The sequence below is a fragment of the Dama dama genome, chromosome 4 (assembly GCF_033118175.1).
Source record: "Dama dama isolate Ldn47 chromosome 4, ASM3311817v1, whole genome shotgun sequence".
Classification (NCBI taxonomy): domain Eukaryota; kingdom Metazoa; phylum Chordata; class Mammalia; order Artiodactyla; family Cervidae; genus Dama; species Dama dama.
Genome location: NC_083684.1, coordinates 71,791,395 through 71,923,880, shown reverse-complemented (window position 1 = coordinate 71,923,880; position 132,486 = coordinate 71,791,395). Strand labels below are relative to the sequence as shown.

At 43.5% G+C, this 132,486-nt stretch overlaps 7 protein-coding genes, 1 long non-coding RNA gene and 2 other non-coding genes across 10 annotated transcripts; 3 read left to right on the top strand and 7 right to left on the bottom strand.

Annotated features, from left to right (window-relative positions):
* Window positions 1-14,926: 14,926 nt before the first annotated feature.
* Window positions 14,927-21,314, bottom strand: LOC133054995 (zinc finger protein 154-like). Its single transcript, XM_061140446.1, has 4 exons — window positions 21,048-21,314; window positions 19,568-19,694; window positions 16,650-18,430; window positions 14,927-15,870 (listed from the first exon to the last, which is right to left on the bottom strand). The coding sequence occupies exons 1-3, from the start codon at window positions 21,078-21,080 to the stop codon at window positions 17,097-17,099; spliced, it is 1,494 nt and encodes a 497-aa protein (XP_060996429.1). The 5' UTR covers window positions 21,081-21,314; the 3' UTR covers window positions 14,927-15,870; window positions 16,650-17,096.
* A 10,747-nt stretch (window positions 21,315-32,061) lies between these two features.
* On the bottom strand, window positions 32,062-43,606 carry LOC133054993 (zinc finger protein 551-like). The gene is made up of 4 exons (XM_061140443.1): window positions 43,024-43,606; window positions 42,009-42,168; window positions 38,625-38,748; window positions 32,062-37,375 (listed from the first exon to the last, which is right to left on the bottom strand). The coding sequence occupies exons 1-4, from the start codon at window positions 43,281-43,283 to the stop codon at window positions 35,562-35,564; spliced, it is 2,358 nt and encodes a 785-aa protein (XP_060996426.1). The 5' UTR covers window positions 43,284-43,606; the 3' UTR covers window positions 32,062-35,561.
* Window positions 43,607-48,493: 4,887 nt separating this feature from the next.
* On the bottom strand, window positions 48,494-50,040 carry ZSCAN4 (zinc finger and SCAN domain containing 4). Its single transcript, XM_061140450.1, has 3 exons — window positions 49,585-50,040; window positions 49,296-49,461; window positions 48,494-49,203 (listed from the first exon to the last, which is right to left on the bottom strand). The coding sequence occupies exons 1-3, from the start codon at window positions 49,969-49,971 to the stop codon at window positions 48,494-48,496; spliced, it is 1,263 nt and encodes a 420-aa protein (XP_060996433.1). The 5' UTR covers window positions 49,972-50,040.
* A 7,260-nt stretch (window positions 50,041-57,300) lies between these two features.
* LOC133055296 (U6 spliceosomal RNA) lies at window positions 57,301-57,404 on the top strand. Its single transcript, XR_009692594.1, has one exon. It is a non-coding gene; the product is annotated as a U6 spliceosomal RNA (small nuclear RNA).
* A 3,618-nt stretch (window positions 57,405-61,022) lies between these two features.
* On the bottom strand, window positions 61,023-74,062 carry LOC133054994 (zinc finger protein 211-like). The gene is given in 5 exon segments (XM_061140445.1): window positions 61,023-67,130; window positions 67,133-68,461; window positions 72,439-72,565; window positions 73,389-73,427; window positions 73,842-74,062. Coding segments are annotated over 4 exon segments (1,608 nt in total). The 5' UTR covers window positions 73,422-73,427; window positions 73,842-74,062; the 3' UTR covers window positions 61,023-67,011.
* Window positions 74,063-89,027: 14,965 nt separating this feature from the next.
* On the top strand, window positions 89,028-89,134 carry LOC133055388 (U6 spliceosomal RNA). Its single transcript, XR_009692663.1, has one exon. It is a non-coding gene; the product is annotated as a U6 spliceosomal RNA (small nuclear RNA).
* LOC133054991 (uncharacterized) lies at window positions 89,095-95,896 on the bottom strand. Its single transcript, XR_009692554.1, has 3 exons — window positions 95,768-95,896; window positions 93,112-93,770; window positions 89,095-90,181 (listed from the first exon to the last, which is right to left on the bottom strand). It is a non-coding gene; the product is annotated as an uncharacterized LOC133054991 (long non-coding RNA).
* A 72-nt stretch (window positions 95,897-95,968) lies between these two features.
* LOC133054989 (zinc finger protein 211-like) lies at window positions 95,969-103,872 on the top strand. Its single transcript, XM_061140441.1, has 3 exons — window positions 95,969-96,226; window positions 98,143-98,269; window positions 100,248-103,872. Exons 1-3 carry the CDS (start codon window positions 96,194-96,196, stop codon window positions 101,636-101,638), a joined length of 1,551 nt encoding a protein of 516 aa, XP_060996424.1. The 5' UTR covers window positions 95,969-96,193; the 3' UTR covers window positions 101,639-103,872.
* A 7,420-nt stretch (window positions 103,873-111,292) lies between these two features.
* LOC133055254 (putative zinc finger protein 826) lies at window positions 111,293-111,742 on the bottom strand. The gene has a single exon (XM_061140669.1). The coding sequence runs from the start codon at window positions 111,740-111,742 to the stop codon at window positions 111,293-111,295; it is 450 nt and encodes a 149-aa protein (XP_060996652.1).
* Window positions 111,743-111,840: 98 nt separating this feature from the next.
* On the bottom strand, window positions 111,841-126,181 carry LOC133054988 (zinc finger protein 211-like). Its single transcript, XM_061140440.1, has 3 exons — window positions 125,941-126,181; window positions 121,775-121,901; window positions 111,841-113,612 (listed from the first exon to the last, which is right to left on the bottom strand). Exons 1-3 carry the CDS (start codon window positions 125,971-125,973, stop codon window positions 111,988-111,990), a joined length of 1,785 nt encoding a protein of 594 aa, XP_060996423.1. The 5' UTR covers window positions 125,974-126,181; the 3' UTR covers window positions 111,841-111,987.
* Window positions 126,182-132,486: the final 6,305 nt, after the last annotated feature.

Here is a 132,486-nt window from a genome sequence, read left to right as displayed (position 1 = left end):
AAGATAAAGAACCTTCATTGTTCCAAGTAACTTTCACACAAAATACAGTGCTGAGGTATCCCAAGCTGCTTGTAAAATACATCTTTAAAGCTTCTATGTTTCATAAATTTCATCCATCATTCCAATAGAATTTACCACATTCTAGATGTGGTTCATTTGGTCTCTCTGAAGCTGTTTAAACATACTGACTGCACCCAGTCCCCATGCTTGTAAGCTAGGTGTTTTGGAAGTTGCTGATGATTTATCTGTTTTACTATCCCCCACTCAGCATAGCATGGAAAGCATTCAAGTATTTGTATGTGCCCCAGTGTAAGAAGCCCTCCCTTCCAGTCTTCTGCACCCTAATACATCCTTGAGCTCTCTAAACCTACTCAGAACAAGTGAAAACCATGAAACGCTAGAGACCACCACCCTTGGAAACTAATAAAGGCAGAGCTTCAAGTCTGTGCTTCCTTCCTTTCCCTTCACCACCTCACTGTGGCATGCCCCCAGGACACCCTCAACAGTCTCTCAGTAATGTTCCTCAAGTTTCCGATCAGATTTTGTTGAAGTGCTTCCTACAGTCATAGTAAGAACCACAAGTACTGCACCAGTGTTGGCCCTGGTGCAGGGGGAATGGCAGTAGGACTCAATGAAGTTATAAGGTCTTGCAGTGAGTGCCTGGGGCATCCCAGCTGAGAGCATCCATCACTGCTGCCAGTGGCTTGGACCTACCGCACACAGTGAGTTGGCCAAAAAGTTCATTCAGGTTTCTGCATAACATCTTCATAGCAAAACCTAAACAAATTTTTGTGCCAATTCAATATTACTAGCTCTTCAAAGGAGTAGGGGGAAAAAAAAACCTGGTATCATTTTCGTGTGGTATTAAAAAGTACCTACGAGTTACTTCACTACAATCACTGTAATTACAATGTGGATGATGTCCCTGCACAACATAAATCACAGAAAAAAAAGTCAAAACTTGTAATTTTTTGCCAGACATACTAAGTGCAACACCAAGGGAAAGAATTGAGTGCTGATTTTGGCAAGACTTTTAAGGTCACTGTAGTAATAAGGTGTACTTCTTTATAATGAGAATCCCACCTAAGAATGGAAAAACTGCTTATGGACTCTATTGAAGTAATTTACTTGTTTGGGAAGTTGGAATTTTGACAACAAAATTAAGAAATAGTCCCTGGCACATCACAACAATTTGGGAAGGATACAGAAATAAGACAGAGCTTAACTCCAGCAAAGTACTTAAATGGGGAGGAAGGGGATTCAGGAAGAAAACACTTTTGCTTTTAAGTGGCCTGGGGACTTACCTTTCTTTAGCTGCACCAGGTGTCAGTGGCAGCACAGGGGCGATCTTTGCTGTGGCATGCAGGATCTTTAGTTGCAGCATGTGGGATCTTAGTTCCCTGACCAGATATCAAGCCTCTGCATTGGGAGCATGACGTCTTAGCCAATGGACCACCGGGAAGTCCCCCCTCAAAACTTAACTAACTTCCACAATAGAAAAAAAAAAAACTTAAAACCACCCAAAACGGCAATTTGAACACTAGAGTGTGCATTTGTTGCTTTTGAACACACCTATTACAATCACCAGGCTTCCCAGGTTGCACTAGAGGTAAAGCACCCACCTGACAACAAAGGAGACGTAAGAGACGCAGGTTCAATCCCTGGGTCACGAAGGTCCCCTGTAGGAGGGCAGGGCAACCCACTGCAGTATTCTTGCCTGGAGAATCCCATGGACAGAGGAGACTGGTGTGCTACACAATCCATGAAGTTGCAAAGAATCAGACACAACTGAAGTGACTTAGCACACACGCACACACACCAGTCACCACTGTGTGCCACACATTAGTCCAAGTGTGTGGTGCGCAGGAGAAGACAAAAAAACAAGGAGGCCTTTGTGGTTAATAAGTGAGGGAGGATTCTGACCTCATGACCTTGGGTGCCAGCTGCCTGCATCCTACAGTCCGCTCCATGCAGCTGTGTCCCTGCTGCTGCCGGTGGGCCTGGGAGGCCGGGCTGGCAGCTCCCAGCGCCGCCTGCCCAGGTCCATTCCACGCTTCCAGGGAGCTGCTCCAGCCCATGGGGTGTCCTCCCTGGACTCACTTGGCTTCCTGTGCTTCCTCCTGCCATGAGGCTGGGTCCCTTCACATCTAGAGAGCCACAAGAAGCAGGAGGGATGGGCACTGGCCTCCTTCGCCCTGTGACCTGGCCACTGTGTGCCCTGGCCACCTTGGCCTTTGCTCACCGTATCTGCTGCGTTCCTGGCTGGCTGGCCTCCCCTGGATCATGTCCTTCGGTGACCTCTTCTGCCATCATGACCTTGGTTTTTCTTCACAGTGACTTCTTTGGATCACATGCATTGGCCCTGCTCTGTAGGGCCTCCTTTGTGACAGTCTGTGCAAACCCTGAGGTGTGGGGGAAAAGGTCAGGAAGATGGAATGAAGAGAAGAAATTAATAGGATGAAAATTTCCAAGGAGAAAGGGTAGTTTAGTGTAATAAATAGTGCAGGGGGTTGGGTTATAAGTTATATAATAACTAAAAACGGGTAAAAGCATACTCCAGTCTAGATGTGATGAAAGGGCAGGCATGAGATTTAGGGGATGAAAGAAGAGGAAACACCACTGTAACATGTCTGAGGCCAGAGTACACTTGGGAAAGTGTCAGGGCAGTGCAGAAGTGTCGCCAGGCCACACATAAGACCTGGCCCCTTGTAAGGACTCAGGTGGGTGGGGGCACATTGCCAGGGTAGGGGGCACGCCCCAGTGCCCACGCGGTGAGTTGCTTTCCTCGTCAGTGCACCAGCAGTCCCCTCGCTAAAAATCAAGACAAATTTTGTGGGCGGAGGACCCCCTCACCGGCACATCCCCAGCGGATGCCGAAACATGCAAAGAGGCCCAGCTCTGAGAGGTCACAGGGTTTGAAAGCCGCGTACGCAGCACCGTCTCAGGAGCGAACCAAACAGCCCATTGGGTCCCGGGGGTCCCTGCCTCCCTGGAGACGCGGGGCCCAGGAGGCCCAGCGCTCGGAGTCGTGGCTGCAGGGGACGGAGTCCACAGACCGGGACCAGGAGAGTCTGCAGCCTCGCGCGCCCGGCTCGCCCCCGGCCTCCCAGCCAGGCCTGGCCCGGTTCCCACTTCCGGTCCCGGGAGACCCTCTCCCGCTCCCCGCGGCGGCCGGAGCGGCTCCGGTGGCGGCTGGTCGATCGGCGGGGCAGCACCACACCCGGGCCTGGACCGAGGGGCAGGTGTCGGCCTCCGCCCCGAGAACCTGCCGGCACAACCTCCGGAGAGAGGAGGAGGCCCACCGCCCAGCAACAACCAGCAGATCCCGCCTGCCCCGCGGGCCTCGCGGGCTTTGATTCCCAGCCGGAGACTGAGGACGGCTGCCGCGGTGAAAGCACCGGATACTACCTAGACCACCAGTGGTCTGTGACAAGAGTCCTAACCCTTCCGCTTTGCAGAAAAGAATGCCTGCAAAGATGGAAAGTAGTGAGTATTTACTAAGAGGAGCGAGTACAGTGCGCCTGGATAAACGCTCCGGTCGACTGAGGGAGATGGAGTCACTGAGTCGAACCCTCGCGGCAGTTTGACTTACTTAATTGGGGCATTTCTTCCGGGTTTCCTTCGGCGGATCATTTTGATTTGCCTGGTTCACAGGTCGTATTTAGTGCATCTCAGAATCCTGCTGGATGTGCGCACTCCTCTTAGCCAAGATGGGTTCCAGCGAAGAGGCCCGTGGATAGCCTGGCATTAGTTAACGTCACTCCCCATTGACCTCCGAGGAGACTTTCTGTGTACATGCGGTCAGACAGGTCTCCTGAGAAATGTGTGGTCTGGGCAGGGCCCAGCCTCCTCCTTAAATTGTCCTGCTATTCTCATCTTGCAGTTTCAGTCCACAGGGAATGAATCTCCAATGCTTACCTGGGACCCATCTACCCCCTGCCTCATTACCGCCTGAACCACCCCCACTCCTACCTTGTCCGTGGAAAAATTCTCTTCGATAGATTCGGTCCCTGCTGCCACAAAGGTTGGGGACCACTACTGTAGAGGGAAGGGACGATATAAAAGAGGCTGTCAGGTGGCACCCGACAACCGGCACGAACGTCAATGGGACGGACCCAGACCCCGGGGTGGCAGGGGCACACCGCGGGCCACCGGGATCCCTGGGCTCCTCCGGGCCCACCTCTGAGCCCTGGACCCTCAGGCGGGCTGCCCAGAGTGGGGCCAGAGAGTTCCCAGGCTCCCGGAAGGGCTTAAATAAACTCTGCAGCAGGCAGCGTACAGCTAGACGCTTTCAAGGGGGCTTCTCAGGTGGTCTAGTGGTGGAGTCTGCCTGCCAATGCAGAGGACACAGCTTGGACTCCTGGTCCAGGAAGATTCCAAACACCACAGGGCAACTAAGCACAATGAGGCACCAGCTACTGACCAGATGTGCTGCAGCTCCCGAAGCCCCCTTGCCTAGAGGTGGTGCTCTGCAACAAGAGAAGCCACCGCAATGAGACGCCCGCACTCTGGCATGAAGGGTAATGAAGATCTATCATAGCCAAAAAGTAAAATAAAAATAAATAAATAGAGCCTTATTTTTTTAAAAAAAATATAAGGATTCATAAAAAACAATGAATTAATGGTTTCATTTGTGGGAAGGTGAGGTTTGTTTACTTTGGCAGAGCTACATGGCTTGCAGGATCTTCGTTTCCCAACCTGAAATTGAATCCGGGTCTTCAGCAGTAAAAGCACTGCATCCTAACCACTGAACCAGCAGGGATTTCCCGGATGAATGTTTGAATTCTGTCATTTTGAGCAGAGGCCTTTTTTTTGGTTGTGTTGGTTTTCCTTGCTGCACACAAGTTTTCTCTAGTTGTAGTTTTCCACTTTAGAGGAAAACAAATCCCAAGAGAAAAACTGGGGATCTAGGGTCAGGTGTGCATGCATGCTAAGTTACTTTAGTCGTGTCCAACTCTTTGCAACCTTACAGAATGTAACCCACCAGGCTCCTCTGTCCGTGGGATTCTCCAGGCAAGAATACTGGAGTGGGTTGCCATTTCCTCCTTCAGGGGATCTTCCCAACCCAGGGATCGAACCTGTGTCTCCTGTGACTCCTGCATCACAGGCGGATTCTTTACCACTGATCCACCAGAGAAGCCCAGGGTCAGGCCCAGTGATTTTAAAACTTGACACCAGAAGTGTGACCCATAAAAAGAAATGCAGACACTGAAAGTTGTCAAAATTAAAAGCCTAGGCTCTGAAGCACCTTGTGAAGAGGATGAAGGGACCAAGGACAAAGGCCAGGAGAGAAAACATGTGCAAACCACACGTCAGATATGAATATGAAAAATTCCCAAAACATCATGGTATTATCTTAAAAAAATCCAAATACAGAATAGATAAAACACACATAATGTATTCTACCCAAGAGAAGGAGATACAATTAAATGGCAAATAAGCATATGAAAAGCTATGAGGCATTTCCTGGGAATGCAAATGAAAATCACAGGGCTATATCTAGGCAGATCCCTCAGAACACCTGAAACAAAATACAGAACAGTAGCAAAATGCTGAGGAGGTCAAGGGAAGATCCAATCATTCATCTTAGTGGTGATGTCAAGTGGTACAGCCACTGTGGAAAACAGTGGTGGTTTACAAACACAACAAAAAACCTTCCAAGTACCATACAATCCAGAAACTCAATCCCAGTCAAATTAAAATAGTGTAGTAGATGATTGACTCAGCAGGTCTCCAATGTTCAAAACCTGCACATTCCAAAGAAAAGTCTGGCCTTGCTTGGCTCTCAAGAAGCCCTTGGAATACCTGATGAGTGTTCTTGTTTAGTTGAGGCTAATAACTTGCAGGGCCTTGGGCCATGGACCATGGGATAGCAGTTTCGCCTGCAGGAAGGAAGTCCTTTGTGGGATCATGTGAGTTCTTCTAGGAAGTGAGGCATCAAATAGGAGGGTGGTCTGGAGGAGCTCCCCCAATCCTTCCCTGACGAATAACATTTATCATCCCGAAAAATCTTGAACTTGCATGGCCTTAGCACCTCTTGTTCATCAGAGCGCCAAACTGGAAACATGAATTCCTTCAAGGAGTGAGTGGTTAAATAAATTAGTTGGTGGCAGGGGTAGCTGTGAAGTCAAGTGGGCCTTAGGAAGCATTACTAGCAACAAAGCTAGTGGAGTTGACGGAATTCCAGGTGAGCTATTGAAAATCCTAAAAGATGCTGCTGTTAAGTGCTATACTCAATATTGTCAGCCAAGAGCTGGGCACAACTTAGTGACTGAACAACAGCAACAAGGGGGTAGTTGAGGAACTAGAAGTGTTTGGAGATACAAATGGAAGGAAGAATGGACAGGACTAGGCAATGGGTTGTCTATGTCATGTGGAAATACAGGATAAGGGCACACTTCCAGAGTCTAGAACAGAGTCACTAGGTGAAGAGTGGTGGAATCCATTCAGACACGGCGCAGTCTGTGGCCCACCCAGGGCAAGAAAGAACAGGATTTTCGTGCTGGACCACTTTTAATATGTCGTTTCTATGAAGCATCCAAGTCAGAAAACCAACCAGATGGTTGTATAGCTCATTCTGGAAGGAGATAAAATCTGGGGGTCATAATGCCTTAAAACAAACTAGATCACTAAGGTTATTTTTAAAATCATTTCAGTTATGGACTTTAGGGCCCAGGGTGGAGTACTTCAAGTTTTAACATTGAGGCGGAGGAGATGATGCTGGCAAGCAGTGCTATGGAGGAGCATCAAGAAAGGCAACAATGAAAGAAGTATCTAGCACCAGGAACCCAAGAAACCAAGGCTAGCAAGTCCCTCACCCCTACTGCTCTGAAGGAAACCAGACACCCCTAAGTGTCCCCCACACTTTGGTACATCAAACTTTTTTTGCTTGTTAGTTTTTAAAGATTAATTTATTTATATTTAAGGCTGTGCTGGATCTTCGTTGCTGTGCGTGGGCTTTCTCCCATTGCAGTGAGCGTGGGCTGCTCTTCATTGGGGTCATAGGCTTCTCACTGTGGCAGCTTATCTTGTTTCAGAGCGTGGGCTCTGGGCTCACTGGCTCTAGAGCACAGGCTCAGTAGCTGCAGCACATGGGCTGCGCTGCTCCGTGGCAAGTGGGATCTTCCCAGACCAGGGGCCCACCCCACGTCCCCTGCATTGGCAGGCGGACTCTCTAACCACTGGACCACCAGGGAAGCCCTGGCACAGCATTTTATTTTGAATTCCAGGCAGCTATGACGCAGCAGGTACGAGGAGGACGCTCTCTCCTTTGTCTTCCTGAGAGCAGGAGATAAAGCTCCCATGTGAAATGCACCCTCCCTTTCCCCGGAGGAAGACATTTTTAAACACCAGAGACAGGAAACAGGGTTGTGAAAGGGAGAACTGGGGACTGAGCAGTCTGTGCTCAGTTTAACAAACCTTGTTAATCTCATCCCTATCTTCTATTTCTTCACCATGAAATACCCACAGCCCAAACCCCCTTTCCTTCTCAATTCTTCAAAAATTGATCCTTTGACTAAGAGGTGTAGAAGCTTACTGTTCTTGGCATATTTGGGTCTTTATTCTTTCATGAATGCTCCCATGGACACGTAAACATTTAATAAAATATGTATGCCCTACTCCTGTTAATCTGCCTTTTGTCAGTTTCAACTTTGGGCCCAGCCACACACACTAAGAGGGGAGAGAATTTTTCCTTCCGTACAGCTGTTAGGAAGTCCAGTTCAATGGTAGATGGCAAGTGAGCATTGTGATGTTCACCAAATAAGTCACTGGTGTCAATGGCAAGAGAGAACGGTGTTGGGAGATGGGGGATGTTAGGTGAAAATACTGAAAGCGTGTATGTTGAAAGAAGTGTTCACAAAAGTTCAACTCTGTATTGCGTTTTTTAAAGAGGAGTTTAGGTTCACAGTAAAATTTAGAATAGAGAGTCCAGAATGTGCCCTCCTCTGCCACTGCTGGTCCCTGCCTAACCCCACTCCCCACAAACAAGAGCCAGAGAGAGAGAAACTCAGAGCCTTCTCCTTTGCCACTCTCCTACCAACATTCCACACCAGTGAGTTGTCTGTAAGCATCAGAATTCACTTTTTAAAAATAGAAGCCTTCTCTCTTTTTTAAAAAATTTTTATTTATTTACTTGGCTGTGTTGGGTCTTACTTTTGGCATGTGGGATCTAGTTCCCCAACAAGGGATTAAACCTGGAACCTGGGGCTCCTGCATTGGGAGCATGGATTCTTAGTCACTGGACCATCAAGCAAAAATAGGGAAAGAGAAGGTTAGAAAAACATGGAGATTAGTTATAGATACTGGAACTCCAGCACATGGGACTGACTGACTCTAAGGTCAGACTCTAAGGGACTCTGAAAGATTTCTGAATGTGTATGGTTGATTTGATATGCAGGTCATTTTGAATTTACACTACCATCTAGCCACTTCTGAATGTCACACTCTCCCTCCTCCCCACTGAAAAGAGAAAGGAAGATGGATAAACATGACTGAACCCCACAAATGGCACCTCTGAATGAAGGTGGGTGCTCTCTTTGTGCCAAGTGTGACTCTGAGTTGTGATACCAGGGCGTTTTATGTTTTATTTTTTATTTTTATGCCGAGCTACACAGCTTGTGGGATCTTAGTTCCCGAACAGGGATTGAACCTGGGCCCTGGTGGGGGAAATGTTGAAACCTAACCACTGTGCCACCAAGGAATTCCCACTAGGGTTGTTTTAAAGATTGATTTAATAGTTTTAACACAAGGAGAATGTAAATGTACTTACTGCCACTTACAAATAGCAAAATAATGTTATGTGATACATATTTTTAACAATTCAAAACGCCACCATCTCCCTGACTTGGACTAAGGGAGTTTCTGGGTCTGCTGGGGAGGGTCATAGGCAGTGTGGAAAACCAGGGGTTAGCAATTCAAAATATTTTCTTCTTCATAAGGTGAATAAAAATTATAAATGATAGTAGTTGTAGGTGCTGTAATTTAAGAAGGAAAAGGCAGGGATTCATTTGAGCATTTAAGAGCACAACAGGTTATATGGCTTACTGTAAAGAATTCTCCTGCCAATGCAGGAGCCACAGGACACTCGGGTTTGATCCCTGGGTTGGGAAGATTCCCTGGAGAAGGAAATGGCAACCCACTCTAGTATTCTTGCCTGGGAAATTCCATGGACAGAGAAGTCTGTGGGGTCACAAAGAGTCTGACTCGACTGAGCATGCATGCACTGTAAAAGAATGGCCTGTTTTATAATTGGTGGCATCTTAGCTTTGGTTTAAAAAACAAAAAGACAGTTGAGCCAGTGCACAGTCTTACCAATTATTACATAATCTAAATTACTGTAAATGCTGGAAGGTCAAGTTTCAGTGATTATGACAAAATACAAGTAGTGGACTTGACCTAGTCTGAAGGCTCAAGAAAAGATACCTTGAGAAAAACTTACTATATATTGAGTGTTAGGCAGAGTATTCCAGTGAGAGAGAAAAGTTGGTATTGGGAAGTGAGTGAATATTCAGGAAAGATAGAGGGGCTGAGACAGAATGAAGAATGCTTCATGTTCAGTCACTGAACTGAGGAAATAGAATAATTTGTGGAAATAACTTAGTTGACCCATAAATTCAATGCATGTAATTTATAAATCTGAAATCATTAGAAACTAAATCTTAAGTCTTATTAAACTACAATACTGTGATTACACATTTTTAAACATGGTGATAAAATCAGCAAAAGGTAATTCCATTTGTCAAATAAAATTATTAAATCAATTTAATTTGTCCAGAAAGTCAATATGATGAGCAACTTTAAAAATACGTAATTTGTAAACATCTACATACATAAACAAATGTTTGAAGACTCTTGAAAGCAAATTCTCTTGAGTTTCCTGCTTCTTACCTGGTAACCTGAAAGTCAAGGCCATTATTCAAAATCACATTTTAATAATTTTTCCTTCAAAAATATCTTTCACTAAGAATTTATGTAGCAATATAAAGAGACTGCCCAAAAAACATTGTAAACTGTAATTCAATAAAGGATAAATAAAAAATAAAGAGCCTAATCTTTGTAAAGCATTAGATTAACGGCAAAAATAAACAAACAAATAAAAAAAAAGATTAATGGTTATCTTTCTTTCATTATATGTTAGGACAATTTTTTTTTCCAGATATCATCAACACGTCCTTTTCAAAAGTTTTCTTTTCCTTTCAACTGAGTTTTGTTAACCTACAAATATATTTCAAGTGAGGTCTAGCAGACTTTTTCTTTTTTTTTTTTTAAATATTTATTTATTTATTTGGCTGCACCAGGTCTTAGTTGCAGTATGTGGGATCGAACCCAGTCCCCCTGCCTTAGGAGTGTGGAGTCTTAGCCACTGGACCACCAGGGAAGTCCCCTAGCAGACTTTTTCAAATCATAGTTTGCAGCTCTTGGGTCAGTTAAAAGATGGGAGTGTCTGTATGTGCACAGGAGAAGAATGATCTAGCAAACTTTTATTTTCCCACCTGGAATCTGAGAAGTCTGACAATGCCAGAGATTTGAACAACCAGACTGAACATCCATTCTCTAAGAATGTCTCCTCCACAAGAAACTGCAAATTCAAGACACACTGAAGTACTTCAGCCAAGTCAGAACACTGTAGAGGAAAGCAAAAGAGTGGATGAGAGGGATACAAACAGGACAAAGAGGGACAGGGCTTAGATAGACTTCCTAGAGAGGACCCACACAGTCAAAGGCTTTGGCATAGTCAATAAAGCAGAAACAGACATTTTTCTGGAACTCTCTTGCTTTTTCAATGATCCAGTGGATGTTGGCAATTTGGTCTCTGGTTCCTCTGCCTTTTCTAAAACCAGCTTGAACATCTGGAAGTTCAAGGTTCACATACTGCTGAAGCCTGGCTTGGAGAATTTTGAGCATTACTTTACTAGCGTGAGATGCGTGCAACTGTGCGGTAGTTTGAGCTTCAGAGAAACAAAAACTCAGGGGAACCAAATCATGGGGGAAAAACCCACACCTCTATTGACATTTTTATCTTCAAGAGTGATCTTGGCCAGGAGAAAGGAAAAGGAACCATATTCAACTAGTTCAAAGCATTTTGTTTTTTACACAAAGTGTGCTGAAGGAGAAACTTTTAAAGCAGAGCCTTAGGTTTTATCAGAGCCTAAGTGACCTGGAAGAAGGAAAATGCACAACTCCAGCCACCTTGTTCCACCTACTGCAGAGGAGAGACTGAAAAGGCAAATAGACTGAGACCTATGTTATGTGTCAATTTAAATTATTTTTTTTAACTTAAAACTTTAAACCACAAACAAAACTTCCTATGTTTGGGAACTTTTAAGAAATTGTTCCTTAAAAAAAAAATAGAAATCATTCCTAAGGATCCCATAGGTTAATGAGGAAGTTATAATGCAAAAAGAAAAAGAAATATTGATAACTAATCATAGGACTACAGAACACTTCCTCTCTCCCCAGACCTTAAAATCACCTGTTGATTGTAGTTCCATTTACTGAGTACATGATACTTAGCTATTAAGAAAAAAGTATAAGGCATAATGAAATTTTTTTTCAAAGTTTGAAGAGAAAAAAGAAAAAAAACAGTCTGGACAGAGCAAGTATCAGAATCAGACTCAAGACAAGTCAGACATATGGAATTATGAGACCAGAAATTTTAAACAATTAGTATGTTTAGTGCTCTTCTGGATAAAGTAGATGAACAGACATGCAATATTAACTGCGATGGAAATTCTACCATAGAGCCAAGAAGAAATGGTACAGATAAACAATTCTGTAACAAAAGTAAAGAATGCTTTCAATAAGCTTATTTGTAGACTGGATATAGTGAAGAAAAGATTCTGACTTGAGGGTATCTCAATAGAAACCACCAAAACTGGGGGTGGGACAAAACAGAATACTCAACTGTAGGACAACTGCAAAAGCTGTAAATTATGAGTAATAGGAATATAAAAAGATAAAGCAACAGAGAAAACTGAATCAGTAATTATTAACTTCCTAAAACAGAATACAACATACTAAAATGGGTTCACTGGTGTATTCCAGTAAATGTTTAAGGAAGAAATTATGCAAATTCTCTTTCAGAGAACAGAAACAGAAGGAATAATTCCTAACTCATTCTCAGAGACTAACCTTGCCATAACACCCAAACAAAAGATACCAGAAGAAAATTTCAGACCATGAGCATTGATGCAAAAATTCTTCACAATGAGTACCATTGCACATCTATTAAACTCCAAACTATATATACACTGAAACACCAAATGCTGCTGACGATGTGGAACAACAGGAACTCATTCATTCACTGCTGGTAAAAACAGTATGGCCACCTTGGAAGAAATATTGGCAGCTTCTTAGGAAACTAACATACTCTTACCAGCAATAGGACACCTTGGTATCTACCCAAAGGACTCTAAAACTTATGTTCACACAAAAACCTGTACATAATTGTTTATAGTAGCTTTATTCATAATTGCAAAAATCTGGAAGCAACCAAGATGTCTCCTTCAATAGGTGAATGGATAAATGGTGGTATATCCAGACAATGGAACATCATTCAGTTTTAAAAAGAAACGCACTATCAAGCCACGATGGAGGAACCTTTTTGATTTGTTTTACAGAGGAAACTTAAAATGCATGTTAGTAAGTAAAAACAGCCATCTGAAAAAGCCATATACTGTATGATTCCAACTATATGGCATTCTGGGAAAGGCTAAACTATGGAGATGTAATAAAAGATCACTGGTTCCCAGGCAATGTGGGGAGGGATGAATACACAGAATAGAGGAATTTTAGGGTAGTGAAACTACTCTATGTGATCCTATAGTGATGCACTGGTTATTGTTTAGAAACTAAGTTGTGTCCAATCCTTTGCAACCCCATGCCCTACCAGGCGCCTCTGTCCATGAAATTTCCCAGGCAAGAATACTGATAGAGTGGGTTGCCATTTCCTCCTCTAGGTGATCTTCCCAACCCATGGATTGAACCCGTGTCTCCCGTATTGGCAGGCAGATTCTTTACTACTAAGCCACCAATTATAAATTTGTTCAAATATATTCAAACTCAGAATATACATCACCCACAGTAAACCCTCATATGAACTATATAAACACTGCGTGACAAAAATGAATCAGTGTAGGTTCCTCAATTATAACAGGACCACTCTGGTGGGGGATGTTGGTAATGGAGGTGATGCATGTGCAGCAGCAGGACACTTTCCTCTTAATTTTGTTATGAACCTAAACTGCTGTAAAAAATAAAAACTTTAAATAAAAAAGTTAAAACTGTGACTATGAAAAAACACAAAACACTGGACCAAGGGGTTACTAAGCCTGGGTTTAATTCCAAGTCTGCTACTAACGAGCTCTCCAAGTCACTCACTTCTCCTTTCTGGGCCCTAATTTACTTATCTGCTTAAGAAGGAAAGTGGGAATCATGATATCTAAGGCTTTTTCCTGTTCTCATTTTTTATGTTAATGCTATTTTTTCTACTTTAAAGTTACAAATGACCTTGAAATCTATGTAGGATTTTGTGTATCAGATAAAATAAAATGGAATAATATGGCCACATAAATATGAAAAATGATAGCTATTAAAATAAAAACAAGATCAGGAAGTGACAAGTTTGCTTATGTTTAAAATATCCATTTTGACATTTACATTCAGAGTTTCAAAACTCAGTTTCCTCCTGGCCTTTTAAATTTATCCTTCTCACCACACAAAGTTAACAGCACATACTCTACCCTTTGTAATGGCTGCTTTCACCTATGTCCAAAATTAGAAGACCACTAGGAAGTAACGTCTGTCATTATTTATCCTACACTACACAGCTTGCAGAATCTTAGTTCCCCAACCAGGGATCAAACCCAGGCCCTCTGCGGTGGAAGCATGGAGTCCTAACCACTGGATTGCCAGGGAATTCCCTATTTATCTTTTTATGGTTGTTCTTATTTTATCTATCCCTATGCACTTAGTGGTTTATTTTATTTATAATCACAGACACCATGTCATTTCACACATAACCTCTTCAGGAGGTATTTCTAAAATGTAAAGATCCTTATATAATTCCAATAATTTTGTTACATAAAATCAAAATATTTAAAATTTTAAGTGCTGAATTGTGTCAGTTGCATTCATTACTTAATGTAGACTGACTGCAGTCTGGATATAAAATTTATCTTAGGCAATAAGTAGGTATGTCTTGCAAGTTTTTTAACCTCTATGTACCACTCACCTTTTTTAAAAAAAATGCCGTGCTGAGAACTTTGGCCATAAACTGTTGTATTCAAGGTAAACTGATTAGTTCAGTTACTCTTAGTGGGCAGTGGGTAGGGTAAGTTCTCCTAGAGTAGAAGTATCTATTGGAATTTCCTTGGAGGCTTTCTTTTGGCCAGGCCATGCAGCTTGTGGGAATCTTAGTTCCCCAACCAGGATTGAACACATACCCCGAGCAGTGGAAGTGCCGAGTCTTAGCCACTGGATAGCTAGGGAAATCCCCCACTTACCATTTTCTTTTAATCATATTATTCACTTGCCATTTGTTCATTAGAATTTGCCATGATCCAGATTTGGCTTATTGAGTCTTTTGAACTGTTTAATATGTTGACCCTTCTTCTGTATCTCCTATACACCAACTATGCTCAACATTATGAAATATAAGGGAAATTAAACTAAAACCACAGTGCTCTAATGCTATATACATTTAATCAAAGAGTCAAATTTTTAAAAGCAAATCATATTCACTTTAGCGAGGATATAAGAGAACTGGAACTCACACTGCAGGCAGGAATACAAAAGGGAGCAATCATTTTAAAAGACAATTTGGTGTTTCTGGAAAAGTTATATATTCACCTACACTCTTATTCAGGTATTGCATTTTGAGGTATCAGCATGAGAGAAAGGAAACGATTCAATATGAAGAACTATATCCAATTTCTATATGGCTTTTATTTGTAACAGCCAAAACTAGAAATAATATCCATAAACAGATGAATAAATAAATTGTGGTACAGTGATAGAACATAATTCTCAATAATATAAAAGAACTACTCATATAAGCACCACTGATGAATTGCAAAATAAACATGTCATAGAAGGGTACCGAAAGGAAAAAAAAAAGACTAAACACTTCATGATTTCAATTATATAAAGTTCTAGAAAATGCAAACTAATCTGTTATAATGAAAAGCAAATTAATGGCTGTTTGGAGGACAAAGAGATTCAAGGTAAGTATGAGGTGACAGAAACTATCATGATTGTTTGATGGTTTCATGGACTTACATAAATGTAAAAAATCACCAAATTGTATAGTTTAAATAGAGACAGGATTGCCTCATTTAGAACATCAGGTTTGGCAACCATACTGACTCAATGGACAGGTTCAGTACTTGCCTCAGTGGCAGCAAAAACAGGTGAGCAATTTTTGAAGTGGAAACTTCATTCAACATGGATACTGGATGGGTCACAAATCTCACAGAGCTGACTAAGGAGCTCTCTCCTCTCTATCCTTGTTCTAAGGCACAACAATGGCCTTAGGTGAACAGCCCAGAAAGGCCAGAGGAATCCACAAAACCTTTATATTATTTTCCTTGACAAGGCCCTAAGTTATACAGATAGAAGGTTTTGGAAGTCCTGAGAATTTCCATACCTGCTTATCCCCCAAAGCCATAGTGACTAAACATTTTGAGTGACCTTTTGAAAGAGGCACATTCTAATCAGTATGCTGCAGTCTCCTTCACTAATCCAGTGTTTCTATAATCTTAAAATCAGTGATGTTACTCTACAGAATTCAGGACATCAAGGCACAGGGCTCCACTGCAGAACTTGGGGAACAGATTTCCTTCAACAGTGCTGAGCAAGATGCAGTATCGCCTGTGAACAAGAGAACAAATTTATGTTGCTCTCAGAAGCACTGAGAGTAGTCACAGCAATCAGAAACAGCCCCTTCCTCAGTTTGAACTCTGAACCTGAAAAATAGCATGGCATACAATTTATAAATTAGGACCACAAAGCCCTACAATTTTTTGTTGAAGGCTTTGAGCAGCAATACAACCTAGGCCACAATTGGAGAGGCATATTCTGCCATCATACCGTCTCCACTGAGGCACACAATTTGGGATCCTCACCAGAGCATTTCATTTCTTCAGGCTAGCAAACCCAATTAACAACAAACCACCCCATACAGTGAAGGAACTGCTAAGATAAATGGTGGCTTAAACAGTAAGACCTTTACTATTCTACAAACAAGAGCAAGGGGAGGCTGACTTTCCCGGTTTGATGTCTTGGAGGCTGGAAAATCCCATCACTAGAGTCTAATGAAACCAACAATATCCCTGAAAAGTGTAGCCCATCTTTTCAAATCACCAGCAGAGTCCTTTAGGCCAAAACTGGGTAAGGTCCATGTCTTAACTCATGAAGGAGGGAAAAAAACTGGCAAAGACTTAAGTGCTCAAGCTGCTCATGAATCATCCCACAAATGGGTCAGCACTGGGCTTTCCTTCCCTGAACACACTAGGCTGGGTGAATGCTGCACACAATAGAAATCTGCCTGGTGGTTAGGGGTGATATGATTTCTGCTACAGAACTGGCAGTGACATCAATCTGGCACGGGTTCTGGACAGGTTAAAAACTGCAACACAGTTCCCACATACCTGAAATTAAGTGGATGTTTGGATGAATGAGGTTCAAAACAGGCAAATGGCATCTTCATAAGGGCTCTCCTCCAGTGTTGTTGCACTCAACAAAGAAATCATATATACCTGCACATTGAAGGTAGTGCTCCCATTTGAAATTTGTGGTATCCAGTGAGATACGTTCTTCAGCTGAAGGCTTTCTCACATTTGCTGAACTTATAAGGCCTTTCTCCACTGAATTCTCTGGAGCATACTGAAGCTAGACTTAAGCTACACGATTTTCCATGTCTGCCATACTCACAAGGCGTTCATCCAATGTGACATTATTCTGTTTTAGGAGCCTAAAGATTAATTTCCCACATGCAAATACGCACAAAGCGTTTCTCCGATGTAAACACTGTAGTGGTCACTGAAGCTGGACTTATGGGTAAAAGATTTCCCAAACTCACTGCACTTATCGGGCCTTTAACAAGTGTGAACTCTTCGGTGTTTAATAAGGCTAGAGCGATGGCTAAAAGATTTCCCACATTCACTACACTCATAAGGCCTTTCTCCAGTATGAATTCTCCTGTGTTTAATGAGGCTGGAGTTTTGAGTAAAAGATTTCCCACATTCGCTGCACTCATAAGGCCTTGATCCCGTGTGAACTCTCTGGTGTTTTAAGAGACTGGAGCTGTAAGTAAAGAATTTCCCACATTCACTGCACTCATAAGGCCTCTCTCCAGTGTGAACTCTCCGATGCTGCAGAAGTGCAGAGCTTTGGCTAAAAGATTTCCCACATTCGCTGCACTTGTAAGGCCTTTCTCCACTATGAACTCTACGGTGTTCAATGAGGCTAGAGTTTTGGGTAAAGGATTTTCCACATTCATTGCACTCATAGGGCCTTGATCCAGAGTGAACTCTCTGGTGTTTTATGAGACTGGAATGGTAGGTAAAGAATTTTCCACATTCACTGCACTCATAAGGCCTTTCTCCAGTGTGAACACTCCGGTGTTGAAGGAGTGCAGAGCTTTCGCTAAAGGATTTCCCACATTCACTACACTCATACGGCCTTTCTCCAGTATGAATTCTCCGATGTTTAATGAGGTTGGATTTGTTGCTAAATAATTTTCCACATTCATCACACTCGTGAGGTCTTGCTCCAGTGTGAACTCTCCGATGCTGAATGAGGCTAGAGCTCTGTCTAAAGGATTTCCCACATTCCCCACACTCATAAGGCTTTTCTCCTGTATGAACTCTCCAATGGTCATTGAGGCTGTAGCTTTTGCTAAAAGATTTCCCACATTCACTGCACGTGTAGCATTTTTCTCTAATGGGGACTCTCTGGTGCTGAGAAAGTATATGTCTGCAACTGAAGTCTTCAGTGCATTCTCCAGGGCTGTAACGAGTTTTCCCCCTATGAAAGGCTGCTCCACACTCAGTTCTCCTATTTGACTTATCCCTGGTCTGTGTGGACTCCCCACAGGAAACTGACTTCTCCAACACAAAAAATCTGCAGTTGTTCATAAATGAGGCTTTGCCCATCTTGCTTTTGAGGCATTTCTCTCCAATGTGCTGCTTGCGGTGCTGATGTTTTACACTGAAATACAAGTGTTTCTCCCATGCCCCAATATCATACAGTTTCTGCTTCTGATGCTCAGTCAAGTGCAAAATGTCTCCCAAGTCCAGGTCACATAGCTCACAAAAATGGGCCTTCTGGGAGAACATGCCTGCTTTGGGAATCCTGACCTGTGACAGTCCACGTACAGAAATGTTCTGTTCAGAAGGTGCCTCTTCATCCTCTGCTCCATGCCAACAACCTGAAAACAAGTAATGCTGGTGAAGTGCACACTGACTTTGGTGGGAGGCGGTAACTGCTACACAAGTTCAGTGTAATAAACCCAAGAACCTCTCCATGCGATTGTTTGCAGGAACAAAGAGTTGGTTCTGGTTGAGGATGGGGCTGCTTAGCACTACTGGGCTATCAAGATCAGAGAATGGGAGAGACCTTATGAGGTGAAGGGCACAACCATGTGGTGAACACACAGCAGAGAGACAGGGTCTGCAATTCATTCCTCAACAACCAACTTTCAAAAGGAACTTGTCTTTTGGTGACACATGAACACTGTATAAAAAGGCTGTGTCACATACACACACTCAAAAGAATAAAAATTAAATAATAATTTTAAAAAAGCTGTGTCAAGACCCAAGAAAATACAACTGTATAGGGCACCTGGTGTTGCAGGACTATTTAAGAATGTGTGCACACCTCATGAAACAATACACAGAGGCCAATATGGAAAGCACTGTAGATGCAGTGGTAAGAAAAACAGGTGAGAGAGAAGTCCAGAAATGTGAGGTTAACCACAGGCTGGAAGTAACAGTATAAGTGACAAAAGAAGTCATGAATCAGCAAAGTATCAAGAAAGGGGAAGAAGGAAAGACACAAATGAAGTGTGGCCACTGGAATCAAAACTCTAGTCAAACACAATAGGTTTCTGTTGCAGTTTGAATACAGCACTGTCATCATGTCTCTTATGTGCTACGATGTAGGGCCAGGCTCCATCTGAGCCATCTTGCTTGATTCATATACATCCTGTGAAACTCTGTGGGCTCTTCAACCCGATTCCACCCTCTCAATGATCAAATAGATGGCATTCTGATGACACAAGAACCAAGGAATTCAAAATCTATGATAAACCATAATGGAAAAGAATAATGAAAAGAATTTAAAAAAATAATAATAATAAGAGTGCAAGTCGACAGGAAGGCTAGTGTTGGATATGCTAAAGGAAGGAGAACACAGTGCACAAATCTCAGCCCAACCAACCACAGCACCAACCCAGGGAACTGGGGAAGGAAGCAGTGTCCAGGGTCCTGATGTGAGGACAGAATGCTCCTGGGAAAAAAAAGGGCAGAGACAGTTCAAGGAACAGAGATGAGTTTGACAGTCTTACCCAAGGAGATTACAAGTGACAAGTTTTCCAGCATCACGCTGTGGTACAGGCATCTCTGAGCATCATCAAGGAGACCCCATTCCTCCCAGGAGAAGTACACAGCCACATCCTCAAAGGTCACACTGACCTGGCAAGATGGGGACAGATGAAATCATAAATAGCCCCCTTCTCAAGAACTATCCACTCCCTCCCACCCCCCACTGCCCGCCCCCCCCACATACATCCACCCCGTGCCCATCTTCCTCCCAAACTCTCCAATTCAGAGAAGAAATCAGGCCCTGGCACCACTAAGGCCACCGTCTTCAAATGGTCCCACTTATCACTGGAACCAGTCATCTACAGGAAGAGGTGGGTAGATAGGTATCAAAGTTGTTGACCTGGCATAGAGGGATCCACAAACTCGTGCCTGAATATTCCACTTATGTGGCCCAGGTCACATAAGTCCCAATTCCAGGACCCTGGTGTCATCAAGGATATTCCCTTTTCAGGTATGCATAATCTATGAGATTGGATCAAACAGCAACATGACTATAATCACCACCTCCTCACTGTCCCACACCCAAGAATTCTAGACTTGTGTATTTAGCTGCTCAGTTAATGCCACCACCTAATGCTCTCAGAAACATCTCGGAAGTTTCTAATATCTCTGGAGAATATTACTCCTGTTACCAACTTCCTCATCAGAGCTCCCATTACCATACCTGCTCAAAACAAAACAATGCGCAAGAAGTATACCTGAATCCTGTTTTACTCCCTCATCCTTCACATCAGAAAATACAACGTGGGACTTCTCTGGTGGTCCACAGGCTAAGACTCCAAGCTCCCAATGCAGTGGACCGGGGGTAAAATCCCTGGTCAGGAAACTAGATCCCACAAGTCACAACTAAGAGTCTGCACGCTGCAACTAAAGATTCCTCGTGCCACAACTAAAATCCTGCACGCACAACGAAGACTCAAGACCTTTCATACCTGTTTATGATGGCTGTCAGAAACAAAAGTCCCTTCATATAACCCTGGCCGTGGGGTTTCTCCAAGGCTTCCAGATCCCAAACTGGGGACAAGGCAGCAAAAGATCTCAAGAAACCACAATCCAGAGAACATGTGGCTGGCGGTCAGCGCCAATGAGGAAATGGGACACCCTCCCAACAGCACTTGGCGTGCTGGCTCCAAAAAAAGTGCCTCTGTAGCCGTAGGAAATGTGGAAATCGCCAACTCTTGAGGGATGAGTCTATGGCGGGGTTCGATGGGCTCAGGCCTCCCGATACCCCTGCTTGGCCCTGAAGACTGGGACGCTGGTACCCATTCAGTCTCGGTGCCGCAGCGCTCGGTTCGCCCTTTTAACAGGTGTCCCTCTGCCTGTCACCCTCTCCCACGCGCCATCACACTATCAGAAACAGGGTCCCACCCACGACCGCCTCACGTCCTAGACCCTAGGTTTTTAATATCTGGTGGGGTCAGGGCTCGGAGGACCAGCGTTTACCTGAAGCGGGTTCTTCGCCGCTGCCGCTGCCATCGGACTCTGGGGGGCGGAGCGGGGCCAGGACAGGAGAGAGTAGACGGGCGCGGCGGTCCCGATCCGAGGCCTGGGATGGGGCACCCCGGGCGGCGGCGTCGAGCCTGAGACCCGCCTCTGTGCAGCGGGGACAGAAACTCTCTCTCGGACTTCTTCAATTCCGTCACCTCAGGATTGGCCCAGAATTCCCCAACCTTTCACACCGGTTAAACAAAACCGCGAACAGCTAACATGGCCCCCAAGCGGAGGAAGCAGGAAGTTCCTCCCTCACGTTACGCGGCCTCCTCTTTCTAAGCTCTCATTGGGTAGCATTGCTGCCGCTCGACTCTGAGCATTGTGGGTAATGTAGTCCCCATAGATTCCCCAGAGAGCGGGGACTGGGCTTCTTGCAAAGGTGGCCAGGAGGGGAGTTTGGGAAGTGGCACATACAGGTGAGCTTCGCCCCATGTTTAAAGGGATCATGATTGCATTTCTGCCAAGTGCTCTCTGCAGCTGATCACCCAAGTGTTTGGAGACATGTTTCAGACTCGGTGAAGCTAAGCATGCTCCCAGAGGCCAAAAATACTGTTTTTTGGCGTCAACCAACCCCCGTCACGGAAAAGGCAATGGCACCCAACTCCAGTTACCCTTGCCTGGAAAATCCCATGGACGGAGGAGCCTGGTAGGCTGCAGTCCATCGGGGTCGCTGAGTCAGACATGACTGAGCGACTTCACTTTCACTTTTCACTTTCCTGCATTGGAGAAGGAAATGGCAACCCACTCCAGGGTTCTTGCCTGGAGAATCCCAGGGATGGCGGAGCCTGGTGGGCTGCCGTTTATGGGGTCACAGAGTCGGACACGACTGACGCAACTTAGCATTAGCAACCCACGTCAAGGCTACAGATAAAAAAGATTATTTGTAGAGTCTTTCAAACATAAAACATGCCCACTGTTAGCATGAGCTAATAAACTTTATCTTATTTCAATTCAAATGCATTGACCCCAAAGCATAAAGTCAGTTTCCAGTGTATGTACATTTGGTGAGGGACAAAATACTCCAGATTACCTTCTGTTCTGTCATGGGAGGAGAAGCGGGTGACAGAGGATAAGATGGTTGGATGGCATCACCAACTCGATGGACATGAGTTTGAGCAAACTCTGGGAGATAGTGAAGGACAGGGAAGCCTGGCATGCTGCAGTTCATGGGGTCGCAAAGAGTCAGGCAGGACTTAGTGACTGAACAAAAACAGCAACAAACTTCAGATTATGGTGGTAAAACTATTAGGGGGGCAGACAGGGGGTGGTGGAGACGGTGCACTAGGTTTTTTGTATGAGTGCCTGGTTTGGGGCTTTACAAACACACTGAGGCAGGTAAGTGGCCTCAAAAGGAATGTGTCAGGGACAGGATAGTCTGGCAGATGGCTAGGCTTCCAAGGGGAGAATAGGCATTAGATGGATGTGTGAATGCAGAAACAAAAGATTCTTGAAGATGTCACTCAGACTGGGGCTGGTGCTTATTCACCATTTCAAGCACTTATCTGTGAGTACTTAGGATCTGGGGTGCTTCTTTCAGCCTGGAGACTAAAGTCTAGGGCAAACCTGGTTATTATGAGAGTCATGAGGGCTGGAGTGTTCCATTAAATGGGATTGAACTTTCAATGTGGGTTGGGTGAACAGAAGAAAGTTGTGATGGCTGAGAGTACAGCCCAGGAGTGGAGAGGGTCACATGTGTCTTAGACCAGATGTGTTCTGAATGGCAAATTCTGAGGCAAGGAACTGCCCTATGGAGGACTCCATAGAAAGATTTGGGGCTGCTGCAGCTCAGGGAATCATGAGACATCCCTGGAACTATTCAATCATGTCTGAATTGGCAAAGCGTACTCAGGGTGTTTTTGCCAGGTTGTGGTATAAGGCCTAAAATTAAGGCTGGTACTACAGTGCTGTGTTGTAAAACCATGAGGACCTCAAATGGCTTGAGTGCTGGTTCTCCTCACTCTGCTCTTGCACACAAGGTCTCCTAACCCAACAGTCTTCTTTCTCATGAGGATTAAGTGGAGTTCCTGCTCATCCCTTCTCAGTTCAGTTCAGTTCAGTCACTCAGTCGTGTCCAACTCTTTGCAACCCCATGAATCGCAGCACGCTAGGCCTCCCTGTCCATCACCAACTCCCGGAGTTTACTCAAATCCATGTCCATTGAGTCGGTGATGCCATCCAGCCATCTCATCCTCTGTCGTCCCCTTCTCCTCCTGCCCCCGATCCCTCCCAGCATCAGGGTCTTTTCCAATGAGTCAACTCTTTGCTTGAGGTGGCCAAAGTACTGGAGTTTCAGCTTCAGCATCAGTCCTTCCAATGAACACCCAGGACTGATTTCCTTTAGGATGGACTGGTTGGATCTCCTTGCAGTCCAAGGGACTCTCAAGAGTCTTCTCCAACACCATAGTTCAAAAGCATCAATTTTTCAGTGCTCAGCTTTCTTCACAGTCCAACTCATCCCTTCTCAGGCAGTTTCAATTCCCTGTCTTCCCTGGAGATACTCAGGTAGGCCAACAGCACCCTCCCATGGAATCAGGAGACATCCCTTCCTACCGACATTAAGGAAGCTGATCTCACACTCTTCTGAGAGCGCAACTCTGATGTGGCCATGTGTGTGTGTGGTTTCCTCCACACTTGTTCATCACCAGAGAGTTCTCGCCAGAGAAAGATGTCACATGTGCAGTGAATGTGGGAGATCATTTAGCCAAAGTTCAAGCCTCATTAGACACTGGCAAAAAAGTGTTAAGAGTACAACCAACATGGGTGACCTTTTAGCCAAAGCTACAGCCTCAGTAACCACTGGAAAGTTCACACTGGAGAAGAACCTTATGAGTGTGGGGAATATGAGAAATTGTTTAGACAAAGATCCAACCTCATGAAACACCAGAGTTCACACTGGAGAAAAAGCCTTTTAAGTGCAGTGAATGTGGGAAATCTTTTAGCCAAACAGCAGCTTTGTTCTATATTGGAAAACTATACTGAAGAAACGTATGGGGGAATTGTTAAGTCAAAGATCCAACCTCCTGAAACACCAGAGGATTCACACAAGAGAAAGGTCCTAAGAATGCAGTGAATGTGGAAAATCCTTTAGGGGAAGCTTCAGTGACTGTAAGAGTTCACACTGGAGAAAGACCTAAGTGTGACCAGTGTGAGAAATCCTTCAGCCAAAGCTCTAACCTCACTTGAGACCAGAGAGTTCACACTGGAATGGGCCTTATGAGTGTGTTAAATGTGAGGAAGCCATAAGCCAAAGGACTTAACCTGCTTGCTTACAAAACTCACACAGGAGAATCAACTCAGATGTGCAGAAAATGTTGTATTTCCTCCTTCAGTAAAATAACACTCAAGGACATGCCTCTTGAAGGCATCATCTGCCTGAACTGAACCTCCTACATCAACATAAATTCAGGGATGTGGGAGGTGCATAACACACCTTAACCTACCCAGCCCTTTTTTTTGGCCACACCATGGGGCCATTGGGATCTCAGTTCCCCAACCAGGGATCGAATATCTTCCCCCTGCTGTGGAAGTGTGGGGTCTGACTGCTGAGCCCCCAGGGAAGTCCCAGTTAACCTACCCAGTACCCTTGCCAGCTTTCTGTGGTATCAGCTCTGTAGAGATACAGAAGGCACTGAATCTCTACCACCCCACAGGTGCCAAGACTGTGCATCGCTCGCCCACCCCAGTATGTTGGGAATGGGAAATGGCAGTGTTCCCCCATTCCCTTGGGGACTTCCTGAGAGGCTGGAATACCCTCTTTTCTGATTAGTTGGGGCAGGGACTTGACACAGCTATGATCCAAAGGACTCCATTTGAGTTCTGCTGGTGACCTGAAAAGATGGAGTACCTTTTGGGGGGATATTGTTGGTTTCACATGACTCTCATGTTGGCATTTCCAGCCTCCAAAGCACTGACCCAGGAGCAGCCTGCCTCCAGTGTTCTGGTTTTCTGTTGTAACAAAGGCCATATGGTTTCAGTCAGCTTTAATCTTGAGTGTTCTATTCACTTTATGGGGTAGTTTGAAAACAAGTAGATTCTGCCCAAATACATGAAACAGATTTCATGGGATGCCGACCCTTGTGTACCTCATGGGGGTGGTGGGAGGTGGAATGGTAGCAGTTCTCTTGGCAGTTTGGGCTTGCTTTGCCTTGCTTTGAGTCAGAATGCTAGAATTTTTTGTGACAGAGTATATCCTAAGGGGAAGAGTGTGACAACCTCAAATACTTCTGGAAACAGCATAAAATTGTCTGTTCTTCACAGGAGATACTGCTCAGCAGTGGTGAGGGAAGTCTGTTCCCCGGGTCCTGGAGGGGAGCCATGTGCCCTGATGGCCACAATTCTGTATGTCTGGGAGTGTGTGTCACTGGTTGAAAGATTACAGGGGGACTGATAATCTTTCCAGGAGCAGAGAGCACAGGAGACTACAGCAGATTGGTTGGAATGTTCCTCTTTTAAAAGGGCATCCACAGTGCTCCAGGTGCCACGGCTGTGAAGGATGAGGAGCTGCACAAATTCTCAGGACCTTCAGAACTGTGTGTCTTGTGTAGCTGAGGGCCTCATCAGAAAATATCTGATGGTCTTAGGGATTCCTGTAGCTTCTCTGGGCTGTACACCCTAAGGCCATTGCTGCTCAGACAGGAAAACAAGAAGATGATGGAAGATCTCTTAGTCCAATGACATGGTTTTTGTGACCCAGCCTGCATTCCTTCCTACTGACTCAATTGTAAATGGTCTTCACTGCTCACCAGTGTTTGCTACTATTGAGGCAAGGTGCTGATCCCAGGGCATTACAAGGGATATGGTGGTGTCAGCAGAGGTTTGCTAAGCTTTATTTTTCTAAAACAGTAAGAATTTTTGTTTGTTAAAGCTTTTTAGGTATAGTTAATAGACAATAGTGTCCATATTTGAACTGTACCATTTGATAAATTTTGACATTCATGTAAACCCATGAAACCATCAAACAATCATGATAATTAACCTATACATTACACAATATTTACCTCATGTCTTTTAATAATCTCTGCCCTCCGTGGCCTTACAGGCAAACACTGATTTACTTTATAATAAAATATTCTGCATTTTCTATAACTTATGAGTGGAATTATATAAAGTGGTTAGTCTTTTTTCCCCTTGGCGTCCTCCTCATGCAGTGTGTTTATTTTGAGATTCATCAATGGTTCTGATGTGGGTAGTTCATTTTTTATGTTGTTGAGGAGTATGATACTCTGCGTATACCACTATTTGTTTATTCTTTCATTTGTTTTTGGATATATGAATAGTTCCTGGTTTTTAGCTCTATCAAACAAAATTGCTATAGACATCTCAGTACAATTCTTCAATATGGATATATTTCATTTCTCTTGTCTAATACCTTAGAGTGTGATACCTGAGTTACAGGATAATAAATTTATAACTTTTCAAGAAACATCAAACTGTGAACTAAAAGTTGTTTCCTTTTGTATTTCTGTCAGCAGTGAGAGACTGGTTCTTCCATATCTTTACCAACAGTTGGGTATGGCTGGACTTTTAAAGTTTTGGCCCTTTTAATAAATGTGTATAACAATATCTCACTGTAGTTTTAGTCCCACTTCCCTGATGTTTCATGATGTTAAGCATTTTTCTTTTGCTCATTTGCCACCTTTATGTCTATTAAAATGTTCATATACTTTGCCTGTGTTTGCTATTTTTGTTTTCATTAGCCAGTAAGAAGATAGTGAAACAATAAAGACTTATGTTGAAACTCTGTTCATTCTTCTTTACTAAGGAGTAATTGTTTTTACTATTCTGGAATACTGGAAGATATCTCCCCCAACTTTTTTTTGGTACAATGACCTCATATAACTTACAGCTAATTTTTAACTTTTATCTGAATTTTTAATATATTCTCCATTACTTTAAGTCAAAATATTCAACAATAAAATAAATAAAGGGAAGTTCTCTGGTGGCCCATGGTTAGGACTCTGGGCTTTCACTATTGTGACTCAGGATCAATCCCTGGTCAGGGAATTGGGATCCTGCAAGCTGCCCAGAAAAAAACCCAAACAACAACAAACAGAACAGAACCCAAACCCAAACAAAAAATAATCCCAAAACAGTGAGTCAAGCCACGATTTGTAATGTTGCCAGTTTCTCAGGTGTCCCTATGAAAAGAAGCATGGGGGCAGTTATGGACTTCAGTGTATGCCCCAAAATTCACATGTTGAAGTCTTAACATCCAGTACCTCAGAATATCTTTGTACGAGGAAGTGGAGTCTTTAAAAAGGTTAAATAAAACCACTAGGGTGGACCCTAATCCAATGTGACTGGTGTCCATAAAAAAAAGATGAGGAAGGTAGGACAGACACACAGAGGGAAGACCATGTGAAGACACAGGGAGAAGATTGCCATCTACAAGCCAAGGAGCGCCATCTCAGAGGAATCGATGCTGTTAACTCCTTGATCTCAGACTTCTAGCCTCCATATCTGTGAGAAAATAAATTCCTGTTTAAGCTTCCCAGTTTCAGGCACTTTGTTATGGCAACTTCTGCAAACTATTGGAGGGGCCATCAGCATCCAGGAAGGAGAGGGTCTGAGGCACCCTGGGGAGTAGGGAGGCTGAGGACACTCAGAGGAGCCAGAGGGAACTGGGAGGGGCTCCCCTGGGGTGGAAAGAGGCCCGGATGGAAGGTGGGGACCCTGGGTTAGACTCCCTGAGATGCTGGGCTGTAGGCTTGATTCTGGGATCCCCACCCCTCATGGGGGCGCGGGGACCACAACAAAAGACTCTCCCTGTAAGTCCCGGCCCCCGTAGGAAGTGGGGAGAGGGAGCAGACCTGCCTTGGGAGCTGCTGGACGATGTTTAAAAGCTCCTGGGGTGGGGCGGGGAGTGGGGGGAGTGGGGGCAAGTGGAGCAGTGAAACTCCAGGGAGTTACTCACTGGGGTCACAGTTCAAAACTAAAGAAGAGATTCAGAGTTTCATACAATTGAAAGGCTACTCGAATTGGGGACCTCAAACAGGATTTGCAGAGAGCCTCCAAATGTGGGTTTCCCACGGAGGCACAATCTTGTTCCTTACACTGTCCTGCTCTCTCTGGGAAACATGAATCACATTCCAGATGGTGGCATGAGATCTGGAGTCTCTGCCTGAACCAGGAATGTCCCACGTACTGTATCACTTACCATCATCTACATGAGTGCGTTATAAGGGCTTCCCTGGTGGCTCAGTGGTTCCATCCCTGATCTGGGAAGATCCCATATGGCGCGGAGCAACTGAGCCCCTGAGCCACAACTGTTGAGCCTGCGCTCTAGAGCCCGGGAGCTCCAACGAGAGAAGCCAGCTCAATGAGAAGCCTGTGCACCACAGTGAGAGAGTAGCCCCTGCTCACAGCAACCAGAGGATGAAGAGCCATCACAGCCATAAATAAATAATGAGGGAAAACCGAAAACATTGTAAAATTTAAAAAAAAGAAAAAAGAGTGCACTATGCAAATGTCCCTGGCTCTGCAATGTGAAGAGACAACATGCTGTTTCCAGAGGGCACCTGGCCGAGCAGAGAGAAAACAGAAACAGTCTGAAACTGCACTACAAAGATTGTTTCATAACTATAACAAAACCTGAACAACTTTAACCTTGAGGAGTACACTAAATAATCAGAGAAACAGATATGGTATGACTGACATTCAGGATCTTATCCTGAACTCAGTGAGAAACATTTCCTCATCATTTGCCAGAAATAAATCCACAGAAAGATTCTGAGTATAGGAACACACTCCAGATGGCACATCATTGTCCTATGTTCATTTTCGTGGACGTTTACAAGGTCAGTACACACATCTAAAAAATGATCTGTGACCAGACTATGGATCAGGGAGCTAGTGAGTAAATACACAGTACAAAGCAAGAGAGAGTGACCAAATGGACACATTAGAATGGAAGAAGAGAGAGAACTGTGTTTGAAACCACAGATAATGAAAGAGAAATGGAAGTGACATAATTCTCCTAGTGTTACAGATGTGATTTTGAGTATGGAAAACTTACAAGAAGCTTACAAAATAATTTCTTCAAGCTATAGAAAGTGAGAAACAATTCATCGGAAAGAATGGAGGAGAGGGCGGAGCTATGAAGAGAAAGCAAAATCTAAATTCAAGAAAATCCGAATTCAGAGACAGATGGGACAGTAGGAAACATCTTCAACAATGACAATTAAGGCTGACATAACCACAGGTTGGGAATTGAATGGAAGTTCATTTTCTAACAAAATTGTAATGATATAGATTTCAAAAGAGAGGAATCATAATAAAATTCCAATGAAGGTTTGTTTTTCTAAGCTGGTAAGCATAGTCTGTCAGCCCTGACATCAAGAGAGTGGATAGGAGCAGTGTGTGAAAGCAGTGGATTCACGAAGAAAATATTTTCAGAGTAGTGGCAGAAACTACAGCCTGGTACTGCCGTGTTCCATGCTGGGTGTTACTCTCTAAATCTCAGTCCATTTGGGCTATAAGCCTGGCACCACCAACCTCATCAGGATATCTGAGGTTCAATTCCTGTACAGAAGAGATGGCGGGGCTACACGCTAGGGATCTGAATATATGTGACTAGAACCCTCCTGCAACTTCCTTCTACAATCATGAGCTTATGTCCTAAAACTCTTCTTAGAGTCAGAGGACATGAATGATAATTAGTTAACAATCAGTTTTCTCCATTTAGATTTCAGTCTTGATTATTTCAATGGTTCTGCCTACTGTGAAGAGTTAGGAATAAGCAGTGAGATTTCCCCCCCTCACCCCAACACCCCACAATCTAAAGGAGCATGTAGACTGTGAGTGGCTCACATATGACATTGGGTGTCCCTATCACACGTCTGTCCCAACAATCCATGACTGCGGTGGTGTAAGTGCCTCCACTCATCTCACAGGTCCCTGGCATGCTTTACATGCACCAGAGTGTGTGGTCTGTGTTTGCCATGCATCTTCTCTAATGTGGATGTGGTATGCACAAGTCTGGTTCCAGGCAGTGAGAAGCATCAACATTCCATACCTGTTAGGCTGGTGTCCCCAGCCTGTTTATGGAGCACCCTCAAGTTGTGCTGAGGTGTGTATCACACACCTAACCCACTGTGTTCCACAGACGTGTGCTGCAGGTCTTTGAGCTGTGATGCAGTGTCTCCAACTATGGTACCATGCGGCATACGAGGTGGAAGCAGAAGACACACTGTGTTTACTGGTTTGTCATCATCACAAAACTGTCCCTCTGGAAAAGACCTCAGGCAGTATCTACTACACCAATGGGGAAATATGGGGGAAGGGTGAACAGATTAAACAGAACGGAAAGTTGAGATATAACTGACATACATTATATTACTTTCAGGTGTACAATGTGATGATTAAATATTTGTATATGACAGTCATTTTGTGAATTTAGTGAAATCCCACATTTTGACTGGGATTCCAGTAGCAACTGCCCTAACTCTGGTGCATGTATTCATTGGTGAAGCTGAGTTAGTAGAAATTTCAAAAGCCTGTATCCCTTAACATTTAGAATATTTCAAGCATCCTGTATCAAGAGGGATTACCCAGACTGTTTTTGATGATCCTGAAAAGAATTATGAAAAGATAATTACTAGCCTTCAAATTGAAGCTGAAAAGGCTGATTTACAGTTAAAAGAGCTGTAAGTATGAAGACTGTGTACCAAACTATTAAAATTATGAGTTCTTATATTTTTAGAAATGCATGCTGAAGAGGTTATACACTGACATATCTGGGATTATAAAGTAAATGTAACCCGCTAATGTACATGGAGATAAAGAACAATGAGAATGATATATTATGATGAAGACTGGGAAAGTGTTCATGGGGTTTCATAGCAGTCTTTTCTATTTATGGATACATGTGAAAAGAGCCATTACAAAAGGTAGAATATGTGTGTATAATTTTATACACACATAAAGATAAATGGAAAGATAAACAGAAATAGGCAGGATAAAATCTGGTTTCAGGGATGCAAGCATGTATGGAAATATCAAAATATGTGTTTCATTTTTAAAAATTTATTTATTTAAATTGGGTAATTACTTATCAGTATTGTGATGGGTTTTGCCATACATCAATACAAAGTGTACATTTTAAATATGTACAGTTCAAGCTAACCATATATATATATATATATATATATATATATATATATATAGTTGTTCAGTCACTAAGTCATATCCAACTTTGAGACTCCATGGACTGCAGCATGCCAGGGTCCTCTGTCCTCTACTATCTTCTGGATTTTGCTCAAACACGCACACACACACGCCTATTTTGCCATGCCTTGCAGCTTGCAGAATCTTAATTCCCTGAGTAAACACTGAACCCAGGCCTACAGCATGGAATTGCCAAGTCCTAATCACTGCACTGCCAGGGAATTCCCAAAGTTAATTTAAATCAAACTTTTTAAAAAGCAAATATTTAAAACATGACACTTTCTAATCACTTGACACTTTTGTTATTATCTGTTTTTTGAGGTTATTTGTGGCTACTGTATCAGCATGTTGGAAATAATTAATAATGTGCTACTGAAATATCTTACCAACTTCATGTTCAGTGACACCATTTTGGCAGTTTGAAATTGACCATGACAATATAAAAAAAAAAAAGATAAAAAGAAATTGACCATGACATGAATATTTACACCAGGGAAATTAACACAAAGACTACAAACCTAGGACTGATTTAATGTATTACTGAATATTTAGTCTTAAGAATGTAGTGGAGAATGTGTTAATGCTGATTAAATATAAAAGTATATGGTGCATGTGGACTTCAGGTTGTACACAGGGCAAAAAATTGAGGACAAATAGTTTCCTTCCAGTATTCAAAAACAACTGTACCATAAGATAAAGAAGTCACATTGCCAAAGAAAGAGTGGAATTCCAACATGTGTGTTTGTTGCTACACTGTCTTATTTGTTAAAATAATAAGTAAACACATAAAAAGAAAGTAATCAAAAGTTATAAGTAGTCTTTTTACCAAAGAAAATAAACAGAGGGCAAATAAATGCATGAAAAAATGCCCAACATCATGAATTCTTAGGAAAATGGAAATAAAACCAAAGAGCTACAACCACACACTCATTTTAAGGCCTAAAATTTTAAAATATCAACTATATCAAGCCTTGGCTACGTTGTACAGGAACTGCAATTCTCACACAGTCGGTAGGAAGACAAAAGGGAACGAACGCTTTAGATCAGAGATGGGCAGGTGTTAAAATGTTAAACATCTACCTACACAAGTAACAGTCTGGGAAATACAACATATTCTTACAAAGAACAAATGCAAGTATTTAAAGCAGTTTTATTTGTAATACCCCAAATCTGGAAATAACCCAATGTCCATACACAGATGAATGGATAAATAAGGTGGTTATCCAAAGAACAGAAGACTACTCAGCAATTAAAAAAAAAAAAATTACTCATATAAGCATCATTGTTGAATCGCAAGATAATCATGGAGCATGAAGTAAATCAGTTTTTAAAAAAGGATATACATCTTATGATGCCTATTTAAAATTACAGAAATAACAAACTAACCTATTATAAAGGAAAATAAGTAAATGAATCAATGATTATCTGTAGGGCTGAGGAGAATAGGGAATGAAATTCAAAAAGGGCATGAGGTAAATATGTGAGAGTTAAGTTAACTTTCATGATTGTGATGATGGTTTCACAGCTTTACACAAATGTGAAAGTTGATCAAATCATACCCATTAGGTAAGTGCACTTTGTAGTATGTCAGTTACACAATCCATGTTGTTCAAGGGTTACCTTACCCTTTGCTAAATCTTCATAAAGCCTTAAAAAGTGGTTCCAAATAAAAGCCTAGATGTCCCACTTCTCCTGGTTAATTAGGTTGGGAACCCTGTTTGGTCTCTACAACCTCTCCTTATGCCCTGGGAAGCAGCCTTGCCTCAGTGGCAGCAAATATTGGCAAGCAATATTGCCACTTGAATCAACAGAACTGCTGGCTGGGTCACAAAAGACATATCCTTGGACTACAGGATTGCCCTTCTATCTTTGTTTTCCTACCAGTAGAGCAGTGGCCTTGAGGGAACAGCACAGAAATGCTATAGAAGCCCACAAAGCTCACCTATAGGAAACACAGTTACAGAGGTCCCAAGAATTTCTTACACATTGATCCCATAGTATATGGTCACTGGAACATTAGTGGACAAACTTTCAGAAGAGGCATATTCTGTCTAATTTACTGCAGTTTTCTCAACCCCCTAATAATCTAGTGCTTCTGCACCAATGAAACCAGCCCCCTTTAAAACTGAGTCCCCTGCCAAATTTATGGTTAACATCTCTACTCAAAATTGTATTCCTTTTCTTGTCCTGTCCCCATTCCACTCAGGATTGAGGACTATCAAATAAAAGCAGGACTCCGTGGGTCCTCCTGGGCATAAACGTTCCTCCATGTCCCTTGTTTGTTAGTATTGATAGAAAAAGGCTTTAGTTTCCAAGGCTTTCCCTGAGTTCCAAAGAACAGATTCAAGCAGCTCCTAATTAAGGAAGTGAGGGAATATAGAAACGAAGGAAAAGCAGTCAAGAAAGAAAAGAAATGACAGCTTAAACAATGCTGCCATTGCTGCTGTTTAGTCTCCAAGTCCCGTCTGACTCTTTTGCGGCCCCATGGACTGTAGCCACCAGGCTCTGCTGTCCACGAAATTCTCCAGTCAGGAATACTGGAGTGGGTTGCCATTTCCTTCTCCAGGGGATCTTCCCGACCCAGGGATCAAACCCACGTCTCCTGCTTGGCAGGTGGATTCCTTACCACTGAGCCCCCTGGGAGGCCCATCGTAAACAACAGCTCAGCAATAAAGCAGAGTCCTAGTTCCTCCTCAAGGGATACACAGAACAATCCGACACATACCTTTGAGCTGTTCTGTAGAAATGAAGACCCCCACCCAGGTGGAAGATGATGACTACATGCTGACCACAAGCACACAGACCCCAGCCTGGTTGAAACTAGCAGGTTGATGATTCAGAAAACTGAAACATCACCCTGTTAACTCAATACTAAGCAATCAGAAGAAAGTCCATGAGCAGCAACACTCAAACCAGATGTTGCCTTTAAAAATTCTTCCCTGAAATCCACTGGGGAGTTCAGGTCTTTTGAACATTAGCTGCCTATTCTCCTTCCTTCTGTATATGCGTGCTCAGTCCCTTCAGTCATGTCTGCCTCTTTGCAACTCTATGGACTGTATCCCACCAGGCTCCTCTGTCCATGGTATTCTCCAGGCAGGAGAATTTCCAGCTCTAGGAATTGAATCTGCGTCTCCTGCATTGCAGGTGGATTCTTTACCACTGAGCCCCCTGGGAAGCCCTCTCCTCGCTCAGTCCCCTGCAATAAATGCTATGCTTCACTTCACCACAACCTGGAGTCAGCAGACTGGCTGTGCTACACCTGGGCAAGTGAACTTGAGTTTGGCTGAGTAACACCAATAATGACTCTACCTGATCCTTACAGTCTAACAATAAATGACACTAGCCTATGAAAATTTGTATATCATGGCACAGAACCTGGGAAAAAGCTCCCCTCAGTGGGACTAGGAAGTATGTAAACAAGGGAATAAAATTTTCACGTTGCTCACAGAAGCACTGGGGGTCCTCAAAACAAAGGCCTCCTCTTTAGGGTAACTTCCGACCTCTCCAAAAATCCTGGCAGCAGTCCACCAATTAGGACCACAAGACCCTGCAGTCTTTCTTGCAAGGCCTTGGGGAGCAATGCAAATTAGACCACAGCTGGACAAAGAGCTATTTATTTCCTGCCATAAGGTCCCAGAAAGCCCAGAAAGTTTGGGATTCCCACAAAATCTGTTCACTCCTACATTCTCATCTATCACAATTCTGCTTCCAAACCCCTGTGGATGAGAGAATAGACCTGCCAAAATTAAAGTTGCAAGAGCGGGCCTTTACAAAAGATCACAAACCAGAGCAATGTGCAGCAAGCAGTTCCCAGGTTAGTAAATTAGAACTTGGAAAAATTCATCACTAGTATGACATGAGAATAATAATGTCCCTGAAAAAGGTAGTTCTTCTTAGAAAGCTGAGTATAGGTCCTTTGAACCAAAACTGGGTCAGGTCCATTCCCTGAAAAATCAGACAGAAAGGAATGGAGATCTGGCTAAGGGCCTGGGCTATTTATAACTTCCTTAAGCAAATGTGAGAACACAGAGGTCAGTTTTCTTGAGACTGTTGGAGTGGTGACTGATGTAGAGAGGTGAAATGTCTTCAGTCAGAAACTGAGTGTGACATAAATCTAACAGCTCTGGGCAGGTTAGAAAGTACAATGCATTTCCTTAAAGTTGCAGATGTAACTGAAACTTATGTGGAATCTTGCATGATGTATGCTTGAATTAGAGAGGTTTAAATTCAGGTAAATGGCTCTCACACAGTCTCCTCCAGTGTTGTTATCCTGAGTGAGGAAATAAAACATTCCCTGAACATTTAAGACTTTTCTCCAGTGTGAACTCTCTGGTGTCTAAGGAGGTTAGATTTGCAGCTAAAGGGTTTCTCACATTCACTACACTCATAAGGTCTTTCTCCAGTGTGAACTCTCTGGTGTCTAAGGAGGCTAGATTTCCAGCTAAAGGATTTTTCACATTCACTGCACTCATAAGGCCTCTCACCAGTGTGACCTCTCTGGTGTTGAATGAGAATATCACTTCGGGTAAAGGATTTTCCACATTCGTTACACTCATATGGCTTTTCTCCAGTATGGACTCTCTGATGTTGAATAAGGCTAGCATTTTGGCTAAAGGATTCTCCACATTCATTACACTCATGTGGCTTCTCTCCAGAATGAATTCTCTGGTGGTGAATAAGGCCAGAGTGTTGTCTAAAACATTTTCTACATTCAGTGCACTCATAAGGTCTTGTGCCAGAATGAATTCTCTGATGTTGAATGAGCTCAGATTTTCGGGTAAAGGCTTTTCCACATTCAGTGCACTCAAAAGGTCTTTCTCCCGTGTGAACTCTCTGATGTTCAATGAAGACAAATCTGCGACTAAAGGATTTTCCACAAACATTGCACTCATAAGGTCTTTCACCAGTATGAACACTCCGGTGACGAATGAGGTTAGACAACTTTCTAAAAGACTTTCCACATTCACTGCACACATAAGGCCTTTCTCCATTGTGAATTCTCTGGTGTTGAATGAGGTCATATTTGTAGCCAAAAGATTTCCCACATTCACTGCATTCATAAGGCCTTTCTCCAGTGTGAACTCTTTGGTGCCGGAAAAGGCTAGAGCTGTGTCTAAAAGTCTTCCCACATTTGGTGCATTCATAACGTCTTTCTTTAGTGTGAACTCTCTGGTGTTCAATGAGCTTGGATTTGTAGCTAAAGAATTTCCTACATTCACCACATTTAAAATGAATTCCTCCAGTAAGTTGTGTCTGTTGGTAAATGAGTTTGGATTTGTGACTGAAGACTTTTCTGCATTCACAAGTCCTTTCTCCAGTGTGAATTCTCTGGTGTTTTGTAAGACTAAAGTTGTGGGTAAATAATCTTCCACATTCTCTGCATCCAGAAGGCTTTGTACCACTGTGAATTCTCTGGTGTTTAACAAGGCCAGAGATTTGGCTAAAGAATTTCCCACATTCACCACACTCACCTGGCCTTTGTCCAGTGTGAATTTGCTGGTGCTGAATAAGTCTGTAGTTGCAGTTGAAGCCTTTACTACATTTGTTACATTGATAAAGTCCTTCTTTAGAGCAGACGCTTTGATCTTGAACAAGATTGTGGTTGTGGCTGTCAACTTTTTCACATTCACCCCACTTGTAATGACTTTTTTCACTGTGAAAGGCCTGCTCACCCTTTCTGCCAGTCTGTGATTCCTCATTGTTGCTTGTGGCCTGGTGCTGGAGAAGGCTCAAGGTGGCTGGGCAGTCCTCCACAACTTCCCTACTGGTGAAAGGCTTCCCTGACACAAAGAGGTTGCAGCTCCTCACAAATGAGACCCTCTCCACATCTCTTTCCCAGGGCTTCTCTCCACTGTCATCCCTCTGCTGCCAGTGAAAGTCTGCACTGGAACAGAAGTGTCTCAAACATGTACCACCCCAGTCTGGTTTCCTAAAACAGTATATTGTTCGGTGCTCAGCTTGGTGCAAAGTATCTTTTAAAATGGGGACACACATCTCACAGGGGTGGATCTTCCAGGTGGATAGACCTGCCTTAGAAACCCTGACCTGTGACTCTGCTTCTACAGATAAACTCTGCTCAGAAGGGGCCTCCTCATCTTCTGTTCCATGCCAACAACCTGAAAGCAGAAAAACGCTGAGGAAATGCATGTTGACTTTGGTGGGAGAGGAAAGACCCATTACAAAGGTGTGTGAGAGACACAACTGAGAATGAATCATGGGTTTGTTCTAAAAACAAGGGAACTGGGGGCAAACTGAGGAAGTGGCTGCTTGGCAGCAGTGGGCAGCCTCTGAAGATCATAGAATAGGGGAGACCTCACCAGACAAAGGACACAAGGATGGGGTGCCCCACCTGGTGCGGAGGCAAGGTCTCCAACTCATTTCTCTGCCAAAAACCTTCTGCTGTGGGAAAGGCTGGTTGTGTCCTGCCCTGGTAAAATTCAACTGGAACTGAGTAACTGGGGTTCAAGGACTATTTAAGGATATATGCACACCTCATGATACACGTACAGGTCAATGTAGAAGAACACTGTAGAGGGAGCAGTGCAGCATAACAGGTGATCCATGGAAACTACAAAGGTGAAGGTGGTCAGGAACCGGAAGTCACAGATGAAATGACAAGTCAGCAAAGTGTCAGGTATGGGGAAAAGGCAGAAATGAGGTATGGCCAAAGGCACTACTGAACACAGGGCAGGTTCCTGAGTTGATCTGAAAACAGCCGTGATGTCATGTCCTCCCCCACCTGCCATGCCCGAGGCCCAGGAGGCTCTCTGCTGAGACCATCTCACCATGTCTAGTCTGAAAGAAGTAGGATTCTCTCTGTACCCTCCACTGTGTAGCTACTCAGAACCTTAATACTGCAAGTCTTATTGAGTGGCCAGCACTGGCCTCAAGCAACTTGGCATTGACAGTATTCAGTAAAGAAAACATTACAAAGAACAAGTGAAGGAAAGAGTTCCAAGAACAGTCCATGGTTCATGTAAGTAATGACCATGACCTGGCACAAGCAGTCACAAAGAACTCTTAGCTAGGAGAAGGGGGAAGAATTGGAGGCCAGGGATCTGGACATAGTCACTCCACCAGAGAGACGGCAAGCAGGATGGGATTCATTAGGTGGCCTGCTAGACTCCTGACTCCCAGACCCATCTCTGCACTTCTGGAGGCAACAGGTGTTAGGGCTGCTTGGGGAGTCCACTGCTCAGAGCACTACACACAGCTCAGTGCTGGCATCCACAGCACAACTGACAAGAAAGTGGAGGAAGTCAGCAGAGTCTGTGGTCCAGCTGTGGGAAAGACAATGCTAATTCAGGGGGAAAGGGGAAAACAGGACATCATCTCAGAACATGAGGAAGGGTGTGAAGGTCTTACCCAGGGATGCTACAAGTGCAAAGTTTTCCAGCATCACACTGTAGTACAGGAGTCTCTGAGCCTCATCCAGGAGCCCCCACTCCTCCTCGGAGAAGTCAATGGCCACATCCTTAAATTTCACACCCTGTCATAATGGAGACAGTTCATTCCACCATCTGCTTCTCTCCTAGGATTCCAAGTTCATTGTGCCACGTTCCCCCTGCCCTGCCCCACCCCACCCCCCTCACCAATTTATCCTCTGCTCACTCCCCAACAATTCAGAGGAGATATCAGGCCTTGATGCCATTAGAGTCACTCTCCTTATATTCTCACTGATACTGTATTTTCCCACATCTACAGGCAGATGAGCAGACAGGTGACATCTGACCTCTGGGTCTGGGATGTAGGCCACATGACCTCTTGTCAATAAGGTGGGTGTAACGAACATAGGTTAGGGAGACAGGCTGGCCACAGGGAGGGTGTAATGATCTGACACTGGTCCTTCCTTCACCCTTATATCCCCACAACAGGGTCCTGGGGCCGTTAGTTCACACTACCTCTTCATATGCACATCATTCTTTGTTGTTTTTTTTTTTTTTTTAATTATCAGTGTAGGAAACTTTATTATTCAAGATTCCAGGCTCCTGGCCCACCTTGCAAGCAGGATTTTTTTTTTTTCCCTTTCTTTTTAAAAAAAATTTTTAGTTAATTTGTTTATTTTAATTGGAGGCTAATTACTTTACAATATTGTAGCGGTTTTTGTCATACACTGACACGAATCAGCCATGGGTGTACATGTGTTCCCCATCCTGAATCTCCCTCCCACCTCCCTCCCCAGCACATCATTCTTTGAACCACACTTTGCTCCCGCAGCTGTATGCTGCAACTTCAAAGGTCACAGAGCCTTGCCATGATGGGGATAGTTCATTTCATGACCAGCTTTCTCCCTCGGATTCTAATTTCACTACCTTCCCTGTCCATCACCTGCTTAGGGGGTTCCTCCCCCATGATGGTGAAGATTTCCAAACTGAGGTGGCACTGACGCCAACTGTCTCATCGTGGTCCTACTGATCACTGTGTCAACCCTAAACAACAGGCAGATGGGCAGATAGATGTTACCTAAGCTCTGGACCTGGCACATGAAGCCACAACACCTCACTCTTTTCAGGCAATGCCCCTCGTGTTCCCCAGATCTTCTCCCAGACACCACCAATCACGGGCTCTCACTCTTCGCTCTCAGGCCAATACCAAGGCCCTGGAGCCAGGAGTTCACGCTCGCGCTCCATGTGTACAGTACTCCTCCTACCACAACTCTCTCACAACTGCACTCCCACAGCAGCAGGGCCCTCCTGCTTACACCATAGTCATCTCCTTGGCGTCTCCATTCATACTCAGCATATGTGATCTACACAATGCTAGCCAAGTTCAAACACGATCAAGTTCTACCTGAGACAGTCAAGGCCACACCGACAAAGGCAGCCTACAGTCCTACTATGAAAGCCTCCTTCTTTGACTGTCCCTTGCTTCAAATTCATCTACTGAGAACCACATCAGATCTCAGATACCCATGGCCACCTCCATTTGTACTGCATTTGATGAACCCTCACCAGTCACAGCTTTCCTCTCACTACCTAACCCTCATTCAAGGCCCGACACCTGCCCTTTGCACCACCTGTGACTTTTCCAGATGACTCTTTGTGTCTCAGATCTGATCTGGTAGCCAGACTAGAACACCCCAAGTCCCACAAAGGATTACCACAAAATCCTGGTGAGTTGGTAAAGCACCGGCTTCTTTGAAATAATGATGATGCCTCTGCATCCAGCTCACATCCACTGATCCCTCAGAGACCTTGGTTGTATGCCAAACCATTTTTCCTCACAACCCTCTCTGTGACCACCTCCCTCACCTGTGCAGTGACACCCACCTCCCATAACCAGGGGTTCAAGTAAGAAACCCAGTCCTCAGACCCTCCCTCTTCTTCCTGGGCTATGATTACCTTTATCATCCTGACCAGGATTTCCTATAACAAAATGATCTACAACTCCTCCCTCGTCTACACACTCTCCACTACCTTTTGGATAAGCCTGCATCCCAAACTCCTCCTCAGAGTTCCAAATGTCCACAAACTGTCCTCTGAAACATCTCATACCCTTAAGAAGCCAAGAATAAAACTTCTGATATCCCCAACGAAAATTACCATGACTATGGACTTCCCCATCTCAGTTGGTGGAGGCTTCAGATGCAAATACCAAACTTTCACTTGACCCATGACTCCTACCTCTCCTCCTCTCAACCTCAAAATCAGAAAATCCAAGTTGCCATACCTAAAACACCAACCCAGAATCCAGCCACTTCTCCCATGGCCACCACCCTGGTCCAGCAACCAGCACCCTCACCCAGACTATAGCAGTATCCTCCTCCTTGCCCTTCTGATGACCACCCTGAGGCCAGTACTGTTCTCAATGCTGCAGCAACACAGAGTGTGTTGCAGCCCAGGGCAGATCACCTGTCTCCACTGCTCCAAACCTCTCATTGCTCCCAACACCTTCAGAAAGTATTAGTCGCTGAGTAGTGTCCTACTCTTTGCGACCCCATGGACTATAGCCCACCAGGCTCCTCTGGCCATGGAATTCTCCCAGCAAAAATACTGGAGTAGGTTGCCATTCCCTACTTAAGGGGATCTTCCCGACCCGGGGATCTTCCCGACCCAGGGTTCCAACCCCAGGTCTTTTGCATTGCAGGCCAGATTTCTTTACCACCTGAGCCACCACCTCCAGAGGAGACATCCAATTCTCACAAGGCAGTTCCAGAACTACCTCCTGCTCTACTGCTCCCAGTCCCACGAGAAAGAAAAGATACCTGCAGGTCTCTGAACCATCTCTACCCCCGCCTCCAGGACTTTGTACTTTCTGGTATTTATGCCTAAGCTGGTACTTTCCTTATCTCCCTCGACTGGTTGCCAACAATGGAAACCACTCTATCTAACTCTAGGCCTGGAATGTGTTCATGGTCCACAGGCCCAAGGCCTGGAAGAGTGGCAGAACAATACCAGGACGCTATTATTCCAGAGACCATAAGAGTGGGGTGAGGACTAAGGAGACCCTGAAATAAACTGCACAAATGACTATCACTCAGTGATTCCATGATACATAAATCTGGGGGAAAAGGGAGGTCATTTGAGAATTTGAGACAACCACGGCCAGCATCCTTGGCTCAGGACGCTTAGTACCCTTGGCGAGCCCAGGACCCAGATGAGCTCAAATGTCTGAGCCCCAACACTGTCAGTCACAAGGCTCCAGCCACGACCGCCCCACTGTCCTGGACCCTGGAGCCTGGGCTGCGGGCACTCGGGGATTTACCGTCTGGTGTGGCGAGGGTGGTGGGAAGACGAACATTTCGTTTACCTGTGGTGGGTCCCTTAGCGTCGTCACCACTGCCATCGGACTCTGGATGGAGCAGAGTCTGTAAGGCGCAGAGACCTGGATCTCTTGACTGTTTTGGGTTGCCCCGAGGTACGCCGCCTGGTGGCTCAGCTGGTAAAGAATCCGGCCTGCAATGTGGGAACTTAAGAGACAGAATCCAAGGGTGCAAAAAAGAGTTACAAAATCTTTCCACTCCCCAAAGCCTGTTCCAACTGGCCCTCCCTTGGTTGCTCCCTTTCTTGGGACCATTACTACTTATTATCTTACTCCCCTTACTTGGACCCTGTTTCTTCAATCTCTTTCAAAGGTTTCTCCAAGATCGGATTTGGGCCATCTTTAAAGACCAGGTCAAGACCATTCTTGAGAGCCTCACCTCGACACCAGAAAATGGGGACCCTGGGCCCTAGTACAATCCTCCGTTCCAGACCCAGAGCTGTCGCTCTGACCCAGCACGAAGTAGCCAGAGAGACACGGCGCCCTTTCCCCCATCTTTTTATGACTTCAGGGTCTGGAATGAAGGAGTCCTCGGGCCTGGAAGATATCGACCTCAAGGGCCCTCGCTGAACCAACTGACTTCGGGGATGACAAAACTGAACTTTAAGTCCCACCCCGATACTCCGGGCAGATTGCGTCAGCCCGGGACCCTCCACCCCCTGGACCGCACCCCCCCCCCCGCCCCGCCCCTGTTCATCCACAAACTGCCATCTCAGCTAAAGAATACCCAGAATGCCCACCTGACTAAATCTTCCCGTGTAGCTTCTGCAAAAGCTCCCCTTAAATATGAAGCCTCCCTGATCCCGCAAGTGCTCAGCCTGGTCGTTAGACCGACAGTCTCCCCTCCTTGCCTGAATAAGGTAACCTGTCTCCGTTGAGGTCGTCTTCCTTTCTTCATTGCCTCGTCTTGAAGTATACCTTACAGCCTGGGCTGCGGGCACCCGGGGACTCAGTCTGGTGTGGCGAGGGCGGTGACTGCTCGGAGGACGAACGTTTCGTTTACCTGTGGTGGGTCCCACAGCGTCGCCGCCGCCGCCATCGGACTCTGGATGGAGCGGATTCTGTAAGGCGCAGAGATCTGGATCTCTGCCTGTTTTGGGTCGCCCCGAGGTACGCCGCCTGGTGGCTCAGCTGGTAAAGAATCCGGCCTGCAATGTGGGAGACCTGGGTTCCATCCTTGGGTTGGGAAGATCCCCCGGAGAAGGGAACGGCTACCCACTCCAGTATTCTGGCCTGGAGAATTCCATGGACTATAGAGTCCATGGGGTCGCAAAGAGTCGAACACGACTGAACGACTTTCACTTTCACGAGGTGTGCCGCCTCCAAATATTGGACCGGCCTCTGTAGAAGCCTCCGGCTCCTTCTTTTTTAGGACCCCTGGCTCTGAAATTCTAAGCTGGCAATCTGACCTGCGTGAGTGCGTGCTTAGTCGCTTCAGTCGTGTCCGACTCTCTGCGACCCTATGGACCATGGCCTGCCAGGCTCCTCTGCCCATGGGATTCTCCAGGCAAGAATACTGGAGTGGGTAGTCATTTCCTTCTCCAAACCTGACCCGAAACAAGGCAAACCGACCGCCACAAGGAGGACGCCGGATGTCCCGCCCCCACGCCAAGCCCACGCAGGGAAATACTTCAGTCATGGGCTTTAATTGGCTCAACTCCGCCACCTTTCGGCGCATTGCCCTCTGGTTACTGTAGTTTCCGCAGCTGTGCAAGCTAGAGTTAGAGAAACCTGCCTGGCAGCCACCTAAACGAGGAAAAGTTCACCGCAGCACGGAGAAATATGGCCACTATTTTGTAAAAACTTTAAATGAAGTTCACCCTATAAAAATATTGTCACGAGACTTCCCTGGCGGTCCAGTGGTTAAGACTCCATGCTTTCGCTGCAGGGGTCCTAAATTTTGTAGAAGCTGTGTGTCTGCAGAAACTTCCAGACTTCCCCAGTGCCCAGTGGTTAAGAATCCGCCCTCAAATGCGGGGACGCGGATTCGATGCCTGGTTCTGGAAGATCCCACATGCAGCGGAGCAGCTAAGCTTGGGTACCACAACTTCGGAGCCCGCACTGTAGAACCCGCTAACATAACTAGAGAAAACACAGTCGCAGCAAGGAAGACCTAGCCCAGACAAAAATAACAAACTCCCCAAATGTGCTAATCTGCACTCACAGCAGAGTCTCCACCTCAGCCAAATGCACAGGTGACCAGCGGGAGCCCACCTTTGTATTGCTGAACTCTGCGTATAACCGCTGGGATTGGAGCTGGGTGGAGGCCCTGCACCCTTTCTGTTTATGGTTTCCCTGCCTGTATGGTGCCAAGTAGAGTCGGACAGGCAACTGGTTTGTCAAGGAGACATGTCGACTGTGCATTTAACCTGCAAAACTCAACCATGTTGCCTAAGTAGAGGAGGGAGAGAAAAAGTCTTTTTTGGGAAAAACAATTTTATTTATCTTACTTGCTGATTCCAATAAACTGTACTCAAAGGTCAGGTATTAAAATCAAACTAGGGTGAAACAGATCACCAGCCCAGGTTGGATGCATGAGACAGGTGCTCAGGGCTGGTGCACTGGGAAGATCCAGAGGGATCCGGTGGAGAGGGAGGTGGGAGGGGGAATCGAGATGGGGAATACATGTAAATCCATGGCTAACTCATGTCAATGTATGGCAAAAACCACTACAATATTGTAAAGTAATTAGCCTCCAACTAATAAAAATAAATGGAAAAAAAAAATCAGACTAGTCACAATACTAAGCATTTCGCAAGAGTGGACATCCAAGGTCTTTTATAATGCTAATGATGAGGTAATGGGTAAAAATCAATTTGAAAATGTTTGCCTCCAGAAATCTGAGAAATACTTGTTTTTCCTTTACTCTTTCACTGCTATCATACTCGACACTATTTTTTTCTTATTGAAGTATAGTTGATTTACCATATTATATTAGTTTCAGGTGTGATTCAATACAATGGTGATCCAATATTTTTATAGATTATACTTCATTTAAAGTTATTACAATAAAGTGGCTATGTTTTCCTGTGCTGTACAATATATCCTGGTTGCTTATTTATTTTTCACATAGTAGTTTGTCTCTATGCATCTTTCCCCCTATCTTGTTCCTCCCTCTTCCCCTCTCCCCACTGATAAGAACTAGTTTGCTCTCTATAAGTCTGTTTCTTTTTTGTCATATACATTCTCTTAATTCAACTTTAGATTCCAAACATGACTGATAGCATAGTATCTTTCACTGATTTATTTCACTAAGCATAACACTCTCTAGGTCCATCCATATTGTTGCAAATGGCAGAAATTCATTCTTTTTATAGGCTCTGCAGGTAAAGAATGAGCCTGCAATTCAGGAGACACAGGAGACATGGGTTTGATCCCTGGGTCAGGAAGATCCCCTGGAGTAGAAAATGGCAACCCTGGGAAATCCCATGGACAGAGGAGCCTTGTGGGCTACAGTCCATGGAGTTGCAAAGAGTCTGACACGAATATATATACCACAGGCTTCCTTGGTGCCTCAGCAGTAAAGAATCCACCTGCAATGCAGAAGATGTGGGTTCGATCCCTAGGTTGGGATGATCCTCTGGAGAAGGAAATGCCAACCCACTCCAGTATTTTTGCCTGGAAAATCCCATGGACAGTGAAGGCTGGTGGGCTACGGTCCATGGGGCCGCAAAACATCTGATATGACTGAGTGACCAAACAACAACAAATATATCCCACATCTTCTTTATCCATTCGTGTGTTGATGGCACTTAAGAGGCTTCCATATCTTGGTTACTGTATACAGTGTTGCTATGAAAACTGGTGTGCCTGTATCTTTTTTTTTTTTTTTTAATTTACTCTATTTTTGGCTGTGCTGGGTCTTCGTTGCTTCTTGCAGGCTTTCTCTCATTGCAGAGAATGGGGTCTATCCTCTAGTTGAGGTGCCCAGACTTCTCACTGTGGTGGCTTCTCTTGTTGCAGAGCGCAGACTCCAGAGTGTTGGCTCAGTAATTGTGGTGCACCGAGCTAATTGCCCTGCGGCATGTGGGATCTTCCCAAATCAGGAGTTGAACCAGTGTCCTTTGCATTGCAAGGCAGCTTCTTAACCACTAACCACCAGGGAAATCACATGTTTTTTTTCAAGTAACCACACTCAACACTTCTGACACCAGAAGTGTGACTTTTTTTTTCTCACAACAGCCAGTTCTCTGTGACACCACCTGGGTGTCTTTCTGACACTAACTGCACCTAGTGCAAATCCCTCAGGTTAAGAGCTCAGTCCCACAAGACTGGCTCCCACTTCAGAGGCCAGTTGCAAAGAGTGGTTCCCCATTACCCACAAGCTCTGTCTGATTTGGTTGCAAGTCAGTTTCCTCTGATCACCCTCCTTGAATTTGATCATTTGCTAGATCAGTTCCCAGATGTCAGGGAAATGCTTACTTAACCAGTTTACTATATTGTAAGGGAAATGCCAAAGGATACAGATGAACTTTCAGATGAAGAGGTACAGAAAGATTGGGAAGGGTCTTTGAGCACAGGAGCTTCTATCCCTGTAGAGTTGGGACCTGCCACCCTCCTGGCACATGGTTGTGTTCTTTAGCTGGGAAGAACTCCAAGTCCTGAACTTAAAAAAGCATGATCCATGATTAACTTAATCTCCAGTCCCTCTCCACTTCCAGAAGTCCCTTAGCTTCCACTTGGAGCTAAATGTTCCAAGTTTCTAATCATGGTTTGGTCTTTCCAGTGATGAGCCCCCATCCTGAAGCCATCCAGGAACCCACCAAGCATCACCTCACTAAGAGATGAAAAGACACTCCTTTCAACCTAGAAATTTCAAAGCATTAATTGCTTCTGTATCAGGAGCCAGAGTCCAAAACCAAAGAGTAGAACAGAAGATGCTCCTTGTGTTTTTATCTCTTAGGAAAATACGAGAGTTTTCAGAGCTCTGTTCTGGGGAACTAGGCAGACTCCAATGCACGTATTTTGGCTATGTTTCACAGTCCACCTCCCAGAGGTCTTTCCAAAGAAAAGCCTTCTTTAATACCAAGATTTTCAAGAATATTCACAGTAGGAAAACACCTGGAGACAGCCCAGGCAAGAAGATGGATAGAACTTCCCTGGTGGTCCAGTGGATAAGAACCTGCCTGCCAATGCAGGGAACACGGGTTTGATCTCTGGTCCAAGAAGAGTTCACGTGCCAAGGGAAAACTAAACCTGTACGCCACAACTACTGAGCCTGTGCTCTGGAGCTGGTGCTCCACAACAAGAGAAGCCAACACAATGAGAAGCCTTTGCACCACAAGGAAAATGTTCCCGCTTAGTGAACTAGAGAAAGCCCATGTGCAGAAATGAAAACCCGGCACAACTAAAAAATAAATAATTTAAGAAAATAGTTATTAAAAAAAAAAAAAACGTTCTTCTAAAGCTTTCCTTCAGAGGTGGCAATGCTTTTTTCTTTTTTTTTTTTTTTAAAGGAGGGCTTCTCTACATTTATCTGGGGCATTTCCACACTATCCGCACCCAGGTAGTTCTCCCTTCTATGGAAGTATCAAGGGAATCAGAGAGATGTCAGATTTACCCATTCCAGAATTCAGGCATTTCTATGTGGCACCTTCCAGTTGTTCAGTGAAACTGAAGCCTAATTTCCTACTGGAAACCAGTTCACAAATGTATTCCAAGTAACTGGCATATATGCCTTTGCCTTGGCTGTACACAGAATCCACTTTTTCCAAAGTGAACTTTCAAACTGATTCTGCGAGTAAGCTGCTTCTACACCCATAAGCTCCATCTACTGGAAGAAATTAATGGAACACATTGGACTTTTCTGGCATGTTAATAAAATTGCATACTGCAACTTTCAGTACCAGTCTTATTTAGGTCCAGTTTACCTATCAAATTGTAAGCCACTGAATTTAAGAAATGATTATATATATATTTAAATATAAAGTGTTCCTTTCTTCAGTTAGGCTTCTTTTCTGAGTTTCCATCTCTGCTCACCTTTTTTAGGTGTCTGTGGATGCACTAGAGGTAAAGGGTGTGAGTGGAGGACAGGGGAGCAGGCAGGGAAAGTCTGATGGGACCACTGCGAGCTAGTGTTTGTGTCCTGGGCTTGGAACTAACTGTCTTCTCACATGAGGCACATGTCTAAAGTTGGGTGAAACAATAAATGGAAAATACAGTTAGAAAATTCTATTTAACATTTTTTTATTTCTCTTCCTTTTTTTTTTCCTATTTTTTAATTTGTACTTTTTTTGGGTGGCATGGTGCAGCATTTGGGATCTTAGTTCCCTGACCAGGGATGGAACCCATGTCCTCTAGTGGAAGCACAGAGTCCAAACCACTGGACTGTCAGGAAAGCCCCCACTTTTTTTCTTTTTTCTTTTAATTATTTTTATAAAGTATAATCTAAATGGAGAAATACTATGGAAATCTACATATTCACATACATATTTATATCCATTACATTGGGGCCGTAGCCAAGGAAGATTAATTTAATGTGGAGCACTTTTGAGGGTAGTTTTCTGGTGAAACCTAAGATGGCGGTGGTAGGTGGAGGACTGGCGGAAGCATCTCTGGCAGAGGGAGCACTCATAGGGCTTCTCTCCTGTGTGGGTTCTCTCATGAGCCCGAAGGTTGGTTTTGTGGGTGAAGGCCATTTCACACGTGCTGCACGCAAAGGGCTTCTCTCCTGTGTGAATCCTCTGATGCACATGGAGGTCTGATGCCTGGAAGAAGCCTTTGCCACACTCGGCACAAACACATGTCCTCTCATTATTGTGTCTCTTCTGGTGAACTCTGAACCGAGAGGAATGCCTGAAGGTCTTGGGACACCTCTCACATCTGTATACTTCTGGGGCTCTATAGGATCTTTCCTGGTGTTCCCCACGTGCAGAAGTCCCCTCAGAGCTCTGACAGATAGAAACAGGCCCAGGGGTGACCTGGTCTGCTTCCACTTCCATGAGGACATCTTGAGAAGAGGGTCCTTTGAGGGATCCGTCCTGGGGCCTGGAGGGGCCTGGGCCTGCTCCTCTTCTGGAGCTTCGTGGATTCTCCAGAGAAACACCTCCTTCTTCCAGCCTCGGACCGTTCTCTTCTTGGACAATGAGTAGGGAAGGTATTTGATTGCTTGGACCAGTAATTCTGTCACTTACTTGATGAGTTTTCACAGAAAAGTTGCCATCATTTTCTTTATCTTCATTTTCTGTAGGGAGCGAAAAAGTGACTCAGTGAAATTACACCCAAGAAAGAGCCCATATGGGCCACCCCTCTGGGACCTGGGCTCTGCCCACTCACTTCGTCCTGTTTCCAGGGACATATCTTGAGGAGTCCAGGAGGTTGTCCCCGCATTCTCTCTTGTTGGGGTTCCTGTCGACAACTGTTTTCTGAAGTGAATGATAACTTGTCTTAAGGGCATATTCTCACAAAAGAGGGCTTCCTGTCCCTGCATGTGGACGTGGACCTGTGAACAAAGCCTGGTTACCATCTGTAATAACTCTTCTTTCTCTACTTCCAGGTAACTCCAACAGACTACTTATTCCTGACACTCCCACGTCCCTCACTCTGGGTCAGAACCCCTACTTACTAAGCCAGGTGTCTTCATGCCATCGTCCGTCAGATCCTCCATGAATTTCTCCAGGTTTCTGCCACTTGCATTCCATTTCTCCTGTAAAGTGGACCTGTCACTGCAGTGCCCATTGATCATAAACTGTTCCAGGACCAGACGAGAAATTATTTCATCCTTGCTGTGTTTTTCTGGCTGCAGCCATGAGTGAAATAAGTGATAGAGTCTTTGCAGTTCTTGTCTTGCACTTGAATTATTGCTGTCTCGAAGTAAGTTGAGCTGAGTGCTGGGGAACTCAGGGATCCCCTCTTCCTCCTGGACGGCAGATCCTTGGGTGGGTGAATTTTCTGACCCAGGATCCCTCCTGGATGGTTCACCTTCAAAGGAGATTCTGCGGTCTGAAGCCATTCTTAACAAGAATTCTCATAGAGCTGCAACTTGAGGGATTCAGTCTCCCCTGACTTGTTTCTCGGGCAATCTCTTTCAACAATGTTTAAGGACTGCAAAGCTAGAGACAGAAGAAATATGTAGTTAACTACAACAGTGTCGTAGTTGAAAAGAAACAAAAAAAATCCAGGTTCAACTGAGTTCATGGACCAATTCTACTAGATATTTAGTGAATAAACAAATGGAGAAAATGGCAACATTATTAGTAATCCCAGAAATGTAAAATAAAACTACAACAACAAGCTACAAAATCACTACCTCCCAGAAGCCCTAGAATAAAATAGTTAGCTGTGGCATGGATTGGAGGACCTGGAACTCTCAATCACTGCTGGTGAGACCTCACATTGGAAATGCTTTGATTAGTATGTAATAAATCTGTATTTATGCATCCCCTGTGACTCATCAGTTTTACTTCTCTGCCTGTACTCAACAGAAAAATATATTCATGTGCATCACAGACATATACAAGAATGTTTATATCCACATAATTCATAATATTTCCATGCTGTAAATAATCTAAGTGTCCAGCATTAAATGGGACAGATTACAATTAATTGATGTCAAGGTATATTTGATAGACTGAGAAGAAATGAACTCCTCTATGCAACAACATAGAATAATCACAAAATACAGTGTTAAATGAAATAATCCAGGCACTAAACTATACATTTTGTTTCTTCTCATTCATGTTCATTGAAAAGTATTTAAGTATTATCAATATTATTTAGGATGTTGGTTACATTTTTGGAAGCACTGGTAGATCCTGGAATAGGTACTTATGGAGGACCCCATCCCAGTTTGCCTGGGACTAATGAAAGAGTGCCTGGGACTAATGAGAGAGTTCCTGGGATGTTGAACTTCCAGTTTTAGTGGGCGACAGTCTACCTCTTGATCTCGGAGGGAATTATACAGGAATGTTTCTCTGTCAAAATCCACCAAGCTATATATATATGTATATATATATATATACTTTCACTTTTTCTTTTTTCTGTATGTGCATTACATTTCAATAAAAACATTCAACTTAACTTAAAATAATAAGGAGGGGTGGACTTCCCTGGTGGTACAGTGGATAACAATCCCCCTGTCAATGCAGGGCACACAGGTTCGATCCATGGTCCAGGAATATTCTACATGCCACAGAGCAATGAAGCCTGGGTACCATGACTACTTAGCCTGTGTGCTGCAACTGCTGAAGCCTGTGAGCCTGGAGCCTGTCCACCACAACAGAAGAACCCACTGCAGTGAGAAGCCTGTGCACCACAACTAGAGAAAGCCCATGCAGAGCAACAACGACCCAGTGCAACCAAAAAATAAAAATAAACAAGTAAATAGTTTTTAAAAAGATTTAAACAGGAAATGGGGGACCTTCCTTCGTGGTCCAGTGACTAAGGCTCAACACTCTCAACACAGCGTGTCTGGGTTCCATCCCTGGTCAGGGAACAAGATCCTCCTGCATACCACAATTCAGACCCAGTGTGGTCAAATAAAGAAAGCAAAATAATTATTTTAAAATAATAAATGAGTCTTAAATCATAATTGGAATTGACTGAACTGAATGAAGGTAATGATCTAGTATCAATACAAAGATATCCCTTCAGTCATTATAAGAAAACAAACTACTACAAAAAAAGGACAATAACGTTAATGAAATAGGCAGGCTGGAATCCATACACATGATCATCTTGGGTTGGAAACTCCGACAGCAGACACAAGTCTGCAGACCCAGCCCAGATATACCCTGTGTAAGCTTGATGATACATTCCTTTAAAAATTTTCCCTTTACTTTCACCTCTTCTCTCTTTTTCTATCAACAATTACCCTTCCTTATGAAAAACATTTGTCGTTGCTTCACTGATATTATCAAAGTAATAATTTTATATTGATCTGTCTCTAATGCCTGTCCTTTTCCACTGGAGTGTAGGATTCAGAGGTGAAGCTTGCATTGCTCAATACTGATTTGTAACTATAAAGCATATGATCTGGGCAACCATAGGCACAGGCTTTCCTGGTGGCTCAGAGGTAAAGAAACTGCCTGCCCAGCTGGAGACTCAAATTTGATCCCAGGGTCAGGAAGATCCTCTGGAGGAGGGCATGGCAACCCACTCCAATATTCTTGCCTGGGAAACTCCATGGAGAGAGGAGCCTGGCAAGCTATAGTCCATGGGGTCGCAAAGAGTCAGACAAGACTGAGTGACTAAACAATAAGAACCACAGGCACATCTCTTGGGATGTCAAACAGAAGATTTAATCCTCTTACTATATTATTGTTCTAATTGTGTTTTATTTTTCTATACGATTAACATTTCAAAGATTATTTATTTATTATTTTTTGTTCAGCCATGGGTCTTGGAATCGAACCTATGCCTTCAGCAGTGAAAGCGCAGAATCTTAACCACTGGACTACCAGGGAAGTCTCTGGATTTGTTTTTGCTTTGTTTCGTTTTGTTTTTTTAAAGTAAATCATGCCACAAGATTAGAAAGTGGGGGTGTTTGTTGGGATTGATATGTGGGCTTCCAAATACCTAATTAATTTCTGTTAACTGATACCATGCTTTGTGTCAACCTCACCTGGTGATCTGATCAGATTAGCCGCCCTGATCTCATCAGTGAGTGAGGCAAAGACGATTCTAGGAAAAACCCTACAGGAGAACACTGAACACATCTTTGCCCTCCCCCTAATCAGGGCTTCTGGCTCAGTGAGAATTGCCAATGCAGAGACAGAAGAGATTTGGGTTTGATCCCTGAGTCGGGAAGATCTGGAGAAGAAAATGGTAGCCCACTCCAACATTCTTGCTCAGAGAATTCCATGGACAGAGGAACGTGGTGGGCTACAGACCACCAGGTCTCAAAAGAGTAGGACAGGACTCAGTGTGTCTAAACAGGAACAACAAGGATCCACTTATCACACCTATTCAGTCAACCTTTTTAAAATGCTAATCTGCTTAGGTCAGACTCCACTGCTCCACTTAAAATTTCCTCTATGGCTCCCTCTTGCTCTCAGTGAAAAGCACCAAGTCCTTCCTGATTCCACCAGGCTTTGCCTCTGCTTGTCCTCACCCCTCCCACCCCATCTTAGGTGTAGTGGCTAGTTATCTACATCCAAGTTCATTGGTTTCTATTGTTGTTGTTGTTTTTTTTCCTGGTGTAATACCCCTGGGACTCCGTATGAGTTCTCTTTTATTTGGCCATGTGGCATGTGGGATCTTAGTTCCCCAACCAGGGATCAAACCCACACTCCATGCATTGGAAGCTCTGAGTCTTTACCACTGGATGGCCAGAGAAGTCCCAGGTGTTTTCTTTGTGGACTTCTCCAGGCATACACAGACCACATGGTCACATTTGCAGCCATGCACTCAATTTCCCACAAGCAAGGCTGCGGAGCAGCATTATGGCTAAGACTTGGAATTCAAAATTGTCATATTTAGACAACTTTTGGAATACAAAATTGTCGTATTTTCATCACAAGAAAAAGAAATGTAATGATGTATGCTGATGTATGCTAACTAGACTTATTGTGGTGATTTATTTCCCAATGCATGCAAATATGTCATATGTAGTACGTCTGAAACTAATACAATATATATGGCTATTATATCTCAAGAGAAAACAAAACAACTACCCTTCCCCCACTCCATATTGCCAGTGTTCTTAATCAGGAGCCTGGAATTTCCAAGCTGTGTGATCCCATACATGATGCCATCAGGCCTCCATCCTTGTCATGGGGGCTCTGATCTCTAAGGACACCCAGTTCAGAATTGCCACAAGAACCAAAATAATTACTACATATGAAGCACATGGAGTATTCACCGGCACATGGTAAGCACAGAGTAAAAGTCCACTAAATAACTGATACACACCCTTTCACTTTCAGCCCCACCCTCACCTCAATTGGCCATGAACCTCGACTTCCATCCGGACCTCCAGGGGTCTTCCCTGGGGGTTCAGCAGTAGAGAATTTGCCTGCCAATACAAGAGACTTGGGTTTGATCTGAGTCATAAAGATCCCCTGGAGAAGGAAATGGCAACCCATTCTAGTATTCTTGCCTGGAGAACCCCATGGACAGAGGGACCTGGCAGGCTACAGTCATGGGGTCGCAAAGAGTTGGACATGATTTAGTGACTGAAAAAAATTAAAAACCAAGCCAGACACAGACTTTCCTAGGAGAAGCTGGCTTCAGTTGGGCCAGATTTTGCACGGCCTGATCAGTGGTTCTGACAGACCATCCCCCATGCCTGTGAGGCATCCATGTCTTTGTATCTAGGAATTTTCTCCCCAGAGCTATGGGTACAAACACAGGAGTGCACACTCACACACACACATGAAATGGCAAATTTTCCTTTTGTTCAGGAAACTCACCTCCCCCAGAAGACTGAACTCCACGCTGGGTGACCCTGAGCTGAAGGCTGAGGACTCTTCCCGGTGTGACTCCCCTTCTCAACCTGAGTTCATCTGATGTGCCCACCCAAGGCTCCTCCCCTTTTATAGGATCAAGGACAGTAATGCATTTAAAGGCCTGATTGGATAAAGTGTGCCTGTTGATGGGATCTCCATTGGAAGCTTCATTAGTGGCAGCTCTCAGGCTTTCCAGTAGTATTACATACCAGCCCTGGGCCTGGGGCAATAGGCCACAGCCAAACACTTCTATTTCTGCAGTGAAATGTAACAACACTTGCACTGAAGTGGGGATAGAAAGTATAATCTCAGGTGTGTTCTGGTCAAGTTCTGTCATTGTTTCTGTTTAGTCTCCAAGTCGTGTCTGACTCTTTTGTGACCCCATGGACTGTACCCCACCAGGCTCTTCTGCTATGGGATTTCTCGGGCAAGAATACTGGAGTGGGTTGCCATTTCCTTCTCCAGGGGATCTTCCCAACCCAGGAATCGAACTCTGGTCTCCTGCATTGGAAGGCAAATTCTTTACCATTGAGCCACCTGGGAAGTCCCAAAGTTTTGTCACAAATGAGTCTTATACAAACTTAACACTTTCCAATTTTCCAAGATTTGTGGATTCCAAGTGAAGCAGAGAGTAAGGCTAATATTCCCTCCTTCTGGGAATTCCCTGGGGGTCCAGTAGTTAGGACTTGGCACTTTCACTGGTGAGGGCCACGAGAACTAAGATACAGCAAGCCGTGAGGCTGGGCCAAAACAAAAACAGAGACAAAGAAAAAGTCTCTCCTCCTGTGGTGCTGAGTCCAAGGGTGCCCCTAGGATCCCAAAGAAACTGTTCCTAGTCCAACAAAAGAATCACAGGGCTGGAAACCAAGATCATTTAGTGGGAAGGGAAAGAGCAGTGCTTATTTTAGGTAAAGAAAGTGCATGATGTTTGATGGACTTGTGGGGAGGGAGGAGGGGGAAGGTGTTTACATAGTGACTGGCGCCTGGTCTGAAAATCTGGTGGGGGTGTGTTGTGTACTCACTCGGGGGAAGGCGGGAGGAAGGGATTTCAGGAAAGCCCAGCACTTCTGTTTCCTGACTAGTGGAGTGAGTGACCCCCTGGAAGATGAGAGGAGAGTTAGGGAAGCAGACGGAGAGCTTTCTGAGAGAAAGGACTTTTGGAGTAGTCCTAATATTGTCTGCTTTCAAGTTATATCCAGAATCTGTTATCCTGCAGCCCCATTATCCCTCCCTCGGATTAATGGGGTCAGCTCCTGACTGACCTCTCCCATCAGTCTTTTTTGTTGTCAGGGAGTTGGGGGGTGCTGTTATGTAGCTTGTGGGATGTTAGTTTCCTAACCAGGGATTGAACCCAGGGTCATAGCAGGGAAAGCTGGAGTCCTAGCCTCTGGACCTCCAGGGAATCCCCTCACGAGTCTTTCCATTCCTGAAGCAGTCATCAGAGGGACACTTTAAAAAAACATTAAAAAAAAAAGTTTTTCCACACCACGTGACATGCAGGATCTTAGTTCCCCAACCAAGGGTCAATCCCGACCCCCCTACTCAGAGTCTTAACCTCTGGACTGCCAGGGATTAAGTCCGGATCTGTTGTTATTAACAAGTCCGCACATGTCCCTTGTCTGTGGAAGCTCCCGGTGGCTCAGACCGCCTCTTGTAAAGAACTTCTCCATTTCCCTTAGCCTCGCAGTTTCATATAATTCCATAAAAATGAATTATCAGCGATGTGAAATTAACACAAAAACAAAGCCACACAAAATGCAAGCTCGTTTATGTCATCAGATTCAATGGACCTAAAATACCTGTCAACTCATCCTTAGCATTTACACGCTGTTTCTGGGCTTGTCTCGCCCCAGGCAGGAGAGTGTGGTGATACCACAGTGTAGAAATGGGCGTGCTGACGGTGGCTGGAGGCCCTGCTGACCCAGCTATGGGGTCCTGGGCATCTCAGCCCCTCCTCTTGCCCCTTTGCTTCCTCCGTGCCACCCTTGTTGACGCTGCTGTTCCCAGAACCCCAAGGCTTCACCCCCATCTTAGGCTTTTATCCCCTTTCCCTCTGTCTCTGGGAGAAGAACCCTGGAGTTCTCCTCGAATTCTCTCCAGGTCTTTTTTTTCAAACATCTGCTTCTCATTGAGAATTGCCCTGGACCCGTTTTCTACAACTCAGCACCTCCCCACCCCCGCCCCAGTCTCTCTCTATTTACCCTCTCAGCTTTTTCTCCAGAGCACTGATCTCCATCAAACTCTATATTCTCCTTACGCGCCTTGTTTATTGCCTGTCAGTCCCCATTGGTAGGAATTTTGTTTCTATTTTGTTTGGCTCTGTTATCTCCAGTGATTTACAGAGCATTTGGGATTTGGCAGGTCTCATTAATGATATGTCAGTTTGAAATGAATATTCCAGGTGTGAGAGAGTGTGGCCTGACCTACTGTGGCTGCTGCAGGAAAGGCAGAATCAGACTTATGGACTTGGTTTATGGAATGGGAACCTCAAGCCAGTTTCGGGTGCGGAAGAGATGGTCTTCTTGGGAGGGCTGCTGATCACATCTCAAAACTGCAGGGAGAAACACAGCTGACAGCAACTAGCAGAGTCCTGTTGGGAACTGAGGTTGTCTCAGACTTGTCTTGATCAGAGTCCCAAGCTGCGGGGAGGAGTTAAAGCAGAGCAGTTTCTGGGGAACTTTCTGCTGGCCCAGTGGTTAAGAATCCACATGTCAATGCAAGGGACACAGGTTCCATCCCTGGTTGGGGTAGTAAGATTCCACATGCCCTGGAGCAACTAAGTCCACGGGCTGCAACTACTGAAGCCTGGGAGCTCAAGACCTGTGTGCCACAACTGAGACTTGAGGCAGCCAAATAAATAAAAAAAACATTTAAAAAGAAAGAAAAGTGGCTTCATGCTCATTTCAGCAGCACATTTAATAAAATTGCAACAACACAGAGGTTAGCATGGCCCCTGCGCAAGGATGACATGTAAATTCAGGAAGCATTCCATATGTTGTGCCCTTCCTGTCCTGAAACCCTTTGCTAATACACACACACACACACACACACACACATACACACAAGCGGTTTCAGTTACTTGGCGTTGGGACACTCAATGACTTCCTGTATAGACTGAGGAGAGGTCAGGCTGATGAGCAGTCCTGGCTTGTCAGGCCAGGCCCTCTCATCCCACAGACTTTGGGGATCACAGCTCAGAAGGTGCTTCTACCTGGCCAAGTTAAGGTTAAAACAGATGAATCTGGTGGCCTATTGTGGTGAAAGCTGGACTCCCTTCCCTGCCCTGCCTAGTCATTTCACATGTGTGTGTCCTCCAAGGCTTCTGGCCTGAACTTGGTCTTTCCTCCACACACACACAGGGCAACTCACACATCCAGGGGGAAATAACTAGACATGGAAGAAGAATGGCAGCCTCACAAGTCATAGTAAGTAACATATGCTATACGGAATGAAGAACTGGAAGAAAAGCATAAACAAATGAAATTAAGGGGGAAAAGTAAGCCAGGAGGTGAGGAGAGAAAAAGCCATAGGAGCAAGAATATATGCTTTTTAGGAAAAGTGTTGGTTATAGACAACATTGATAAAGAAAGGACAGAATAGAATACAGAGGAGGATGCATGTGTGTGTCCTCAGTCGCTCAGTTGTGTACGACCCCGTGGACTACAGCCCACCAGGCTCCTTTGTCCATGAGATTTCCCAGGCAAGAATAGTGGAGTGGGTTGCCATTTCGTCCGCCAGGGGATCTTCCCTAAACCAGGGATCAAACCCACATCTCCTGTGTCTCCTACATCGGCTGGTGGATTCTTTTTTATATTTTTTATTAGTTGGAGGCTAATTACTTCACAACATTTCAGTGGGTTTTGTCATACACTGACATGAATCAGCCATGGAGTTACATGTATTCCCCATCCCGATCCCCCCTCCCACCTCCCTCTCCACCCGATTCCTCTGGGTCTTCCCAGTGCACCAGGCCCGAGCACTTGTCTCATGCATCCCACCTGGGCCGGTGATCTGTTTCACTATAGATAATATACATGCTGTTCTCTCGAAACATCCCACCCTCGCCTTTTCCCACAGGGTCCAAAAGTCTGTTCTGTACTTCTGTGTCTCTTTTTCTGTTTTGCATATAGGGTTATCATTACCATCTTTCTAAATTCCATATATATGTGTTAGTATGCTGTAATGTTCTTTATCTTTGTGGCTTACTTCACTCTGTATAATGGGCTCCAGTTTCATCCATCTCATTAGAACTGATTCAAATGAATTCTTTTTAACGGCTGAGTAATATTCCATGGTGTATATGTACCACAGCTTCCTTATCCATTCATCTGCTGATGGGCATCTAGGTTGCTCCCATGTCCTGGCTATTATAAACAGTGCTGCGATGAACAATGGGGTGCACGTGTCTCTTTCAGATCTGGTTTCCTCAGTGTGTATGCCCAGAAGTGGGGTTGCTGGGTCATATGGCAGTTCTATTTCCAGTTTTTTAAGAAATCTCCACACTGTTTTCCATAGTGGGCTGGTGGATTCTTAACTGCTGCACCACCTGGGAAGCCCACATAGGACAGGGGTATTTATTTATTTATTTATTTTAGGGGTATTTAAAGAATGAATCAGTGAGTTCGATGATCAGACTGAAGATGACACCCAAAAGGCCAAGGGTAGGAGAATGAAATAGAAAGCATAAAAGAACAAAGTTTGTGATCCACCTGGGGGAAGGGATTTTCTCTGCTTTATGCCTCCAAAACAGTGGCTAACACCTATTACTATTAACTAGTTGTGGTACTGAACCCGCCCTCTAAGCCCTCTAGAGTGCTGCAGCTACTGAAGCCTGCTCACCCTAGAGCCTGTGCTCCACAAGAGAAACCACTGCAATAAGCTCGCGCACCGCAACCGGAGTAGCCCCGCTCTCCACAACTAGAGAAAGGCTGTGCACAGCAAGACAGACACAGCACAGACAAAAATAGATATGTAAATAAATACTCATTGTGGGATACATAAAGAAAACGTAAGTAGATGCACCAAGATCTGGATCCCTCCCCAAGAGAGTGGAAAATACGTGATGATCAGGCAGGAGACTGTCTGGGTGAGGGCGAGGTTCGGCAGTCTAAGTCAGGTGTGGACATGATCCTGAAGTTGCTGGACTCTCAAGCATGTGGAAGGAGGTGGCTGAAGTTCAGGGATGAGGCAGGCTGATACCTGTGGGAGAGTCACGGGAAGAAGATAGAGGCACAGGTGACCCGGCTGGGGGTGCCATGAGGATGTTACGTGAGGGCATGTGTACAAAGGCTGGTAGGAATGGGAAGGAGGCCAGAAGGCAAGAAAGCAAGAGTCCTGGGAAGTCTCTGGAGGTCCAGTGGTTGGGACTCTGAGCTCTCACTGCTGAGGGAGTGGGTTGAATTCCTGGTCAGGGAACTAAAATCTCTCTTTCACAAACACACACACACACACACACAAAAATCTCGCACACACACACACAGCAAAGCCTACACACACACACACACACACACACACACACAGAGCAAAGCCTACACACACACACACACACACAGAGCAAAGCCTACACACACACACACACACACACACACACAGAGCAAAGCCTACACACACACACACACACACACACACACACACACAGAGCAAAGCCTACACACACACACACACACACACACACACAGAGCAAAGCCTACACACACACACACACACACACACACACACAGAGCAAAGCCTACACACACACACACACACAGAGCAAAGCCTACACACACACACACACACACACACACAGAGCAAAGCCTACACACACACACACACACACACACACACACACACAGAGCAAAGCCTACACACACACACACACACACACACACACACAGAGCAAAGCCTACACACACACACACACACACACACACACACACAGAGCAAAGCCTACACACACACACACACACACACACACAGAGCAAAGCCTACACACACACACACACACAGAGCAAAGCCTACACACACACACACACACACAGAGCAAAGCCTACACACACACACACACACACACACACACACACACACAGAGCAAAGCCTACACACACACACACACACACACACACACAGAGCAAAGCCTACACACACACACACACAGAGCAAAGCCTACACACACACACACACACACAGAGCAAAGCCTACACACACACACACACACACACACACACACACAGAGCAAAGCCTCCTAATCAGCAAATGGTACAGCTCATTGAACTTGAGGGTGCGGCAGTGTTTCTCAGATCTCCCAATGTGTGAGTGCTCAATTATGTCTGACTCTTTGCAACCCCATGGACTGCAGCCTGCCAGGCTCCTCTGGCCTTGGGGTTTCCCAGGTTGCCATTTCCTCCTCCAAGGGATCTTTCTGACTTAGGGATTGAACCCGCGTCTCCTACATTGGCAGGCGGATTCTTTACCATTGAGCCACCTGCGAAGCCTTCTTCCATCTCCCAGTGGCCCTTGGTCTGCAGCCATTTAGTCTAGCTCAGAGATTGCTACCAACTCAGCTTGTTGGGTTTTCCTAATAAATAGAAATCAATAAAAAGCCAGATGAGAAATTCAGGCAAGGCTTTATTGGAACTTGTGTCACAGAACAACAGAGCAAGCACAGGGAGCAGATGCCCTTGCTGGCTCCCGGAGGAGGGGCAAGCAGGTCCCTTAAATGCAGCGAGGGCAGGGGCAGATCAGGGGGTCTGCCCACCCCTCTGTGGAGGTACTGTGTGCAGGGATCATGTGTAGTACTTCCTGTAATTTAGCTTTTGCTCCTAGCATGCAGGTACCTCAAAGCTGGCAGTTGGCTTTGGGCCTTTTTGTATTTTATTGTTTATCATTTGCCCCAACTGCCCACGCATGGAGTTATTTTTAGTCCCTTAAAGCTTCTTTGTATCTGCCATTCAAGGAGATGTTTGTCCGTGCAAGCACTGCAGCAAAGGGTTTCAGGTCCTACATCCCAGCCTGTCTCCAGGTGAGGAGCAAATCTTCAGTTATGTCACCTGGGGTGGCCCCTCAGAACTGGGCAGCTGAGGGCCAGATCCCAGGCCTTCGTTTTCCTGTTAGATGTGAACATCCAACCTCAGTAGGCTTTTAGTCTATGGCAGTGGTGGATACACATGACGCACACATCCATACTTACTATAACGCTTTGAAACTGATGTTTTTTTCCCCCTTGTGTCAGTAGTTCATTTCTTCATATTGATGGGGAGTACTCTACTGATAAATATAACACTTTCTTAACCATCCATCTGTAGATGGATGTTTGTTTTTGCTACCTAGTTGTAGGCTTTGAAGAATAAAGTTCCTGGAAATGTAAGAATTGCTGTTTAGTCACTAACTTACGTCTGCCTCTTTTGCGACCCCATGGACTGTAGCCTACCAGGCTCCTCTGTCCATGGGAGTCTCCAGGCAGATGGATTCTTTATCACTGAGCCACCAGGGAAGCCCAAATGCGCGAATACATACAAGTATTTCTGTGGACACAGGGTTTCCATTTCAATTATAGTGAGGAATAAGTGGATGATTAACTTTATCAACCGCTAGTGTTTCCAAGTTTTTGACTATGCATTCCTACCAGCAATGTATGAGTTCTGCTTTTCTTCGTATCGTATCTTCAACACCAGGATATTGTCAGTCTTTTAATGTTACCCATGAAAATGAGTGTGCAGAGGGGCCTCACTGTGGTTTTCACTCATATTTCCTTAAACAATAATGATGCTATTTTCATGTGATTATTTACAATTCATATAGAACCCACCTGCAAAGCAGGAGACACAGATTTGATCCCTGGGTTGGGAAGATCCTCTGGAAAAGGAAATGGCAACCCATTCCAGTATTTTTGCCTGGGAATTCCCATGGACAGAGGAGCCTGGCAGGCTACATTTACGGGGTTGCCAAAGAGTTGGACATGACTGAGTGACTAAACAATACATATAACAGTAAAGTATTGACCTATAAAGACTGAATGGCATGTTCATTTGAGTTACATGAGGTATAGGGGCCTCAATGGATGGGATCAATGTATTGTAATCCACCATAAGATGCCAACCCTCCCAGGATACTTAACATCTATGGTGGTGTCTCAGATGTAAACAAAATTGGTTACTTCTCACTTTATGCTAATGAACCTCATTTTTATATAAAAGATAATTTTTTGTTATGTCTTCCAGATGATTTCTGGTCTTTTCTCATGTAATTGGCCAAATTGTGTTACTTTTGTCTACTAATTCCTTTTGCTATTTTGTGCTTAAAATTATTTGGAAAAGATCATGTAAACACAGATGAGGATAAATCTAACACAAATATTTTCCTTCCCATCTGTATAAGTATGAAATGAATCAATTATTGTTGTGAATCCTTTCAGTGACATTTGGATTCACTTACAGTGGCATCTGTTTTCCCTCTCTGGATCTGACCTCCTGGCTGTCGGATTTATTTCCATTGTGCTATTTTAGCCCCTGCCAGAAGGTGGTAAAGAACTTGCCTGCCAATACAGGAGACAGAAGAGTCGCAAGTTCAATCCAGATTGGGAAGACCCCATGGAGAAAAGCAGGGCAGCTGCCCACTTGCATGGAGAATTCCATGCACATAGGAACCTGGTGAGCTACAGCCCACAGGGTCACAAAGAATGGGACACAACTGAAGTGACTTAGCACACACAGATGCCTGCATACAGCTGCATGGTTGTAGCTTGTGAAACATGCCCTTCAAGACCCAGCCCTGAAATAGGCAACTATTTTCTTCCCAAAACATTAGCGCTAATTATATTTGTGATTACAGTATTTACCAAATATAGACAATTGATATGTGAGAAAGAGAGAGATACAGTCTTCAATAAATCCTAGTCTATATGCACTGGATAACTTCAGAAATTAGGGCCTAAAATTTGCTCCTCTGTTAAGTATGGGTGATAGTATTGAGAATGTCTAGAGCTAAAAACACTAAATTATAACTACGCTCCCTCTTGGTGGCTCAGACGGTAAAAGCATCTGCCTATAATGCAGGAGACCCGGGTTCAATCCCTGGGTCGGGAAGATCCCCTGGAGAAGGAAATGGCAACCCACTCCAGTATTCTTGCCTGGAAAATCCTATGGACAGAGGAGCCTGGTAGGCTACAGTCCGTGAGGTCACAAAGAGTCGGACACGACTGAGTGACTTCACTTTCACTTTCATGCTCCCTCTGATTGCTTTTAAATGTACTGAAATTCCCCAATCCCTTTATAGAACCCCAATTATTCTGAATTATGGTGGATTACTCAGGGCTTTTCCCTCAACAAGAACACAGACACAAATTATCAAAGGATTCATACTGGAAACAGTATGGTTTTTTTTTTTAACAGTGTGGTTTTGACTCCAAAATAAAATGCTAGAAAATTGCATCTCAACTTCTTTTTTGTTTTGCATCTCAACTTTTAATATGCATTTTCCTTTTTTGCCTGCACTGCACAGCATTCGGGATCTTAATTCCCCAACCAAAGATGGAACCTGTGTCCCCTGCAATGGAGGTGTGGAGCTCTAACCACTAGACTGCCAGGGAATTCCCAATAAGCATTCTTTCTGATCCCTTGTGTGAAAAACAATTTAAAAGTTTGGTTTTTTGTTTTTTTCCCTCAACATTTGCCTGTACTTGAAATATCCCGCATGCTCTGCTTTTTTCTTCTTGAATAACTGAGATAGTGAACTGAATAATTTAACTGAGTGTCACTAATATTAACTGAATAAGTGTCATTAATATATCAGTAGATGGTCTTTTGTTTCCAATGAATATTTTGGTTTCAGGGGTGTTTTAAGTGTGTATCAAAACATCAAAATGTACATCTTGAACACATGCAGTATGTAATGTTCAGTCAATTATACTTTCATGAAACAAATATTCAAAACTTGTCACCTCCTAATAATTTTACTGTTTTACTATTATCTGAGTCCTACAGATTATTGTAGTTCCTGGAGTTAGAATGATGGATTTCTAGCAACTCTTCCCAACTCCACGTTCGGTGAAACCATGTTGGCAGTTTGAAACTGGCCAAAGTGAGAGTATTTATACAAGGGAAATTGGAAAACACTACAAACCAAGACTTAATATGTTTTTGAAAGCCTAGGCTTAAGAATATATAAACAATGCAGATTAAACTTATGTAAGTATATGGTGAATGTGGTAACTACATTGTACAGAATGCATAGAAATTAAGGAACAAAAATGAGCTGATTACTTGTTAATAAAAAGGTAAATAATCACAATATTAAAAGTAAAATGAGAAAAAAAATAAAACAAGTATAGATATATATAGATATTTCACCAAGAAGATATACAGATGGCAAATAAACACACTAAAAAAAAATGTTCAACACCATGAATCCTTGTGTTTCCTTACTAAAAGGGTAAATTCAAAAGACTGACCATATCAAGTACCAGCAAAAATGTAGAGGCATTTTACATAAACCTGTTGGGTATATAAAAGTAAACAATGATTTAAGGTCACCATTTAGCCATTTTGTAAGTTAAACATTCACCTATTCTGACTCAGGTATTATACTTTGAGTTATTAACACAAGACAAGTGAAAATACATATATACAAAAGTACATAAAACTGTTCTATCAACTTTACTTAGAATAGCCAAAACTGGAAGTAACCCAAATTCTCTTAACCAGATGAATGAATAAATAAATGGAATAAGTATAGAAAAGATACCTAGTTCAGCAATAAAAAGAATTAACTATTTTTATATAAATAATTGAAGAATCTCAAAATAATTATGAACCATGAATAAAATCAGAAAAAATTAAACATTTTAAGAATAAAATCAGATATAAATCTAGAACACACAAAATAATCTATTGGAAGGTAAATCAATGATGGCTGAAACTTACATTATTGTGATTATGATGAGGTTTTCTTGGTTTACATGTAAATTTTAAATTGCATACTTCAAATAGACACAGAATACTGCATGATGACTAGAATAAAAATTTATAAAATGGTTCAAAAGCAAAACATAGATATCCCACTCTTTTCAGAAAATCAGGCTTGGCAATCCTATATTACCTCTCTTTCCTGACGACCTTGGAGGAGCAGCCTTGCCTTAGTGGTAGCAAATACTGATGAGTAATAGATCCCTTCCCACCTGAGTTAACAGGAATGCTGGCTGGCCACAGAGCCACGCTGTGGACTAAGGGTTCTCCTTTCTCTCTCTGTTTCTCTGCCTCTGTGGCAAGGGGCTTTGGCTGAACACCCCAGAGAGGATGTAGGAGTCCAGAAAACCAATAGCTTATTTTCTGTGACAATGAACTCAGTCACAAAAGACACACGACTGAAGGCTGGGAATTTCTGGGCATCTGTGCACATTGATACTGCACAGTCACTGGAGCATCTGTTGATACAACTGGAGAAGGGGCACACTCCACCTACTTCACTGCAGTCTCCTCTGCTCCAGGGTACTTTACCAAGAGGGCTCCCCCCAGCCCTGTAGTCTTACAGTGGCACTATCTAGTGAACTCTGGGGATCAGGGATGTGGTTCTTTCATAGGTTAACTGCTAAGCATTATGTGATAGTCACTCTGAATAACAATTCATGTTCCCAGAAGTACTAGAGGTTGGCACAACTTCCTGGCTTCCCAGGGTGTTTTCTGAGTCCACAAAAAATGCTGATACACAGTCCACAAGTCAGGACCCCAAAGCTCTGCGGTCTTTCCTAGGAGACTTTGGGAGAACAATGTGCCAAAACCAGAAAGACAGCTATATGCTTCATTCATACTGACATGTGAGGCAAACAGTGTACCTGACCCCTATGAAATCTGTGCCACCCTCAATGCTGGTATAGCCTAGCTGTCTTCAGATCACCTCACACAGTGAATAGAACCCCCAGACCAAAGGGGGCTTAATATTAATGCCTTTATTATTGCAAAGTGCAAAGTAATATGAGGCATGCAGTTCCCAGCTTGGTTCTCCAGTTCCTCCAGACTTAGAGGCTGAGAAAATCCAAGAGAAGTATCACTAGAAACTAACATGTCCCTGAAAATGCAGGCCTTTCTGTCAAGTCACCAACAGAATTCAGACTGGGTCCACTGGGCCCAAACTGAATGAGGTTCATGCCCTACTGTGGAAATGAGAAGGGAAAGAGGATGCCATAAGAGCTAAGACTACTCATTACTTCCATCCACAAAGGGGATGGGACAGAGGTCAGCTTACCTAAGCATGTCGGGAGGTAATTTTTGCACACTGTGGACCTGCCAGGTGATAGAGATGAAATGAATTCTGCCATAGAACTGGCAGTGACATAAAGCTGGTGAGGGTCCTGGGAGGTAAGAAACTGTAACACAACTCCTAAGAGATTCTCACATACCTGGAACTTGAGGGGAATGCCCCTACTGCAGATTTTCTGATATATGAGTTTTAATTCAGGCAGATGGCTCCCTCACAACTTATTTCCTCCAGTGTAATTATACTAGACTGCATCTGCTGGCACATCTAAGGCCTTTCACCAGTGTGAAGTCTCTAGTATAGAATGAGGCCGTATTAGCAGCTAACAGATTGCCCACATTCACTGCACTCTTAAGATATTTTTCACTGTGAACTCTCTAATGCTGAATGAGGCTGGAACTTTGGCTAAAGGATTTTCCACTGTCCCCAGACTCATGAAATCTTTCTCCAGTGTGAATATTCAGGTGTTCATTGAGGTTAGATTTGCAATTAAAGATTTCCCACTTTCTTTTCTCTGATGAGGCCGTTCTCCAGTGTGACCTTTCCGGTGGTAAATGAGGCTAAATTTTCGGCTAAAAGATTTCCCACATTCATGACATTCATAAGGCCTCTCTCCAGTGTGAATTCTCTGATGTTGAATGAGGATGGATCTTTGAGTAAAAGATTGTCCACATTCTGCACAATCATAAGGCCTTTCTCCAGAGTGAACTCTCAGGTGGTTAATGAGGTTAGATTTGCAGCTAAAGGATTTTGCACATTCCTGACACTTATAAGGCCTCTCTCCAGTGTGAACTCTCAGGTGGATAATGAGGTTAGATTTGCAGCTAAATGATTTTCCACATTCCCTACACTCATAAGGCCTTTCTCCTGTGTGGATTTTCTGATGTGAACTGAGGCTAGAGCTTTGTTTAAAGGATTTCCCACATTTACTGCACTCATAAGGTCTTTCTCCAGTGTGAAGTCTCCGGTGATGAATGAGGGTGGAGCTTCGGCTAAAGGATTTTCCGCATTCACCACACTGATGAAGCCGTTCTCTACAGAGACCTTTCTGATGTTGAACAAAGTTGGATCTTTGACTAAAAGATTTTCCACATTCTTTGTACACATAAGGTTTTTCTCCAGTGTGAATTTTCCTGTGGGTCTTCAGGCTGTTGCTTCGGGTAAAGGATTTTCCACATTCATGGCATTCATAAGGCCTTTCTCCAGTGTGGACTTTCTGGTGCTGAATCAGATTCCACCTTCGGGTAGAGGTTTTTCCACATTTGCTGCACTCATAAAGCCCTTCTCTAGTGAGGACTCGTTGGTCCTCAACAAGTGTATCTGTGCAGTTGAGGATTTTTTTGCCTTCTCCCCAGTTCCGATGCCTTTCCCCACCATGAAAGACAGCCTCACACTCATTATTGTTGTTTGGGTTCTCATTAGTGTGAGTGACCAGTTGATGGAAAAATCCCATGCTGGCTAAGTCGTCTTTCCTTATTCCCTCAGACAAAAAGGATTCCCCTGACACATGGGTTTCACAGCTCTTTATAATCAAGGCTGTGTCCACAGAAGTTCTGATGGGTATCTCTCTAATGTGTTGCCCCTGATATTGCTGAAGGTTGGCAGAGATATAGAATTGATTCCCACACGTGTATGGTTTCTGCCCAAGATGTGCTTCCTGATGCTCAGGCAAGTGAAAATTATCTCTCAAGACTGGGCCACACTTCTCAAAGGGCTGCTCCTTCTGGGGAGATGAATCTGCCTTGAGAGTCTTGATCTGTGACACTCCTTCTACAGAAATGCTTTTTTCAGAAGGTGCTCCCTTATCTTCTACTCCATGCCAACAGCCTGAAATTAAAGAAGTGATGGTGAAGTACACGTTAACCTTTCTGAGAAGGCATCACAAATGTAACTTGATACATCAAAGAATCAGTCCATGAAACTGTTTTCAGGAAAAGGAAGTTGGGGTCACCTTAAGAAAGCAACTTCTGTGCACCACTCAGTCCCTAAGGTCAAAGAACGGTGCAGGCCTCAATAGGCACAGGACACAAAGAAAGGCCCAGGGGGAAAGGCACGTGCTACAGATCATTCTCTGTCAATGGCCTTATTTTTTTTGGCCATGACACTTGGCATGTGGGATGCAGGGATTGAATCAGTGCCCCCTGCAGAGGAAGCACAGAGTCTTAACCACTGGACCACCAGGTAGGGCATGTCAATAGCTTTTAGCAGGATTATATCTGCTGATGACATGTGATGCTGTGCAGAAGTCTCTTTCAGGTCCAGAAAAATCTGACTGGAACAGAGGTTAACAGGAGTTTAAGGATTATTAGATAGGTGCATACCTTTGTAGGAACACTACAAAGGGGGAAAGCACTGAGGAGGGAAGAGTGTGAGGAATGAGTAAGGTAAGCAGTCCAGAGAGGTGGACAGTAGCTCTCAGCTGGAGTCAGAATATAAACAACTAACAGAAATGACAAGTCAGTAAAGTGTGGAGAAGGAAAGATGGAGATGAGCTTGGCCACTGGCAATGGCACCAAAACAGAAGTAAAACAAGAGAGATTCTTGATATGACTTCAACCAAGACCTGAAGTCATGTCCTCTCCCATTTGCTATTCATCTGTGTCAGGTCCCCTCTGGGCCCATCTTGTGGAGAGTGGAGTCCTATGCCTCCAGGGAAGCACAAAAGACTCTTCCTCTAGCCCCAGTTGAGCTACTGCATGACATCTGGATGATACAACTCCAAAAGGAAGGACAGGACAAGTCAGCAGCCAATACTAGCCCAGAAAACTCAGGACACAACAGATCACAGCAAACATATTTCAAATATTACAAATAGTACCTATGGACACAACAAAAGAGTGTCAGAGTAGTAAAGATGGCAGAGTAGTAAGATGTAGGAGTAAGTAAGCAGGAAGATGGCAGAGTAGTAAAACCAGGTGTTTTCCCACCTGGACAACAACTACAGTGGTAGAATCAGTCTGATGTAACCACTTTGTAATGCAAAATTGCTTTAATTTATGTCATTTGGAGCTTTTACTATTACTCTGATATTTAAAAAAAAGACACACAAAGACACCAAAAGAAACCTACAGGGGAATATATTTGATGATTATCAGTGCAAAATTAATCAATAAAATACTAGCAAACTGTATTCAGCAGCATAATAAAAAGATGTTTGCCACAAACAACTGGGATTTATATCTAGAATGCCAGGATGATTCAACATACAAAGTTTGATCAATGTAATATATCACTTTAACAGAAAGGAAAAAAATGTTATCACCTCAGTCAATGTACAAAACACACCTGACAAAATTCAACACCATTTTATGATGAAAATACTCAACTATGAAACTATGACTAGAAGGAAACTAGCTTAACATAATGGAAGCAAAAAATTAAAAACCCACAGCAAACATTAAACGCAATAGTAAAAGACTGAAAACTATTTTTCCAAGATCACAAATAAGAAAAGAATGCCAGCTTCCAACACTACTATTCAACATACTATTAGAAATTCTAGACAGACCAATTAGGCAAGAAAGACAAAAGTCATCCAAAAGAGAAAAGAAGGAAGTAAGAATCACCACATCTCATGAAATCTTAAAAATTCCACCACAAAACTGTTAGAATAAATCAAGTTAGCAAAGAAAGAGAATATAAAATGGAAAAAAAATCAGTTATATTTCTATACACTAACAATCAACAGGAAACTAAGAAAACAATTCCACAGATAAAAGTATTTGTCAAAAGAACAAATTACCAAATTTAACCAAGGAAGTAAGATTTGTTCATTAAAAATTACAAAACATAGCTAAAAGAATTACAGACAGTAAATGGAAAAACTTCTATGCTCATGGATTAGAACACTTAATATTGAAGATGTCAAAACTATCCAAAAAAACCCCCCAAAAACCAAACTAACCACAACATCTACATGTTCAATGCAATCCTATAAAAAATCCAGTGAGAATTTCTGTGGTAATAGAAAAATTCATCCTAAAATTCATATGGAATCTCAAGAGACACCAAACAGCCAAAACAAACTTGAAAAAGAACAAAGTTGAAGGAGTCACATGTCTAAATATCAAATCAAATACCACTGTAAAGCTACAGTAATCAAAACAGCGTGATACTGGAATCCAGGCAGACATATAAACCAATGAAAGAATAAAGAGCTCAAAAATAAGCTTGCTCATGTAAGTTCAAACAGTTTTCAAAAAGAAGGCCAATACCATTCAAAAAGGAAAAACAGACTTTTCAACACATGATGCCGGGAAAACTGAATATCCACATGCATAGGAATGAAGTTGCATGGTACATAAATTAACTCAAAATGGATCAAAGATCTAAACTTAACAGCGACAACCACAAAACTCTTAAAAGAAAACATAATGGAAAAGTTTCAAGACAACTGCATTTGGCAATGATTTCTTGGATATGACATCAAAGGCACAAGCAACAAAAGAAAAACAAACTGGACTTCATCAAAATGAAAAATTTTGGTACATCAAAGGATGCCATGAACATAAGAACGAGGCAACTGACAGAATGGGAGAAAATATTTGCAAATCACATATCCAACGAAGGGTTAACACTCAAAATATAGAGAGAATTCCTAAAACTCAACAACAAAAATCATCAACTTGATTCAAAAATTCTCAAAAGATTTTTTGAAGAGACATTTCTCCAAAGAAGATAAATAGACAATAAGCACATGAAAAGATGCTCAACATCATTAGTCGTTAGAGAAATGCAAATCAAAACACAATGAGATACCACTTCACACTAATTATAATGGTTATTACTCAAAAAAACAGAAAAGAAGTATATGCAAGAAGAGGAGAAATTGGTACCTTTGTGCAGCTGCTATGGAAAACACTATGGTGATTTTTCAAAAAATTAAAAAAAAAAAAAACTATCACAGATACAGAAATACTGGTTGTGGGTATATACCTAAAAGAATTGAAGCAAGGACAGTAAAAGAAATCTTCACACCCATGTCATAACACCATGATTCACGAGAAACAAAAGGCAGAAGCACCCAACTGTCCACAGATGGAATACTGAGTAAACAAAATCTGTACATACAATATTATTTAGTCATAAAAAGGAAGGAAATTCTGACACATGCTACAACACAGATAAACCTTTAACATATTATGCTAAGTAAGCCAAACATCAAAGGAGAACTACTGTCTGATTCCACCTACATGAGACACTCAGTCAAATTCATAGATACAGAAAGTAGAATGGTGGCTGTCAATGGATGGTAGGAGTTACTGATTAATGGGTATGGAGTTTCTGTTGGATGATTAAAAAGTTCTATGGATGCAGGATTGTGATGGCTGCACAATGAGAATGGACTAAATGCCATTTAGTCCATTAGGCAAATGTTTTGTATATTTCGCGACAACAAAAATAAAGTAAAAAAAACATAACCAAAGGATCTGTAAGTAGTACTTACATTTGTGTAAGCAGTGACTATGTAAGTGACTACACTTACAGCACAGTCAGAAACAAATGTGAGCTATAGGAAAGGAAGGTGCTATACTAGGGTGCTATGGTGCTGAGAGTCACCCAGTGAGGCAGAGGGCAAGACATGGGGGTCCATTAGGCTGACAAAACAACAGTGATACCAAACCCTTCCCTAGGAGGCTTTGGGGCAGTAGGTGCTGTGGTGATACAGATGAGAAGGAGGCGAGCACTCAGCCCAGCCCTTGTAAACACAGCAGAAATCCAGGCAACTAGGGACACACCTGCCCCTGGAGAAAAGAGATGCACAGAGCTTGGCCCAGGGCACAGGGGCAGGTGGAAGAGCTTACCCAGTGAGGATGTAAGTGCAAAGTTCTCCAGCATCACATCGTGGTATAGGCATCTCTGAGCCTCATCAAGGAGAGCCCATTCCTCCCAGGAGAAGTACACAGCCACATCCTCAAAGGTCACACTGCCCTGCCAGGATACAGACAGAAGAGACCATTAACTGCCTCACTCCTGAAGACCCACAATCCACCTCCTCGCACATCTACCCCATCTCCATCTTCCTCCTAAGAGCTCAGAAAAGATTCTGGACCTTGGTGCCATAGCTGTCTGCTTTCTCCTCACTCTCCCACTAACCGCTCTGTTCACGCTGCTGTCCACTCTGCACCCAGTGGAGCCTGTGAAGACCCAGAAGAAATCACCTCCCTCATCTGATCCACACTTCCCACTGCCTCCAGAATAGATGCCAGACTTCACAGGCAGTCATTCCAGGTCTGACTGCTGCTCCCCACACCCAGTTTATTCTCACCAGGAAGGAAGGAGACCTGCAATTCCCTGAACCAGCTTAGTCTCACCTCCAAGCACTTCTTGTTTTCGTGACAAGCTTCCACATCTCTTTCTATTGGTGGCCTGAAATGGGAACCCTTTCATATAACACTTAGACTGGACTTAGGACCCTGAGCTAGGATTTCCCAAGATCTCCATACCATACCCAAGGGCTGGGAAAAGGCCAGATGACAAGTTTCATGACAACCCAAATTTGGAGAAAATTAGAGGGCTTCCCTAGTGGCTCAGACAGGAAAGAAATCTGCCTCTGATGCGGGAGATCTGGTTTCGATCCCCGGGTCGGGAAGATCCCCTGGAGAAGGGTATGGCAACCCACTCCGGTATTCTTGCCTGGAGAATTCCATGGACAGAGGAGCCTGGCGGGCTACAGTCCATGGGATCGCAAACGGTTCGACACGATTGAGCGACTAACACAGTGTTGAGACCAATGAGGGTAACCTCCACTTACCCGATTAGGTTCCAAAAGCACCTCTGCAGCCATGGAAATCTGTGGGAAGAGGTAGGTCTTAGAGGGATGTGATCCTGGCAATTTTCCAGGGGTTCAGGCCTTCCTTGCACACCTGGCGGCACCCGAACCAAGTACCTGGGGCCGAGCATCTAACCTCTGTACCGACTTTCAGCAGCTGTGTGTCATGTTCCCTGCAGACATCAAATGGGCTCCAGGGTTCCCGGTCCTCCCGCCTCAGTCCGACCTTCAAACCTCTGCATCTGGGGGTCCCTCAGCCTGTCACCCTCTCCCATGCGCCATCACACTGTCTGTCAAACACAGGGCCCCACCCAAGACCACCTCACCGCCTGTATCCCGGGGCCGGGGCTGCGGGCACGTGAGGAGGCTTCCCACACACGGAGCTTTAGTGTCCGGTGGGTCGAGGGCGGTGCGGGCCGGAAGGACAGCGTTTACCTGAAGCAGGTCGCTCAGGGCAACCGCCGCTACGGAGCCGCTGGGCCTGGTAAATCCTGGCTCGGACGGACCCGGCAGCAGCGTCTCCAGGCCGCCCCGCAGGCGGCGACGTGCCCGACTCTAGAACCGCCTCCAGTCACTGGGTACTAAGGCTCTTCTAGCGCCTTCTCTGTTACTTCAAGCCTGACTTTACGCACTCGGCCTTAGGACCCAGATAACAACCGAAAAGACCGCAGCGAAGACATCGGAAGTCCCGCCTCACCATGTCACAGAAATGCTGAAATTCTGAGCGTTCATTGGGTAATCGTAGCCGCCTCTCAACGCCTGGCTTTCTGGGTAATGGAGTTCCTGCTGCTACACAGGCCGGCAAGAGGGACGTGTTTGCTTGAATGCCTGGAAAGGCATCAAGCAATCTCCAGGGCTGCAGAGAACAGACCTCCCCGGTTTTCTAGGTCGGGGATAGGCTTCGCTTCCTCTTAAAGGGGCGAAGGCCAATTTATGCGGAGTCCGAAGTGCATTTCGAAAGCCTCAATGAGGTCAATAGTGATGTCTTTAAGCGCTTAGATAATTTAGAGTCCATGTAGTTGACTCTAGTGAACATACACTAGTAGATGCAAGAATCCTTGAAATGCACGCAGACTGAGGAGTTTAAGTAATTTTGTGAGCTTTAGTGAGTTTTGGCCGGGACATTAAAGGAAAAAAAAAAAAAAAATCACTTGGACCATAGTAGACAAGATAGAGGAGGCTTATTGGACATCTCTGAGGAAGACGGACACGATGGGACCCGGGCCTCTCCTTCTTGTTAGTCAATGGGCAGAACTCTGAGAAACATCGTCTGATCCATAAAACATTGGATTATTTTAGCTGAAAAACATAACACTGTTTTACACAGGCACATAATTTTTTTGTAGTAAACAGTCATGTACAAAATGCCACATGAGCTATTTTCTGTTAAAAATCTATTAGAGAGGGCTTCCCAGAAGCCCTCTGCAGTGGTTAAAAAAAAAAAAAAAAATCCTCCTGTCAATGCAGGACACATCGGTTCAATCTGTGGTTCAGGAAGACCACACATGCTGGAAGAGCAGCTAACCCTGTGCGCCACAACTGTTGAGTCTCTGCTCTAAAGCCCAGGATTGAGTGCACTCACTGCAGCTACTGAAGCCTGAGCGCCCTAGAGCTGGTGTGCAGCTGGAAAAGCCGCTGCAATGAGAAGCCCCTGCACTGCTATGAGGAGTACCCCCCGCTCCCTTGATGCAATTAGAGAAAAGCCTGGGCAGCAACGAAGACCCAGCACACCCGAAAATTAAAAAGAGATGCTTGCTCCTTGGAAGAAAAGTTATGACAAACTTAGTGTATTAAAAAGCAGAGAAATCACTTTGCCAACAAAGGTCCATATAGTCAAAGCTATAGTTTTCCACTAGTCATGTACAGATGGGAGAGTTGAACCATAAAGAAAGCTGAATGCCTAAGAATTGATGCTTCCGAACTATGGTGCTCGAAAAGACTCTCGAGAGTCCCTTGGACTGCAAGGAAATCAAACGAGTCAATCCTAAAGAAAATCAACCCTGACTATTCATTGGAAGGACTGATGCTGAATCTGAAGCTCCAACACTTTGGCCACCTGATGCCAAGAGCCGACTCATTGGAAAAGACCCTGATGCTGGGAAAGAATGAAAACAAAAGGAGAAGGGAGCAATAGAGAATGAGACGGTTGAATGTCATCACTGAATGGACATGAGTTTGAGCAAACTGTGGGAGATAGTGAAGGACAGGGAAGCCTGGCTTGCTGCAGTCCATGGGGTCACAAAGAGTTGGACACAACTTAGCAACTGAATGACAACAATAAAAAGAGAACGTAACTTAAAAAAAGAATCTATTAGAGGAACATGTGTGGGTTACAGATTAAGTGAGAAGGCTGTGTGCAGCCATTTAAATTTGCAGCTTATGATTCATTTATGTGATTTATTACACTTTGTGCATGCTTAGTCACTTTTGACTCTTTCCCACCCTTTGGACTGTAGCCCGCTAGGCTCCTCTGTCCATGGAATTTTTCAGGCAAGAATACTGGAATGGGTTGCCATTTCCCTTTCCACAGAATTTTCCTGACCCAGGGATCAAATCTGCATCTCCAATACCTCCTGCATTGCGACAGATTCTTTACCAGCTGAGCCAATGGGGAACCCTGATTTCTGATTAACCACCCTGATTACTCATTTATTCCATAATCCCCCCAAATTGAATATATGATTATTTCCTTGGTCTGAATGTGACAAATATTATAGCCTTGCAGTGATGATAGAATTTTACAAATACTTCGTTAAAGACTCCGCTTAACACATGTCCCCAGCCAAAACAAAACACAAAACCAGTTGTGCGCTTATAAACACCACCATCACACAGACCTCAGGAGTCAACGCAGTAGATTTACCTTCTTCATTTTAAAACTCACCAGGGCCTATGTCCTGAAGTTTTTAGAAGGTAGGCTATGAGGGTGTGTTTAATGAGGATAAAGTGAGAGAAATTCAGACAATATAGCTGAGAAGAGAGAAGATGACAGGCTTCCTGAATGAGGTGGAATAGCAGGATGACATGTCTCTGGTTCCCTTAGCAAATATCTTTTTCTGTTTGAATATGCTTGTGCCTGTCTGTCTATCTATCTACCTACCATCTATGTATTTAAAATTTACATATATTAGGGAGCCCAACAATCTTGGCATCACTGAAGGTACTGATCATTCTGGCCCCTAAAGTCCTGCAGTACCTTGGAAGTAATAATGACTCATCATTTCTCCTGATCATAGAGGTCAATAAGAAATTTAGTGTCTCTGTTTACAGAGAGTTGGGGTAAGTTGTCTATAGTCTATCTAATAGCCTTCAGAACAGTTACCTGATTTTGTAATACATGCTTTCTAAGAACCGAAACTTATCTGAAATTAAGAGCTACTTAAAAACTTGAATTTGTTTCAAGGACAGTGACTGTTGATACAGAGTATGTTCAAGTGGGCAAATGGGACATATACATCTAAGATAAAGGCTTGGGATTCCATGATCTCAGCTCCTTGTTGGGAAGTGATTATCACTCCACCTGTAATTGCAGTAACAGTGACTGCAAAGAGAATAGAAGTTATCTGTGACAAACATTTGGACTTCTGTAAAGCACTGAAAGAGAATCACTAAAAATGACTAATACAGATATCCACCACAAGTGGCAGGAACAGATGTGGGAGAATAGTTCCAGTGGGATGTGAGGAAAGGACCCTGAGATCTAACAGCAAGAGAGGGGAGCCCATCAAGACTCAATCCAGGGACTTACCTGATGGTTCAGCAGCTAGGAAGTGGCCCAGGTTAGATACCTGATCAAAAAACTAGATCCCACATGCCACAACTAAGACCCCATGCAGTCAAAGACATACATATATATATATATATATATATATATAATATATATATATACACACACTGCTGCTGCTGCTGCTGCTGCTAAGTCGCTTCAGTCGTGTCCAACTCTGTGCGACCCCATAGACGGCAGCCCACCGGGCTCCCCCATCCCTGGGATTCTCCAGGCAAGAACACTGGAGTGGGTTGCCATTTCCTTCTCCAGTGCATGAAAGTGAAAAGTGAAAAGTGAAAGTGAAGTCGCTCAGTCGTGTCCGACTGTCCGCAACCCCATGGACGGCAGCCTACCAGGCTCCTCTGTCCATGGGATTTTCCAGGCAAGAGTACTGGAGTGGGTTGCCATTGCCTTCTCCATATATATACACAAATATATATATAAATCTGAAAAATAAGAATCAATTCAAGATTCCTTATGAGTGTGAAGTCTTTGTTTTAACATATGATTCCTCCTCACAGGTACTCATTTTTCATAAATTCTTTTTTTCATTTATTTTTATTAGTTGGAGGCTAATTACTTCACAACATTGCAGTGGGTTTTGTCATACATTGACATGAATCAGCCTCATTTTTCATAAACATTTTTAATGTGTAATTTCAATTCATACATACATGTCAATGTACAGACATACACATGCAAACACACAAAACTAACACATGTACTTTTATTTTAAAAATCACCAATGCATGTGTATTTATGAATGTGTATGATTACATGTATATAAGTCAAAGTGTTAGTCCCTCAGTCATATCTGACTCTCTGTGACCCCATAAACTGTAGTCCACCCACTCCTCTTTCCCAGGCAAGAATACTGGAGTGAGTAGCCATTTTCTTCTCCAGGGCATCTTCTCAACCCAGGGACCGAACCCAGGTCACCCTAATTGCAGGCAGATTCTTTTCCATCTGAGCCATGAGTGAAGCCCATAGGTGTATATATATATGTTTTTCTTTCTCTCACTCAGAAAAAGAAAGATAACCTCACTTAATGTTCTGCCACTCTTTACTAAACAGCATCAGTACATTCTGGGCATGCATTGATAGAGAGAACTCGGCACAAACCCATCCACAGCTGACAAGTGTCCCATCAAGAAGATACACCATAATTAATACAATCAATTTCCCATTGATTGAAACAATTATATATTTTCCTCATGTTATTTTTTCTTGATATCGACTCAAAGTCATGTGATGTAATGCACAGCATGCTGAGTATAATTAATAACAATGTATTGGGCTTCCCTGGTGGCACAGTGGTAAAGGTTCTGCCTGCCAATGCAGGGGGCTGGGGTTCGATCCCTGGTCCAGGAAGACTCATCATCCTGCCAAGCCTTTGCACCACAACTACTGAAACCCGTGCTCTGAAACAAGAGAAGCCACTGCAGTGAGAAACCTGTGCACCGAAACTAGAGAGTAGCCCCTGCAACTAGAGAAAGTCCATGTAAAGCAACGACGATCCAGTGCAGCCAAAAAAAAAAAGTATTGTGTATTTGAAAGTGCTTAGAGAGTAGATCTTAAAATTTCTTATTACAAGGAAAAAATTGTGGGGACTTCTCTGGTGGTCCAGCAGTTAAGACTCTGCACTCCCAACTCAGGGGCCTGGGCTGGATCCCTGGTTAAGGAACTAGATCCCACATGCTGCAACCAAGAGTTGGAATGCTGTAACTAAAGATCACACATGTCACAAGTAAGACCTGACGCAGCCAAATAAATAAATGAATAAAAAAAGAAAAAAATTGTAAACATGTACCGTGATATACATTAACTAGACATATCGTGATCATTGTGCAATATATTCAAATATAAAAAATCACAAGCTGAAATCAAGACTACTGGGAGAAATATCAACAGCCTCAGACATGCAAATGATATCACTCTAATGGCAGAAACTGAAGAGGAACTAAAGAGCCTCTTGATGAGGGTGAAAGAGGAAAGTGAAAAAGCTGGCTTGAAACTCAACATTGAAAAAAACTAAGATCATGGATGGCATCAGTCCCATCACTTCATGGCAAACAGAAGGGGAAGAAGTGGAAGCAGTGACCAATTTTATTTTCTTCGGATCCAAAATCACTGTGAATGGTGACTGCCACCATGAAATTAAAAGATGCTTGCTCCCTAGAAGAAAAGCTATGACAAACCTAGACAGCATATTAAAAAAGCAGAGACATCATTTTGCCAACAAAGGCCCTTGTAGTCAAAGCTATGGTTTTTCCAGGAGTCACATACAGATGTGAGAGCTGGACCATAAAGAAGGCTGAGGGCTGAAGAACTGATGCTTTCAAATTGTGGTGCTGGAGAAGACTCTTAAGAATCCCTAGGACTGCCAGGAGATCAAACTAGTCAATCCTAAAGGAAACCAACCCTGAATATTCATTGGAAGGACTGATGCTGAAGCTGAAGCTGCAACACTTTGGCCACCTGATGCGAAGAGCTGACTCACTGGAAAAAACACTCATGCTGATAAAGACTGAAGGCAAAAAGAGAAGAGGTGGCAGAGGATGAGATGGTTAGATAGCATCACCAAACTCAATGAACATGAATTTGAGCAACTCTGGGAGATGGTGGAGGACAGAGGAGCCTGGCATGCTGCAGTCCATGAGATCGCAAAGAGTTGGACACAACTTGGCGACTGAACAACAACAATGACAAATCTGGAATACATAAATCTCTAGAGAAAGAATGCAGATTGCTGGTTGCCAGGGGGTAGGGTGGGGGTGAGAGTAATTGAGAGAAACTGTTTAATGGGTAAGAGGTTTTACTTTGGAGTGATGGACGTGTTTTGAACTGTGTAGAGGTGGTTGTTGCACCACATTTGCATGCACCTAATGCCACTGAATCTGAAACTGAGTGGGACTCTGGGGCTCCCAGACACGGAGGCCTTTCTGTCCCCCATTTCCTGTAGGCAAGACTCCAGCCATTATGAGGTTCACTGAGTTCCAAAGGGTGGTTCCAAACAGTTGCTAATAAGGGAGAAGCAGTCAAGATTGAAGGCAGCTGAAGAGGGTGGCAGGGGATAAGATGATTAGATAGCATCACTGACTCAGTGGACATGAGTTTGAGCAAACTCTGGGAGATAGTGAAGGACAGCAGAGCCTGGCATGCTGCAGTCCATGGAGTCACAGAGAGTTGGACAGAACTTAGTGACTGAAAAACAACAGCCAAGAAATCACCTGAGGCAAGATTAAGGGGATCAGAGAAGCTCATCAAGATTAGGAGAAGGGAGAGTCAGGGAGTGTGGGGTGGACATGTATACAGGTATTTAAAATGAACCAACAAGGACCTACTGTAGCACAGGGAACTCTGCTCCATGTTATGAGGCAGCCCAGATGGGAGGGGAGTTTGGGGGAGAGTGGATACATGTATATGAATGACTAAGTCCCTTAACTGCTCACCTGAAACTGTCACACCATTGTTAATTGGCTATCAATTACCTAGTTCAGTTCAGTCGCTCAGTCGTGTTCTACTCTTTGCAACCCCACGGACTGCAGCACACCAGGCTTCCCTGTCCATCACCAACTCCCGGAGGAGTTGGCTCAAAACTCATGTCCGTAGAGTCAGTGATGCCATCCAACCATCTCATCCTCTGTCATCCCCTTCTCCTCCTGCCTCCAATCTTTCCCAGTATCAGGGTCTTTTCCAATGAGTCATTAAAATATATATATGGGATCTAGAAAAATGTACTGATGAATGTATTTGCAGGGCAGGAATAGAGAAGCAGGTGCAGAAAACAGACCTGTGGACACAGCAGGGGAAGGAGAGGGTGGGAGAAATTGAGAGAGCTGAAACATAACAGATAGCCAGTGGGAAGTTTCTGTATAAGACAGGGAGCTCAGCCCGGTGCTCCATGACAGTCTAGAGGGGTGAGGTGGGATGGGGGGTGGGAGGGAGGCTCAAGGAGGGGATATATGTATACTTATGGCTGATCCAAGTCCTTGTAGGGCAGAAACCAACACAACATTGTAAAGCCATTATCCTCCAATTAAAAAAAAATTAGGAGACCCTACCACCTGAGACCGTGCCCACACCCTAGTTTTGTCAAAGACCCCAACTTGACTCACTGTTGGAAAAACCCTCATCAAGTTCTCTGGGGTTGAGACACAGAGTTTTTCGAGAAAGAAGCCTATCCTTTTCTAATTCACCCAGAACTCTGTCTCCGGGATTTGTTTTGACACCTGTCTATTTGTTAATTTGGTAACAAACTATTTATTTTAGAAACGTTAATTTAATATTATGTGAATTTTACCTTGATAAATTACCAAAAAGAAATTAGGAGATGCCTTGTGATAACCTATATGCCTCTTTTGTTCTCAGAAATGTGATAATCTGGTAACATTCATGTGTGCTTGGGTGCTAAGTGGCTCAGTCATGTTGGGCTCTTTGCAACCCTATGGACTGTAGCCCACCAGGCCCCTCTGTTCATGGGATTCTCCAGGCAACAATACTGGAGTGGGTTGCCATTTCCTTTCCCAGGGGATCGAACCCATGTCTCTTACTTCTCCTGTAGTGCCAAGCAGGTCTTTTACCATTAGGGCCACAGTAATTCACTGACTATTAAAGTAATTTCATGGAGATGATTTTTCTTCCTCTGGTTTGCAACTTGCACAACTGGGCTGATTTCCATCACTTATCTTGCGGTGCTGGGTAGTGAACCCATTTGAATTTGCAAATCCTAAAATTTTGAAAAAATTATTTAATCTTTAAAAAGTTTTTTTTTATATTGGGTTCACTTGGGCTTCTCTAGTGGCTCAGACCATAAGGAATCTGCCTGCAATGCAGGAGGGTTCCACCTCTGGGTTGGGAAGATACTCTGGAGAAGGAAATGGCAACCCACTCCAGTATGCTTGCCTGTGGAATTCCATGGATAGAGGAGCCTGGCAGGCTACACTTCAATGGGGTCGCAAAAGAGTCAGACGTGACTGAGTGACTCAGCATATATACAAGTATGTCTGGAACAATCGTACTTATTTATTTTATTTTTTGGCCACATCACACGGATCTTAGTTCCCCAATTATGCATTGAACCCATACTCCCTGTGGTGGAAGCCCGGAGCCCTAACCTCTGGACCACAGGGGATTTTCCCTACGAATCCTGCATTTTGAAAAGCAATGAAAAATATGAAGTAAACAACTCTTTCAACATTCAAAAAATGAAGATCATGGCATCTGGTCCCATCACTTCATGGTAAATAGATGGGGAAACAATGGAAACAGTGATATACTATATTTTCTTGGGCTCCAAAATCACTGCAGATGGTGACTGCAGCCATGAAATTAAAAGATACATGTTTCTTGGAAGAAGAGCAATGCCCAATCTAGACAGCATATTAAAAAGCAGAGACATTACTTTGCCAACAGTGGTCCATCTAGTCATAGCTATGGTTTTCCCAGTAGTCATGTATGGATATGGTAGTTGGACCATAAAGAAAGCTGAGTGGCGAAGAGTTGATGCTTTTGAACTGTGGTGGTGAAGACTCTTGAGAGTCCCTTGGACTGCAAGGAGATCCAACCAGTCCATCCTAAAGGAAATCGGTCCTGAATATTCATTGGAAGGACTGATGCTGAAGCTGAAGCTCTAATACTTTGGCCACCTTATGCGAAGAACTGACTCATTGGAAAAGACCCTGATGCTGGGAAAGACTGAAGGCAGGAGGAGAAGGGGATGACCAAGGATGAGGTGGTTGGGTGGCATCACTGACTCTATGGACATGAGTTTGAGCAAGCTCCAGGAGTTGGTGATGGACAGGGAAGCCTGGCGTGCTCCAGTCCATTGGGTCACAAAGAGTCAGACACAACTGAGCAACTGAACTGAAATGAACTCAAACAACTCTTACATGATAGAAACTAAAAGCAAATGAAGTGTATTTTTCTTGAGTGAAGATACATTCTTCAATCAAAAGAGCACTAATTTTTATTAAAGATCTGCTTTTCAAACCTTCTCTAATGAATATTTTCAAATATATATGACATCACATACAATAGAATAATAAGACCCAGGCTCAACAACTGATTATCAGTGCAAGAACATCAAGCCTGTCCATATAAGATGGTCCTCTCTATTTCTCCTGAATTATTTCACAGCAAATGTCAAATGTATAATTTCATGCACACACAATTCAGTATGTGTCTTCAAAACATAGACATCATTTGACTATGAGAACTGAATATTTTTATCACACATGCACAAGATGTATAATTCACACTTATTAAATATTCAGGAAGGATACAGGTTTCCTAATTACTACATACAAATTTTATACTATACTAGATTTTCTTAAAAAAGGGTCCAAACTGATTAGGGTACCCACAGATTATAATTCCAATTGTTCTTATGAGGAAAACCCAGACCATTTGTTAAGGTAACTTCCCATCATCTATTAGTTTCTGGCATTCCAGTGATATTCTTTCTACTACCCTTCTAAAATTTTTCCAGTAAATGTGCATTTACACTAGAAATTTAATGAAATTCAAGTTCAGTTTATTTTCAAGGACAGGTCATAAGCAGTGCCATATACTTTCTTGCTAGAGAAATTAAAATATATTTATATATTATCAGTTTATACATGGATATGTGTATATATGCATGTGCTCAGTTATGTCTGACTCTGCAACCCCATGGACGGTAGTGCTCCAGGCTCCTCTACCCACGGGATTTCCCAGGCAAGAATACTGGAGTGGACTGCCACTTCTTACTCCAGGGGATCTTCCCAACCCAGGGATCAAACTCTTGTGCCTCCTACATACATGTATATATAAAGCATAAAATATGCGACATGGGAAAAACAGTTGAGACAGTATGTAACAAAAGACGAGTGAACCTGAAGGTGTAGCCATGGAAAATATGAGAAAAGAAGCACAGAAAGGGAGAGACAGAAAAAAAAAAAGAGCATGAGTGACTTGTAGGAAAATACCAAATGGCCTTATGAATCAGAAGCAAGGGAGGTAAAAAAAAAAAGTTAGTAATGATTGAAACGTTTCCATGTTGTCAGACAGAGAAAGCACAATAAATCCCAATTAGACTGAAGGGAAGAATCCACATCACAGCTCATCACTAAATTTTTGACAGCTCATTCTTTGAAGGAAAAAACCTTCTAAGCAATAATGAATCCAGCAGAGTCATCTACTCCACTTCACTCCCTCATTTAAGAGGTTTCAATGTCAGGTGTGCCCCTGACTTTTGTCCTTTCCCCCTTCCCCCTTGATAATTCCCAGTTGTTTTCTCTCCCAGCTCTTTTACCACATCATCGGGGAGCCATCTTTATGATTAGATTTCTATAGTGTTGAGCGATATACACAATTCAAAAAGTCGTTTACAGATAATTTCCACTCCCCATGCAGACAGTGTGACTGCAATTACAGGTAAAATGATAATCACTTCCCAACAAGGAGATGAGATCATGGCATCCAAACCTTTATCTTGTGATTCAGCTGCTGAACAGGCTCCAAGCTCATCCCTGCACCCACTGTCCTGGCAGTCAACTGGGTAAGTAGATACTTTTCAGATAAGCAACAATTCTTGAAAGTGAAATCCTTAGTCACTCAGTCATGCCTGACTCTGTGACCCCATGGACTACAGCCCACCAGGCTCCACTATCCATAAAATTCTCCAGGCAAGAATACTGGAATGGTTTGCCATTCCCTTCTCCAGGGGATCTCCCTGACCCAGGGATCCCACATTGCAGGCGGATTCTTTAACATCTGAGCCACTAAGAAAGCCCAGAAGTCTTTTATCTCAAGAAATCCAGAAATAACTGAGGTAGATAAGCCCTGGCGTTAGAAGATTAGTGTTTGTCAAGTGGAGGAAAATTGAAGCATTGCTTTCACCCAGACACTCCAAGGACAAAGCTAGTGGCAGAAGCTGAGCTCTGTTGGAATAAAGAGATAAGGTGCCCACTCCTCCTCATTTTATGTCCTTGGATATGTTCCAGTGTCTCTTGGTTTACTCTATGGGAACTTGAATAGAATTTGTATCCTGCTGTTGTGTGAAAACTGTAAATCTTAGTCATGTTGAATTGGTTCCTAGTCCTCTTCAGGTCTGCTATATCCTTTTACTTATCCTTACTTATACTTAGTAGTATATTCATTCTACTAATTTTTGAGGATTTGATATTGAAACTCCAATTAAAAATCTTCATGTATCTATTAAAAAATTGTAATATATAGTGCAACTATATGTAACCTTGTTCTGTATTTTCCAAGTCTCCTGTAGATGTGTTATATTTTCATAACTTAAAAAATAAAAAGAATTAAATAAAAGAGAGAGAGGTGTCCTTTCCAGAGCTCAAGGAAAACTTCCTTGTCTCCACATGCACAGGAATGCTCCTCAAAGAAGGTCAAAAAGGGAGGGGCCAAAACCCGTAAGTGAGGGCATGCATTCACAGGTCTCTGCAGTGGGATCCATCTTAACAAAAAGTTTTGCACCTATGTTGAGGTGTGTTCCTAAGACTGGTCAGGTCTGAAGAAAAAACAAGACGATTGACCAAAAGTAAACAAAGACCCTTGGCAGTCTAGTCCATGGGGTCGAAAAGAGTAGGACACGACAGCAAAAACACACAAAGACCTGGAAGGACTGTCCTATATAAGGGATTTAAGTCACCTCTTTGGACTCCTCTCTGGCTGTGTATTTCGGCCTTGCTTCTGACTCAGAGAAATAAACCGCTTCGCTGTGTGCTCTTCCATACTATGTTGTGTCTCTAATAATAAATTTTATTCCTGTTTTTTTTTTTTTTTTTAAACAGATTTCGCCTCCTTGAAACATTCCTCATTTCAAAGATCGGGGCGGGAGGGAAGGAAGAACCAGGGACACTTTGATTCTAGCCTGTAGCCCCTGTAGTTTGGCTTTCATCCAGGCTACCCAGGTTCAATTCCTGGGCAGGGAAGTAAGATCTGTCTTCAAGACCACACACAGCTGTCTCCCTGAGATCATACTCTTCTCTGTAAAACAGTTTTGTTTTCTGGGGTCACAGCACACCTATATCTTACATATTTAGGTGAGATGTTTTCTGAGAGAACTAGAGACAGATTTTCAACCTGGTTCTCCAACCCTGGCAATGCATAACATCTCCCCTTTCTCCTACCAGTTATACCATCTTTGAGTGTTTTTTGTTTTTGTTTTTTTTAAATTTCTTGACTGTTCACCACAGCATGTGGGATCTTACCTCCCTGACCAGGGATCGAATCCATGCCCGCTGCAATGGAAGTTCATTATCCTAACCCTTGAAACACCAGGGAAGCCCTTGTTTCATCTCTTTGTCATCCTCTCTCCCCTTTTCCCTGAACACACACTCTGAATCAGCTTCACTAGAACAGCTTCCCACCGCCGGCACGTGAAGAGCAATAAGATGAAGGTAATCTCCCAGACACTAAGCAGGCACCTGATGTCTGAGTGGCAGGTGCTCGTATATGCATTTCTTATGGTGGAAAAGGCTATTGAGCTGAAGGAAGTCTGTAGTAATAAAGTCTCAGCCTTTCTATCATCAGCAGAGCCTGTTTATATTATTTTGCCATTTGGAGAAACCAGAGTCTCTCCCTCTCATCGACAGGCATTTAATTCATTTATAAAAGCAAATATTGCTAAAGATTATGCAAAGGAATCCTGCAGTGGGAAATTGCAAACCACTCCGGTATCTGGAGATGCTGGATTATCCCATGGATACATGCCTGGAGAATCCCATAGACAGAGGAGCCTGGGGGACTATGATCCATGGGGTTGCAAAGAGTGGAAAAGATTGAGCCACTAAACAACAATGCAAACAAATAATCAATGAATTAAAAAATTAAAATATAAAGTCAGCTTATCAGTTGATTATATTTTTAAATGCCTTGCTGTTGTCATTCAACCTTCTAAACTTCTAAATCTTGCCAGGCAACACATTTTCTCTCTCACTCTTCCTCCCTCCCTCCTACCACCCCCACATTTATCGTGTGTGTGTGTGCACGTGTGTGTGTGTGTGCGTGTGTGTGTGTGTGTGCGCGCGTGCCCACAGGTGCACACACACTCAGTCACCAAGTTGCATCCAACTCTTAGTGAAGCCATGGACCATAGTCCACTAGGATTCTCTGTCCTTGGAATTTCCCAGGCAAGCATACTGGAGTGGGTTGCCATTTCCTTCTCCAGGGGATCTTCCCAACCCAGAGACGGAATCCTCCTTCTTTGCAGGCAGATTCTTTACCATTAGAGCCACCTGTGGCTTAAGAAAACTGTTAATTCCCTCACCATGTCTATTGGCCTGCATCCTGTAATTTAGGTTCATTTTATGATTCGTCTTCAACAAGTTTCCTAAGTCTTTGCCCTTGCCTTTCCTCTTGCTTTTATGTCCAGTTCTATGACATAACTTTTGTTATATCTGATATTCCACATCCAAGGACCACACAGGCTTATTGCTACTGGGGTCAACATTTTTACTTGCCCAGAAATGAGATCTATTTTTTATTTAGAAAAATTTGACTGGATTACAGTTGCTTTAACACTGAAACTTCTCAGGACCGATGGTGAATGTTCATGAAGAGTCAGTTTCTGCCTGCTGAATATTGATGCTGAATGCCTTCTTTACTTCAGATACATAATTGATAATGTAATAGAAAGTACTGAAATAGATAACACAAAATAAATTCTTGTTTCTATAAATGTCTATTAAATTCCTTTAAATGAAAATTGGAGATTCTTAAGAAATGTCACTGAGGTAAAAATGGGCGATAAACTATCCCTGCTTAAATTTTGAACAATTTAAAATGTTCAGACTAGGACTTCCCGAGTCGTCCAGTGGCTACAACTCCGCGCTCCCAATGCGGGGGACCTGGGTTTCGTCCCTGGTCAAGGATGTAGATCTTACATGCAACTGAGAGTTCACATTCTGCAACTAAAGATCTCACAGGCCATAATTAAGACCCAGAGCAGCTAATTAAATAAATAATAAAAATATTTAAAAAATAAATAAAATGTTCAGACTGTTATGAAGAACTATCGATTTTTAGGTTATTTATGATTTGGTTAATTATGGTTTATGATCGGGAAGGTGAGAATGTAAAACTCCTATTAGAGGAATTTGACCCACAATAAAATTTGGGTAAATTAAAATATGTTATAGTTAAAAATAACAGAATATCATTTCAATTTAATTAACTTGTGATAATTTGTGAGACAAAGATATTTGATAAAGTTTCACTTTTTCTTTCTAAGGATTCTTCATAGCTAGTATTTTTACATCATTTTTGCAACTGATAAATCTTCAGTTCAGTTCAGTTCAGTCGCTCAGTCGTGTCCAACTCTTTACCACCCCATGAATCGTATTAGTACTGAGTAATTATCAACAGTTTTTTACATTCCACGTTTTTATATATGTTATTCTGGTTTAATTTTAGTTTCATTTTCACAAAATAAAGTGACCTGTCATCTGTGCCATATGTGGTCATTATTCTCTTCTTATCCATAAATATGTAAAATAGGCACGATTATTTGAGTTAGGGTATTTGCTGCCACTTATTTTTAGGTTTTTAAAGCTCTTAATGTGTCAAGCCAATGTTTACCTTCACTTTATCAATGAAGTTTAAAAAATCTTAATATTATATATACAATTATTTTCCCAAGTATTTCACATTAATTAACTTTATGTGTATATATGTTAGTGTGTGGATATGTTTCTTTAAACATCCTGCTACATTTCAATGAACTAACAGATTTCTAATAAGTAAAATCTGTTGCTTTTATTTTGTGAGGGCTAATATCTGTTTTATCATTGTGAGGACTAATTTTCTTCATTACATGATTTAAACTTTTAACTTTTAAAATATTACCTTGAGTGTTCGCTTCGGCAGCACATATACTAAAATTGGAACGATACAGAGAAGATTAGCATGGCCCCTGCGCAAGGATGACACGCAAATTCATGAAGCGTTCCATATTTTTGAAGCAACCTAGATGCCCATCAGCAGATGAATGGATAAGGAAGCTGTGGTACATATACACCATGGAATATTACTCAGCCATTAAAAAGAATTTATTTGAATCAGTTCTAATAAGATGGATGAAACTGGAGCCCATTATACAGAGTGAAGTAAGCCAGAAAGATAAAGAACATTACAGCATACTAACACATATATATATGGAATTTAGAAAGATGGTAACGATAACCCTATATGCAAAACAGAAAAAGAGACACAGAAGTACAGAACAGACTTTTAAACTCTGTGGGAGAAGGTGAGGGTGGGATGTTTCCAAAGAACAGCATGTATATTATTTATGGTGAAACAGATCACCAGCCCAGGTGGGATGCATGAGACAAGTGCTCGGGCCTGGTGCACTGGGAAGACCCAGAGGAATCGGGTGGAGAGGGAGGTGGGAGGGGGGATCGGGATGGGGAATACATGTAACTCCATGGCTGATTCATATCAATGTATGACCAAACCCACTGAAACGCTGTGAAGTAATTAGCCTCCAACTAATAAAAAATAAAAAAATAAAATAAAAAAATTATAAAATATTACCTTGATATTATTGAAGAAATATTAGCTATGTTACCATTTGACTTATGTACTAAAAAATGTATATTTAATGAATTGAATTGTTAGCAATAGTCAGTTTCCTTTTTCAGTATCTAGTGTATCTCTCAGCTCAGTTCAGTTGCTCAGTTTTGTCTGACTCTTTGCAACCACGTGGACTGCAGCATGCCAGGCTTCCCTGTCTATCACCAACTCCCGGAGCTTGCTCAGACTCATGTTCATTGAGTCAGTGATGCAATCCAACCATCTCATCCTCTATTATTCCCTTCTCCTCCTGCCTTCAATCTTTCCCAGCATTAGGGTCTTTTCTAATGAGGCAGTTCTTCACATCAGGTGGCCGCAGTATTGGAGTTTCAGCTTCAGCATCAGTCCTTCCAACGAATATTCAGGACTGATTTCCTTTAGGATTGACTCCTTTGATCTCTTTGCAGTCCAAGGGACTCTCAAGAGTTTTCTGCAACACAACAGTTAAAAGTATCAATTCCTAAAAAAAAAAAAGTATCAATCCTTTGGGAGAAATATCAATAACCTCAGATACGCAGATGACACCACCCTTATGGCAGAAAGTGAAGATGAACTAAAAAGCCTCTCGACGAAAGTGAAAGAGGAGAGTGAAAAAGTTGGCTTAAAGCTCAACATTCAGAAAACTAAGATCATGGCATCTGGTCCCATCACTTCATGGGAAATAGATGGGGAGACAGTGGAACCAGTGTCAGACTTTAATTTCTTGGGCTCCAAGATCATTGCAGATGGTGATTGCAGCCATGAAATTAAAAGAGGCTTACTGCTTGGAAGGAAAGTTATGACCAACCTAGATAGCATATTAAAAAGCAGAGACATTATTTTGCCAACAAATGTCCATCTGGTCAAGGCTATGGTTTTTCCAGTAGTTGTGTATGGATGTGAGAGTTGGACTGTGAAGAAAGCTGAGCACCAAAGAATTGATGCTTTTGAACTCTGGTGTTGGAGAAGACTCTTGAGAGTCCCTTGGACTGCAAGGAGATCCAACCAGTCCATCCTAAAGGAGATCAGGCCTGGGTGTTCACTGGAAGGACTGATGCTGAAGCTGAAACTCCAATACTTTGGCCACCTCATGCAAAGAGTTGACTCATTGGAAAAGACCCTGATGCTGGGAGGGCTTGGGGGCAGGAGGAGAAGGGGACAACAGAGGATGAGATGGCTGGATGGCATCACCGACTCGATGGGCATGAGTTTGAGTAAACTCCGGGAGTTGGTGATGGACAGGGAGGCCTGGTGTGCTGCCATTCATGGGGTCACAAAGAGTTGAACACGACTGAGCGACTGAACTGAACTGAACTGACTGAAGCTTTCTTTATGGTCCATCTGCCAGAGCTTGCTCAGACTCATGTTCATTGAGTCAGTGATGCCATCTAACCATCTCATCCTCTGTCTTCCCCATCTCCTCCTGCCTTCAATCTTTCCTAGGACAGGGTCTTTTCTAATGAGGCAGTTCTTCGCATCAGGTGGCCATAATATTGGAGTTTCAACTTCAGCATCAGTCCTTCCAATGAATATTCAGGACTGATTTCCTTTAGGATGGACTGGTTTAATCTTACAGTCCAAGGGAACTCTCAAGAGTCTTCTCCAACACTACAGTTCAAAAGCACTGATTCTTCAGTGCACAGTTTTGTTTATAGTCCAACTCTCATATCCATACATGACTAGTGGAAAAACCACAGCTTTGACTAGATGGACCTTTGTCGGCAAAGTAATATCTCTGCTTTTTAATATGGTGTCTAGGTTAGTCATTGCTTTTCTTCCAAGGAGCAAACGTCTTTTAATTTCATGGCTGCAGTCACCATCTGCAGTGATTTTGGAGCCCAAGAAAATAAAAGTCTGTCACTGTTTCCATTTAACAGAGTGAACAGTTAAAGATTTTAAAAGTTGTTTATCCAATTCCAAGGTTGTTAACCTGGTTATCAGAAGCTCTGATTTGCAGCTTTGAGTGAATGAGTGAGTGGTAGTTGCTCAGTTGAGTCTGACTCTTTGTGACCCCATGGACTGCTGCCTACTAGGCTCCTCCGTTTATGGAATACTCCAGGCAAAAACACTAGAGTGGGTAGCCATTCCTTCCTCCAGGGCATCTTCCCAACCCAGGGATCAAACCTGTATGCCTGCATTGCAGGTGGATTCTTTACCGTCTGGGCCACCAGGGAAGCCAACTGGCAGCTTGAGATTTCTTGACTAAAAGCCTGACTTAACTGATTATGTTTCAGACATTCTTTTAGTAATGAAGAGGTTCTCAGTGAAAAGTTTAGGAACTATTCTATTTGGTACTTAATAAAAAATATTTTTAATTAAAAAAATTTTTTCCGTCTCCTCAATTTGATTACCCTGAGGTGGTCTGCACTGGAAGCACAGGAGAAACTACTCATAGTTCCTTCTATCTTTGAGTGTTTAGAATAACTATATATTTTTTTAAAGATGACTTCCCTCTGGTCTAGTGGTTAAGACTCTGTGCTTCCAGTACAGGGGTAGGAGTTTGATACTAGTTGGGGAACTAAGATCCTAAAGGCCACACGGAGTAGCCAAAAATATATATACATATACTGAAGGTGACTTTATACATCGATGAAATGATCTTCATTCAATTCATGGCTGTAGGAAGAAATGTTGTGTGAATGGTACATTGTTTATTCAAATACTCCCTTATATGAACACTTGGATGGAGTCCACCAGAAGACCTTCATTAATAACCCACTTACACTTTAAAATCCATTTAAAGTAAAATACTCTGACTTGAATAGGGGCATTATTATAGGGCTTCCAAGGTGGCTCAGGGGTAAAGATTCTGCCTGCCAAATCAGGAGACACAAGAGATTTGGTTTCGAACCCTGGGTCAGGAAGATCCCCTGGAGAATGAACTGGTACCTGCTCCAGTATTCTTGCCTGGGAAATCCCATGGCCAGAGAAGCCTGGCGGGCTACAGTCCATGGGTTCCCAAAAGAATCAGACATGACTTAGTGACTAAAGTAAGAAAATGTGCTACCAAAAGAGTTTTGTGCTCTGTTCAGCAGTAGATACAACCAAGCAGAAGGAAGTGACACATTTGAGTTCATTTATCTTTCTAGGATTCCTTCATTTATTTCTACCTCAAATTAAAATCTATATCTCCTAGATATTTCAGATGTGAAAATGAAGGACATGCCAAGCAGGATGTGGAAATTATCTTCCTCACTCAGACTGTAGCTGGGATCCTGGGGAACTCCTCTCTTCTCTGTCTTTATAACTTCACTTTGCTAACTGGACACAAGTTGAGACTCACAGATCAGACTGTCAACCAACTAGCCTTAGGCAACAACTTGGCTCTCTTTTCCAGAGGGGTCCCCCAAACGATGTCAGCTTTTGGATGGAAATATTTACTTGATGATGGTGGATGTAAACTTTTCTTCTATTTTCACAGAGTGGTCAGAGGGGTTTCTCTCAGGTTTCTCTCAGCACTCCCTGTCTTCTGAGTGGCTTCTAGGCCATGAAGTTTTGCCCCAGAACCGCTTTGTGGGTGGACCTCGGAATTCAGTCTCCAAAGTGCACTGATTTCTGTAGTTTCCTTTTCTGGATACTACAGCTCTTGGTATACATCTGCATTCCTATTAGAGTAGGTGGCCCAAGAAACAGCAAAACAATAAGTGTAAAAACGATAATGGATATTGTTCCTCACTCACACCAGACAAATTTATCAGCTTCTTACATGCAGTTATATTATCTTCCATTGATGTTGTATGTTTGGGCTGCATGAGCTGGACTAGTAGGCACATGGTCCTTACCCTACACAGGCACAAGCAACAGACTCTCACCCAGATTTTCCCATGAGGCCAGAGCCGCAGGTACTATCCTGATCCTAGTAAGCATCTTTGTCTTCTTTATTGTCTCTCTTCCATTTTGACTCTTTGCAATACACTGATTGCGAATCCAAAGCAGTGGCTGATGGACACCACCGTGCTAACAGCATCATGTTTCCCTGCTTTCAGCACCTCTGTGTTCATTAGCAGTGACACTCGTGTCTCTAAGTTCTTCCTTGTTCTCTGCACAAGGGAAAAAAATTCCCTAATTTAGCTTACCAGCTATAACTATACTAATTTATTCTGTTAGGTCAATTATCAATTTGTACTTTTAACTTTTTAAATTAGATAATTACCCGTGCAAATTATTCTGCTAGAATTACTGATATAATGGTAAATTAAAAAACTCTTGTTAAGTCAGCAAACAACTCTATACCCAAATTACAAACTACTTTTTAAGAAACAAACAGATAACATATATATATATATTATGTGCATATATATATATATATATATATATATAAACACACATACATACACACACACAGGCAAACCCAGATAGATGTATCTATGTGTAGACAGAATTTTTAAAAAGTTACCATTGCATAAACATTGGTTTTTCCCACAAGATAGAATAATCAGATTTTTCACTTTCTTAAACAAGAAACAACAGGCTCTAAGCAGAATCATTCGTGTTAAAACCAAGACTTGGTCTGTATCATAACTGCAGTTACTACCTTCCCCAGAAATGTAATCGTAAAGTGTTAGCAAGGAATTTTCTGGTCACTACCAATGGGACCATCTGTCACGTGAACCCTCTCCATTCCTCAAAGGAAGATGTGGTAACCGATCTAAAAAGAACTTTTCTCCAAAGGGAGATAATACGTGAAATAGTTCCTTTTCCTATTTATGACTTTTTTAAAATTTATTTTTTTTATTGAAGGATAATTGCTTTACAGAATCTTGTCGCTTTCTGTCAAACCTCAACCTGAATCAGTCATAGGTATACATATATCCCCTCCCTTTTGAACTTCCCTCCCATCTCCTTCCCCATCCCAGCCCTCTAGGCGGTGCGGAGCCCCTTTGTTGTTTCTTAGCCAAACAGCAAATTCCCCTTGGCTATCTATTTTACATATGGTAATGTAAGTTTCCTTGTTATTCCTTTCATCCATCTCACCATCTCCTCCCCTCTTCCCATGTCCACAAGTTTTATGACATCTTTGTGCTGCCTTAAAAAAACCTTTCTCTTTCTGTGGCACTTTGGAGCTCCTCTGAACTTGCTTGATCGACACTGTCAGATTCATGAATCACTCAATAAAGCCATTTAGAAAGTTTAATTATTTATTTTCGGGTCCACTGATTCTTCCTTGCTGTGCCTAGGCTTTCTTTAGTTTAGTTGCTGTGGGACAGCAGCGGGGTGGGGAGTGGTGTAACATTCCAGCTGTGGGGCGAGGGCTGCTTATCCTAGTGGCTTCTTTTGTTGTGGTGCACAGGCCCTAGGCTGGAAGTCTTCAGTAGCTACAGTACAGGGGCTCAGTTGCCCCAGGCATGTGGAATCTTATCAGACCAGCAATGGAACCCATGTCCCTTGCCCTGGGAGGCGGATTCTTGACCACTGCACCACGAGGGAAGTCCAAATCATTTAGATTTTTAACTCATACTCAGTTAATTTTGTTTTTCAGCAATTTTCTATTTTATAGATGTACAGAGAGTAGTACTTCTTAATAAACAATAGCAAAGGTGCTATTTCATGAGAAACTGGCAACTGTATATTAAAAAAAGAACGTGCATGTATAAAATATTTGCGTTTCTTAAGATACAATCATTTCATGTTTTATGGATAAAACGATGTTTCTGAGTTCAGCACAATCACTGACTAAGAGGAAGGCGAGGCCCAGATCCCACCACGTCCATCTTTGTCAGAGCTGCCCAATATGCCTCCTTTATCTTGTCTCCTATGGTACAGGTGATTTTTTTTTCCTTTAAAGTCCCAGACAAAACTCACTAAAGTTCACAAAAATGACTTAAATGCCTCAGTCTGAGTACATTTAAAGGACAGTATGATAGTGTATCATCACTGTCATCTATCAGGGCATATTCACTAGAGACAGCTGCATGGAATCTAAATTATTATCCAAACACTTCGGAGATCAATAGGTTTGAAGGCTTTCTAAATGCTCTTCGAATTGCCCAGAAATTGTCCTAAGCCCCTTGAAGAGGAAACGAAGCTTCTAGCCTACCTGGAAAGAACAGGGAGGTCAGTTTTGAGCAGCCTAGAGGATTGCCTGACCCTGGTAGATTCAAGCAGAAACTCTCAGGCTGCAGGCTTGTGCCGGTTCGAACGCCATTATCCAGAAAGCTAAGCGTTGAGCGGCAGCGGAGAACACCCAATGAACATCCAGAATTTCGACATTTCCGGGGGGGGGGGGTGGGCTCACTGGGTGAAGGCGGGACTTCCTGTGTTTTCATAGCGGTTCTTTGAGCGGTTCTCCAGGTCCGAAGGATCGGGGTTGAGGTGACAGAGAAGGCGCGAGAAGACGCTTTGTTCCCAGGGACTAGAGGCGGTCCTACAGTCGGGCACATCGCTGCCTGCAGGGCGGCCTGGAGACGTTGGTGCCGGGTCCTTCCGGGACGCTCGGCTGGCCCCTCTCCGCCCACCGAGTCCTATGGCGGCGGCGGCTCTGAGGGACACGCCTCAGGTAAACGCTGATCCGTCCGGCCCTCATCGGCTTCATCCTAACAGACGCGAAAGCCCCGAGCGCCGGGCGCCTGCTCACGTGCCCGCAGCCCAGGCCGGGGTATCCAGGACAGTGATGCGGTGGTGGGTGGGGCCTTCTGTTTGACAGACAGTATGGTGGCGCCTGGTAGTGGGTGATGGGCGGAGGGATGCGCAGGCGCAGCGATGTGGCTGTCGGAGTGAGGCGGGAGAATTCGGGAAACCTGGGGTCCATCTGATGGCTGCAGGGAACAGTGTGTGTATGCTGTCGCACCTGCAGTGGCGGACTGAGGAGTTGTACCTTCCTTCTTGAGGCCTTTGAAGCAATGGAAAAAAAATTTTTTTTAATTATTTTTTTAACTGGAGGATAATTGCTTTACAGCATTTTGTTGTTTTCTGTCAAACCTCAACATGAATCAGCCATAGGTATACACCTGATGTGAAGAACTGACTCATTTGAAAAGACCCTGATGCTGGGAAAGATCAGAGGCGGGAGGAGACGGGGACGACAGAGGATAAGATGGTTGGATGGCATCGCCGGCTCAATGGACATGTGTTTGAGTAAACTCCGGGAGTTGGTGATGGACAGGGAAACCTGGCGTGCTGCAGTCCATGGGGTCACAAAGAGTCATATGACGGAGCAACTGAACTGAATTGAACTGATACATATATCTGGTCCCCTTTGAACCTCCTTCCCCATCCCAACCCTCCAGGTTGATACATAGCCCCTGTTTGAGTTTCCTGAGCCATACAGCAAATTTGGAACCATGGAAAATTTTGAGGCAAAGAAACGTGACGTAAGTTAGGTTTGCAAAATCACCAGTCTGTTCCATGAAAGAACTAATTGTCGGGATGCTGAGGACACTGAAGCAGACGTAGTTTGGGGTTTTTTTTCCAAGGACACACAACTGCTGAGAGTCAATAGAGGTTAGACACTCGGGGAACCTGGTTCAGATGCCCCCAGGTGTGCAGGAAAGGTCTCAGTCCCTGGGAAATTGCCAGGATCACATCCCTCTAAGACTTACCACTTCTCACAGGTTTCCATGGCTGCAGAGGTGCTTTTGGAATCTAATCGGGCAAGTGGAGATTACCCTCACTAGTCTCAACCCTGTGTTAGTCGCTCAGTCGTGTTTGCGACCCCATGGGCTATAGCACACCAGGCTCCTCTGTCCATGGATTTCTCCAGGCAAGAATACTGGAGTGGATGCCATTCCCTTCTCCAGGGGATCTTCCCGACCTGGAGATTGAACCCAGGTCTCCTGCATCAGAGGCAGATTCTTTACCATCTGAGCCACCAGGGAAGCCTTCTAGTTTTCTCCAAATTAGGGTTGTTATTGAAACTTGTCATCTGGCATTTTCCCAGCCCTTGGGTGTGCAGACCTTGGAGAATCCTAGCTCAGTCCTGAGTTCAGTCTAAGTGTTATATGAAAGGGTTCCCATTTCAGGCCACCAATAGAAAGAGATGTGGAAGCTTGTCACAAAAACAGGAAGTGCTTGGAGGTGAGACTAAGCTGGTTCAGGGAATTGCAGGTCTCCTTCCTTCCTGGCAAGAATAAACTGGGTGTGGGGATCAGCAGTCAGACCTGGAATGACTGCCTGTGAAGTTGGACATCTATTCTGGAGGCAGTGGGAGGTGAGGATCAGATAACTAATCTGATCAATCAGGGAGGTGATTTCTTCTGGATCTTTACAGGCTCCACTGGTTGCAGAGTGGACAGCAGCGTGAACAGTGCAGTTAGTGGGAGAGTGAGGAGAAGGCAGACAGCTATGGCACCAAGGTCCAGAATCTTTTCTGAGCTCTTAGGAGGAAGATGGAGATGGGGTAGATGTGCGAGGAGGTGGATTGTGGGTCTTCAGGAGTGAGGCAGTTAATGGTCTCTTCTGTCTGTATCCTGGCAGGGCAGTGTGACCTTTGAGGATGTGGCTGTGTACTTCTCCTGGGAGGAATGGGCTCTCCTTGATGAGGCTCAGAGATGCCTATACCACGATGTGATGCTGGAGAACTTTGCACTTACATCCTCACTGGGTAAGCTCTTCCACCTGCCCCTGTGCCCTGGGCCAAGCTCTGTGCATCTCTTTTCTCCAGGGGCAGGTGTGTCCCTAGTTGCCTGGATTTCTGCTGTGTTTACAAGGGCTGGGCTGAGTGCTCGCCTCCTTCTCATCTGTATCACCACAGCACCTACTGCCCCAAAGCCTCCTAGGGAAGGGTTTGGTATCACTGTTGTTTTGTCAGCCTAATGGACCCCCATGTCTTGCCCTCTGCCTCACTGGGTGACTCTCAGCACCATAGCACCCTAGTATAGCACCCTTCTTTCCTATAGCTCACATTTGTTTCTGACTGTGCTGTAAGTGTAGTCACTTACATAGTCACTGCTTAGACAAATGTTATTGACAGACCCTTAATTAAGGTTCTTTTTGCTTTATTTCACTTGTGGCACGTATACAAAACATTTACCAGTTTCTTTTTTTTTGGTCACACTGCTGCCTTCAACATCTTAGTTCCCCAACTACAGCATGAACCCATGTCTCAACCACTAGACCACCAGGGAATTCCCACAGTTATTTAATTTGTATCCTCTTCATTTGCTGAATTCATTTATTCTAGAAGTTTTGTTGTGCAATCTTTACAATTTCATGAACTGTGAATGCCTTTTGTCTGTTTTCTTAAGGCTCCGTGTAGAACTTCCAATACTATGATGAATACTAGTGGTAGAAGCTGGCATCATTTTCTTGTTTCTGGTCTTGGAGTATTTCTGACACTTGGAGGACAGACTCCTTACTGCCCATCCTGACTCCTAGAAGCTATTCTTGGAATATGTACAAGGTCCCCACCCCAAGGGCTCAGAGGTAGCGAGTGGAAGGATGAATACTATTACCATGCTAAGAGCTGAAAGGGACAAAATTAAAGCAGTTGAGCATTGCAAAAGAGTTGCATTAGACCAGTTCTACTGGTGTAGTCGTCCAGAAGGAAAGTCAGATTCCTGGTTCTTACTACTGTGTATCTTCCCTTCAGGAATGGCCTTAGGAATTTTTTGGTAATGTTTAAATAGCTTTCTGGTGGTCTCCTGTGTGCTGAGTTGTCTGGGCCTGTTTTGACTACTGACTTGTCCTGTCATTCCCTTATGATTTTAGTTCTCTTCGGTACATGCAGATCTTCAGGTGGGGCTATGAAAAAGTCCTCTGAGCTTCACAGGATGGACATGACTCCATTCTCAACAAGATGGGCTCAGAGCAGGCCTGACCCAGATGAATAGAAGTTGACAGAGGACATGACTTCAGGTCTTGGTTGAAATCATACCAGGAATCTATCCTGTTTTATTTCCGTATTGGTTCCACTGCCAGTAGCCACACCTCACTCCTTTCCCTTTTCAATTCTTGACACTTTGCTGACTCGTCATTTCTATTCTGATTCCAGCTGAGAGCTACTCTCCACCTCTCTACACTGCTTACCTCACTCATTCCTCACACTGTTCCCTACTCAGACTTTGTAGTGTTCTAAAGTGTGCAGGTATCTAATAATCCTTAAATACTGTTACCTTTGTTCCAGACGGATTTTTCTGGGAGTGGACTGTACTTTTACACAGCATCACATGTCATCAGCAGATAAAATCCTGCTAAAATCTATTGACAGACCTTTCTCAGTGGTCCAGTGGTTAAGACTCTGTGGTTGCACTGCAGAGGGCGCTGATTCAATCCCTGTTTGGGGAACTGTCATCCCACATGCCAGGTGGCATGGCCACAAAAAAGAAAAGCCGCTGACAGAAAAATCGGTTACAGCACAAACCTTTCCCCTGGGCCTTTCCTCATGTCCTGTGTCTAGTGAGACCTGCACCATTCCCTGACCTTAGGGACCCAGTGGTGCACAGCAGATGCTTCCTCCAGGTGACTTTTCCTGAAAGCAATTTCATGAACTGATCCTTTGATGTGTTGAGTTATATTTGTGATGGTTTTGCCTCTTCTCAATAAGGTTAACATGCACTTCACCATCACTTCTTTAATTTCAGGCTGTTGGCATGGAGTAGAAGATAAGGAAGCACCTTCTGAACAAAGCATTTGTATAGGAGTGTCACAGATCAGGACTCTGAAGGCAGATTCATCTCTCCAGAAGGACCAGCCCTTTGAGATGTATGGCCCAGTCTTGAGAGATATTTTGCACTTTCCTGAGCACCAGGAAACAAATCTTGGGCAGAAACCATACATGTGTGGAAATCGATTCTGTATCTCTGCCAACCTTCAGCAATACCAGGGGCAACACATTGGAGAGATACCCATCAGAAGTTCTGTGGACACAACCTTGATTATAAAGAGCTGCACAACCCATGTGTCAGGGAAACCCACTGTCTATGGGGAGATTGGGAATGATTTCTTAGTCAATGTAGGATTTTTCCATCAACATGTCATTCACACTGAGGAGAAGCCAAACAATAGTAATGAATGTGAAGCCATCTCTTACAATGGAAAAAGGCATAAGAACTGGGGAGAAGGCAACAAAGCCCTCAACTACACAGACACACTTGTTGAGGACCAACGAGTCCTCACTAGAGAAGGGCTTTATGAGTGCAGCAAATGTGGAAAAGCCTGTACTCGAAGATGTAACCTCATTCAACACCAGAAAGTCCATACTGGAGAAAGGCCTTACGAATGCCATGAATGTGGAAAATTGTTTACCTACCTCTCCAGCTTCATTATACACCAGAGAGTTCACAGTGGAGAAAGGCCTTATGAATGCAGCGAATGTGGGAAATCCTTTAGCCAAAGCTATAGCCTCAACAGCCATAGGAAAGTTCACACAGGAGAAAAACCTTATGAGTGCAGGGAATGTGGGAAGTCTTTTAGTCAAAGATCTAATCTCATTCAGCATCAGAGAGTTCACACTGGAGAAAGGCCTTATGAGTGCAGTGAATGTGGGAAATCTTTTAGCCAAAACTTTAGCCTCATTTACCACCAGAGAGTTCACACTGGAGAACGGCCTCATCAGTGCAGTGAATGTGGAAAATCATTTAGCCGAAGCTCTAGCCTCATTCACCACAGAAGACTTCATACTGGAGAGAGGCCTTATGAGTGCAGTAAATGCGGAAAATCCTTTAAGCAAAGCTCTAGCTTTAGCTCACATCGTAAAGTCCACACAGGAGAAAGGCCGTATGAGTGTGGGGACTGTGGAAAATCATTTAGCCATAGCTCCAACCTCAAGAATCACTGGAGGGTTCACACTGGAGAAAGGCCTGTTGAGTGCAATGAATGTGGGAAGTCATTTAGCTGTAAATCTAACCTTGTTAAACACCTGAGAGTTCACACTGGAGAAAGGCCTTATGAGTGTGGGGAATGTGGAAAATCATTTAGCCAAAGTTCCAGCCTCATTCAGCACCAGAGAGTTCACACTGGAAAAAGGTCCTGAGTACAGTGAATGTTGGAAAAAACTTTTCAGCTACAAATATGACCTCATTCAACCCCAGAGATGTCACACCAGTGAAAGGCCTTAGATATGCTGGGATGTGCGGTTTCCTTCTAGTATATTTACACTGGAGAAGTTGTGACTGAGCCATCTAATGCATCTGAAAATCCACACTGGTGAGGTTCCCCTTAAGTTCCAGGTATGTAGGAATCTTTAAGAAGCTGTGCTTTACTTTATTAGGGGGTTCCCTTGTGGCTCAATTACCTGCTAGGCCCTTTCCAGCTTTATGTCACAGCCAGTTTCATTTCTATCACCTGGCAGGTTCACACAGTGTGGAAGTTACCTCCCAACATGCTCAGGGAAGCTGACTTCTGTCCCATCCCTTTATGTGGAGGGAAGTAAAGAGTAGTCTTAGCTCTTACGGCATCCTCATTCCTTTCTCATTTCGAAAGTAGGGCGTGGACCTCACTCAATTTGGGCCTAGTGGACCCAGTTTCAGTTCTGTTGGTGACTTGCCAGCAGGGACTGTATTTTCAGGGACATGTTAGTTTCTGGTGACACTTCTGATTTTCCCAGCCTCCAATTCACCAAGCTGAGAACTGCATGCCTTGTATTCCTTTGCACTTTGCAATAATAAAGGCATTAATGTTCCAGCCCTCTTTGGTCTGGGGGTTCTATTCACCATATATGAGGTGATTGGAAGAAAATTGGGCTCTACCAGCATTAATGATGGCAGAACTTTCATGGGGGTCCTGTGCTTTGTGTGCCTCACATCAGTATGATTGAAGAATGTAACTCTCTTTGTGGTTTTGGCCTAATGTAAATACATTGTTGCTCAAGGTCTCCTCAGAAAGACTGCAAGGCTTTGGGGTCCTGATTTGTGGACTGTGTATCAGGTTTTTTTGTGGGCTCAGAAAACATCTGAGGAGCCATGAAGTTGTGACAACCTCCAGTGCTTCTGGAAACATGAATTGTTATTCACAGTGAATAATCACATAATGCTCAGCAGTTAACCTATGAAAGAACCACATGCCCTGATCCCCAGAATTCACTAGATAGTTCCACTGTAAGACTACAGGGCTGGAGGGAACCATGTTCGTCAAGTAACCCTGGAGCGGAGGAGATTGCAGTGAAGTAGGTGGAGTGTGTCCTAACATCGCATCAGCAGATGCTTCAGTGACTGTGACTGTGCAGTATCAGTGTGCACAGATACCTGAACATCTAGAATGTTCAGCCAAAGGCCATTGCCACAGAGGCAGAGAAACAGAGAAAGATCCCTTCATCCACACTGTGGCTCTGTGATTAGCCAGCATTCCTGTTAACTCAGGTGGGAAGAGATCTATTCTCATCAGTATTTGCTGCCACTAAGACAAGGGTGCTTCTCCAAGGTCATCAGAAAAGACAGGCAATATAGGATTGCGAGACCTGAGGATTTTTCATTTTGGTTTTGGTTGTCCTTTGAGGCTTCCAGGATCATAGTTCCTTCACCAGTGACTGAACCCTGGGCCATGGCAGTGAAAGTGCCAATTCCTAGCCACTGGACCACTAGGGATTTCTCAAGATCTGATTTCCTAAAAAGTGTGACAGACCTAGATTTTTCTTTTGAGTCATTTTGTAAATTTTTATTCAGGTGTACTTGACATATGATATAGTGTATCTATTTGAAGTGCAGAATCTAAATATTTTGAGATTCTTAAGTGATAATATATAAGTAGTTCATTCTTTATTGCTAAGTAGTATCTTTTCTATAGTTACATTGTTTGTTCACCCATTCATCTGGTTATGGTCACTTGGGTTATTTCTATTGTGGGTTATTGTAAATAAAGGTGCTAGAACATTTATATGTAATTCTGTATGTATGGATGGATTTTCACTTACACTGTGTTAGTAATTCAAAGTATAAAGCCTGAGTCATAGAATAGGTGAATGTTTGACTTGTAAAACTGACAAACTATGATCTACATTTATAGATTGTTTTTACATGCCCACCAGGAGCATGTAAAATGCTTCCACATTCTGGCCAATACTTGGTATGGTCAGTGTTTTGAATTTCCTTAAATTTTGAATTTAAGGAAGTAGTCGTTTTAATTACATCTCCCTAAGGAATCATAATGTTGATCTTTCTTTTTCCACATGGTTTATTTGCCATCTGTATGTCTTCTTGGTAAAATATCTGTTCATATCTTTCACCTATTTTTCTTTTCATTAACAAATAAATAGCTCCTTTTTATCCTCAATTTTTGTGTGTGCTATATACAATGTAATTACCCCATATACCATGTAGTTTAAATTTAATCTGCACTACTATCCACATATTTTAAAATCTAGACTTTCAATAATATAACGAAGTCCAGGTCTGTAGTGTTTTCCAGTTTTCCGAATACAAATATTCTTAGCATGGCCATTTTCAAACTAAACATGGTGTCACTGAACATGGAGTTGGGAAAAGTTGATAGCGGTACATCATTCCAACTCAATCATACTGAACCAGTAGCAACAAATGGTAATGAAACTTGGTCACAGCAGAATCTAACACAACACCGTAAAGCAATTATCCTTCAACTAAAATATTTCAACCATCCCTCCCCAAAAAACATAGTAAAATTACTATGAAGTGACAAGTTGTGAACATTTGTGTAAGGTGTAACCCATGGGTGGAGGAAATGGCAACCCATTCCAGTACTCTTGCCTGAAACATCCCATGGGCAGAGAAGCCTGGCAGACTACCATCCAGGGGCTTGTAAACAGTTGGATACAACTGAACACACACATAAGGTATACCTGACTGAACATACAGAGTGCATGTATTTAGGATGTACATTTTAATGTTTTTTTGTTTTTTGTTTTTTTTTTACAGTTGAGAATTTTTATTAAAACAATCATTTAAATTACAACAGTCCGCCAGAATAGCAAATAGCCTTCCCTGGTCCGGCCCTGACAGGAGGCCCCACGGGAAGGGGGAGGGTGGTTTGATGTCTTTGAAAACCGATGGAGCTTCCCTGGAAGTCCAGAGGGGCGGGCCTGGCCCTGGGGCAGCGGGCGTCCCCCCACCAAGGCCGCCCCCTCCGGGGGCCGCCGGGTCTCAGCCCTGTCAGCGGGCGACAGCGCTGTCGCCGGTTGTCAGCCTCAGGATGTGCTGTTTGGGTTCGAAAGAGGAAAGAGAGGGAGAGAGAGAAGCCTGTCCCCAGGACTCAGAAGGCAGTCACTCAGGAAGCGTTATGTAAGCCCGCGGGGGCCGCCCAGCAGGGACAGCAGACGGCAGAGCCCCCGGGGCCCAGGAGGGGCGGCGAGCACGTCAGCGAGGTGGTGTGCGTGCACCCGCCAAGGGCCGCCGGTGCAGCCTCGCCGAGGGTCACTGGCCCGGTGCTTCCGCCCAGCGCCCGTCAGGGGCGCTTCTAACCCAACGATCCCAGCAGGGCCCTGCTCTCGTGGAGGTCAGGGGCTTCCTTAACTGGAGAAGCCCTCAGCTCGTCCACTCACACATCACACGTGGCCTCTGCGGTGGGCGCGCGCCCTAAGCACGGAGCTCCTCTGTCAGAGTCCTTCTTCCACTCGGGCTCAGGACCCTTCGGAGGGCCCCGTCCTCTCCGCCTGTCCATCTCCGGGAGGTACCTGCCTGCTCTCATCCCCGAGGAAAACCGCAGTGTTCCAGCCGGCCCACTCCCCCCTCCCAGCCCGAGGCAGCTCCCCTAAACGGCTCAGACGCCAGCCCGCTCCCCTGTGGCCACAGACTTCAGACAGACAAGCAGCAGTTAAATAATAACAAACAAACAAACAAACAAAACCCCACAAAGTCCGACAAGGTTTTTATAAATGACCACCATGCTCTGTGCCCACAGCCGCTGTTACAGACTAAATCTACAGGTCAGGGATGGATGGGTGGTGAGCCTGAGGAGACAGCCGCCAGAAAATCAGTATTTTCACTGGAAACAAAAGATAATCTATAATGCCCTTACTCAGTTAATTTAAATACTTCAGTGCTTTAAAAAATAAACAGAGCAAGAAAGATATTTAAAATAAAGGCAATTCTTGGGGGGGGGGGGCGGGGCGGAAACAACAACTGAACTTTGAGGATGTTTTCCTCAGAAAGGATCAAAAGAATGCACATTAATTAAAAATTGAGATGCAGGGATTTCCCTGGTGGTCCAGGAGCTGGGATGCCATGCTTCCAATGTAGGGGACCCAGATTCAATCCCTGAACAGGGAACTAGAGCCCATACGCCACAACTAAGACCAAGCACCGCCAAATAAAATTAATTAATTAAAAAAAATTGAGATGCAGTTTCTGGCAGTTTATTTTGGAGTAAAAACTATACTTTTTTCAGTGTGAATGCTCTGGAAGTTTGTGTCTTTGCTCTTTGTTGACAGAAAATTCATGAGTAAATCACAATTTATGATTAGAGCTCTGTTTGGGAATTTCAATAAATTTGAAAACAAAGGAGCATACTTAAGTTTGTTATGCTCTAGCACTCTCAGTAGGATCATCTGTATTTAAGAGGAGCAAATTTTATCCCTTAATTTGTAGTTATCCAGTACAACTAAACTAGAACTGTTTTTCTGTCACATTTCAGGTTCCATATTTCATACATTCTATAACAACATGTCCACTAGTTTTGGGAAGAAAATAGCTGCCCATTATTCACAGTTACAGGGTTAGACTTTTTTTTTCTGACCACACTGTGACCCCTGCTTTGGGAGCTTGGAGTCTTAATCACTGAATCACCAATTTTTGCAGGCATCTGGCAGGGGCTAAAACAGCACTATAGGAATGAATCAAACAGGAGTTTGATCTGACAACCAGGAGGTCAGAACGATGGAGTGAGAAAAGATATATGTAAAAGAAAAGATGTATGTAATTAAGTGAATCTGAATGTTTCTGGAAGGATCTACAGCCATAAATGTTTCCTTCCAGATTTATACAAGTGGGTTGGAAACTGTGTTAAATTTATCTTCATATCTATTCTTGCCTGGAGAATTCCATGGATAGAGAAGCCTGGCAGCCTATAGTCCATGGGGTCACAAAGAGTTGGACACAACTGAGTGATGTAACACTTTCACATGTATGTACACGAACAGGAAATAACTAAAGTAGTCGGTAAAATAGTAATAATTAATTAAATGAGAAAACAGAAAGGCCAGAAATAATTTTGAAGATGTATCAAAAAGATATGTTGGGACTTTCCTGGTGGCCCATGGTTAGAAACTGCCTTCAATGTAGAGGATGTAGGTTCGATTCGTGGGAGGGGAACTAAGATCCTACATGCCATGGTGCAACTCCACCCCCACCCACCTCAACTATAGTGCTGCAAACTAGAGCCCACACGTGTTCTGGAGCCTGAATGCCCCAAGGAAGATCTCGTGTGCCACAACAGGACCCAACACAGCCAAGATTGAATGTTTTTTCTTTAAATATATGTTTAACATACAAATCATGTTCATTAACTTAAAGTGAGAAGTAACCAATTTTGTTTACATCTGAGACACTATCATAGATAGATATTAAGTGTCCTAGGAGGAACAGCATCTCATGGTGACTTCTTGATATCCTGGTTCCATCCACTGAGATCCCTATAGCTCACTCATAATTGAAATGAATGTGTATTCAATCCTCATATGCCTATTTCAAGAGCCTCTTCTTCACCTACACAGGAACTCAGTACAATACACCTTTACTTAGTTGCCCATGGGATACCTCAAAGGTTCAGGTATCACATACAACCTCACTGGACAAGAACTTTATTGGACCCATCTGTGCTCAAGCACCCAATTATGGAGCTTCATTGATGACATCCCCTTGTGAGGGGATTTGCAAGACACTTGTGCAAGACATACATTCATCGTTGTGCTTATAGACAACAGATGGGCTACGGCCCCACACATTTCAGTGTCATGCCAGCACAGTAAATTTCTTAGCTCCATCCAGTGTTTGTACGGGCTACTGTATTGCTGATGTGGTTAAAGGACAACTTCTGATTTTGTCAGCTTCCATCAGTCTCAGAGGGGCCAAACCTATTGGATCTTTCTGACTTTTAGAGGCAAGATATTCTGCATTGATGACTAAGGCTTATTTATACAGTCACTCAAAGATCACCCCACTTTGGGGCCTTTATAAGAAAAAGTCCTAATCAGTTCACATGGCCAACCATTCAACAGATCCTTTTTTTGGCTGTGCCACACAGCATGCAGGATCTTCGCTCCTTCAACGAGGGATCAAAATTGGGTACGTGGAGTCTTAACCATTGGACCGTGAGGAAAGTCCCTAACAGGCACTTATTTTGCTGCCTCCTGGAGACTCCTTGGTCGAAGCTCTGCACACACCTCCTATGCTCTGCAGTCTCTGGGCCCATGATGGCAGTAAGCTACCCAGGGTCTTCTGGTACCAAGTGTTGTCTGTTTCAATGTCACGACATGCCATGTGAGCAACAACTGCTGGATGCTTACTCAACCCTCTCATAAAGGAAGGCTTTCACAGGACCTGAACTTGTGACACTCTGTACCCAGTTACCTTATTTTCTCGGTTATTAAAGCAACACAACACCCAGTAAACAGTGCAACAGCAAGGCCTTGATACATGACAGAGCTGTTCCTGGAGCTCTGGTGTTTCCCACTTGCAGGAAGAGGTGGCTTTTGTCCTCAGTCTCTTGCCAAAGGTCACAGTACTGGCTACTTGGGCATACACTTGGGATCAATCAGAAGACTCTTGGGAGTCCTTTGGACTGCAAGGAGATCAAACCAGTCAATCCTAAAGGAAATGAACCCTGAATATTCACTGGAAGGATTGATGCTGAAGCTGAAGCTCCAATACTTTGGACATTGGATGCGAAGAGCTGACTCACTGGAAAAGACCCTCATTCTGGGAAAGACTGAAGGCAAGAGGAGAATGGGGGGGTGCAGAGGATGAGATGGTTAGATAGCATCACCAACTCAACGAATATGAATTTGAGCAAACTCTGGGAGATTGTGGAGGACAGAGGAAGCTGGCATGGGGTGGCAAAGAGTGGGAAATGACTTGGTCACTGAACAAGTTAACAATGGGAGATCGCACAATTTACAGTAATGCCACCAGTACATGTATACATGTGGTGGAGCTCTCTGGGGGGCTCCATTCAGAAAATCTTGGATACAGTTCCTCAGTTATGTCTGACATACTCTGTCAGATGTTAGATGCAGATGTATTTGGCTTTTCTTAATTGGATGCTACTGTTTGGGCGTCACGATCTGGACTAGTGGGTACATGATCTCTGTCCTTCACAGACAAGCAGCAGGTCCAACACATTCACAGCAACAGAATTTCCCCAGACCTTCCCATGATGCCAGAGCCACACACCATCCTGATCCTGGTGAGCTTCCTCGACTGTTTTTACTCTCTCTTCTATTTTGACTTTCTGTCGCTATGATTCTAAATCCATGCCAGTGACTGATGGACACTGTGCTACTAGCTTCCTTCACATTTCCCAGCTTCCAGCTCCTTTGTGCATATCAGCAGTGACACTTGTTTCTCTCTTTGCCTTCTGCACCAGAAACAAATGCTTTTCCTACTCTTGTTAAACATCTGTAAGTTTTCTCTCATTTTGGCATTTGGATCAATTACTCATTGTTTTTTTCTTTTTAAAATTAATTTTTATTCTTTTCTGCTACATCCTGGGGGTAAAATGGTTAAGGAGTATATTCCTGTCTTCTATTGCTAAGAGTGAAAAATTTAAGTTATATGGTAATTAACCTAATTATGCTTCATTATCTAGTAGGGTGTCCTGGGAAAATGCAAAGAAACATCAAACTGGGAGATACAATTTGTTACCATGTGCTTGTTTACACCACAGGGACAGGATCCACTTTGTTCCCCCACCAGACACCTCCCGTTCAGGAATGTTTATGAAATGAAGGAAATTCATCTCACGTAGGCCACTGATTCATAATAGCTGCAAGCCCTGACTGGCATTTTTATTTCTAGTCCCCATGCCCATTATCAGTAGCCAGAGAGGTCATGGCCAAAGTGACATGCCACATGTGGTTAAGCAGCCAAGTGACTATTTCTTTCTCATATAGCAAAATATACTAGCTCCTCATGTGATACTCAAATTTGTCCTGCCTCTCTGTGAAAACAAACTTAACAATCAAGAGCCACACATCCTCCACATGGCTGAACACCCCTGGAGGCAATGTTTCTCTTCCTTCATCATCACAGCACCAGGCACCAGGCAACTAGAGGCCACCCCTATAGCATGAAGTCCAAAGTTATTCAAAGCAAGCAATCCTAAGGTGTTTACTCCTCTCTGCCAGGCCTTTCCCATAGAACCTTAGCAGACAGTGGTCTGAACACTTCCCACTCCTGCCTTATGTCTCACTACCCCGATAACCTTCCCATGTGTTTCCAGGATCTGTGAGCATCAATGTTTTCCTGTTGTTGTTTTTTCCTTATAGCCACACCTGACTGATCATCTCATAAATAATACAAATCACTTTCATAGAAACTCCCTTTATTAAATGTCTGGTGGTTTGTACCATCCAGAAAATACAATGTTAACAATTCTCTGTGGAAAATTCACCTGTTTATTTTTTAATTTTTAAATTTTTTAATTTTTAATTGCAGTAGATTTACAATATTATACTAGTTTCAGGTGTACAGCACAGTGATTCAGTATTTTACAGATTATACTCCACCAAATGTTATTATACAATAATAGCTATAATTCTTTATCTGATACAATATAAACCTGTTGCTGTTTTATAAACAGGAGTTTTTAATCTCTCAATCCCATACACATCATTTGTCCTATCACACTTTTGTCTCTCCTTTGATATCCATTAGTTTGTTTTCTATATCTGTGTAGTTGCTAAGTCATGTCTAACTCTTTGAGAACCCATGGACTGTAGCCTGCCAGGCTCCCCTGTCCACGGGATTCTCCAGGCAAGAATACTGGAGTGGGTTGCCATTTCCTCTCCAGAGGATCATCCTGACCCAGGATTGAACCCACATCTCCTGCATTGGCAGGCAGGTTCTTTATCAGTGAGCCACCAGTGAAGCCCCTAAACCTGAGTTTGTTTCTGTTTTGCATGTGTATTATTTTGTATTGTTTTAAAATTGCACATAAGAGATATCATACAGTATCATACAAGTCTCTTCTTCACTCCTGGCTGTGCTAAACCCAGTGCAATGCTGTGGGACGGAGGTGCTGGGAACAGAGCATTACTAGGTAGATAATGAGATCATTCATTCACAGGAAAGCCATGAACGTTGCTTTTCAGTGGATAGTCATGACCACTGAGCATGGAGCACAGTGTATGAGCAGGACTCCTGAGGATGGGGGCAGAGGATGATTAGGTCTTCTTTGAGTTCCCAAAGCTGGGTTGGAAGGGAAAGAAGATTACAGTGACCAGACTCCTCTTGTCCTGAAAATAGGCAACCTGACACTGAATCCCGAATATCTGTCCATTGCTGGGAGGTAATAATTAGAAAACACAGCCTCTCTGTGCCTCAAATTCCTCCCTAGAAATAGTCCATTTGCTGCCTGATGACTGCACTTGTGGCCTCCCATGCTGTTACCCACCCCCAACTCCAACACTAGTGCTGTCCTCATTAGCTGCATTCATAAGTCCCCTTCTCCAGTGTGAACTCTCTGATAACCAAATAGACCTGATCCACTATTAAGATTTCCCTCATTCACTGCACTCAAAAGGCCTTTCTCCAGTGTGAATTCTCTGATGATCAAAAAGACTGGACTTATTAATAAAAGACTTCCTGCATTCACTGCACTCGTAAGTCCTTTCTCCACTGTGAACTCTGATGATACTGAAGGCCAGAACTAGCAGTAGAAGATTTCCCACATTCACTGAACTTATAAGGTTTTTCTCAATGGTGAACCCTCTGATGATACCGAAGGCCACAGCTAGCAGTAAAAGATTTCCCACATTTACTGCACTCATAAGGTTTTTCTCCACTGTGAACTCTCTGGTGATACTGAAGGCTAGAGCTAGCAGTAAAAGATTTCCCACATTCACTGCACTCGTAAGGTTTTTCTCCACTGTGAACTCTCTCATGATACCAAAGGCCACAGCTAGCAGTAAAAGATTTCCCACATTCACTGCACTCATAAGGCCTTTTTCCATTGTGAACTCTCTGATGATGAAGAAGGCTCGAACTGCTAGTAAAACATTTTCCACATTTATTGCACTTATAAGGCCTTTCTTCAGTGTGAACTCTCTGATGATTGCGAAGGCTCAACCTAACAATGAAAGATTTCCCACATTCACTGCATTCATGAGGCCTTTCTCCACTGTGAACTCTGATGATACTGAAGGCCAGAGCTAGCAGTAGAAGATTTCCCACATTCACTGAACTTATAAGGTTTTTCTCAATGGTGAACTCTCTGATGATACCGAAGGCCATAGCTAGCAGTAAAAGATTTCCCACATTTACTGCACTCATAAGGTTTTTCTCCACTGTGAACTCTCTGGTGATACCGAAGGCTAGAGCTGGCAGTAAAAGATTTCCCACATTCACTGCACTCGTAAGGTTTTTCTCCACTGTGAACTCTCTGATGATACCGAAGGCCATAGCTAGCAGTAAAAGATTTCCCACATTCACTGCACTCATAAGGCCTTTTTCCATTGTGAACTCTCTGATGACGAAGAAGGCTCGAACTGCTAGTAAAACATTTTCCACATTCATTGCACTTATAAGGCCTTTCTTCAGTGTGAACTCTCTGATGATTGCGAAGGCTCAACCTAACAATGAAAGATTTCCCACATTCACTGCATTCATGAGGCCTTTCTCCACTGTGAATTCTCTGATGATACCAAAGGCTAGAGCTAGCAGTAAAAGATTTCCCACATTCACTGCACTCATAAGGCTTTTCTCCAGTGTGGATTTTCCTACTGGAACTGAGTTGCTGCATTTGATTAAAGGATGTCCCAGAGTCACTGCCCTTATACAGCACTCCCCCGTTGTGAACTTTCTGATGATATCGGATGCCAGCCAGAGTTATAAAAGATTTCCCACATACATTACACGTATAAGGCCTTTCTCCTTGGTGAATTCTCTGATGTCTATGGAAATTGGAGTTGTTGATAAAAGACTTCCCACATTCATTGCACTTATAAGGCCTTTCTCCAGTGTGAATTCTTTGATGTACATAGAAAGAGGATTGATGGGTAAAACATTTTCCACATTGAGTGCATTCATATGGCCTTTCTCCAGTATGAATTCTCTGATGTCCAATGAAACGGTTCTTATAGGTAAAAGATTTATCACATTCCTTGCACTGATAAGGCCTTTCTCCAGTGTGAATTCGCCTATGAATCCTGAGATACTTTCTTTGGCCAAAGGATTTCCCACATTCAGTGCACTCGGAAGACCTTTGTCTAATGTGACCTTTCTGGTGCTGAACATGCTTACTTTTGTGAGTGCCGCCTGTGAACTCACAAGACCGTTCACTAGTGAGGATTCTCTCATCTTGAACAAGTATGTCTGTGTGGCTGGAGGCTTTCTTGCCTTCTCCCCAGCTCTGATGACTTTTTCCACTGTGAAAAACAGTTTCACACTCCTTACTGTTGTTTTGTTGATTCCTGGTGTTTTTGATCTGTGGCTGAACTCCCATGTTGGCCACGAATTCCTTCCCAATCTCACTGTATGGGGAGAGACTTCCTGATGCATGGATTGTGCAGCTCTTCAAAAATGAGAGTTTCCCCTTAACATATTGTAAAAGATTCTCTCTCGTGTGCTGCTTCTGGTGCTGCTGAATGTCTGCAGTGAAACAGAATTGTTTTCCATGTGTCCCACATGAGTATGCTTTCTGTCCACTATTTGTTCCCTGCTCTTCAGTCAAGTGCCAAATGTTTCTCAAGACCAGGATGCATATCTTACAGGGCTGGACATTCTCAGCAGACGAATCTGCCCTGGGAGTTCCAATCTGTGACACTCCTACCGATTTGCTCTGTTCAAAAGGTGTCTCTTCATCCCCAGCTCCAGGCCAAGAACCTGAAAACAATAGTGAAGTCCACATTGAGTTTAGTACAGGGAATTGACACCGTCACAACTGTACATCTGACACTTAAAAGAATGAGTCCACAAGACTGTGTTCAGGAAATGGAGTTAGGGTCAGACTGAGGAAGCAGCTGGTCTGTGTTACAGGGCTTTAAGGTCACAGAATAGATGAGGTCTCAGCAAACATAGGATGCAAGGATTGGGTATGGAGAAAGGGTGAAAGGCCTTTTCTATAGTTCACTCTTATCAATAGCTTCTGCCTAGACCACAACAGCTGGTGACCTTTTCTCTGCAGAACTGTACGTCCAGGCCTCAGAAAATCTAACTGGAACAGGTACCTGGTGTTTAAGGAATATTAAGGGATAGTCCCTTGTTTCAGGACATAAACAGTGTCAGAAAAATACTCGGGAGAAAATACTGTGAAGACCAATGAAATAAACAGTTTAGAGAGGTGGTAGGGAATTAATCCCAGGCTGGAGTCAGAATGAAAATGACAAGTAGGGCTTCCCTGGTGGCTCAGTGGCTAAGAATCCACCTGCCAATGGAGGGGACATGGATTTGAGGCTGGGTCTGCAACGATTCCACATGCTGTGAAGCAACTAATACCATGCACAGCTACTGAGCCTGTGTGCTACAACTACTGAAACTTGCAGGCCTAGAGCCCATGCTCTGCAATGAGAGAAGCTACCACAATGAGAAGCCTGCGTACCACAACAAAGAGTAGCCCCCACTTGCCACAACTATAGAAAGCCCTTGCAAAGCAATGAGGATCCAGCCAAAAATAAAATAAATGGATAAATAAATAATGAGAAGTAGAAAAAATTGCAAGTTGGTAGTGTCAAGAATGGAGAGAAGACTATAGAAATGACTTGTGGCCACTGGTAATCACACTAAAAGCACTAGTCAAACAGGATAGGTTCCTGGAATGACTTGAACACAGACCTGACATTAAACTATACCAGCTGCCATTCAACTTGGCCAGGCTAACTGTAAGTGCTTTGTGCTGAGACCAGAGTCATGTCCATCCTGCGAAGCATGAAGGACTGTCCACTCTCAGTTCAACAACTACATGGAAGGCAAATGATAGAACTCTTAATAGAACAGCAGGTCAGGTTAGTAGCCAACACCAGCCCAGAAGAACTCAGCACACAAAAAGGGACAATATTTAAATACTGCAAAAAGAAGCTCTGATGGAACCGGATGAAAGGATGTGCAGCAGATGGAATACAAAATGTTAGGATTCCATCTCCTTGCCTTAACAATAACTGTGCTGACAGAATCCAATAAATGTAGCTCTCGGAACTCGAATCTACTGAAGATCTGCAGTTTCCCAAGTTAAATTTATTTCAGTCAAGTTCAGTTGTTAGCCTCTGGAGCTGCCCATTCCCCAACCCAAAGTCCCATGGCGGGCTACTGTGTACATGTTTCTAGAGCAGACTGCACATGCTTTTTATGAGCCAGCGTGGAAAATAAGGAAGGACCTAGTTAGTCCGCCAGATGTCAGTGATCTAATATAGTCTGACTGCTGGCTGCTGCTCCTGAATGAATGTGAGTAATACAGAGGTGGACACTCATTGCTGTAAATGGTACCACCGATACATAAATCTCCTCTCCCTCTGGCTGAAGATTTTAAGAGCTAGTGTCTCACTGCCTCCTCTTCATTTTTCTGTTTTTTCCCTTTTGAGAGTGACACATTTGAGGACTAAGGCAATCAAGAGCAAACACTGGGCTTCCCTGGTGGCTCAGTGATGAAGAGTCCGCCTGTCAATGCAGGAGACACAGGTTCAATCTCCTGTCTGGGAAGATCCCACATGCTGTGGAGCAACTATGTGCATGTGCCACAACTACTGAGCCCACGTGCCGCAATTACTGAAGGCCACACACCCTTGAGCCCGTGCTCTGCAACAAGAGAAGCCACAGCAATGAGAAGCCCATGCACTACTAGAGCGCAGCCCCTGCTCACAACAACTAGAGAAAAGCCTATGTATCAATGAAGACCTGGCACAGACAATAAATGAATAATAATAAAAAAAAAACCCCATAAAAGACAACCACTTATATTGTGGAAATTTAAGTCATGGTGCACCCCCAAGGAAAAGCACACTGAGAGGCCTGTCAGTTTACATCTCATGTCAATATACAGGAAAGAGACACCCTAAAAACATCAAAAACAAGGAGAACCCCCCACCCAGCAAACCCTGGTTAATGGCAAGCACAGTATCTCCAGACTTACAACCATAAAATGCCAGTGTTCAGTTTTCAACAACAAAACTCACAAGGCATACAAAGAAGTGGTTGTCTTTTATGATTTTTTTTTATTATTCATTTATTGTCTGTGCAGAATAAACGAGAAGACCCACATTGTGGCACATTATAATCAAACTGCTGAAACTCAAGAGAATCTCAGAGAATCCTGAAATCAGTGAGAGAAGTGACTCATCACAGACAAAGGGTCCCAAACAGTATCATTAGCAGATTTCTCATGGGAAACCTGGGAAGGCCAGAGACAGTGGGCTGATATGTTCAGAGATGGCTGAAGGAAAAAAACCTGCCAACCAAGATTCCTTCAAAAATGAAGGAGAAATTAGCATATTCCCAGGTAAACAAAAGATGAGGAAGTTCAAGAAATGCTAAAGGGAGTCCTTCAAGTTGAACTGAAAAGACACTAACGAGTAAAATGATACAGACAAAGCTGTATAGAAGCAGAAAAAAAATTTTTTTTGGCCTGCTAGCACGGCTCTCAGTATTTTAGTTCCAGACCATAGATTGAACCCAGGACCATAGCAGTGAGACTGCAGAGTCCTAACCACTGGACCACCAAGGAATTCCCAGAATTTTTTTAATGTTATTGATGGCAAGCTGGTATAAATTAAAATTAATACGCTCTAGCTTTAGGATATTAAATGTAATCCCCATGGTAAATAGCAAAAAAAAAAAAAAAAAGTTTTATAATGTATACAAAGGAAATGAAAAGGGAATTAAGATATTTCACTACAAAAAAAAATCAACTAAATACAAAAGGAGAAAATAACAAAAAGTAAGAAATGAGAAAGCTTCAAGGCGTATATAGAAAACAAAGAGCAAGACGAAAAAAAATACCTCTCATCAATAACTGCTTTAAAGTAAATAGATTAACCTCTCAGAGCAAAACACAGACTGGCAGAATAGATCTAAAAAAAAAAAAAAAAAAAATGATCTAGCAAACTCCCTGGCAGTCCAGTGGTTAGGATTCTGCACTTTCACTGCTGAGGGCATGGGTTCAATCCCTGGCCACAGAAGGAAGAATTCACAGGCTGTGTGGCACAATCCAAGACAACAACAACAACTGTATGCTGTTGACAAAACACAAGTTGAAACTGAAATGTAGATAAAGATATTTCATGCAAATAGTAACAAAAAGCACACAGGAGTAGCTATAAATCATACCAAACAAAGACTTTAAATCTAAAAAGACTATGAAGGACATTTATTTTGAGAAGATTCAATGTAACATGAGGCAATAAGTATAAATATTCACACACTCAATAGTAGATCACTGAAATACATGAAGCAAAAACTAACAATCAAAAGGAGAAACAGACAGTTCTACACTAATATCTGGAAACTTCAATACTCTATTCTCAGTAATGGATAGGAACAATAAATTTAATTAGATAAAGTTTATACCAACTAGCCTCTCTAACCACAACAGAATGAAGATCCATAACATGGAAAACTGAAATATCTACAAATTTCTGGAAATAAATAGGTTCAAGAAAATAATCACAAGGGAAATCAGAGAATATTTAATAGACTAATGAAAACAAAACACCACATACTAAAACTACAGGATGCAGCAAAGGCCGTACTAAGGAGAACATTTACAGCAAAAAATGCTTATATTAAAAAAAGAAATATCGGGAGGGAGGTGGGAGGGGGGATCATGATGGGGAACACATGTAAATCCATGGCTGATTCATGTCAATGTATGACAAAAAGCACTACAATATTATAAGGTAATTAGCCTCCAACTAATAAAAATAAATGAATATATATATATATATATATATAAATCATAATCTATCTTGAGAACTTGATAAACTACCAAAAAAAAAAAAAAAACCACCAAATTAAATAGACAAAGCATTCTGAAAAAGGAAATGATAAAGATCAGACAAATAAAATAGCCAGAACATTCTGTTCTTCTTAATAAGGTTAACTGACAAGAAAAGAAAGTGAAAGAAAGGGAAGTCGCTCGGTCGTGTCCGACTCTTTGTGACCCTGTGGACTGTAGCCTACCAGGCTCCTCCATCCATGGGATTCTCCAGCCAAGAATACTGGAGTGGGTTGCCACTTCCTTCTCCAGGGGATCTTCCTGACCCAGGTTTCAAACCTGGGTCTCCTGCATTGGAGGCAGATGCTTTAACCTCTGAGTCACCAGGGAAGCTCAACTGACAAGAAAAACAAGTGCTCAATTCCAGCCCTCTCTACACATTGCTGTCCCACCTAATGGAAGGAAAATAAATTGAAAGTAACTTGTGAAGTTCATAGTCCAGACACACAAGCTCATTAAAAGACTGATAAGTAAGATCACCAGCCCAGGTGGGATGCATGAGACAAGTGCTCCGGCCTGGTGCACTGGGAAGACCCAGAGGAATCGGGTGGAGAGGGAGGTGGGAGCGGGGATCGGGATGGGGAATACGTGTAAATCCATGGCTGATTCATATCAATGTATGACAAAACCCACTGAAATGTTGTGAAGTGATTGGCCTCCAACTAATAAAAAAAAAAAAAAAAAATGTGGAAAAAAAAAAAAAGACTGATAAGTAAATATGCTATGAATGCTTCCAGTACTGTGCAGGCTTCCCTTCTCCACATCTTACCAACACATGAATAAAGGCCTATTTATAGTGGTTCCTTTTACCCCATACATCATGCCAGTTATCAAGAAAAAATTACACAGCATACTAAATGGCGAAAAGCAATATGAACAAAGGAAACTTCAAAACCAGAATCAGCTATCACAGGGATGTTGTAATTACCAGACTGGAAATACAAAACAAGTATGATATATATGCTGATTAATGTTTGGTAGAGTTGGGAGTTTATGATGGACAGGAAGTCTGGCCGCATGCTGCAGTCCACAGGGTCGCAAAGAGTTGGACATTTGAGAAATGGAAATTCAAAGAAAGAACTCAAAATTCTAGAAGTCAAAAGACTATAAAAGACATGAAGAATGAATATGATGGGCTTATTGATACACTGGACACAGCTGAGGAAAGAATCTCTGTGTTTGATGTTCTCTTTGTAGAAACTTCCAAAACTGAAAAGCAAAGAGAAAAACAAAAGAAAGAAATGCAAATCAAAACTACAATGAGGTACCACCTCAGACCAGGCAGAATGGTCATTTATTAAGAAGTCTACAGGGGCTTCCCTGGTGGTCCAATGGCTAAGACTCCATGCTCCCTTGCTTACCAAAAAAAAAAAAAAAAGAAACCTTCATGTTCCCAATGCAGGGGGCCCAGATTCCATCCCTGGTCAGGGAATTAAGATTCCACAAGCTCCAGATAAGAGTTTGCATGTAGCACCTAAAAGTTCCCGGGTATCCCAACTAAGACCCAGAATAGCCAAATAAATACTTACATACACACATATTAAAAACAAAAGTCTACAAATAACAAATGCTGTTGGTGTAGCCATTATGAAAAACAGTATAGATGTTTCTCAAGAAGTTAAAAGTAATGTTGCCATTATGATCCATCAATCTAATTCCTGGGCATATATCCGGCCAAAAATTATAATTCAAAAAGAGATAGACTCGTATGTTCACAGCAGTCTAGTCAGGCTCATGAAGATAGAAACAGAGAACACAAATTAATAACATAAAAAATTCAAAATAAAACATAACTGTAGATACCATGGAGAGTAAAAAGAATAATAATGAAAAATACAAGCAATCTCTAACCCCATGAATTTGATCACCTAGATGCAAGGGATCAATTCCCTGAAAGACAGTCTACCAAAACCCACACAATAGATAATCTGAATAGGTCCGTGTCAATTAAAGAAAATGAATTAAAAAAAAAAAATGAATCAAGGGGCCTCACTGGGGTTCCAATGGTTAAGCTCTGTGCTTCCACTGCATGAGGCATGCATTCAATTCCTGGTCAGGGCCTAAGATCCTCCATGCTATGCATTGTGGCCAGAAAGAAAAAAATGAATCAATAATTAATAACCTCCCGAAAAAGAATCTAACTGGCTCAGAGTGTTTCACTGCTGAATTCTTCCAAACATGTAATGAGAGAATGTATTATACAATTATCTACAATCTCTTTCAGAAGACAGAAACAAAGGGATACCTCCCAACTCATTCTGTGAGGCCAGTATTACTTTAATACCAAACCAAAAACATTAAAATAAAACTATAGAATAATATCTCTCATGAACATACACACAAAAAATTTAACAACTTTTAAAAATCGATTAAAACACTGTATAAAAAGAATTATATACCATGATCAACTGAGCAAGTGAAACTGGTTTAACATTTGAAAGTCAGTTAACATAATACTTATCAATACTTAAAAACACAATCTCATCAATTGATGCAGAAAAAGGACTTTACAAAATCCAACCTGCATTTATGATATATTAAAAAAAATATATCTACTAGTAAACTTAAATTAGAGGAAAAACTTCAAATTGATAACCTCAATAAAACCCTCTAGCTATCATTATGCTTATTAGAGAAAAATTAGCTTTCCCACTAAGATGAATAAGAAGGAAGGGTGTTCTCTCTTACCACTCCTTTTCAAATTTTTATTGGAAGACAACTAATACAATGAGATGAGGAGTTTATACAAAAGGTATATTGATTGGTATCAAGTTATGTAAGTTCTTTTATTTTGGAATATTTACCCTTTAAATATATGGCTTGCAAATATTTTCTCCCATTAGGTAGGTTATCCTTTGATTTTGTTGATAGTTTCTTTTGCTGTTTAGAAGCTTTTTAGTTTAATTAGGAAAAGTTGTACTGTTTGGGAAGGAAGGAAAACTGTCTTCACTCTCAGATGACATGATCAGGTATATCAAAAACCCCCAATATAGACATCCTGCCAAAAATATCCTAGAACTAAGAAGTAATTACAGGCCATTCTCCCCTTCTGAGATGGCCCACATTCTGAGTGTATCTCTAAATAAGCCTGCTTTCACTAAAGAACAACAAAGTTTTCAGGATACAAAGTTACACTATAAAAACCAATCACTGACCTACATACCAGCCCCACAAAAAACTGAAATTTGAGGCTAAAAACTCAATACCATGTACATTAGTACAAAAAAAGAGAGAAAGAAAGTGATATTTAGTTATAAATCTACCAAGATACGTACAAAGGGCAAAAGCAACAAAATAGTAAACAAGATACTGGACTTCAAAAAAAATGAACATTTTTTTTTGTTTGTTTCATACCTTTAACTTAATGTCATCTGTCAATTATACCTCAAGAAAGGTATAGGGGAAAAGGAAAAAACTGACCTATTGTACATCACAGGGAACTATAATCATAGTAAAAAGGCAACCACAGAGTACAACAAGGAATTTATATCTAGAATATATGGAGGAAGTCTAGAACTCAACAACTAAAAACCCAAACTGATGAAAAAAAATGGGAAAGGGACCTGAATAGATATTTTTAAAAGATATACACAGGAATTCCCTGACATTAGAGTGGTTGAGACTTTACACATTCACAATCATAGGCCCAGGTTCAATCCCTGGTCGGAGAACTAAGATCCCAGAAGTTAATGTGTCTTGAACAACAACAACAAAAAAGATATACAAATGGCCAATAAGCAGACCATAAAGGAAATGCAATGGAAATGATAAAGATATAACACTACATATCCATTAGATGGTAATCATCAGAAGACAGAAAATAAAGCTGCAGGCATGTATGTAGGGAAACTGGAACCTTGGAAAAGGTTGTGGGAAGAATAGCTCACCATCTGTTTAGCAGTGCCCATGTCAGTGACAACACTCTTCTGTACAGACAGGCACAAATAAATGTCAGATACATGGTGACCATGGTCCACATGTAAAAAAGACAGAGCTGTCCCTGGGAAAAAGAAGAAAGGCAGAGTCTAGCTCAGGAGGATAGAGGAGGGAGTGCGCGCCTTACCCAGCATGCATACAAGTGCAAAGTTCTCCAACATGACATCAAGGTACAGTTGTATCTGAGCCTCATCAAGAAGACACCATTCTTCCTGGGAGAAGTACACAGCTACATCCTCAAAGGTCACACGGCTCTGGTATAATAGGGACAAATAAAATCATGAACAGTCTTACACCTTCCATCTTCTCACTCATCTCCCCTACTGTCCAACCTGAGGGATTCTCCTGATACCTGGGAAAGAAAAGCTCCCTCCCCTGATCTGAACTTCCTGTTGCCTCTGGAACACACAGGCATTTAATTTCAAGTTGAAATTCTGCTCTTCTCTGTTGTTTATTCCCACCAGAAAAAAAAGACCCGCACTTACCTTAACCAGCTTAGCCTCACCTCAAAGCACTTTGATATACTGGTATGGGTTTCACTGTTCCATACTTCCTCCATAGAACCAGTGTGCACTCACTACCTCAGGCACAGGGTTGCCAAGGTCCCCAAACCGAAGTGTTGGGAGAATGGCAGGTTAAGAGCCCCAAGACCCTCCTCAAATACAGAAAATGTGTGCGTGAGAGTGTGAACAAGTAAGGGACTGGGACAACCTCCATTTACTAAATGTTCTTCTGCAGCTGTGGGAATCTGTGGGAACATGCAGACACAGAGGAAAGTGACCAGGGCAGTGCTCCAGAGGCTCAGGACTTGCCAGGGCAGCTGCCTGGTACCATAGCCAGATAACCTCAGGCTGACTGGCTAACATCTCCTGTGTGACTCCATCCTCAGTACTACCTTTTATCAGCTATGAGCTTTGAGAAGCCACACTTTCCATTGCTCAAGTCCTCATCAACAGCTACAGACTTTTCTTCCACTGAACAGGCCTTGGAGAATTTTTAAAAGCCCAGAGATCATGTGCTTCCTTTACTCAAAACTCTCCAGCACTCCCAGCACCCTAAGAAGAAAGGTACAACCTCTCATCTGCCACTCCAGGTGCAGCCTGGCCTCGAACTTTGTTTTTTGAAGAAACAGGATGGACTCCAGGTTCCCCAATGTTCCTGGTTCAGTTGCATCTCCAAGCCTCACCCACACCATATTACATCTGTGGTCAGAAAGAGGGACACCACCCCTGAAGGCCTCACTGCACTGGGCCAGGCTCATGAGATAAAGTGTGAAAAATGGGACATTTCCTGCCATATCGGTAAACAAAAAAGATGTCACAGTGATCAGCGATTGCAGCCCTCTAGTGTCAGCCAGTGAGCCCTAAGGGAATTCAGGAAGGAGAATACCTGCCATTTAGCAGACTAGTCACTCCTATGCTGAGTCCCGAGAAACTCAGGATATGAAAACACAGGATACTTGCCCCAGCTAGCCGAGGTGCATATCAAAGGAGTTGTGGAGCCCTACACTGAGATGATAGGACAATATCTCCAAAATTAGCAAAGCTCGAAGGCCACCATTGTCATGTTTGTTATGAGCCGTCCTGTTCCTAACTAGCCAGCCCCAGCCTCCATATGACATAACATACAGAATCCTGACTAATGACCTAACATACCCCTCTCCACAGGAATTTTCATTTCATTGAGGTTATAAACAGTCCGCAAGCCCCTGAGCCACCCGCTGCCCTGACAGTCTCCTGGCGGCTCTCCCTGGTCAGTTAGGGAGTCCACCCTCTGTCTTTGCAGCGCCCCTCTCTACCTCTCCCCTTTGTTCTCAATAAATTCGCTCTAGTCTAAAATGCTTTGTGTCTAGAAATTCTTTTTCAACTAGAGCTCAGATTGCCAAGACAGAAATTATTTCAGTGAGCCCAGACTCTCACATTTTTCCATACACAGAAAAGTGCTTAATTCCTTAACTTGGGTTATCTGACTTTCCTTAACAATAATCTTTTGATGTGCAAACACCTGCCCTTTGTTGCAAAACTTATATATAAGCTGGCTTTGTTAGGGGAAGAACACTGAAACCGCCTCCCCTGGCCAGGTACCATAGTAACTATTTGCATGAGCTGTTTTACAACAAGAGGTCCTGGTAAGGAACACTGGAACCAATAAGCCACCACCAACAGGGAGAGTTCAAGAAATGTAAAAAAGTGACACCAGGTGTCCAACCACCTCCCAGAATCCTCCTCACTGGCATCCATCTTGGCTGAACAAGGTTTGCACCACCAGGAAGGAGTCAGAATGATTGGATAAAGACAACCAAAGCTAATCCCCTCACCATAGAACTCTAGACTGCAATGCACATGGCAGAGCAGTTCCCCTGGGTTCCCTTACCCTACTGCTCTCTGACCCAGAGTTCCTTCCCAATAAAATCTCTTGCTTTGCCAGCACAAGTGTCTCCTCGGAACAATCCACTTCCCAGTGTTAGACAGAGCCCACTTTCAGGCCCTGGAGGGAGTCCCCCTTCCTCTCCCAGGGTTCCTTGAGATATTTCTTGGGCTGAAAGTTCTACAAATCCCCACGGAATAAAACATAACTCAACTTCTGAGTTGTACTTTTTTTTTTTTAAATTCTGAGAGACTAGACCAGCCAATATTTGTGAAGTGCTGAGAATGGGCCTGCTACAGCAGAGCAAAGTGAATATCGGTTTTTATTCTACTCCTGACAATTCTCCACCCTGGGGACTCCGAGGTTCCCAGGCTCCTTCCCCAGCAGCGCCCCTCCCAGTCTCCCTATACAAGCCTCCTTGCAGTCACCAGCTCCTAGCTTCCACTGGCAGGAACTGCTCTCTCCAGGGTCTTTCTCCCTCCTCCCCTTCCCTCTTCCTGGTTCCTACAGATGAGATTGGTGGAGAGAGCAGCGGCTGTGTGTGGTAGGAATAGGAAGCCAGGCAGCCAGTCCCCAGTCTCAGCTGCCTGCCTGGGGAGATGCCAGGCTTGATGTGCTTGGGGGACCACCCCTGTCTGCCCTGGGAATCAGGGCTTTCCCAAGGGCAAGGGCAGGGAAGTGCTGTAAGGTGAATTCTCGGTCAGCTACTTTCTGGTGCAAATATTTGTAGGGAGATGGGAAGAGACAGGCTTCTCCACTCCTCTGAAGATACAAATATATCTAGAATACTGGAGTGGGTAGCTGTTCCCTTCTCCAGGGGATCTTCTTGACCCAGGGATCGAACAGGGGTCTCCCACATTGCAGGCATATTCTTTATATTCTGAGTCACCGGGGAAGCCTATATATATATTTACACACACACACATATACATACATATAGTTTTTTTTCCTCTCAAGGCCCATAGCTCCGCCTCTCACCCAATTTTGTAATTTTTTGTAATTTTTCCCAAAGAAGAGAGAACCGTTATTCCTCGAAAGGACCGCCTTCTCTCGAACCCCGGCTCATCCTGTAGTCGCATCTCTCCAACACAGGAGGATTCATTTCCCCAGAGTCCACTCGGCGATCAGCGGGTTCCCAGGTGAACTGAAATCCAGAACTATTCTCATCTGGCCGCCCTGGGAGTTGGTTGCAGCGCTCTCGGTACAACCTGTTCCTCCATCCTCTGCCTTCCCCTTCCAGGCTGCGCCCAGCTCAGCTCCTCCCGCCCTCGCTCGGGGGCCCCAGCTGCGCCCTCGGGAAGACACCCGCGGTCTCGGTGCCCCGAAGGGAGGGCGGGAGGGAGGCGGGGAGCCGCGCGGGGTGGAGGCCAGGCCTGCGGCTGAAGGTTGCCTCGGCTGGAAGGCGGCTTTTGGCTGCTTGGTAACGGGCTGTCAGAACCGAGCGAGGCAGAGCGCAGGGCAGCGGCTTCTTGACGTCAGGACCCAGCGAGGGGGCCGCGCCAGCCACCCAGCCCGCCCCACAGCGGGGCCGGCCGCCGGCGGGAGAAGAGTCCGGCGCGGGGCGCCCTGCGGGTGAGGGGGGCGCGGGAACCGGTCCGCAGGGGCGCAGCATGCCCTCCACCCCCGGGTCATGGAGATCGCCCTGGTGCCCCTGGAGAACGGCGGTGCCATGACCGTCAGGGAGGGAGAGGAGGCCCGGACCAGCACTCAGCGATGGACCCAAGCGGCCGGCGCCCAGGAGGCGCAGCGGCGCGGAGAGGAGCGAAGACCCGGGAGGCCGGCCGTCGCCACCACCGCGCCAGGAGCTGCCCTGAGTTGTACTTTTTTTAAGGCCACAAACAACATGAGCGGGAACCTGCTCACCTGGGGAGTTCACATTCTGGTGGGGAAACGGGCAGCGGAGAACCCGGAACTCACTGCACTTACCTGACCGGGGTCCTTCAGGGCAGGCACCGCCATCAGAGCTTCTTTCCACAGAGTGGTGCAGCGACCGTCCACTGGTCAGGTCGGACTTGGCGCGGACACAACCTGCAGGCGGCAGTGTCCCCAGCTCTTACGCCGTCCCCTATGCAGAGCCTGACGCCCCTTGCGCTCTCTCGGCTTGTAACAGACCTCGCAACACTGCACGCTCAGACCTTCCGTCCAGCTCCACCGACTTGAGAGCAATCAAAATGTCCGCCAGGAAGACACCGGGAGCCCCTCCCCGGAAACGCTCCCTTTCTGTATTTTCATTGGATAAACGTCGCTCCTCCGTAGCGCAACACTTCTGGGTAATGTAGTTCTAAATCCTCAAGGAATAATGGTCCACACCTGAAACATTGGGGCAGAAAAAGCCAAGCTGAATTGCCAGGAGAGCTGAAAAGTGACCTCTAGGGCTGGAGAAGGAATTCATCCTTCCTAAGGGAGAGGGAGAACCATTAGAACATGTAGCCTTTTTGTCGTTAGGCACAGATTTGATTGTTGTTGAGACTGTGGATCTGGTCAGAAACTCTGCAGTGAGATCTGGGAGGGAGGTGAGGGGCTAAAGGCGGAAGTGGAGATTTTGTTCATACTGCACAAGGTCTTAGACTTTGGCATTGGTGGGGAATAACCATGCGGAATCTGACCTGGTCGCCCTACTGTCGCCACTCAGGTCCCTGTGAAAGGTTGTTGCTGAACGATAAGACGCTGGGATTCTTGGCCTCTGGAGGAGATGAATTCAATCCGGGGCCAGAGACGAGGCTGGATCGCTCAAAGCTTTTGTGTAATAAAATTTTATTAAAGTATAAAGGAGATAGAGAAAGCTTCTGACATAGGCGTCAGAAGGGGGCAGAAAGAGTACCCCCCTGCTAGTGTTCAGCTGGATGTTATATAGTCATTAGCAGTCTGTTAATGAAAAGAAAGGAATGTCTTAAAACTCAGAATGCACGAGGTCCCTCATCCATAAGATGCATTTTGGGACTCTCTATTGCCTAAAAGAATACACTAATTATCTGTGTAACTGAATAGAATCTTAAATTCTATTATGCTTATTGGGGTATGACCACAAGTCTATTGATAATTGTCCATTGTTAACTACCTAGGCTTAAGGCATATGAATGACAGGTTAACTTTGATTGCATCTTTCTTTTCCTTTGTTCAGACTAGTTTCAGGGAATTTGGGGAGGTGGGTTTGGGCACTTAGGGTATATAAGGTTTTCAGAAAAACTGGTCAGGGTCCTTGGCTAAACAGAGACTCTGCCGTGGGCCCGCTGGTGTAGTAAACTGCACTCCACTATCTGCATTGTCCTTCTGAGTGAGTTTGTTTCCCAGAACTTGTGGCTACAACAATATATCTCAGCATGAGAAGACTATGTGTTGCTTTTGGATGGAGTAAACTAGTAGTCTATAGGTGTCCATATATCCAGTTATATCAAATACGACTGAGCAACTGAACTGAAGTCCATTTTCATATAACACTCTGTGGGTTCCTGGGTGATTTGAATACCTTATGTCAGGTGAGGGTATGCTCCTCGGTTCTGTCTCGTCACAACAAAGGTTTGGAGCGATGGACATCAAAGCCCTCGACGCATTACAGCTCTCGGGTCTTGGACAGACCATGTTATAGCTCTCAGGTCTCAAACAGACTGAGTTATAGCTCTTAGAGAAAGCAGTGTTACAGCTCTATTTTATTTACAAGATAGCAGGAGAATCCATCCTTGAAGCGTGAGGGCAAGCTAACCCAAAGAAGAGAGTGGAGGAGCCCGCCAGCCAGCGCAGGGTGGGGCGGTGGGGGGTTGGGGAAGCGGGGCGCATGCATGCAGGGGAGAGGGAGAAAGAAAGCTCTTGGGATCCTCCTTTTACATGTTTTTCCTTCCCCCTGGGCCTGCCCTATGCAAATTGGGCTTAGGCAGGAGTGCTGTTTGTTCTACCTGAGGTCTTCACTCCGGTCCTCCGACCTTCCTTTGTTCTATTTTCACGGGCTTTTCCCTTCCTTGTCTTTTAGCCACCGCAATTTTGGACTCCTGTTTCCTATTCTAACTACCTAACACCTTATAATTTTTAAAACTCCTGATTGCTTTCTCTCTTCCTTTTTATTATTTTTCTCAATTGTCCCTCTGCCTCCACAGAGGATTGGTTCCGGGAGTCCCTGCCTATACTGAAATCATTGGATGCTAAAGTTCCATAGTCAGCTCTCTGATTCTGAAGTTTTTGCATTTATGATTCTTCCAAGTATAGATCCTATAGTCATCTGTATTTATTGAAAAATATCCATGTTAAAAAAAAATCCATATATGAGTGGACCCAAGCTGTTCTAACCCATTATTAGATCCAGGATTAACTGTACTGTATGATTATTCTAACATGTTGAATATTTAAAATAATATCAACACCACCAAACCCAGATACAGATTAACAATTGATGCTTGCCAAAGAGGGGGGAGGTCCATTGATAAAATAAGTGAAGGGTGTCAGAAGTGATAGATTTCTACTTATAAGATGATTGAATTATTGACGAGAGTGGCGAGTGGAGGTCCCAGCGGCGAGTGGAGGTCCCAGCGTAGCGTGAGTTTCTGTCTTTGGTTTCAGACCTGCCTTCTCTCAGTCTGCTTTTCTTTGTACCCCGGGTCTGAGGGTCGTACTGACTCTAAATCCCCAATCCCGCCTTACCACCCCCAGCAAATTCAGACGTCTCCGTAAGTGGCGAAGGGGCGCCTGCCTTTTGCTTTCAAGTCCGCACTGAAGCCGGTTCGTGCTTTTGAAACACTGGAACGCTGCGTTTCGCACCTTTTTCCGGTTTAAAACCGTTTACTGACCTCACTGACCCTTCTACCCTTTCTACACCACATACGATTCTATTAAGCGAGGTGGTGTATTCGCTCCATGTTCTTCAGCCTCTCCTTCTCGGGCCCTGGAGGCCTCGCTGGCCGCCCCGTTGCCGGAGATGCCGCGTTCTCTCCCCGGTCCAGGGATTCTGGAGAGCCCGCCCCGCTCCTGAGACCCCAGTTCCTCCCAGCCCCTCTGTCCTCACGTCTCCTCAGACCTTCCCCTGATCCCTGGTGGCGGGAGGTGACCTGAGCCAACCACGTGACACCCATGGTTCTTCGGCCTCAAATACTGGCCGCTGGAATTTGGCTCTTGCGGGAAGGTCTTTCTAAAAAAGAAAAAAAAAAAAAAAAAAAAAGATTGAATTTTTGAATGTAATGCACAGCATGATGACTCATTAACAAAACTGTATCTTATATTTAATTAATTAACTAATTATTTAGATGAGTCGCTTGTGGGATCTAGTTCCCTGACAAAGGATAGAATCCTCATCCTCTGTAGTGTAAGTGTAGAGTCCTAACCACTGGACCGCCAAGAAAGTCCAAAAACTATACTGTATTTTCAGAAGTTTCTAAGAGAGTGGGTCTTAAAAGTTCTTATCATGGGAAAAAAATTGTAACTCTGTTAACTAAACTTAATTTGTTAGTTAGTGCAGTGTATGTGTGGTACTTAGTCGCTCAGTTGTATCCAACTCTTTGTGACCCGAAGGACAGTAACCTGCCAGGCTCCTCTGTCCATGGAATTCTCCAGGCAAGAATACTGGAGTGGGTAGCCATTCCCTTCTCCAGTAGATCTTCCTGACTCAGGGATTGAACCCGGGTCTCTTGCATTGCAGGCAGATTCTTTACCATATGAGCCACCAGGGAAGCCAATATCAGATCATGTTATACAGTTTAAAGAAGTATAGTGTTCCATTGCAGTTGTATGTCAGTGAAATCTTTTAATTCTCTGATGCTGTTACTTTCTCTATGAAACCCAGATTTTTTAAAAAGTATTTATCTTTATTTATTTTGGCTGCACAGGGTCTTAGTTGCAATATGTGGGATCCAGTTCCCTGACCAGGGATTGACCCCAGGCCCCCGGCATTGGGAGCATGGAGTCTTAGCCACTGCACCGACCATCAGGGAAGTCTGAAACCCAGATTTTTAATTGATGTCATTTTTCATCTGTCTAAAGAATTTCCTTTACTATATTCCCACAATTTTTCTGTGTCTAAGAAAGTATTTCACCATCACTCTTAAAGATTAATGTTACCAAAAAAAAAAAAAGATTAATGTTATGGATATTAAACTCTTGATTGGGGATGTCCACCCTCCCCAAACCCCATCATAATCACCACACCCACTGCACTTTAAATATTTTAACTCCACTCCATTCTTATTTGCCTGATTTCTGAGGAAAATTCAAATATAATTGTTTTTGTTGCTTCTCTGTGAATAAGGCATTTATTCCTGTGGCTTCTTTGAGGATTCTTTTTTATTTCCTGCATTTGAATGTGATATACCTACCTGTAGGTTTTTAATTCAATCTGTCTGATGGTTTGTGAGCTTTGTGGATCTATGGGTTGGTATCTAACATTAATTTGATTGAAGTTTCTCCATCATTATTGCCTCAAGAATTTCTTCTGTTCTTTTTTCTTTTTCTCTTTGTCATGTTTCCATATGTGTATGTTAAACCTTTTGCAGTTTTCCCACATTTTTTAATGTTCCGGTGTTTTCCATTTTATTTTATGTCATTTCTTGTTTGCTTTTTAGTTTTGGAAGTTTATACTAAGAGAACATCAAGCTTAAACATCCTTTACTCAGTTGTGTTCAGCCTGTGAATAATATGTGCATCACAGTCATTCTTCATTTCAGTTACAGTGTACTTGACTGTAGCTTTGTTTTTTGGTCCTCTGTTAGAATTCTCATTTCTCAACTTACATTGTCCTTCTGGTATTGTATGCTGTTTTCTTTATTCGTTAGCAGAAGTTAATTAACTTATTTATAATTATTTTATACTTCCAATGTGATCATCTTAACATCCATGTGATATCTGATTCTGGTTGTCAATCTTTATCTCTTCAAACTCTGTTTCATGGGACACTGCAGTTATTCAGTAGGCTCCATAGTTGCAAAAGTGTTAGATAAATTAGACTCTGTAGGTACAATTATTAATATGTTTTGGTGAAGATAGAGTCCTAAAATTCCTAAATTCTATCCACTGTCCATCCTTTTCCCTGGATCCACTGGATTTTTTTAATGTAATATTTAAATGTCATATATTGTGTACTGAGTTCCTCTGGGCCAGTGTTACCATTCACCCATCCTGATTCAGTTAGAAGTTGTATAGTTTGTGTCCCATGTAGTCTTTCAGCTTGCAATGGAGAATCCTTGGGGCTTTATGGTATGGACATCACTCTCGTCTCAACATAAAGTGCTCAGAGGTACCCTGGAGAAATGAACAGCAGCTGGGTTAGGGCTTGATATCAGGTCTGTGTTCAAGTCATACCAGAAAGAATGACTTCCTTCCTTTGGACAAGTGTCATGGTGCCATTGTCAGTGGCTACAAATCACTTCTCACATCTTTGTCTATTCTTGACCTTTTGTCAATTTGTCATTTCTACTACTTCCCAGTTTTAACTTCACTGCAGCCTACGATTCCTGCAACTGCTTCCTCAATTTGACTCCAAGCCTATTTCTGAACATACTCCTGGGCAGTGGTTCTTTCACGTATCCGACATGGACTTCTGTTGTCATTCCTTCCTCCAAAAAAGTCAACAAGGACTTCTCTACCACTTATTTGTATTCAGGTTCTTGGCATGGAGTCCAGGATAAGGAGACACTTTTGCAACAGAGTGAACTGCAGAAGGAGTCTCACAGATGAGGACATCCAGCACAGGTTTGCCTCCTGAGAAGGTCCAACTGTGTAAGATGTGCATCTAATCTTGAGAGACATTTTACATTTGGCTGAAGAACAAGGAACAGACAGCAGGCAGAAAACATGTGTATGTGGGTCATGTGGGAAATAATTCTGTTTCACTGCCAGCATTCAGCACCACCAGAAGCAGCATGTTGGGGAGAAATCCTGCCAAAATGATATGGGCAGACCCACATTAAAATTTTTTATTTATTTATTTCTTTATTTGGCTGTGCTGAGTCTTAGTTGTAACACTTAGTATTTTTTAGTTTTAGTTGCAGCATATTTTACCAAAGCTGGGAGATCAGTAACCATAGGAAAATCCACACTGCAGAAAAGCCATATCAGTGCAAGGAATGTGATACATCTTTTACCCATAAGTACTCTTTCATTGAACATCAAAGAACTCATACTGGAGAAAGGCGTTATGAGTGTAAAGTATGTGGCTTTCATTATCATCAGGGCATTTACAGGGGAGAAAGGCTATATAAGCCTGGAGAATGTAGGACATCCTTTAACCAAATCCACCACCTCAGTTCCCATAGGAAAATCCATCTTGGAGAAATTTATGAGTGCAGTGAATGTGGGAAATGTTTTATTGATAGTTCAAGTCTTCATTGTCATCAGAGAGTTCACACTGGAGAAAGGCATTATGATTGCAGTGAATGCAGGAAATCTTTTATTAGTAAATCCAGTCTCTTTGTTCATCAGAGAGTTCACATTGGAGAAAGAACTTTATGAATATCCCAAATATGGCTGGCTATGACTTTGAAGGAGTTTAATGTTGTT

What these genes read in the sequence shown, in the direction of transcription:
- LOC133054995 (XM_061140446.1), bottom strand. Translation starts at nt 21,080, where the DNA reads ATGGCAGCGGCAGCGGCGAAGAACCCGCTTCAG. An exon ending in CGGCGAAGAACCCGCTTCAG is followed by an intron (nt 19,695 to 21,047) that starts GTAAACGCTGGT and finishes CCATCTTGCCAG; the next exon opens with GTCAGTGTGACCTTTGAGGA. An exon ending in GTCACTTGTAATCTCCTTGG is followed by an intron (nt 18,431 to 19,567) that starts GTAAGACTGTCA and finishes ACTTGTTTTCAG; the next exon opens with GTTGTTGGCATGGAGCAGAG.
- LOC133054993 (XM_061140443.1), bottom strand. Translation starts at nt 43,283, where the DNA reads ATGGACTCTATAGTCCATGGAATTCTCCAGGCCAGAATACTGGAGTGG. An exon ending in CGCTGTGGGACCCACCACAG is followed by an intron (nt 42,169 to 43,023) that starts GTAAACGAAACG and finishes CTGTCTCTTAAG; the next exon opens with TTCCCACATTGCAGGCCGGA. An exon ending in CGCTAAGGGACCCACCACAG is followed by an intron (nt 38,749 to 42,008) that starts GTAAACGAAATG and finishes CCATTATGACAG; the next exon opens with GGTGTGAAATTTAAGGATGT.
- ZSCAN4 (XM_061140450.1), bottom strand. Translation starts at nt 49,971, where the DNA reads ATGGCTTCAGACCGCAGAATCTCCTTTGAAGGTGAACCATCCAGGAGG. An exon ending in GCATGAAGACACCTGGCTTA is followed by an intron (nt 49,462 to 49,584) that starts GTAAGTAGGGGT and finishes CTTTGTTCACAG; the next exon opens with GTCCACGTCCACATGCAGGG. An exon ending in GTCCCTGGAAACAGGACGAA is followed by an intron (nt 49,204 to 49,295) that starts GTGAGTGGGCAG and finishes CGCTCCCTACAG; the next exon opens with AAAATGAAGATAAAGAAAAT.
- LOC133054989 (XM_061140441.1), top strand. Translation starts at nt 96,194, where the DNA reads ATGGCGGCGGCGGCTCTGAGGGACACGCCTCAG. An exon ending in CTCTGAGGGACACGCCTCAG is followed by an intron (nt 96,227 to 98,142) that starts GTAAACGCTGAT and finishes GTATCCTGGCAG; the next exon opens with GGCAGTGTGACCTTTGAGGA. An exon ending in TGCACTTACATCCTCACTGG is followed by an intron (nt 98,270 to 100,247) that starts GTAAGCTCTTCC and finishes CTTTAATTTCAG; the next exon opens with GCTGTTGGCATGGAGTAGAA.
- LOC133055254 (XM_061140669.1), bottom strand. Translation starts at nt 111,742, where the DNA reads ATGGAAAAAGGCCTTATGAGTGCAGTGAATGTGGGAAATCTTTTACTG.
- LOC133054988 (XM_061140440.1), bottom strand. Translation starts at nt 125,973, where the DNA reads ATGGCGGTGCCTGCCCTGAAGGACCCCGGTCAG. An exon ending in CCCTGAAGGACCCCGGTCAG is followed by an intron (nt 121,902 to 125,940) that starts GTAAGTGCAGTG and finishes CTATTATACCAG; the next exon opens with AGCCGTGTGACCTTTGAGGA. An exon ending in TGCACTTGTATGCATGCTGG is followed by an intron (nt 113,613 to 121,774) that starts GTAAGGCGCGCA and finishes TATTGTTTTCAG; the next exon opens with GTTCTTGGCCTGGAGCTGGG.